Source organism: Simochromis diagramma, unplaced genomic scaffold (genome assembly GCF_900408965.1).
Source record: "Simochromis diagramma unplaced genomic scaffold, fSimDia1.1 OVJJ01000602.1, whole genome shotgun sequence".
Lineage (NCBI taxonomy): Eukaryota > Metazoa > Chordata > Actinopteri > Cichliformes > Cichlidae > Simochromis > Simochromis diagramma.
The window spans coordinates 13,322,164-13,466,342 of NW_024387040.1; the positions used below are offsets into that span (position 1 = coordinate 13,322,164).

Sequence of the window (144,179 nt, forward strand, 5' to 3'; positions counted from 1 at the left end):
CTGTCCACAGCCTCAAACAGTCAGACTCCAAACTCCGCCATGGCCAAGACCAAAGAGCTTTCGAAGGACACCAGGAAAAGTATTGTAGACCTGCACCAGACTGGGAAGAGTGAATCTACAATAGGCAAGCAGCTTGGTGTGAAAAAATCAACTGTGGGAGCAATCATCAGAAAATGGAAGACATACAAGACCACTGATAATCTCCCTCGATCTGGGGCTCCACGCAAGATCTCATCCCGTGGGGTCAAAATGATCATGAGAACGGTGAGCAAAGATCCCAGAACCACACGGGGGGACCTGGTGAATGACCTGCAGAGAGCTGGGACCAAAGTAACAAAGGTCACCATCAGTAACACACTACAACGGCAGGGAATCAAATCCCGCAGTGCCAGACGTGTTCCGCTGCTGAAGCCAGTGCATGTCCAGGCCCGTCTGAAGTTTGCCAGAGAGCACATGGATGATACAGCAGAGGATTGGGAGAATGTCATGTGGTCAGATGAAACCAAAGTAGAACTTTTTGGTATAAACTCAACTCGTCGTGTTTGGAGGAAGAAGAATACTGAGTTGCATCCCAAGAACACCATACCTACTGTGAAGCATGGGGGTGGAAACATCATGCTATGGGGCTGTTTTTCTGCCAAGGGGACAGGACGACTGATCCGTGTTAAGGACAGAATGAATGGGGCCATGTATCGTGAGATTTTGAGCCAAAACCTCCTTCCATCAGTGAGAACTTTGAAGATGAAACGAGGCTGGGTCTTCCAACATGACAATGATCCAAAACACACCGCCCGGGCAACAAAGGAGTGGCTCCGTAAGAAGCATTTGAAAGTCCTGGAGTGGCCTAGCCAGTCTCCAGACCTCAACCCCATAGAAAATCTGTGGCGGGAGTTGAAAGTCCGTGTTGCTCGGCGACAGCCCCAAAACATCACTGCTCTCGAGAAGATCTGCATGGAGGAATGGGCCAAAATACCAGCTACTGTGTGTGCAAACCTGGTAAAGACCTATAGTAAACGTTTGACCTCTGTTATTGCCAACAAAGGTTATGTTACAAAGTATTGAGTTGTATTTTTGTTATTGACCAAATACTTATTTTCCACCCTAATTTACGAATAAATTCTTTACAAATCCTACCATGTGAATTCATGGATTTTTTTTTTCACATTCTGTCTCTCACAGTTGAAGTGTACCTCTGGTGCAAATTACTGACCTCTGTCATCATTTTAGGTGGGGGAACTTGCACAATCGGTGGCTGACTAAATACTTTTTTGCCCCACTGTATATACAGCACAAAGGCAATGGCTTCCAATATCAGCAGCAATTTAAATCCAATATTCCGGTACATCCAGGAATACTTAAATTGGTTATTATGGACATGATGGCATTATTTATATATTCAGTGTTTTGAGGTACATCAAGTGTTTGTTCCTGTCTTGGCAGTTCTCTGGAGATCATTGTCATGTGTGAGCACTTTATATTAAAAGGACTGTTTGTGCTACTGTTATAAATGTGTGTTTAATCAACTCATGAAATAGATTCTGCACAAAATTCAAAATAAGCAGGCCAATGAACATAAGGAAAACACTGGGAATGATAACAGGCAAATAAGAAGACAGGATGACAAACAGCTATGATCATGGCAGAACTACACCAGCAGGTTCTCATGACTAAACCATCATACCATTCATTCGTTCCTAGGGTTTCAATGTCACCTATACAAGAGTTTTTGAAATGTTTATCTCTGAGTGTATCCACTGTTAGTGATGGAGAAAGTCTGTATTAGCAGGTAGGAGGCCTTGATTGTTGGCTAGGTAAGTGGAGTGCAATTCTTTTCTACTATTAAGGTTCACTTTGTCTCAGTTTTTATTCATGTTTCCAAATATGGCTCGACCAGGATAACAAAACGGCTTGGTTAGAAAGCCGTTTTGTTATCAATATGGGAAAAGATCAATAATTGTTTTAAATGATACCACATTGACATAGACAGACAATCTTTTGAGTTCATTTTTTATGAGGATCATATCATGGATACACAAACAATACACAATTCCATGGAGGGTCACACAGACACAAAGGAGGGAAACGGTAAAAAGCAGAGGGTGAAAGAAAAACTAAACCATAAACCTAGCACCTTGGCCCTGTTTTGATATTCATCTGCTTTTGCCCAAAGTTAGATGTTTGTCTAAAGTAACTCTGGTCTAAATCCAGTGAAATGAATAATTTCTAGGCCATACCAATAATACATGCTGAAATAGTCAGTCGAATCCACGGAAAGCACTAAGCATGTCTTGTAGGAGTTTGTAAACTTAAAACTGGCCCACAAACTCAACTGTCAAAAGTCATTATGCCACAACCGACTGCTATATATATATATACATATATATATGTATATATATATATATATATCACTAAAGCACTTCTGGATGGATGCAAACTGCATTTCGTTGCCCTGTGCATGTGCAATGACAATAAAGTTGAATTCTATTCTATAGTTGTTTATCAATTTCTATTGATGAATTATCCAAAAAAAGAGTCTTCTGATGCTTTGGATGTTCTAGTGATAGAAGGCAGGCAGAGTTCTGTATTTGTCAAATCTGATTGAATTTCATACTCAACCGATGCATTAAGACCATGGAGAATCGAGTTATTTGATATCACTGTGAAATAACTGTCTAATTTTGGAAACCCAGTTTTATCACCATTTTTTTTTCAGTTTAAAAGGCTGAATAAACATCAAAATGACCAGTTATTTCTAGAGGCACTGACCAAGGAAAGAGTGCTCAAAGCTCGATCTTTTTGGCACGTTTACTCAGAGTGATTCATCCACATGTTTCATCAGTCTGAGAGAATACTTGCACCATTATCTTAATCGCTATTCAACACAGGTGGTCTAGTAGCTCACACTGTGCATCCATAAATACAAAGCCAAACATGTTCTTAAAATTCAAGGGTGTGAACAAATCATGTGATTTTCTTCTCATGCTTCATCCCCTGTGTTATTCCATGTTATACCATTAGTTTTGTTTTTACAGTCCACATCCAACCATAAGTATTGTGTTTTTATGGTACGGTATAGCTCATATAATATTTAGCATCTATAAATTCTGAAAAACAGGCCGAACAGTGTCACATTTTACAGTTGCCAAAAGTGCATCTCAAGGGTGCAGGCGTGTGAAACAACCTAAAGCTTTATTTTTATCTTTTGTTTTTGATAGTGAGACGGGTTCTTTTATTACAGCACAGCCAGCATTCAAGGACAGAGGATCTGTCTCCATACAGTGTTTTTTTTTTTGTTTTGTTTTCTGAGAGTGGTTTATACGTTTTTACTAAGTATGGCACTGTGATGATATGCTGTCACTCTTGTTTCCTTTGTCCCGATCAAATCAAGTTTCACTCAGCCTTCTTTTTTCTTTTCTTTTGGTTTGTTTGTTGGTTTTTTGCTGTTGTTTCTTCACAGAGTGCTTTAGATTTTCTGTATATGCACTTACTATGTTTAAGAAATTTGAGGTGTCTATGTGTTTGAAGAATGACAAATTGAAAAGAGACTGGGGAACTAATCATAACCGAGCACCAATAGCTGCTTAAAATCTTTGCAATAACAGCTTTTGATAAAAGTCCTTCAGACATTTAGACAAATGCTACAATTCAGTCCTAAGCAAAATTTGTAAAACATTTTTTCCCAACACCAGTGTTTGATATGTTTACCTCTATTCTTCTCCATAATTTACTGGCTAGTTCTCTATCATTGAACTGGAGATTTAACCTTGTTTGTTACCACTTTAATCTGCAGATTCCACTTCACCATTAAGAGAACTGCTTTATTTATGCTGCCTGTGGGATGCATGAGATTCGAGCCATAACTAAACTCCCCTTTTCCTCTTTGAAGTTGATATTCAGGGTCGACCAACTGTGCACAACAAATTTATGCCTGGTTTGCTTTGAAAGGCACCCTGTTGTTCTTTCTCATTTTAGAAAGGTGTTCAATGCATATTTCCTCCCTTTTTATTCCTTTCATTTACTGAAGAGGGAAAATTAGTTCGCTGATATTAACACATTTAAATGTAAACACAAGTATAACATTCAGGCTCTATGAAAAATAGTTGTGATTTAATGTTTTGAATGAAACTTAAATAAAATCTTCTGTCCTCATCACAATCTTCTTTTCACCTAATTAATTGTTGAAAGTCTATAAATGCTCATCCTACCGTCTCAGGAGAACATTTACATGACCGTATCCTTGAAATGTTCAGTTTAGTTCCATCAGATCTGAAACTTGATGGAAATGTGCAGTTAGACTATTAATAAAAATAAAAATGAAAAAAACAAACAAACATGTATGTTCCCTTTATTTCTTAGTTTTCTGTACATCTGTCAGCTATGTCACACTTAAATGTCAAAATCATCAAACAAATGTTCATTTTAGTCAATGATAACCCAAGTAAATACAAAATGTAACAACTGAGCTTCTGTGTTATTAGTATTTATACAGTAAACATACTTCAGAATGACTCACAAGGTAAAACTAATGTTATATATAAAATGCTGCATAAATCTTTTTTTTTTTTTTTCAAAATTAGACAGAGGTGTTATTTATATGCAAGACCTCTTTAGACACATGGTTGCAACCACAACATCTGAGTAAATCACCTGCTTATTACACCCCCATTTGACACAAAAAGAGATAAACTGGCATTTTACAGAGCAGCATTTCACTCTGTCTGAACCCTGACACAAACCACATCTCTTTCAAACAGCAAATATCACTGAGACAGGGACCGCTTAACAAAATGCTGCCAACCACAATAATTTCAGGTTTGTTTGTTTTTTCATTTTTCTTCGTTTTTTTTGGGGGGGGGGCACGCCTTAAAATAGTTTACCTTGTACTTGACTTAAAAGACTTAAATGAACTCTGTAATTACAGTGCAAACCTTGCATAAACATTGGCTTTTTCATTCATTATAGAGTGAGGCAGTTTGCATAGGATACACGGTTTGTTGAGTTTGATTACATTCTTTGTAAAGCAATAAAAATTAGTTTCATCCTTTTTTTTTCTTCTTGAACTGGTAATGAGAGTCTCATCATGCAGAACAGAGTTACACTGCAAACATCTGCACTTATACCTGAACGAGGTGGCCGGTTTCGAGGTTACTCTAGTCTTCCATTCCCTCTTTCTCCCCCTGGCAGTTAGTTGGTAGTAGTAGTGTGCATCTCATCAGTGAACAAAACTGACATGGGTAATGAGTTTCCTCATTCCCCCTTGGCGAGTATCTATTTCAGCAACGAAGGTGCTTTTGGCAAAGTCGAAGTCATGTCTCTTTGTGCTCTCTGTATCATTGTCTCCAAACAATTGAGCCAAACTAATTTTCAATTATCCCAACCTAAATAGAAATATAGAATACCCGTAGTAATGACTCATAAAACCTGATAAATGCTTTGTTTCTATACTTAACAAGAGGCTTGGGGTGTTTTATGTGGTCTTATTTTCATTTTATTCCTAATAGGACCAATCAGTATTGGTATGCTGCACACACAGGACAGCTTCCTCCTAAAAGGTAGTACCTGCAATTGCTGACAAAATCATATAAATGATTATGACTATGATTATGTATGATGCATACTGCTGCTAGAGAGATTAAATTAATTAATGAACAGAAGTAGCCTGTATACAAAGACTTTCTGGGAGTATGTTTGATGCCAGGTCAAGAACCTAAAGCTCAAATCTAACCACACCACGCTGTCCATCTCCAACGATCAAGGTCAAATAGATATTACACCTTGAGCGTTTTAACGTGGAATCATATAGATCAAAATCTGCAACATGTTCACCTCAAAACTATCTTAACTTTTAGAAGCAGACACACTTGAATGAGAATAAATGTTTAAGTTATCTTCCATATCTATGTACAGATTTTTAAGTTACCTCACATGAATACAAGATAACTTCTTAGAAACATTTCAGATGATTCCTGGTACTAAAAACTGTCACAATTCAAAAAGGAAAAGAAAGAAAAACACAAACAATAGTTAATTAAATAAATAAAATACAAAATAGATGACACACTAGACATCACAATAGTCATCATGTCATCTGAGACACTTTATTATATACTCCTTCTGTTATCAGTCCTTATTTCCTTCATAAATGCCTTAGTTCTTGGTGCTGGAAACATGCGTAGAGATTTTGCTCCATATTGATACGATGGCATCACAAAGTGAACATGACAGCGAGTGAGCTCATTGTCATGTTCAAGAAACCAGGTTAAGCCTTATGACAGGGTGTGTTATCCTCCTGGAAACAGCCATCAGAAGATGGGTACATTGTGGTCAGCAAGAATACTCAAGTAAGCTGTGATGTTTAAACATTGATTATCTCATATAAAGCCTCCCAGTGGGTGTCGAGAAAATACCCCCCCCCCCCACACACACACACACACACACACACACCGTTTTTACCACCACGGTCAGCTTGAACCTTTGATATGGAGCAGGATGGAACTTGCTTTAATGTTGTTCATGTCAAATTCAGAGTCTACCATCTGAATGTTGCAGCAGAAATCAAGACTCATAAGACCAGGCAGCACGTTCCTATCATCTGCTGTCAAACTCTGACAAGCCTGTGTGAAATACAGTCTCAGTTCCTGTTCTTAGCTGAGAGAAGCAGCACCCAGTGTGGTCCTACGCTGCTGTAGGCCATCTTCTTCAAGGTCAGTGGTATCATGTTCTTCAGTATACATTAATCTAAAAAGTGGATAGACAAGAGGATGTTGCCTTCCTATTAGCTTGAGGTAGTCTAGGCATTTTCCTCTGATTTTGTTTTTTTTAGAACTGCTGCTCACTGGATAACCTGAAAGCTATGACATCTTCAAAGTCACTCAAATCACCTTTCTTCCCCATTCCAATGTTTGATTTGAATTATGTCTTGATTATGTCTACATCCCTAAATTTTGCATGCGATTGGCTGATTAGATATTTGTGTAAACGAGCAGTTGAACAGCTTGAACGAGTTTGCCTAACAAAGTGCTCAGTGAGGGTATATAAATTCTTGCATTTTGTTGTCCATAAATGAACTAAACTAAATGATCTTTTTTACTAAAATATGAAATATTAAATTGTCAAAGTGTGACAAAAAGATACATGCATTCAACGATGAAAACATAATTACTATTATCAAGCTGTCTGAAAAACATTGACAGTGAATGTCACTTTTCCCAGCAGCAACTGCAGAAAACACGCCATGTCTTTGTGCGGTAGCTGGGAAAGGCAGCTATTAGCAAAATAATGAAACAAGGTAAATTAACATCACTTAGTTTCTTTACATAGCTTTTATTATCAGATATTTCAATAATTATCGTCAAATTTCTCTCACAAGCAATGTTCAAAAGATTCCTAGTTTCTTGCAGCACATTCAGAGAGATAGTAAAATAAACACAAGGAGAGAAATGTGGTGAAAATAATCAAATAAAATGAATGCAAACACATTGTTTCACAATTCACATAAACACAACATCTAAAAATGCTATGGAAGTGATTAAATACATTTCTTTGATGAGACACAATGGGGAAAACTGAATTTTAGGTGAATAACAAGCTCAATAGATTCTAAAAACATGCACAGTGGCAGAGGAAGATAATTAGTAAATTTGATGCACCTATTGTTAAGGTTTTCCCCATAACATTTATTTAATCCTCGATGTAGGAACCAGGACTTTGGTTAGAAGAGCAAAGGCCTTTGAAGCTAATATATCCAAACAGGCATTTGTGATGTAAGAATTTTAAATTAAATTATTTGGCCTGAAGCGATAAGAGGAACTGACAGACTCTCTTTTGAGCTTTTCAAAACTTGTTTTGCAGAATTCTGAAACATTCAAAGACAAGATAAAAAGACTGAGTCATGCCAAAGTATAACAAGTTGTCCAGAAGGATATGAAACCAAGGATTAGTTTCTCTGTTGCACTTTGTTGCATAGAGTTTTACTGCAAATACCCTGAATGCTACTCTTCAGCGATGTTACATAATGTGGAAATAATAAGCTTACAAATAAATTACTTTATTCACAGTTCTTCATCAGAAATGTTATTTTGCTCCTGAACTGGTAATGATCTCTAAGTGGTCCAAGGCTTTTGATATTGTTGGATTTAGGATTATTTTTTTTTATTATTTTTTTTGTGATTTCTACTTAGGTCTTAGATCTGTTTAGTTTAGGTTTGTTTAGGTTTGTGTTGAGCATTTAAGTCTCGGAGTATTTTTAGTTCTATTTGCTCTTTGTATTTGTTGAGTTTAATTAGTCCCCTTAGTTTTTCCTTCAGTGTCATCCTCTTATAGATTCGCTTTCTTAAGGTCGTTCATGTTTCTGGGTTTTGGTTTGGTTGTCACGCAGTCATGCTTTACTTGGTACTCTTGGCCTCTGTCTCCTTGTTTAGATTTCATTTAGTAATCCCTCCTGCTTCCACTTCTCTGATTACTACATGTGTATAAATAGTCCAGTCCTCCTCAGTTTTTCCTTGCCAATGTGTTTCCTACTATTTGCTCCTGCAAGACTTGTGTTGCTTTGATTATGGACTTTACTGACTTTGTGATTTTTGTTTTGGACTTTAAATGTCCTTTTTGTAATCTGACCATATTTTATGTATTTTTTAAATTCAAATTCAGATTTTATTCGCCACATACACAATCATACACAGTATGACATGCAGTGAAATGCTTGTTGCTGTGGAATGCCCGACCATACGGTAAACATTTACAGAAAAAAGAAATAAGAGTTACATAACAAGATTTAAAGAATAAATCAGGAATTTAACCCAAGAAGTAAAGTCTGAACTAAGAATTAAAGTTACATTTTTAAAAAATGTTCAAATAAGCAACTTTAAGATTTTTTTAAAATATACGGTGTGCAAAGTAATAATTTACAGTAAAATAACAAGTTACTGAGGTATAGTAATAATCTACATTATTGTTATTAGAGTGCATGTGCAGTGGTGTGGATGTATGTCCTACACCTGGTTCAGAGACCAAGTAGCCTGAGGGAAGAAGCTCCTCCTCATTTTCTCTGTTTTGGCCATACGGGAGCGGAAGCGCTTCCCAGACTTTAACAGTGAGAATAATCCGTTGTTGGGATGGGAGAGATCCTTCATAATCTTCCTGGCTTTGGTCTTGCACCGCTTAGTTTAGACAGACTGATGCAAATGATGCGTTCGCCCGAGCGCACCACTCTTTCAAGAGCTCATCTGTCTTGCTTGGTGCTGTTCCCACACCAGGTGCAGATGTTTCCCATCAGGATGCTCTCAGTGGTGCAGGAGTAAATGCGACAGACAGAAGTCTTGAAGTCTTCTGAGGAAGAAGAGATGCTGACAGGCTTTCTTGACCAGGGTGTTATTGTGACAGGCGCATGACAGGTCCTGGGTAATGTGGACATCCAGGTACCGGAAGCTGTCCACTCTCTCCACTGGCATGCCACTGATGTTTAGGGGCTCATAATTCCTCGCCTGCTTTGTACTGAAGTTCACAATCAGCTCCTTAGTCTTGCTGACGTTTAGGAGGAGGTTGTTCTCCTGGCACCAGTTCTCCAGGTTCCTAATCTCCTCCAGGTAGGCCTTCTCGATGTTGTCAAACTTGACAGTGGAGGTGGTATGTGATGTGGCTACGCAGTCATAAGTGTACAGTGAGTACAGCAGGGGGCTTAAAACACAGCCCTGAGGTGCTCCAGTACTGAGTGAGATCAGGAGGGAGACATGTCTTCCCACCCTCACTGATTGGGGTCTGCCTGTGAGGAAGTTGAGGATCCACTGACACAGTGATGAGCTGAGTCCTAGGTCCTTCAACTTGGTGAAAAGCTTTGAGGGAATTATTGTGTTGAATGCTGAACTGTAGTCTAGGAACAGGACTTTGATTTATGTGGGACATAAATCAAATAATATAACACAACACTGAAGCTGGAAATACTTTATCTAGAAACTTTACTTATACACTTTAGATATAAATTAATAATAAATGTAATAATAAGGATAAATAAATGTTTTGCTTTGTCGTAGTATCCTCAAAGAGCTGAACAAAACCCACTGCCATCTAAACTTGTTTACATTCCCAAACTACATTAGCTTGAAGCTTTACTGACCAGTAGCATCTCATGTGTTAAACAGATGTAGCCGGGGGAATTTCATTGAGCACAGGGGTAATCACAGAGATTGTGTAATCCAGTGTGTATTATGTGGCTGATATAATCATTTGGTTGTTTTTCATTAGACCGCCGTGTTTTCGAATTTTGTGCACTGACCTCAGTGGGTGTTGTGTGAAATCAGCAGACCACTCAAAATATATAAAGCAAGGGTCATCACTATAATAATTCAAGCTCAGTCTTCCTTCATTCTTCTACATCATATGCACCATATCTTTAACAGTGATTCAATCTGTCTCCATTTCATTTTCTCTATCAGCTGTGAGCCTGCTATACCTACAGTAGATGTAAATAAAGTGTTATTTCACACTTCTTTTTTTTTTTGTTTTCAATCTGTCAGAGTTTGTTAATTTAAATCAACATCAGATAGGAACTGTCAGACAAGATCTATGCTTATCAACATGAAGAAAACTGTCAAACGTGGGAAATAAAATGTCTATCTTATAAGAATCTGGATAATATCACAACACATACTGATGATGCAATGTCAGTGCTGTAGTTTTGAAATACAAACAGAATAAAGTGTTACTAGACAATTAGAGCACTAAAATGAACAATTCTCTCCTAAGCAACAACCAAATCTGACACAATCCACAGAAGACTGAGGAGAGACCATTGAAAATAAGTGTCTCAACACTCTATTCCACTTTATTCCAGTGCCACAAGGCTTTAGGTGCACAGTAACACATAAGTGCATAGCCAATGGTATTTTTTTTTGGCAGAGCTGTAACCAGAGAGTATGAGAAAACAGTCTCACAAGAGGTACAGTAAGTCTTCAAGCAATTTGTGAGGAGAGACTCTTCTGACTCTACAGAGGCTGATGACTTGTTCCACCACCAGGAAATCAAAAAAGTCTTGCAGAGATGGCATTAGTAGTCCTTCTTCATCTACAGACTTTATTAAACTAGAGGTAATGGATTCATAAATGCTAAATAACATTTTTAAACCAATAGGAATGTGTATAATTTTAATGAGGGCATGATAGTTGCTTCTGGGAATTACAGGTATGATATCATTATTGTTTGTTTCTGTGTGTTTTTAATTAAATTGCATTTGAAATGAGAGGTTCATCTACACACACACACAAACTACACACACACACACACACACACACACACACACACACACACACACATATACACACACATACATATATATATATATATATATATATATATATATATATATATGATCCCAATAGAATGTTTTATTTAAAAAAAAAACTTAGAGGTTTGCACAGCCTTGACACAGTTATGTGCTCTTGGAGTGCTCTCTGGTATTAATCAGTAATCTGTTTAATTTCACAGATCTCTGGTCAAATCTCTTCAAGGAGTCTGAGTCTTCCACACATTTACTATATCAGCGGTGCATAGAAGGAAGGCTTCAGGCAGGATGCTCTGCAAAATTCAATACTTTTGGAGCTCTCACTGTCAGCAGACCCACATCCAAACTGAGTGTCATGGTAAAAAGGTTAAATGCAGATTATTTGTACTTAAATACCACAAGCACCTCTGTGGTTGAAGAAGAAGTGAGAAGTGCATTTTTAAAGCATCTTGGCCCAGTTCTTTGGAAGCTCCACGACTTGGAACAGTATAGAGGAGACATGTCTACAAAGTTGGAATAAACTCCTTCGAGCATGCAAAATGCGCACATCCCTACCATAATCCTGTACTTTATCAAGCAATGTCAGGTTTTTGCACAGGGAACCAACTTCAGTCCCTCCCTCTTGCAAAAGACACAAATGAAAATGTATTTATTTTTATCAACATTATGCAAACATTCTAAGAAAAGGATGACAGCAGACACAAATCTGTGGGCAATGTTGTTTTATTTGATACACATTACATGGGGACAGCTTCGTAGTAGCTGGCTTGGTAATAACATGCACATTTGGCTCTCACCAGCCTAACCTGTTTTGTATTGGCTTTAAAAATAGCAAGCACTCCACTCCCTTGGGGCAGATACCATGTAGAAAATGGTCTGTGTCTGTTGGTGTTAGTAACGCACACAAGGAGCCGACTAAATGAATATGAGTTCAAGCAATGTGTACTCTACGTTCTAAGACTGAACAGAGCACAGAGTATATGGCCCTTAAGTCATTCAGTGGTGAAATGAGAAGGTGCTTCTCCTTAGTTAATGAAGTAGCAAAGACAATGGGGACTGAAATATTGCTATTTAGGGATTCCTGGTTGTAACAATTACATTCTGTGGCTCAATTATATGAGAACGTATTAAAACACTGACACAATAACTTTCCCTTTTAAATCCAAGCCTATTTAACTTTGTATTTCTGATTGTTTTTGGATTGTCTTTTTTTATGCTTTTTATTGTGTTTCTGTCATTTGTGAGGTAATGTCAAACATTAGTCTTTTCTGCTTGTCAAAAGATGGACAAGAAAGACAACCATTTGCAAGAAGAGGTAAAAGGTATGTGTTACTGGCCTAAAAGTTGACCTTTTTAGGTTGCGTTGTACCATATTGACCTGCATTAGAGATACACGGCCTTTTTTTCTATTTATATATAGTGTCACTGCCTTGAAAGAATGAGTCAGGGCTGGAGTAAAGTACTAGCTGTGTGCTGAGTCATCGTGGCATTTAATGTTTAATGCATTTGTTTCCATTCTTGTTTATCGCCGAGAGCAGTAATATCCAGGACCTTCAGAAATCAAGAGTAGTCATTGAAGATTGAGCTGAAGATCAAAAATAGAACAAACTTTGATATGCTGGTTGTCAGATTACAGAAAATCACTGAAAACAGCTTTCGATGTAATATATTTGTTTTTATACGGGAGATGTGAGAGTGCTTTCTCATTTTATTCAATTTGATTCTCCTTTAATTGTTTTTATTTCCCTTGCCATTGTTCTAATGTACTTTGTAGCCTCTGCATAGCACTTCAATTTGGCTCTGTGCTTATTTTATCGTATTGGATGTCTGTTTATCTTAGACTCAGTCTATTCATTTTCATTTCACACTAAGTAAGCAGCAGTGGGATTACAGGGACGAGACAAAGGTTAGTAGAAGGGGCTGTATACTACTCCATAAATACATGCAATCGTGCCATATTTAGCTCCCCAGGTTAGGAATTGAATTATCAGAAATTTTTTCGATCAAAGCCGCCACAGAATTAATCCTGATTTTTTTTAATTTAGTTTTTTAATTTTCTTGGCTTTGGTGCAGTTACGCTGCCATTTTCACAGAGTAGAACATGTAACACAGAGAGAGAGACGATTTAGTTTGACTTCTTATGAATCACACCACAGGTGGAGAACAGTGACAAGCTGGAAAATAAAGATACTCCATACAACAAAAGAATTCAGATTATTTTACACATGGTTTTGAAATTTGTGGATGGGTTCAAAAAGTTACTTTGTGGCTTAGTTTTATAAAACCATCAAAGGAAAAAATTACTGTGGTCTTTGTTTCTATTCACTGGCTGACTTTTTCACCCAGTTCTTTTCAACCCTGGTGTCTGGTGTAATACTAAAGATAGGAAGCCTCAAACACATCCCTATGTTAATTCCAAGTAGATGATCTGTACATATGCCTAGAATTTATAGTGTCATTTATGGTGCAGTCTGTCATGATTCGGGATAAAAATAAGAGCCGTTTTTCACCCTTTTTGAAGTAAATGGGATTTGATCCCCATGCAGTACAATACAATTAAGCACTAACTGTGCCTCTTGGATAAGGTCTGAACCTTTAGACAGCAATTCTCCAACATCATGTCAATAATCATTTTCTATTTGGCTGCGATCAGCTTGACTTTCTTAGTTGTACCATATATCTGGTACATCTGGGTGTAAATTGCCTATTTAAAAAGTTATTTCTGTTTCATCATTATGTCTTAATTATTCCATAACAAAAGCTAAAAATGTTCTTAGAGTGCAATAATGACTGCTGTGTTTACCTACATCCCTCTGTCTCAAGGTTAGCAGCAGCTGTCACTGCATAATTAATAGGGTTAACAAAAGTAAGTGGCCAAAGACGCGCAGCTTTGCACACTAAGATCAGCAAATTCCTGTAAAGCAAACCTGTCAGCTTAGTGAGAACTCAGTGGCAGTAGTGACAGGCTTTTTTTGCCATGTACATATGAAATCCACTTTCTAAAAGCATCCTACATGTAGAATAATACAAAGTGACTGGTATTAATTAACACACGCGCATCTTTGAGCCTTATAATCCCTGAGGGGTTCTTTAGTAACCGAGGCATATTTCCATAGCCAACTCCAAAGTAATAACAGTACTCTTGGTGATGTGTATTCATTTATTTCGTCTAAGCAAATAGTTTAGTGCCTACAACAATAGGGGAGTTGATTTAAAAGGTGTCTTGACAACTCATGATTGTTGAATCATGACAGCTATGCTCTCACAGGCTAATATGACTCAGAAAGTGAATGCTGCACAAACATCTTAGTTCAGAGCCAAACAATGGTCCCAGAGCATGAATGTCCCGTATATTGTGATATTTCTCTATGTTCCAGAGTTACAGTTTTGTTATTGAAGTATTGACAAGTAACTTGCAACCAAGGGGACATTTTCATTTTATGGAGTTACTTAACTCATTGTGGAGTACTGGCAGTAAAAAGAAAAGAGGAGCAAGAACAATGGGACTGGACAGTGTTCTTCACCGGGGCACAGAAGGCTGAACCCAGTCCAACATAAACAGTATCAATGCCATCACTTTTTTTTGTTGGCGTTAGTAATGGTCGCTTTCCCCTGAGCTATAGCATAGATTGTGCCAGTTCTCTCATGTTTATGCAGGGGATGGCATCCCCCTCATTCCCACACCGACCACAACCCCCTGTTAGTCCTGATGTCTCTGTTTGGTTTGGTACACAGACTGTGCCACAAGACAGAGTGAGTCACAAGCAGTGTTGGAAATGCCGTCCTTTGAGAAAAGCCACACAGGGGAATGGGGTGTTTATTGATCACAGTTGGTTACTGTATCCGCTCAAATACTGTGTCACCAAACTGGGGTTGTAGCAAAGATTTGTTTTCATTACTGTTTTTTTTTTCAGTTATCCATTCATTTTCCATTCATTTCCTTCTACTTTTCTGATTCAGGTTTGCGGTGGAGGTGGAGCTTCTCCCAGCTGTCACTGGATGAGAGGCAGGATACATCCCAGACTGGTCATCCGTCTGTCACAAGGCTAACACATAGAGACAGACAAGAATTCACACCTATTACAAATTTAAAATCGCCAGCTAAACTACAACAAGAAGAATGCGCTTTAACTGTGGGTGAGAGCCAGAGTACCTTGAGATTGTAAATGTAGTGAACATGCAAACTCCACACAGAAATACCCCAGCTGGCTCTTCCTGTGAGACAACAGTTCTAAGTAATCCACCACCATACTATAGTATTTGAACTGCTGCCACCAAATTGACCCCTGGCATAAGAATGCAGCTAAGATTTCTTTTTATTTTCTTTTTCAAAAATGAGCCACAATTGCAATAATTTGTGCATTACACCATCAGTTGATACAGTACAACAAAAGTGCACAGCCTTGAGCCTCTGAGGCTGTATTTAATCATTATGCATATATGCTCATAACTGTTCACCATGTAGAATTCATATATTTTAGCCTTTTAGGTAGAAAACATTTCCAGTTAGCACAAAGCACAGTGCTTCTGAAGCTGATGGGAGGGCATTACTTTAGGACATAAACTTCAAATAATTAAAAGACATAAAATGGCAATATTTTACCTAAAAATCAAACTCAAAATGGACCTTGAAAGGGAAAATTCAGATGGTTTAGGAATAATCTAATGTAATGTAATGAATACCAAATAGTTTGTACCAAATTAGATGCCAATCCATTTGGTAGATCCATGGCTAAAAACCGCCGAAACCTGTTATGGTAGTAGCAATAATGTGAGCTAGATGAGAATTATTAATCGTAATGCCAGAGTCTGCAGTTTCTGTCTACTAAGCCTATAATTTGCAGAATATTTTTGCATTGCACTTGCAATTTTGCAAATGAGAAAATTCACAGGTTTTATTGGTTCAAGAACTTGTTATATGACAAGAGCACAAAATTAACATATTGCATCATAGGCATAGTTGGAGTAAACTTCAGTGGTGCAGCTAAGCTGGGAGGAAAGCTCAGTTCTATAATTGACAAATTGCAAAATGACAAGCACAAAGCAGCATTATTGTCATCACTGTCAGTTGCGGACCACTATCCGTAAAAAGGACAGAGAGGGTGTAGGAGTTAACTTATATCACTGTCGTTGCAATTGCTGCTGCCTGCAAGGATCATAGATTACCTAATGTCCATTTAAACACATCGCTACACATTTACTGAAGCTCTACCTTGGTATACCTGTTGGATGTGACAAAGAGAGACAGAAAGTGGAATCACTTACATCCATCGGTAAAAGATCTACCTTGTATGTCACTGCTTTGGCTTTCATCCAGACCTTTCATTATGTTGTCACCAGAGCATGCCAAGAAAGGACCAAGCCACCTCATTCAGTTACTGGAGGAATAAACCATTCTAATACCCTACTGAACTCTCTGTGTTACTTGAAATGCTTGCACCTTGATTACTTTTGTTCAGCATGGCCAAATCCAGAAACACTCTCTTAAAAACCTTTATTTCAATCAAATGATCAGAAAGTAATTTCTCAGGTGCAGGAAGGTTGTGTTACTTTGGTGGTGAGACCTGATAAAGAGACATGAAGTTGTGGCAAAAAGAAAGTCTTTCAGCTCTAAGGTTTTAAATATTGGGACATATTAAAATGGTCTGGTCCTTAAAAGGTCTTAAAATTAGTGATATACAACCTCAGATTAACATCAACCCATGACTTACCACACAGTGTCATTATTTATTTAACAGAAACTAAGCTGACATACTGAAGCAGCGTGAAACAAAAATAGTGCACCGCTTGATTCAGTAACTTATAGAATCACCTTTAGTAGAAATAACTCCAATTGTTTGCCGTTTCACCAACAAGTTTCACATTGTTGTGCAAGCCCACTTGTATTTATAACATTGCTTTGGTTCATTAATCTTTATTGGCATTTGTTTATCCATACATCTCTTTCTAAATCAGGTTGAGGTCTGGACTTTTACTGGGCCATTGCAGCACATTCGTTCTTTTCTTTCCCAGCCATTCTATTGCAGATTTGCTGCTGTGCTCGGGATCATTGTGCTGTTGCATGACCCAATTTCAGCCAAGCTTAGCTGTCACACAGACGGTCTCACATTTGTCTCTATAATACTTTGGTCACTTGGTTATAATCTTTTTCACTGTGAAAGGATGGACTTGAAATGGTTTGGAAACAGCTTTACAACCCTTCCAAGACTGATGGCCATCAACAATTGCTTGCACAACCGAATGCTCCAAACCAGCAAATTGCCAAAACCTCTGCTTTTATAGAGGTGCCCACAGTTGATGATGATTAATCAAACAAGTACATTTGATTAGCAGCACGTGGCTTTTCTTAGTTTTACCACACACTGATTCTGCATTTTGTCTTATTTTTTGTTAAAAAAAAAACAATGAAACAATATTGTATTTAACTCATTTTAGCCCTGGTAAGGAGTAGATGATTTTATGTCCTGAAACATAAACTCTTTGAATTGAAATAGGGTGCACTTTCTTTTTCACCATGGCTGTATGTATGCTATTTAAACATAATGACATTTGATGGCTAAGTTAGTTAGCAACTCACATTATGAATTTGCCGGTGCGTAGTACTGTAACATCACCCACTGATAGCTAGAACTTACTATTTACACATGTATAATATATACAGCTTCACAATTACACCTAATGTACCTACCAAGAGTGCTCAGGTCCATTCATACAACTTCTAAGTTCACCATAAATCAGACAGCATTATTTTAATCAGTGGTAAGTGAACTTTCATAAGTAATAAATAGATGGAGAGGGATTCTATCCAAGTGTGGTTTATTTAACAAAACAGTGCTTACATGACTCAACTGCAGTATTTAGCCCTAATTTCTCTCTCTCTTTTTTTTTTTTACAACTCTAGTACAAGTCTATTCACAGGACCCACCTAATAGAAACATACATTTTCAAGTGGGCCTCGATTAATTACAAAATCCTCAAGTGTCTCCAAAAATAAAAATACAGATTGATGACTGAGAGATAAATAGATAAATACACAAAAATCGAATCAAACTCAATCAGCCAATAAATAAATAGAACAATAAATAACATTCAAAACATCTTTGGCCAAACTTGGGCCACCTCATTGTCCCCACAGAGTTACATTGGTGTTGGTAGATGCTTCTGCCAGTCAGAGCGCAGTGCTGACTGAATTTATCTATGGGGCTCAAAAGAACATCACTGGACATGTGGCATGAAATAGCAAGTGAAAGAACAATTATATTGAGGCACTTTAAAGGATGTTGTTGGAAACGGCAACATTTCCGTGTCTATGCGTGATCCCCGAGAGGAAATAAAATGTAAGACAAGAAACAATATTCAGCCGAAAGGAAATTGAATGACTGCTTAGCTCATCTACTTATGTTATCATATGTTCTTTCTTTCTATTTTTTTGTATTTTTTGAGACAATTTGGGGACTGAGCATGGTGAAGCACCAATGAAATAGAAAACAGTGAGCTGAAAAAAATCCCCAAAACATTAAAAATGGATAACATGGGAAGAAAGTAATGGTGAAACATTTGAGCCAACAAAAAGAATATTGTTACATATTTGCTTTTTGAGTCTGTGAACAACATCAATGTGCGTTCTCTGTGGTTGCTGAGTTCGACTGAGTTTCTGACTGTTCCCCAAAAATCCCTGCCAGTGTCTTAAAGCGGGGCCCCCAGTCAGTGAGGTAATCATAGTCCTCCTCGAGGTCTATTGCGAGGGACTCAATGGAGCTTAGCGACTCAGCTACAGAGCCATCTCCTTCGTAAGCGTATGTCGCTAAGGAGTCGTACGGCGGGGCTGAGTTGTCCGTGTCATGCTCTTTCAGACGCTGGTTGATGAAGTCTCGGATGTCTGCGCTGTCCTGAGAGACAGGCGGCCTGGTACCTCTTTTCATCTCAGGCTTGACATCCCTGCGGTACAGGTTGTCTTTGACAACCTTGGGATTGCGAAGTGTCCCCATGTCAAACGCGTGCGTGTCTTCTTCTCCCCCTCCTTCATCATCGTAGTGAATCACATTATCCCGGATGTCCTCTTTGGATGACATAAGGGTTTCCTTCTTCTTCTGCCGTCTCAATCCCACGTAGAGGACTACAATAACTAGGAGAACAAATCGAAATGTTTCCATGTTAGATTTCCAAAAAAACAAAATCAGGTTATTGAATCTTTATTTGTGAAAAAAGTAGGAGCCTCTTAGAGGTATAGTTTTAACCATTTACAGCTCAAAATATGTGTTGATCAGAGGTATGAATTTGGATTACACAACAGTAAATGTCATTTTAAACAGGACCCCTATAGTCAAAAAAAGATGATTTTGGCATGTCTTAATTTTTACTTGGCTCTACATGAGAACAGATACTGCAGCTGAGATTGGCTGTATGGCAGAGTAGCATGCAGAGAAACTGTGGCAACTTAAATATTAAACCCTATACAAAATTTACTCGACTGGATGGACAGAAGGGTATCACCTGAGTCTCCCTCCTTCACTGAGACAAGCTGGTTTTATGCTTAATCCTACTGAAAATATTTAATAGGATCAAGATTTATACACAGTGTGGCCCAGAGTGTTCTTTTTTTGAGTATTGTGTTTTTAAAAAATAATATAAAATGCTATTAATATGCGTACACATGAAACAAAGATGATGAGTATGCTAGCAAAGAGGATTAGTGTAGAAATGTGCTCGGCAAAGTGCAGGTAGTATGACTCTAGATGTTTAATCTCATTCCAACATAAGCCATACGTTTTGCCATGCTGTGTCATACCCACGATCAAAAGCAACAACAGTTATAAGGGGTAAAAAAGAAACCCACGATCCCTGTTATCCTTGTCATTTGTTGTCTAGACATCTGACCTGCAAATCAATGAATTATTTTGCCTTGGCATCTCAAAGAATAAGATGTACTCACTGCAAAACATGCTTAGAAAAAAATAGCACAGAGCTGTAAACATTGTTGGAAGTGAAATTGTACCGCTGACAATATACCCAAAGCAACATTTTATTGTTTTTTCACACAAACCATCAGAGATTGCTCGAGGTGCTGCATATTTTAGACACCATAGTACCGCTGTGTTATTTTCAGCACGGTAAATTTCCTACTCTCTCTTCACTCCTGTCAGTGCAATCTGTCTCTCTGTGTCTGTGTCCCCTTCTCAGCCTAGTCATTGAAAACTGCAGTAAAATGTGTTTTTTTTTCTCCTCTGGGCTTTTAATATACAGCTGCATCTAGGAGTAAGAGCAATGGGCAGGAAAAAGTGAAATCATTCAAATGAAATATTCCAATAAATACATTCAGACTGAAAAAAGCCCTGACTAGGTCGCCTCTTTTCAACCTCTCTGTAGCTCACTTTCTCTCTCCTTTCTTTTACTCTCAAGTTATTTTCATCTTCCTTTAAGTGGTGTGCCAGCTCCCCCCAGTGGCTCATTTGTAGACTTTCACAACAGACGGTTATTACAGGCTTTGTCATTAGATGCAGCCGATCCACATCGGTTTGGGAGACATAGCAATGCAGATGAACGCCTGGCTTGTTTAATTTCGACTCCTCGTTTTTTTTCCTCACAGGACAACTGGGTCATCCTTACAAATGCTGCACAGAAACTAAGTGGCTCTATGGAAATGTTCTCAGTGGGAGTGCTGATTTTCTCTGCCTCTTCCCTTCTCAGGGACAGCATGACAGTTTGGCATCAGCCTTAGCCTTGGGGGTGGGTCGACTTGGAGCTTTGAAGACATTCTTCTCAAATGAAGTGAACACACCGACACAACTCTACAGCACAGTGCCACAATGTGCTTTTATGTTCAATCACATATAAAACAGTGGAAGTTGGGCTGATATTTCACATGAATACATTCATGAGGGTAATGAAAAAGGATTAATGATTAGGCATAGGTGGAATTTAACAGTGGATTCTTCGTGCACCGTAAATTAGAAGGAGATAGAGAAAAGTAAATACAGCTAAATTCAAAGGGCATGGACTTCCAGTTTAAAACGAGGTCTTCTTTAACAACCGACCATCCCACGCTTATAATTCAGAAAATGATGCCATAAACCTACATTTACTTCCTCCCAGCTATGCAGATGAGCTCAGGCATTAATAGCAGAGAATTAGGAAGGAGTTTTACAACCATGACCTTGTGGGAAATGTAAAAGCTGTAGCTTCTGAAACAGCCACAGGGCAGCAAGATTGGATTTAGTTTATAGAGCCAAGCGACCCTCCCTCTAGTCTTTAACATCTCATTGAATGACAATATTCACATGGGTTTGATAATTAACTGCAGACACTCCTGGAGAAATGCCAGCCCAACTCTGACGGTCAGCTCAGCATGTTTGGAACCAGGTATTGCCAGACACAAGGGGAAGTATATCTGGAGCACATGCATCAATATTCTTTGATGCACATGCGTCTAGTCTCACAGGGTTTTCTAAAACATTACAGTTTTTTTTGGTTAAATTCAGATCAGAATTTGGCTACTAAAATCGCAGGAATTAAAAAATAAATTCTCAACTTTTCAGAGCCTGCACTAAAGGAATAGTTGTAGAGTGGAAATGTCAATAGTTATATATTTCATAAAATGTCAGCCCCTGCTTTTTTTTTTTTTTCTCCCCTCAGAAGTTAGAGAAGATCAATATTTCCCCAAGTCCTGGCGTCATTATGAGATCGCCAGGCAAACAATGAAGACTCCAGACTGTCGCTGAACCCAGCCAAGAAAGAGTCCAACCCAGGAAAATTGGACGCAATGGTCTTTCATACAACTTAAACATATGCACACTGTGTGCCCTTGAGCCTCTACAATGATAGGAAGCCATCAGCCTTTGGACGGAGCAGTTTTGTTGGACTGCCTCCAGCTGTTATGAAAAATGATGTTATATTTCCCAAAATGCCAAACCAGTTCACATTTTAATAGAGTTTATAGTACAAAGGATAAATATAGAGCAGACTAGGACTTATCCTCCTGAAATCCCTTGAAATATTTTCGACAAAGAAAATGACTACTAACTATAACTGCAATAAATATAGTCATATTTCACACAGTTTGGAGTTTTCAAAGTTTGAGAATAAAATCCGAATCTCACCGAGCAGGATGATGATACATAGAAGTATAGCAATCAGCGCTCCTGTGCTTAGACCCACAGGAAGAAAGATGGCCTCTGCACTGCAAGTTAACAGTGAACCGTCCGATTCACAGCCGCATACACGGATGGTCAATGTGCCCGTGCTGCTTTTGGGTGGGTAGCCATTATCTTCAATAACCACAGGGAGGAAGTAGATCTCCTGTAAACGTCTCCGAAAGCCGCTCCGCTTTGTCACAATTCCAGCTGTGTTATCTAAAAAAGACAAGAGCTTTTTTAAAATGTCATCAAATACACAAAAGAGCTTCAAACACAGTCATTGATTCTTTGACAACATATGTAGTCTTGGATTTAAGAGATCTTATTTTTTTTAATGGAAAGGCCTGAAGTAGTGCAACAACTGCTTATTCCTTGATCTGTGCAGGCTTGAAAGTTCTGAAATATTCCTCCAAGTATAACCTCACATCAGTCAGACAATCCTCTGAGCTGAATAACAACTCTCAATGTCCAAGTTTGAGAGACGAAATTTTGCCATGTCTGATAATTCTTTATGTGTGATATCAAATCCTCTCAATTTGTTTCTCCGAGTGAGACGAGAAACTTCAATAATTTGCTTCGAGCCACACCCGAGACAGTATTCCTTGAAACACCACAAAGGGTTTTCTATCTAACTGCAGAGAGTTTGTAATTATGTATGTATGTTTTATTTATGATGTTATCTTGTTTTACAGGTAGTAGATAATTTTCTATTATAAATAATTTGGGTCCAGGCTGACTGGAAGCATTTGCAGATCTCTGTCAACACAAGTAGGATTTGGGAGAAACCAGGAATGTTAAATATTAACTTTTACGTGTTCGCTGAAGTTGACTTGCTGGCTGCACCAGTGGGGGGAGACACATGGTTTTCAGTATACTCTCTCACATCTTGATGTAATGACATCACATGTGTACAGCTGAGGCAATAACTCAGATGTACATGTTTTTGTCGAACTAAACTTAAAGCAAAATAGATTAAATTATGATTTAAAATATTGTTCTGCTAGTTTTGCATGTATTATCAAATACTCTAAGTCTATAATATACAGGCTGACTATACAGTAGCAGTTCAGACAAGTCTCACCATTGACATGTCCGATTACTACTGAAATGTGATCGCTTTCTTTAAATCATCTGTAACAGTGTTGGCAGCATTTAAATGGAGACGTCTAATGATTTAAAAATTGTTACTATTATTTATGAATAAGTACACTTGGAGAAAAGTTAAGTACGCATTAGTGAGTGTGCATTAAGAAATGTATTTTCTCAGACAACTGGGAAATTCCTTTTATTTTTTTATCTATTTAAATCAATAAATATTGATTAACTTTGTAATGTCAAATCTGATGTATCAGTTGACTTTGTAACCATTTTTTGGAAATTACTTTGGGGCTGAAAACTATTAGAACAAAGACTCCGAGAATGAAACTATGAAAAGAAACCACTGCAAGCCAAGCTGTTTTTGAGCTATGTGCAAAATTGTAAACTTCATTTTGATAGTGGCACCTCTGTGTGCGGCACCTAAAGTTTTGTGGTATGAATATTCTTGGCAACAGGGAGCCTGTCGTGAAATGTTTGTTTTTATGGTTCTGACTTCATGAACCTTTTGCAGCATGGATAAATAAAGAAATAAAAAGAAGATTGGAGAAAATAATCTGAATAATTCCAGTGGGGTTACTGCTGCTTTGTTGATTACACTCCTAAAAACACACAAAGGGAACAACTTGGGATGACAGCCAAAGGTGTAAGAAATTCAACTTGAATAGAGGTCGACAGTGTATACGAGGGAGAGGGAACATGTCAGGTTAAACCTGCCTGCTTCTGTCTGCTACAGCTAGACTGTCTGACCCCTGTCAAGCCAGGTTTGTTCCAGTGACGAAGCCTAGCACTTTCTCTTGACAGGAGGTCAGGCGTTTTAGCACACCTTGCATGTTGTGCACAAGCACGATTTTGTTTGTGCACTCTCTCCCCCTGTCTTACCCAACCTGTCCGCAGAGCCTGTGGTGTTTGCATTTCCTGTCCCTACCTATCAGATCTCACTTTGTATCTGGAGAGTGTGCTTCTGAGGCTTCTGGCAGTCAGGAAGCTGCAAGACACTGTGTCCAAAAGGTAAAACTGGATCAGAGGTTCGGACCAGTGCTTGTCAAGGATGGTGAATGCATTCGTTTCCCTGGCCTCATCCTGCCATGTCCCACTTTTCACTTTTCATTACCCGTCTTTCTGGTTAGACTTCAAAGGCCTCAACCGGTGCAGACTGCAGAGCTTCACATGTGATATGTGGCCTTATCACAATACAGTGTCTGACTGCATGTGTTTGGGTTATTTTTAGCACTGAGACATGCCACTCAAACCTTTCAATGAAAAGATGATCTGAAGTCTCTGTGCTTTTGGGTTTTGTTTGGAGACAGGTTTTTTGCAGGCAGCGACTGAAGAGTAATATCTCACTTGAATGTACAACCCAAGGTGATTTTTATGTCACTACCCCAGTATATTTCAGTATCATCATTACTTTCACTGTCACTTTAAAGTGTTTCAAGTGCAATTTCAATTTATCTCTGAAAAAGGTCATCTGCTTTCTAAGATTATTACCTGTTTGTCAGTATTTCATAAACTGTTAAAGCAGGAGACGTGTTTCAAACTGTATTCATTGGTCAGGTATGTCAAAACAGAGAATACGTACTTCCAAAGTCTCGGATGGTAAAATTCCTGTTTTTCAGATCTTCTTTTGGTGATCTGAAGGAGAACTGTTGTCCAGCGCTTGGTAAGTCCTGGTCTTTTGCTCTGAAAGATTGTATCACCTGCAAAAAAATAAAAAAATAAATGAATGCCACAGGTTGACAATAAAACTATTCAAATCAACTTTTTTCCTTTGCCATTTATGTGTATTAAACGTTGGGGGATTTTAAGAGGCTTGCTCTTCTCCTGCCTGTTGGTTAGTGGAAGACTGGCAAACCACACACGCAGAAAATTGACTGAATTTGCACAGTTTGGAGGTGAAAATTATCCATCATCGAACAACATCTAGTCGTTTTAAACTGCCTGTGTGTCAGACCTGCCACTGAATTGTTTTGCCGGACGTTTTTAGCACTTGATTGAAAACTTGTTGAAATTGCTAGATCACCTCATCACATGAAGTGATGGATTAACTTCATTCAAAACTGCTGGAGCTTGTGCAATGGTCATGGAAAGAGGCCAGCTATTTTAAATTGCATTTCTTTTATAGTGCATCTGCTTTAGGCATAGACAAATGCAGGAAAAAGACACGGTTTGATCAGTCCGACACCGACTGTTACGTACGTACTACTGCACCTCAGCAAACTGGATCACTTACATGTGAAATAGAGTTTACTAATAGAACACCATGACAGCCACTATCCCCTCTGCACTTTCCTGTTAGACATAGATTGCTGATTCAGCCACCTCTGTGCCAGGCGGCTGACTGCTTTCTACTTTCTTTTGTTCCCCAAACATTTCAGAGATATGTCTGGAAATGGCCTTGCTGCCAATCCAGCTGTGCAATCAAGCTGCTCTTCACTTACTGGATTTAACCTGCGGGAGACCCAGTGCCCTGGTGCTGGCTCCCCCACCTGCAGGAGCCACGACTCGGCCCCACTGCCCTGCTACCCTGGCTGTGTTGTGTCTGAGGTTTTCCCTTCTCAGTATTTAAATGAAATTCCCTCCAGGGGAGTAAACTTGACACTAGGTGTGATGAGCACTCTGTTGAGGTCCTCGCTGCAGATGTACAGTTTGCACTATTGAACCCCTGCAACCAAATTAGCTTTTTTATGAATAAATGAAGCTACAAACAGACCCATCTTTTTTCAATAAATATAGGCAATTTTGTCTAATGGCCATCAAAAGACTGGAATACACTGCAAAACACGATGTATTCCCAAAGGAAAATGACTTTAAACTATGTCACATAAAACCTTCAACTTTGAATTATGTAGGTGCACTGTGATTGGTCCAGAAATATGGGCAGGTTGTCTAATGAATTGCAAGAAGAGAACCCAAATGCAAACTCCAAAACAGACTACATAACAAAAGACGGGCCTTTTATTGTGGCTGATTCAAAGTCCACCAGAAAAATGTAAAACTGAATCCAAAGTAGGCAGAGAACACAGTGTAAGTTTAAACAGACACTGCAAGAAAGAGTGAAGGAAAGCCATGAAAGTCATGGTCATGGAAGTGAAGACAGCTGGGGCAATCGACACAGGTGTAGACAATCAAGAAAATGAGATGGGGGAGGAAGTAAAACTAAGCACAGCCACAGCCAAAGTAAAACAAGAACTAAATCCACAGATAACTGCTACACTGAACAAAAGCAACATTAAGGAAAATGAGCACAAATAGAAGACAACAGAAACATTAACTAGAGCATGAACACAATATGAACGAAAACCTAAAAATGCTGATGTGCAAAAAGTTCAATTATGCAAGAGCGAAAAACAAAAGCAAACTGAGAACGCAAACTCAACAAAACCATATACATATACACGCACACTTCTGGCTCCCTACTCTCTGCAGAGAGGTCAGGTGGAAAAACAGGGAAAATCTAAACCTATATGCGACAGAGGAAATATAAAAAATCTTCACAAGTAGCTCCACTTGAACTGCTGCTGGGCATCCAACACAAAGCACAGTAATGTGGTACATGTAGAGAGAAAATTAAGAAGTTGAAACAGGATTACAAGAAAATATCAAAAGTAAAAGGTGACTTTGCATTACCAACCATTGGCCAGGTATTACATCATTCCAGATTTCACTATTAGAGATGCAAGAGCAAATAGGGGGGAGGCTAGGAAGGTATGTCGTTCCCAGGAGACCTCCCTTGTGGATACTTATCCCCAAGTAAAGGATGAAAGAGGTTACGGTCTTTTAGCATCAATTGAATTTTAAAATGAATAAAACCTTAGTAAAATAGCTTGTATTAAATGTTGGCAAGTATGCCTCCATCAGCTTTGGCTACACAAAATCTCGCTCTTACTTAAAATGTGTTTTAGTGCACCACTATCCCTCTTCTCTACCTATCAAGGACCACAGTATCTACTACTACAGTAAATCCATGTCACGCAGTATTAACTGACAATTAGCTTCACTGCTGAAACATCAGAACCACGTATCACCTATTTAAAACAGCATTTATTATATTTTTCACAAACAGAAAATTAATTATAATCTGTCAAGTGTAAATCCACCTTACCTTGCTCTCAAAAATGCTTCCCCTCTCCTCTTGATCACAAGTAGAGCTGTTGCTGCAGTAACCGCTTATTATTAATCCTTTATTTATCCAGGTAAAAAATCTCATTGAGATTAAAAATCTCATTTCCAAGAGAGACCTGGCATCATGGCAACAAAAGTCACATACCACATAGGTATATAACATTTAAAACAAATACAATATCCCATGTAAACATGTATCCTGCTTCTGCACTTTTGCATACAGCGAGATGAGGGTGTCAACTAAATGCTGTAAATGCAAACGTAATTGTTCCACCGAATCAGTGTGATTCATTGGGTCACTGTTTTAATATAGCATTATCAAAAACACAGCAAATATAACAGAAGGAACACACTGTAGCGCCAGCTGCACTAATATGTAGGAAGTCATTTGTTTTATATTCCCTTTATGGTTGCTTTTCTCATTTCACACTTGACCAGTTGACTCTGAGTACAGTAAATTATGGGATGTGGAAACGACCTGCTGTCTAACTTTGCCACAACCCTGATCTTCTTTATATGCAAAACTCAGTTGAAGGTTTCAGGCCACTCTCCTCCCTGCTTTCTCCACACACTTACATAAAAACAATCAGTTACTTTTCCTGCTTGCTTGGTTTCATCCAAGTTACCAATCATTTTGAATTGGATGTTGTGCAGCAGCACGAGACACTCTGAAACAAGCTGTTTTTACATGTTTTTAGCCGTGTGAGTGCAGACAAGGGGAACATATGACGGATTTTACAAGAGAGGCTCTGCGGTTCTTTTTTGTTAAATCTTCCAGCTGTGCTGTGCAAAACACCTGGAAGGATCGTGCTGTGGAAGAAAAAGCATGTTCCGGATTTGAGGAAAAAGAAGCTCCAGAGAAATAGAAGTGCCAATTCAGGGTCACTGGAGCCTTTCCCAGCTGTCATAGGGCGAGAGGCGAGGTACGCCCCGGACAGGTCGCCAATCTATCACAGGGCTAACAGAGAGACGAGGATAACCATTCGGAACTATGTTCGAATTAAAATCACAAATTAACCTAACATGCATGTGTTTGGACTGTGTCGGGAAGTTAGAGTACGCAGAGGGAACCCATTCAAACATAGCGAGAACATGCAAAGTCCACACAGAAAGGCTCTGAGGTGGATTCAAACTCAGTGAAGCAGTAATACTATACACCACGATACCATGCCACCCACGGAGATGCGATGTTGTGTTTTATATACAGGACACTTCTTGCATGATGTGACCAGTTCACCTGAATATATGAATGCCTTGATATTACTTTAACTTGTTTACTTTCTTTACCTCCCTAATACATTTGCACATGTATAACAGGTCTATATAGAAAAATAATAAATAAATAAAAATCGTAATCTTAATCTAAATAAAGGAATTTCAAAACAAAGAAAACCCCAAAACAACAGACCGAGCAAAATAAAAAGCTGATTCTATCGGTTCACCTGAAGCAGAATCAAAGCAGTCATATAATTGAACATAATGACCTCCTAATCCTTAAAGCTAGGGGCACAACCTCAGGAAAGAGAAACTATGCTCAGGGCACCAGATAGCCACTCATATCTGCACATTTATACACCCTCCTTAAACCTCCCATAAGCCACCCGCAAGTCCACAGCTGCTAGCCTGAAAACCTTTAGAGGACGCATTGTACACCTCATTTCTTTAGAATGTGGATCGAAATATTCCGATGTGTGTCTCTTAAAGAATCATTTGATCACTCACAACTGGCCCAATGGATTATTAGACTTCACTGATCTTTAGTTACTGATCTGATCTTTGCCTAGGATTCATTCAATGTATGTATGAATGAACTATGAATATATATATATATATATATATATATATAATTTTTTTTTTTTTTTTTTTTTTTTTTTTTTTTTTGAAAAAAAACTTTTAGACAAACTTTTTCCATGAGGAGATAAATGATAAAACATCCTTCCACTATCAAATACTGTTCATCATCCTGCACAGTGAAGCCATGAGCAAAACACGCTTTTGAGTGGAGGTTAACTTCAAATGAGAAACCATTCACGTTAAATTTAGGAGAAAAATGACAATTTTGTGTTTTAAATCAGTCTGGCAAGCAAGAAACATGACATATTCACATGCCAAGGAAGACACTGATGTCTTCAAATGAAGGGCATGGGCGTTTTGATTGCAACAGACCTGACGACCAGCAAAACATCCTTAATGTGATGAGGTGTCTACGGTGATTTGATAGACTGCCAAAGACGCTGTTCCCTCACAACGCTAACTGCATATAGATGCTAGTTAATGGGCTAATTTACAGGCACAGGTGGTTTACAATCCACACAGGCAAATTCTCCACTGCATCTCAAGTATATTATCCGAAATGTGCTCCAGGTTGCTGATATGCAAAGCGCCGCTTTGCTTTATGAACTGAATCCAACTCTATGACTCAGTCAGTTCGAGATTTTGATTCATACTCTGTACTACTCTGTAAGTGTTCTCGGAAAAATCCCCTGAAATAAAAGGTTTTATTCAAGTGACCTTGAGTAAGATGCAGTAGCTGGTTAGATATCAATGTGAGAGCGAAATGTGTAGCATTCCAAAAAGCAAAAACTTCCTCTAAAAAGTCTGAAATTATTTCTGCCAAAGTTGAAACAGGGACACTTTGTCACTATTCATAAAGAAGTATCCTTCATATTCAATTTGACATCTTTAGATAATTGTCAGTAAATGCTGCAAAACCATACCCCCCTCTATGGGGGAACACATATTCCAACAAGCAGATGTTATCTCGCTATAAATTAACACAATTTAATAAGTTCTGCCTAATTCCTTCAGCACCTGTCAGACAAAAGCAGCAGCTGTAAACATACCTGTCCTGCTTTAGCATTTTCACACACAAAGGTCTCATAAGGACTGGCGAGCTCAGGGGGGAACTCGTTGATGTCCAGCACTTGGACAGTGATGGCTACTCGACTGGTCAGAACTGGACTGTCTGCAGAGAGAAGCAACAAATAATTACATGAATACAGAAACAGAGACATTTTGGGTGTTTTGTTCACAGCACTGACATCATGTGGATAAATTAAGTACTACCATCTTATTACAAGCCAGAGCTTGAAGGTTTATCACTGTTGCAGTAGCATGGTCAAGTGGTTAAAGAGGCTTTCATGCTTGAGTCTCCTTGAACAGATGTTATAGCTGCTTAGCCACTGCAAGTGTTCAAATTCTGGAAAACGTCTTATGTGTGTGGAACACAGTGATGCATAAATGCTGTTTTATGATGCTTTTGACTGACGCTGAGAAGGAAAATAAAATAAATACATGCACTAAATTCATCCCATGTGTTGCTTCTAAAGCACACCTCATATTATTGTATACGGCCCTTTCGAGAGGACATTTTTTATTACAAGCCTTTTTTAAAGGTTCTGTTATAGGTTTGAACCATAAGATGTGCATCCCATTCTAATTAGTGTGTGAAAGCCCCTTCGAGTGGGAATAGCTTGAATCCACAGTTGTTTGTTAGTGTTTCCTCACAGAGGGGATACAATGGGGAAATGTTTTCTTTGTGTGAGAGCCCAGTTAAGGTAAACTTTATGGATTTGATGTGGGAATAGGCTTTGGTGCACATTGGGAGGCTTAGCGTGTTCTCGTTTGTGTGAGTGCCAGTGCATAGGTTGGTAGGTTTGTGCGTTGCTGGGTGGTTGAGAAAAAAAAATGCAAGGGCGGGGGGATTGGAGAAGCAGCCACGGCTCAGTTAGCAACCTGTCTCTGACCTTGATGGAAAAAGCAATCTTCCCACCAAGGTAAAAATGACACTGATCATGGGATTTGCTGCTTTGCACTGACTGAACTACTAACACTGATGCTCAGTTGGCAAAAAGGCACTATCGCTCGCTTGTGATCGAGAACTCTATTTATAAAAGTGGGAACAACTTAAAATATTTCCATATCAATAAATTCTATATTTCTATGTAGTCTCAGTGGTTTGAGCTAGTTAAGTTTACAATTTTCCCTCTCATCTAATTTTAAAAACTCATCTCCATAACTGTTGTTATTATGAGTGATATATCATTCAGCCCACTAGATGGAGCAATGGTACAGTGGTTATATTTGAATCTGACTTCCAGCAGCAATTTAGCCCAAACATATGCTCTATTTATTTACTGAATCCTGTATAGTTGTACAATGCTTGAGTGATTTGCCCTGAAGTTACCAGCTTATACTGTTTTTCTAATGCACATTTTGCATTTTTATTTCTCATTTTAATTAAAAAAAATACTTTATTATTGCAAGCAATCAACCACGGATCTATAAAATGCACTGCAGAACACTAATAAAAAGAAATCATTCTGAGTATCTGTCTGCTAAAAGTGTAACTGCAGATAACATAAGTAACAAAAAAACAAATTGTGTTGACTGTCATTTTTTTTGAAAAAAAAAAGAAAAAAAAAAGAAGAAAGATAGTAAGTGTGCTTCCTAATTGCCCCATGTCATGGTTATTACAGCATTGAATATATCTCTCCCTTGCCTTAAAATTACCAATGAGTTTAAATGCCAAAACACAACCAGTTAATCTAGCCCTGGCTCTTATTTAGCACGCCTTCTGTTCAGCCCAGTGTCTCAGGGGAACAGCACGCACTGCTCTCATTTTGCTGCATGACTGCAGTGTCTACAGACGACCAGACGGATCGCCAAGGTCTCCGAACTAAAGAGTCTCCAGCTCAGGTGTTGTGACCAGGTGTTTATCGCCGACGAACGAAAGCATAAATGCCATCCAGCAACTCTGTCGATACTGCTGGATGCTTTCCACCAAGTGTAACGGGAATAAAAGGTGTGGGCGGATAAATGTTAAAAAGCATTAGCGGCAAGAACACTCGGTAGATACCGAGGCAGGTCAAATACAGAGGTCTGCAATAATTTACTGTTTATTGAAAACTGCTGTGCAATGCTAAATAGGGTTGCTACAGACTGTAGATAAGTTAGAACAATTATTTTTTTTCTCTGTGTGTGCGTGACCTCTCCTCAACAACTGGATTTTTTTGTATGGGCACTGAAGACATCTTTGCTTTAGTATTTATTGTTGTTATCCATGGTTTAAGACCTGAATAACAGACAGCAAACAGGCCAACGATGACAATAGTATCCAGAAGAGTGGAGCCATAACAGCCATCCAATACCCAGAACACAAAGTACTGCCAAATCTAACTCAAGGTCAAACACAGATTTGAACTCAAGCTGGGACACAAACTCTGGGGTGCTGGTTTTATCTCTGTTCTTGCTGCACCAGTCCAACTATTATTTTTAAACACTGGCTCTGGAAGTTCTGTTTATTTCTTTTTTTGTTATTGTCAGTGAGTAACATTGTCTGTAGATGAACATTGGTCCTCCGAGAGGGGTGGGCAGAGGTCTGGATCAGAGCCCGACTTGTAGCGAGGTGATAAGAAAGGAGTGAAGCGCAGGTGGGTGAGGATAAAATGAACAGAACTACTCCCTGATTCCTGCATCTAGTATGACACACTGAACATGTAACTGCCTATTAAAACTTCCATCTCGCTTCTCTTCCTCTTCATCTGTGCTGTTTCCTCTCAGTCTACCTCATCCTGCAATTTCTTGGCACTTATGCACAAAAGCCACACAAAGAAAGGCGCACACACATTGAAAACAAAATTAGCATGTCACTTCCATGACCTTGAGGGGAAGTGACTAATATCAGTTTCCAAGGCGACAATGACTCAAGTTTTAACAGCCCATATTTCACAGTCTGTCCTAATGAATATACAGCATGTGTAATTTTGATTGAGCACCAGCCTGCCTCTGGGATAATGACTTTGACGGTTCTTAGCAGATTTGATGACTTGATGACGATGGATTTGCTTATTTATCCAGAAATTTGCTCCACTTCCTTCATAAAAACATAATTAGCTTGATGACATGTCTTAAAGCCACAGCTCCACATTAGTTCCATCCTTTTCCGAGCTTGGCTCACAACATGCTGCGATGCCGCTGCGTCGGCGGACTGTTAAACTGTGGAAGGTTCACGTTTTATTGCGGCGTAAGTAAAAGTTGACTCTGGCAAGACAAGCTCTCTTCCAATGCCAGTGTCATCAAACGTGCTAAAAGAGGCAGTTAAAAATGAAAACAGAGTTAAGGCAAGTATGCTAGAGGAGACAATGTCCTGAAGACACATCCCTCTGGGAGAGCTATCATAGTTTATAGATACCTATAAACCTTTCCAGCAAAATGGGATTGAGTATTGACTTGAGTAAAAGTGCATTAAATCCTTCACGCAGATTAAGGTGGGGGAAGGACAATGACACCTGCGTGAATCATAACTGATCTCATTGTCATACTTACTGAGTTTTGTCGCTACGATGGAGATATTGTGTTGGGCGATGTTTTCTCTGTCAAGAAGTTCGTTTGTGGAAATCGTTCCCTCCACTGGATCAATGTCAAAGTAGCTGTCCAAGTCGGTCTTCCAGTCAATGGAATATCTGAAAGAAAACGTTAGTTTAAAGACATCCATTTTCAGCACAAACCAGCAAATTAAACCACAGCGATTTTCCTTCTAGCTTCATGTATATGAGTTAGGTGTAATGTAATGTTGGGGTAGCCTTCATTACTCATTCTGAATGGTCATTTCCAGGAAATGTGCTGAGGATTGCATATACATTCCAATCTAGTAATGGGGCACACGTACTTTGGCCATGCTGAGCTAACGGTTTTCTTGGGAACATAAATGAATTTTGGGCACAGTTGAAACCGTATCAATCTCTCATGCTCAATGAACAACAAAGGCATAAAGTGTTGGTTCGATGTCTGAGAACAGAAGGCATGATGTCCTCTATGTGAAATGCATCTTTGGTCTTACTGAGTTGCTCTGAATGCAAACTCTGAAACACAAAAGAGATCTGAGAGCAGACCGCATGGCAGTGACAGCGCCATTCATCACTCCATGCTATTTGATCTTAAAAGGCTATTTTTCATTAATAATTTTGTGATCGTCAATGGCGTTCCAGCAGGAATAAATAGATTGTCTTTTTTCATTCTCATTCACAATTAGGTCAGTTGAGATGTAATGGGAATCTGGTGCCTTACTCATGGTCATTTCCACAGGGCTGATGGTTAATTTTTCATGGGAGTGAGTCCGCATTCACTACATACAGAAAAGGCTGTCTTTGCCACTATTCTGGTAAAAAAAAACATTTTGTTCCATGCCAAACTATTTGATCTTAAAAAGCTATTTCTCATGAATATTTATAATGCTTGTTTTCCACACTACAGAGCCTCAAACTGGACTTGACTCAGTCATTAAGAGAAACAGGCCTGGCTTACATTTAGACCCTCAAGTCTTTTACTGTAATCAGGTTGATGACAACACCACTTGAGTAATATTTTCTATGAGCTTGGGTTCCATTAAATTTTCAGTTTAGTTTTGGGTCAGTCGACATTTTCTCTTTAACTCTGCATTGCATGCGGCCTTGAAGCGAACATGATCGTGTCAAAATAGTTTAGTGTGAGTCTCTTTGATAAATATTACAGCCAAACTCCCATCAAAAGTTCAAAAAATCAATAGGTGTAATTTTTCCTCAGGGTAAAACATTTTATTTTTATGTTTTTTGTGGGGAGAAGGTATCATTGTTGTCAACCTGCTAGTCAAGCACATGTGTTGCTTTCACCGTGGCCCATGCAGTTGGTATTACAAGATATCGCATGTTCATTAACAAACAGCGCTGGTATTCAGTTCAACGACACAATACGTATCAACACATCAGTCACAGTTTCTAAAAGTGCATTACAAAGATGAAAAAAATCATTCATTCTGTATTCATGTGGGACAAAAAGCATTTAAAACAGTTTTACTTGTAATTGTCCTAATCTCTGAGTTATCTTTAAATAGAATAGAGCTCATCAACAGCTAGGAATAAGAAATCACAGATATAAAGAGTCTATTTAAGATCAACTCAGTGCAGACAGCTGTAGATATGAAAATTAATTATGGCGTTATCTCCTTCTTTGAATTGCGATGATGTTAATTCACTTCAGTGCACATTGCACACAGTGCACAAGGTGATTTAAGGGAAAAAAGGAAGGCATGTTTCAGTTTATTTTCTACAGTCGTTGGGTTTTAGAGTTTATGGTTTTACTGTGGTAGCATTTTAAAATCCATGACCAATGTGCCTCTTCAAAGTCTTGTGATCTGTGTTACTGCCTTTTTTAGGCAGAGGCCTTTCCATCTTTAAGTTTTGAAAACTAACACAAGCTGTAGGAAGCTCTATAGAATCAGCCAACAATGCACTATTCATGATGCCCTTTTTGTCCCTGCAGCTAGAGATAGCTTGACACTATACTGCTAAATAGTGTTACTGGTCGAGTCTAAATGTCTAAAAGCATTATTCCCTATGCATGATGGGTCACTGGGTCCGTTGTTTTGAAGTGAAGAATGCATGGCTCTCTAAAGGCACACAAATGAACAATGTCAGCTGTGGTATTGATGAATATTTAAAGTGTTGGAGACAAAGTGGAGATCCACAGAATAGAGGGCATTAGTTTTTTGTTGTACAAATCTTTGCTTCTTCTCTTCTTTTGTTTTCCCTGGGATGAAATATTCATAATAAAACAACTACTGTCCATGCAACATGGTTTTTTTTTCCCATTTTTTTGCGTAACACTCTGGTAATTCATCTCTGAAATCCATTACTATAAAGCAATCCACCTGAATAAGAGCAGCTAATATGTTTTAAAAAGCGAAAGGGTTCTCATACATTTTTAAGAATGCACTCTTTTGTCTTTGCAAAGGACAGTCTATTGTTATCCACCACTGAGGTTTAATGGTAGAAAATGGGGCAGCATGAGTAAGTGTGCGTTCTATGTATGTGTGTGCGTGCAGTGGCGGGTGCATATTGAGGCAGAGAGATTGAGAGAGAAAAGGAGCGTCTTGCCTTGATTATAAATCAGAAGATGAGTGAGGCATGTCAGATCTATAAAACTGAGCTGTAATGTTAAAATGTCTCACCTGATAATTACCCAGGAGAGAGCAGCAGCGCCTTAAAAAGGACCCTTCAGCTTTCATAAACTAGGTGGTTGATTTCAGAGTTCAACAAAAAGCTATTAAAGAGGGAATTAAAACCTGAGTAATTAATTCTAATAATATAAATTAGCAAAGGGAAAGAATTTCCATTTATTTTTAGTACCCTTGTAAGGTTACATGGATATATTATGCTATGGTTTACACTTTTCTTTCATCTAACACATTCTTAGATCTGTTACTTCTGAGCAGTATTTGATGCAAACATGTCATCTGCATTGTCCAAACAGGAGGTCTTTTTTTTATATCTACGCCAATTTGAACCACTTAGAGTTACTGTATAACCAAGATAGTACGTGGGACAAAATATAGGTAAAAAAAAAAAGTTTCTTTTACAGGTTGATTCATCAAATTATGTTATGACAGCTAGACAAAGGACCTCTTTTAAATATTTAATTTATCTACAATCTCTGTCCTCAGTTCCAGTGTGTTACAAAACCAAATTAATACCATTACATAGTTACATATTTATATATACTATTACATAGTTACATTTTATATTTTATTTTCTATCAATTGAACGACAGTCACCTCAAGGTGTTGTATACTGTGAGGTAAAGACCCTACGTCAGTACATATCCAAAGCAGACTTACTACAAGCTACAACACTGTGAAGTGATGACACTGTATGCATTTATGTAGAATCCACAAACATGTATGTGAACCTTGTTTTATTGAAAACATGTTTTGTTCAAAATGTACTGAAAATACTTTATCAGCAATACTAAACTGATACAACAAAAGGGATTAGATCTGAGAAAGTAAAACGTAATTCACTGTAGAATCTGGGTTTTGATTGCATAATACAGTAAGTATTTCCTTCACTGTTAAAAAAATGATGCATGCAATCTTAAATGTTTATATAGAAGTCTATGGGAAAACAACCTGCACCCGACAAAATTAAAGCAAAAGAAAAAAAACAAACAAAACAAAACAAGGTATGAAATCTGTTTTGTAAAATCAATTTTGTAAATTATGCAGATTTTTAAGGCACACTCTTTGTCACCTACAGTTTTAAAAGTGATTGGTGAAAATGTTCATCCTGTTCCTTCTTAACTGGACTTAAACAGTATGAAAGGTGTCCAGTAACAAGTCCAGTGTCTTAGTTGTTGCTAGAACTGCAATCTTCTGGACAGAGACCTCTGATGTTGTGCTTAGAATCTGGTGGAGTCTCTCTCCCAGTTTGGGGGGTTACAGCTTCTGATGTAGCTATTACCACCGGGATCACTTTGGACTTTACCTTTCACATGTGTTCCTATCTGCTCTATCAACCACAAGCTGATGCTTTGGCAGTCTGGTGGGTTTTCCAATGCTCTTCTGAGCATTGGAAAACGGTCATGGTCACGTGTTGACTTATATACCTAATCGGCTTGGTTGCTATAATGCCTGATAGGAGTTTGTGTTCTGTGGAGAGGCAGGTAATTGGCTGTTACCTGCCTTTAGGGGATCCTTCATGATCAGGATTGTTCTGCCTTGTCTGGATGAATACCTGCTATTAGCAGCCCCTTATTTGTGCTGCCAGGCAATCATGGATAGCCAAATCCTCTTGAGAACAAAGGGCAAAAATATCTTCCAATTTAACTTTTTTTCGTGATTTGTAAGTCGACAGGGGCCATAAATGAACAGGCTGGATCTCAGGAGGAGATAGCTTTTTCATAGGCTGGGCTTGTGCCGGGTCCCGGTACTGTCCAGTTCTTCATTCCAGAAATTGGATGTCTGTCATTGTGAAGTTGACTGGTTCTTGTTCTGGGAGGTGGCTGAGCTGTGCTCTTAGGTCCAATAGCCACTTGGAGTTTGTGTTGTGTCACAACTCTTTTTCCCACATATTCTTCAAAATTGTTCCGTTTCAGCTCCGTATCATTTTCAGTTGGTTTGATACCTTGTGTTTGGCCATAATCTTTAACCTCAGCTCACTAGATGCATTGGTCACTGCATTGCTTTCTTCTGTCAGGGCTGGCTTATTATGTCCATACTGCTCACTATTGTTCCCAGTGTGCTATCGCCTCTCAATGTCCAGCTTTGTAGTGTTCTTTCAATGATGTTATTACATTACTGATTTATTCCCAAATTGTCTGCCTTTGTTGGCATAATTACATAGGTTCCTGAGGCTTTATCCCTATTCGTTATCTGCAAAACAAATTAAACATAACAACAGGTATCTCTAATGTTCAGCTTGAGAGGCAGGGATCAATACATTCAGTTTAGTTTAATGAGTCATTATAAACTATTAAAAACTAAAGTCACTAATTTTTGTTTTGAAAGTACACAGAATATTTAAATATACTTAATGACACCTCTTACACAGTTCAAATAGTCTGCTTATGTTGTATAACATTACCGGCAAGTGTAGACCTGCTAACAGATCATCCTAGCAGGATTTTACATGGCAGTGTCAAATGTTCTACATAGACTGATTGGGCTTTAGACTGATGAGTAAACCTGACAAAACTCTCAAGATTAAAGCTATGATGACACTGATGAATGAAGACTGGAAACACCGATGAATAGAGATCTAAAACCTTCAATCACCGGCTGCAGAATGACAGTACTTCCCTATTTAACACTTTTATTCCCAAGAGAATACCAAGGGCAATTTGGCTCAATAGCCTGAGCTCTTGAAGATGGATGCACATTTAGATCCTACCATACTTTACTCAAGTATTTAGTACAAATTATAGTCTGAATAATGTCAACCAATGTGTTTCTTTTAATGGCAGGAATTTCTGAATCACGGGAAACACTGTAATGTAGCTGTGTTGTCAAGGTTCTACATAAAACCATCATGACGATGCAAATTTAGTATAATTAAGTTGGCACAAAATGCATAGCATCTTGACAAGTCTGTTAATCTTAGTAATTAAGAAAAGAAGTAAGTGTTGTTCATTCAGCATCATATTCGGTCAGTGGCATAACTGATTGCATGAAAAACTGATTTTCAAGTGCAGTTTGTCTCTGAACATTCCTACAAAACAAAAGAGAAATATTTCGAATTATATACAGTGCTGTGCAACATTCTTCAGGCACATTTTTTATTTCTTTTGTTCTTATATTTTAAAAGTGTCTGGACTTCTTTAAAATTTCTTGAAGATATTTCACCTCTCAACCTCTCATCTGAGAAGCTTCTTCAGTTCTAAGAGCAACTGGTGGAGAGTCCCAGATTTTTAAGTCCTGTTGGGAGTGTCCCTAAGAGGATCCTGGACCCCCTATTGTTCCTCTTCCTAATCACACAAGTAAAGGTGTGAAAACAGGTGTGGGTCACAATCAGCCAAAGTTTTGGGTGAACCTGTTGTGAGACCTTGCCCCACCCTATCATGTGACTTACTGAGAACAAATGACCTAAGATGTGAGTGGGCGTTAAAGTGTCTGGGAAGGGATCTCAAAACTGGATTATAGATGGCAGACAGTTGGTGTCGTAAGCCACCGCCTCTGTTTGAAGATGGTCGTTCACAGTGGACATAGATGGCTTTTTCACTCCTCTTTCAAACCCTCTGTCTTCTCTGTCCAAGAAGTGGACATTGGCATTCTCAAAAAAAGTGACCTTTGTCCTTTAGATGCAGGTGTACAACTCCAGATGCTCTTCTTTCCAAGCTCCTTACACTACGATGACCTGGATGACTGAGAAGCCTCACAGATATGCTTCTTATAGTTTATTAAACTGTGAATAAGTATAAAAACACACCTAATTCATGTCTTCACACAACTTAACATAGAAACTATTTTAAATTGTATCTTTTGGTACCTTGTTACAACAGTTGTCACAAAAACACAGTTTGTTCTCCTTTCTTTAGTTGACTCTACAGAAAATTCCAAAATTCCAGGCTGTATTTTACCCAGTGGTGGTGGGCATGTGGTTAAAATTGATAGAATTATGAATGCAGAAAAGTCCAGCCAGATTTTAGTGGATCATGCAATACCATCTGGAAAGCATGTAACTGGCAACAGCGTCATTTTTCCAGCACAAAAGTGATGCCTTACATGTTATTAATGCAACAAAAGTGTATCCTGCTCGAAAAATGTGCCTCTTCAACGTCCAGACCTCATCATGGCAGACAACATCCAGAGAATTGTATTGTATGCCCTTTAACAAGACTGGAGAACTATGCCTGAAAACTGCTTACAGAAATAACAAGAAACCTTGCTTAAGAGAGTTCAGGCTGTACTGGAGTTACTTATACTATCTGGTTACACCAAATATTAACCTTTGAATTATACTCATGTTTTAATAACTCAGTGCACATATTTCCCATTTTTCTGCAGAATATAAAGAAATGAGAGGTTACTCAAGACTTTTGTGTAGTACTGTGGAGATATATGTTTTTGATTTAAATACAACCACTTCCTGGGGCATTAAAAACAAAGGTTTTCCAGACAGTTTCCACTGTGTGCAAAATATTTGTGGCAGTTTAACTTGAAAGAAACCTGAGACTGGCTTACCCTTTGATAAATCAGATCACTTTTCCCACCACTGAGATATAACAAAACTGATAAAACTGAACTGTGATTAAACACCATGTGCAGAAATATATGTCTACAGGATCTACTTTTTAATCCTGAAGAGTTTAACTTTACCTGACTGGGCTGCTGCTGGCATCCAAATCCTGTGCAGTCACTGCTCCGATGATGGTCCCCGCAGGTGTGTCCTCATACACATCCATCACATAGGAGGGCTTATTGAACACCGGAGGCTCATCCACATCCAAAACGTTAATCTTCACTGTTGCTGTGTCTTTGAAGGCCCCAGAGCTCTGAAATCTTGGATCCAGGTGAGCGTTGGAAGCATCTACCTTAAAGGTATATGCCTTCTTTGTTTCATAGTCCAGAGGCTGAGTGAGGGAAAAAAAAAGAAGTAATTTTTACCTCCAACTTGTTTGCAAATCATAATTGTGTCATGTGTTTGCACTTCTGATCTAATGCACTTTTGGTGTAGTGTTCATCATGTACGTGCTAAGAGCTCTTGAGGAAAATGCTGCAACTCGATATCAGCATCGCTGTTGACAGCAGTTTCCTCTCACTTCATTTTTGTTATATTATCATTTTCAAGCATGAGTAACTGCTATCAAATGTCAACATCAAGTCTTCACATTCAATAAAAAACAGCATTACGTGTTATTTCCTGTATTTATTCAGTTGGGCAAAACACATTCAAGCGGCATTGTTCACACCTGCCTGCAAAGAAAAGCTGAAAAAAAAAGAGTAAATGCATGTGAAAAAAGCAACAACTGATATGATAGGAAGGATAATGATTGTGTGTATGCTTGTTGTTTACATGACAGGTCAATTGGCAGTTAATAGTACAGTAGCACCAAGTTCATGAGACACATATTGCAGGCCCTGACCAGGTCAATGTTTCCCCCCCTCAGGGTGATAAAGTCAAGCAGCACTTATTTGGTTCAGCAGGACTTCACCCCACATACAAGAGTTCTCAAACAATAGCTTCAGAGTTCATATGTTCTTCCTACTTGAGCGTCTGACATATCAGCTCAGGGTCAATTAGTGAAAAGCGAGGGGTGGAATGAGCGGCCTCGGCATGTCTGCGAATGAGGTGTACACATCCGACAGCAATGACACCCGTGTTCGTGCTTCTGCCTGTCTCCTGCCCTCTCATGTGTGACCAACCGTACTTGGCGAGCTTGCAGTCGGTCACGCTCTACTGGCCGGGAGTCACATGAGAGACATTCCTTTCTGTGTATTTCAAATTGACTAACATGTAACCACTATGGCAGCAATGCTATCTCCCTGCCTCAGGTCTTTGGCTTCTCTGGCCTGCTGTTTCAGAAGACACCAAGTGAAAACAGCTGGTAATAGGGCTGCAAAAATGTTCTTATGTGAAGAGACAGAGGCTGTGGGAGAGTGGGTAAGCTGGAGGATGCCTAAAATTGAGGATTTTTTTTTTTTTTGCCATGCAAAATGAATATGACTAAATCATCTGTCCAAATTAAATGCACATGAATTAGCAATGTAATTAGAGTCCAACCACTAGAAATAATCAGAGGCTGTGCAGTCATGATTTCACAGTGATAACAGATGCTTCTCAAGCCCTCTGTCTCTCTTCCATCTCCACGGCTTCGCAGTCTTGCACTTACAGCAGGTGTCCATAAAAAGAAAAAAAAAAGAAAAAAGAGAGCGAGAGCACTATGTGAAGGCAAGCCAATCTGAAAGCAATCATTGACCATCAACCACCATGATTGGTTTGATTACAGTGCACCAGATGCAACTGGCTAGGCACAGCTATAAGATTCTTTAACAGGAAATACACTCTGTCCCTTTCAATCACTCTCAAGAGGTGACAACATCAAGGGAAGACAGAGCTCCCTGAAGCAACAGTCTGGTGTAAAAACTGAATTAATTGTGGGTGTCAGTCAAATTCTGATCGCCGCAATCAAGCGAGAAGTTTCCCCAAAGTTACACCGACACCTGCAAAGTAGTCTAAAATGTACAACAGTCAGTGTTTACTGAGCTTCCTGCTGTGAATTCCTGGAAACCAGCATCAAAAGGAAATCTCTGTGCTTTTGTTTCTTAAAAAGTATGTTTGAGAGAACTGAAATAACTGCACCAATAAGATATTTAAAACAGTTCTCATTACCTGGATTTATACGATTCAAACCCCGCATAAACAAAGCAAAATGAATAACATATTAATAATAGGCCCTCTGGCATAGTACATCATACTGTGCCTGGACCGGCATCTGTAGACAGCCATGCATAGTTCAACAGTAATACTTGCACAGGTGGAGAAGGAGGAGGGAAGGCGGTGGTGGGCCTGTGGACAGCAGGAGGTGTACGCCCGGCCTCATTAGCCAGAATCTCACTGGGGATAGGGAGAAGCTCTGCTTTCCATCTCAACATGCTGCATCACCACAATTAGGATACAGGCCCAAAATCTCACCCTTTATAACTGTCTAATTTTCTTGTAATCCGCAGCTAGCTGAGGACAGTCTTGTGGGATGCGATGAGGAAATGCTCCTTTCACACACCGACTTTGCCACAGTTTTGACACAAATCTCCTAGCAAGCGCAGCTGGTGTCTTGGAGCTCCAGCTGACAAATGACTTTGCATAAATAATGCCTGAAAACAGTTGAGCATGAGCAATGCTATTTAATTGCATGTGGATTCAGGCATTTTAAATATGACTGTTTTAATAAGGCACTCTTAAACTGCAGCAACGCTTAGCCAATTTTGTCAGACTCAAAAAGTTACCTTGCTATATCTTAAAACTGCTGGTTGGTTTATTCGTTATTACTACATATTTGTCACATATGAGTTATGATTCACATATTCTTGTTTCTTTTTTTCTCAACGTCTTTGCTTCTGCAGTTATACTCTCTGCATTTGCATATTTGCAAATGTTTTAACATGTCTCACAAGCCACTAACTACAAGGTGCTCTGAAATCTGTGCATTCACATTCACCCTCCCATTCACAACAGCTTTGTTTGACAAAAATTCCTACTTATTAAGATGTCCCAGGTTTTATGCCAAGAAATTAATAGTATGGCGCATTTCTTTGAAAGATGTGTGTCTTTTCGTAATTATGAAACACTCACCTTTGTTAGCTGAAACAGCCAATGTGGCAACTAGAAAGTGTTTTAAATGTCATAAAAATATTCCTGCCCTGAATCATTTTATGCAACATTTATCACATTTATAACATTTTGCTCATTATGAAACTTAATTAAGTTCATTTGACATGTTTATTCAGTGTGTAACAATTCAACAGAGTGGAGGACTAAAATATAATACACAGGAGACCAGGAAAATAATTTAAAAAATCCAAACCTTTTAATACCCTCCCCATCATATTGTTTTAAGCTTACCAAACACTGCCAGTAATATTTGATTGCACAAAGACCCCCCCAGGATATTTTCTTCTACAGTATCAAAATAAAGAGCAGAGCTCTCAAATTCTACACTAGCATTTGAAAACTAAAAACACACAACAAACACCCCGGCATAATAAAGCACGTATTAGTGCTTTATTATTTTTTCTTTTTATGGAGTACTATGGCAGACGATTGAAAGGTTTTGATATCGAGTCTCCTATTAAATGAAAAGAGATGACAACACAGGGGCAAAGTGCAGTTCATTTACTTCACAAATGGAAGCGGGAGATTAGACAATGCATGGACAAACCATCGAGCAAATTCCACAGTGCAAACAGTAATGTTCAGAGCTTCACGGCCTTTTAAATATGTCTGAGACACATGATGGTCCAAGTATGTCTGGGATAGCTGTGGTTAAATTGGAATAAAATGGGACCAGGAGGGGGTAATGAGAAACTCTGAGTTAATGAGAAGACGTACTAATGTGTCAACGCTTGACTTGGGGAGAATCAAATCAGACCTGCAGGCCATAGGGGAAATTTCCCAAGAAGGAAAAAAAAAACAGCCATTCATTCTGTGCCTGCATGTATCATTTTAGGTTTTTTTTCTCCCTCTCCTTCGAAGATGACCTACTTATGAAGCCAGCTCTGTATTGCTAAGTATTACCCATATCCACACATGTATATTGTCCATAAACAAGTTGCATACCATTCAATTACATGTTTAAAGTGTCTCATTATTGCTTCAGTTGTTATGCACCTTTTTATGGGTGACTGCAGATGCAACAAGGAAGCGTATCAACGGCGGAATTTGTAAGGAGGACAAACCAAGTTCCTCTCATGTCAGTGCTACTGCTCTTCAACATCACAACAGAACATACTTGAAATTCTAGACATGGCGCAGCGCCCTTTGATATGTAAATGTGCACCTTCATTGCACTGGCAGTGATACTGAATGAAGGAACTTTATTTATTTTTTCCTTGCCAATTGAACCTGTTATGTTCCAAGGGAATTTGTTAATTCAGAGCTGGGGACTAATCACAGCATCATAGTCTCACAGGTACAGTATTATCCTTCACACACGTTAAAAAGTCCTTACATCGACAGATTCCCATGTGTGAATACAGAACAATGGATGAGCTCGTTGACGATTTATACTGAGATATTATAAGGGCAAGTCCAAAAAAAAAAGTAATTTACTTCTCACTTGGCACTCATTTCTGTTTCTACTCGCGCCTTCGCAGCTTTCTCTCTTAACAGCATAAAGTGTTAGTTGCAGCTGTTGTTGTTTTTTTGTTTTGTCTTGTTTTTTTTACCTTGGTGGTTATTTTAGGGATGTGAGAGGCAGGATGATATGCATATTTAATAAGTTCACCGTTTGTTTGTGCATTCACTTCAGTATACTGTAACAATAGCAGAGTTCAATACTCTTCTTCAACTTCAGCTATGCTCACCTGCTAATGGGGGGGGGATAGTTTTCTGCCAATAGCCGGGACTGTATCTAGTCTTTCCCACTGACGAATCATTATCACAGCACAGCAAGCCATTAGAGGGCTGATTTTATTTGTTTGTGCTGAATGCCTGTGTTACCTGAAGAGGGCCGAAGATTAAATGGGTGAAAAATCCAACAGTGTTGGTTAATCTGTGATGTGCAGAGCGGCTTTAAATCCGTTTAACCACAGTATTATATATTTACAATACTGCTTATGAATCACCAACCCCTCCAACCCCCTCGAGAGCAAATCAAAGTTAAGCCAAACATGCCCAGAATATTACACATTTCTAATAGCAGCCGCGTGAGCCAACATATTTCTCTGAATAGCAAAAGTGCGTGTTGTCTGGATGCTTATTTCTTGTGAGATCAATACCTTCCGAGCCTACATGACAGCCAGTCCAATAAGCTAAACGCATTATTTGTTGGATACAAAGTTGCTTCAGATTCCACTGAGATTGTGAGATGAGCAGTTATGAGGCATGGTTTGTCGCCGGTTTAGTAGGGCTGTCTAAAATGAATGACACCTTCATGAAGTCACCGCGGTCATTGACTGACAGTTCGGCGAAATTCGGCCACGCAGAAGAATACTTAAGCCCTGGGGCCACAATTGTGCTATCAACAGTCAACTGACCACAGAGCACAAAGAGCTTATCATCAGTAGAGAAAAGCTTACATGCCCCAGAGAGCCATTTCATGTCCCTGTGAATACCAGGGGGTCCTAACACTGCGGAGAAGAGCTGCTCACTTTATTGTGCTGCCATCAGTCACATCGGTTTGTGTCCTTGGCTGCCTCGAAGCATCTCCATCCCCCCAGTGTTCACAACAGTGGAGTGCCATGTGAGAGCCTTGCCAGCAGCTCTGTCCACACTGCAGTTGAGTAGAGTGACTGTGAAAGACTCGCGCTGCCACTCTTAATAGGACAGGGTTAGCCATGAGATGAGCCCCGAGACACTAGTTTAATCTATAACACCCACGCCTCCCCAGGCCACCGGAGAGAGAAGGCACTTCATCGACTCCTAGCACCACCTCAGCCACCTCTTTGTCACTCTCTCTCTCCTCTTTTTCTCTTCTTGTACGTATTTGCTCACAGACGGCACATGCAAACACAGACGTGCACACACATTGCTCCCTGCTTGGCGTCTCGGCAAGGTGTTATTCATGTGTTGGACACCTGAATCTCCCGCTGTGCTGACATATTGTTTCCTGCTTCCCCCCATCTCTGGACTCCTTTTACACCAGGCCTAAAATAACTCATTTCACCTCCTACTGGAACATTCGGCACGTTAATCAATAGATGAGTTTCAACTCTTGTCTTTGAGCAGGACTAGGTAGTATCATGCCACTCTGTGGTCTCTGTTTTTTGGGGGATTCTTTTTGGCGTGTATGTTTGTTTGTTTTTGTTTTTTATTTGTTTGTTTGTTTGTTTGTTGGGGGGGGGGGGTACTGTTATTATCCTATACAAATATATAGGTTATGAGCATTTTATGTTTCAGATGGTTTTACAATACAAGAGCTGGTTATTTCAAGACATTTGAATGAATGTGCCTTTTTCTAATCAGTCTTCTTTGTTCTTTTGCATTCAACCAATATTCTTCACAGTTTTTTGGTCCTTCAAGCAGCTTGTTCATTGTGTTTGTCGTTTGACCTTTTTTTTAAGCTAGTATCTCAGGGAGATTGAAAGGCGCTAACAGCATTCATGCTCTGAAATGATTACTGTTCAAACAGCACAGTAATGACATGTCTGATGAAGAAATTAGACTGCAGTCACTTTATGGCTTCAGTAAAATTAAGTCCTTAATTGATGGCAGGAAGGCTGAAAAAAAAGGCTTCTTCTCTCAGTACAGTCAATTGACTATGGGGAAGTCTAAATATGGACATTTTGAGCAAAGGCAAACCAAGCAATCAGTCGAATTTGTTTTGCTCCCTATTGGTGGCACACTCTTTTCTTAAATGCCATGCAACACTATAACATTAATCACTTGAACATGCTGTTCTTTGGGAGCAGAAAAAACATGTCACCTTATGCAAGCTGGATGACTCATTGGCTGACTTTGACTGCTGCTTTATTAACTCAAAATCTTGAAAGACCTTCTTTCTATTTACATTTAAATACATTAAATAATCCAGCTTGTACGCTAACATAGCATCTATAAGCAAGAGTGATGGAGTCTTGAATCTTATAGACTTCTTGTATGAAGCATTATCTCAGTTAAAACTTTTCAGATATGGTCTGAAATTTGCTTGTGACAGCATCATTTGCAAAGCAAAAATTTGTCAGCCCAGGAAAAGTGCTCTTTGATTTGGTAAGTTTGGAGGCCAGTGAACTTACTTTCATGTTCAAGAAACCAGTCTGAGATCATTTGAGCTTACTTACAATGTGGCCATAAAGGGACAGACACAGTTAACAACAACAACCAGGTGTAGAGTTTAAATCATGCTGAATTGGTACTAAATGGTTCAAAGTGTGCAAACATTGCATCAACACCACCAGCAGCCTGTTGATGGCAATATGGATCCCTATTTTCATGTTTTTTGCACCAAATTTTGACCCTAAATTTGACTGTCAGAGAAGACATTTTTTCAGTCCTCCATACCATCCAGTTTTGGTGAGTTGTGGCAAATTGAAGGCTCAGTTTCCTGTAATTAGCTGACAGGAGTTGTACCTGGTGTAGGCTTCAGCTGTTCCATTCAATCTGCTTTGTGTTTTAAAGATGCTGTTCTGCAAATCTTGGTTGTAACAAGTGGTTATTTGATTATTAGCTCCAGGCAGTTTGTCCAGTCTCCACTGACCTCTGGAATTAGAAAATGATTATTACCCTGAGAACTCCCACCCACTCAATGTTTTTTCAGAGTCTTTCAGATTCTCTGTAAACTGAAAGATTTTTGAATGGGAAATGCCTGTCTGATACCAAAAACCACACCACATTCCCCTTTATTCCCTATCCCTATATCCCTGTTTCTCAGTTTGAACCTCAGCAGGTCATATTGACTATGTCTACATGGCTAAATGTACTGAATTGTGGCGATGTGGTTGGTAACACAGTGGCTGGTGAGTATATGCTAAGTTTGAAACCTTCAAGCCATTTTTTTCTTTGTCAGATGTTTCAGCACCAAGGACAGAGTGACAAATGACACCTATGTCCATGGACTCTGTAAAACTATGTTATTTCTTTTATAGTAAGCACTAAACTTATTTCTATGTAAAGTGTACTTTTGCTATTGCTGCATGTATGTTTCTATAAATGTGGCACAATGCAGCACAGAATTTAAGCACAAATGCCTACAGTGTGGACGCTACATTTTCTGTGTATCTGGTTTGTTTGAAAGTTGGTATTCTTAAGATGAAGCTTGTCTAAAGAGTGTCTAGTTTACGCTTCATGCTGTTTATAAGGTGTTAGGCTTGCCACAGAGAATAATTGGAGTTCAACATCTTGTAGCATCAAACCACTGATTAATAAACTTACTCCACTCTTGCTAAGAAATAGCCAAACCATGAACATAAACTATAGAAAACCTTGACAACCAATCAAAAACGATGCCAGACATGACACCATTGTAACAAAATATCCAACAGCAGCTCAAAACACTGTAATATCCAAAGAACCATATCATATTTGTCTTATCTAATGATGTGTTAAATTTATTTATTTTATTTTATTTTGTCTGAACTGCCAGGCACTGGAGATGAAACATAGCCATTTGGCTAACTCTGGCATATTTACATTGATATGTTCAATAATATACTGTCCCTTTTTAAATAAAAATATTTCAATTCAAATTTATTTAAAAAAGGAGATTTGCCAGTAGGATGCCCAGATACATGTAGGTAAGGCAAGATGGACTGGCATGGAAATGCTGTTATCATCTGAGGTTACAGGAATGCTGGCTGAGCTGTCCAGATTTTCCCTAGCATATTGCATACATATGTTCCAGATATATTATTTTACCAACCCCAGTTGTTTATAAATACTCATGGTTAAGCTATAGATACAGCAGCTTGCAACTGAAGTCGTCTGTACTTCTCTACAGTGGTTTATGGACCACTGTCGCTCTCTGTGGTAATGGATTTGGAAGTGGTGCCAGAGGTTCGCAGCAAATGCTCTTTATTCAATGCACTGTGGCCGCTGGGGGCATTCAGTTTTTACAGGGAGGAGATAGTCCTGTATTAAAATAGATTCCCTGAATGTGAGCCAGCAAATATTAAGCCACACAAGCTGTCATTAAACAATGCTGTTCCTTTAGGCCTCGCACATTTCAATTACACATATCTGCCATCTTTTTTTCCTCCCAGGAGAAGGCAAATAAACAGGCAAATGGACAAACAGCATTCAATCTGACTGAAAACTATTCTAGCGTCGTAACCCAAGGTTATCATGCAAGATCTCTCAATGTGTGGGTGTGCGAGTCTTCTCCATATACCTATAGTGGTATTTGAACAAACTGTGTGCCACTGCATGCTTTTCCATGTACAGTATGTCCCTCTGTATGCACACATTTGTCAGTACGTCTCCTTGGGAATTCATTGGTGGATTTACCTATTGTCTCCCATAATCTTACGCTTTGCAGATGGGATGTACAAATTCCCCCTATGCCTCTCTGCCTCTTTTTACCTCTCCCCCGTATTGGTAGACTGGGAAACAGATGATCATCCTTTGAACCCAACACTCAGCCTGATCCTCTTATCATAGCCAACCTTCCTGAGTCTTTAATTTGAGGTCTGCCAAACTCTGCTCTGTGCACAATGTGGCTCTTGTCTCTACCCCACTGTTTTTAATGTGTGTGAGAGGAAGGGAAGTAAAAAAAAAAAAAAAAGACAAGAAAGACAGAGAGGGAGGGGAAAAGGTAGAGTGAGGGGTGATCTGTGCACATTTGCACACCTGTCTCTAGGGATAGTCTATCAACCTGAAAAAAGACAAGTCCGTAGGCAGGTCAGTATTCTGGGGAACACAGTGAACAACTCTTAAAGGATTCATCTCTGGCTACCTGCTTCCCACGCCTTTCCAAGGCAATGCTCATTCTTCCTCTTTTCTCTTTCTCACTCCTGCTAATATCGTAATCCCAGATGGGACAGAGCACGTGTTGTTTGGCAAATTACCCTGTGGGGGGTCTGGTCAGTTAGAGGGGCTCAGAATGCCTCCCTTCAATGCTGGCTTTGTACAGAACCATGCTACTGTAGGGGATACATCACAATGCTGCATTGTTGTTATGGCAGCATATCAAACATGGGAAGTAAAACAATAGCAGGAAAGATGCATCCCTGCCATCCATCGAGGCTATGCCTGATGTAAACAAATAACTGTCTTCATTTACATTATAATTGCCTCCTGTTTCATTCTGTTTTTCCATTACTGTCAATGAGAAGGTCACGATATAATGATCTACAGCTATGACTATATCCACTATTCGCTTTCAGTGTACAGACGCGTGCCTATGATCTACACACACTGGTTTGCACATGTTCATGCACACATGTATAGAGCATACTGAGGGAGCTCTTACACTAAGCAGTGAATCAATTACTCACTCAGCTGCATATTTTTGGAGGATCAAAGGATCACACACCTTTGTGTAGTCGTGTGCTGGGGCATGTACTAAAAATGTACCAGTTAACGAATACCTCAGTCTGATAGATCAGAAAAACAAATGCAGATTAGCATTCCCCCAAAGAAAATTTTAGACACTTGCATCAGAAAAAGCCTGAAAGGCACAAAATACAGATAGAATTGGCTGCACCTTTTTTTCAAACACTTCTGCAATCAGATGAAATAAATGCTCCGTCCCTGAATAAAATGAGAGACAAAAACGGATCTGTTGTAACTCCTTAGCAGTGATTTTTTTTTAGTGAAGAAAGCAAGTTTTAATGTGAAACCCACTTCTTTAACTTCTAGAAGTGATTTTTCATGTGAAGGAAGACTCTTTTTATACACAATTACACAAAACCAAAAATAATTAGGAGACAAGAAAAATTAAATGACATCAAATAAAATTAAAATTAAATGTTGCTGTTAAATAAGTATTTAAAAAGAAACAAAAAAACAGAAAAAGTTGTGGCTTATCGATTACATATGTTCCAACACATTTAAATGTTTTCTATAAAAGCATGCTAAGCATAATCTTTAGTCACTGACATTTATATTGTCTTCTTTTCCACAATGCTGACATTTTCTGGCTTTTTCATCATGCAAATGTAGCTTTCCTTTGCACTTTTTTCCCCCTTTTCTCTTGAATCTCAGTACCACTGATAGAAAATGCCATTTAAACTCACCACAGGGGTCTGCTGCATCCTGCTAAAGTGAAATGTGCAAAAGAATATGAAGGTATCAGTGTAACAAAAGACTTGTGTGAGCAAGTCAGCTGCTAAGTGATTGAGAGCTGATATTTCTGCATGTTTCTTTGTCCATGCGTTAGAGAGAAAGCGAGAATGGATGAAAAACTTTATATGAGTGCATCTGTGTAGTTTATTGTGTGGGTAATTTTAACTTTTACACCTTCACATTATTTGTTCTCTATTGTTACATGACACTTTCTGAGATAGTGAGCCAAACATTTGCCAGCTGTTCCAGTGATACTGGCATGATGGCAGAATTGTGGAAGCGTGAGCATTTCTGTTATTGTGTTATGGCTCCAAATGGCAATGAAAGGTATGAGTTTGTGCACTGCTGAAAACAACATATTGCACAGTATTAGTTAGGCCTGTAATGCTTGATGCTTTCATAAAACAAAACAGTGGAGAGGCAAACAAATCAACATCAGGAAGCTCGTGTTTCTGTGTACATAGGCACTTTGATTTTGATTAATATGGCCCGATGAAGGCAAAAAAATCAATCCAGTGGTAATTAAAGTTATATAAAATTCTATTAATGCACTTTTTTGTGATGCATGCCATCATTGTAAAAGCTGTACCTTTTAAGAGATGGCCGGTGAAACCTTAATGAGACTGCAATGTGACTCTTCTCTGCCCATGCAGCACTCACCCACCCACGGCAATTGACTTGAATGCTTTCAATGTCCAAAGAGAAATATCATCCTTTTGCTGTGGGTGTAAGAGCGACATTATGTCTATTTATGTGTGTTTAAACACAAAGATTTTTCAAGTTCTTAACCAGATTTACCACAAAGAAAGGGTCACAACAGAACAGAGCATGGCATGAATGATTTTAATGAGGATATTCTGACTTGAAGAAATTTAGAGGTTTGCTTTTTGTGTCACAGCTCTTTGTCTAAATCTAAAATTGGATTTTTCTCTCTACAGATAACACAGAATGGCTGAAAAGCAAAGAATCAAGGTGCTGGAATGACCAAGACAAAGTCCAGAACTCAGCCTGATTGAAACACTTTGCTGGGACCTTGCTTTTGGTTCCTTGCTGGAACCAAAATTCCTCCACAAAGATGTGACGAAACTGATAAAGTCATAGAAAAAAAATGATTACTTCAAGTTATTGCCGCTAAAGGTGGTTCTACAAGCTGTTGAATCATGAGGTGTACTCAGGCGTTAAAGTGGACCAGCACAATCCGGTACAGCGTTCCTGCACCTTGAATTAATGAACATTTAAATCTGATAGACAGGTTAATGCATATTATTGCTGAATGAGTTCATTTTTGTGTCCTGCAGCCTGTGTCCTGTAGCTGGCTGTTGCTTTCAGTAATGGCACGAAGACACTTATTCAGCAATGAGAAAATAATGAAAAGACCTGGTCACACTCTTTTTTTTTTTTTTCTTCTCATCTTTGTGATGTATTTAAGGTGCAGATGTAAATACACTCGATCACTATACAGCATCTAGCTAACACCACAGAAGTGGAATGAAAGTGAATGAGAGTAAATGAGGTAAATTGTTTTAAGTAATTTCAAATGTAACTTTTCAACCTGTTTAAAAATGACAAAAAAAACCCACAAAAATGTTTCTGCACAGTTCTGCTTATTTTTTCAAAGAGCTTTAAAATCAGACACTGGACAATTGAATATATTGCATATATGGACCATTACGGCAAGGCTGGGATGGTCAATTTGGTAAAGCAAATCCGTTGGGCATCTTTCTTTGCCTTTAGACAATAATTCTGATGGCAAAAGAGCCAAACGGGACAGGCAAAAAAAAAAAATAAATTACTATTGCTATTTTTTGGATTTATTCAAATCCAAAAAATAGCAATGGATATTGGAGTAGCAGCACAGGTCACATTTTTTTTTTTTTGGTGGTCTTGAGCAATACAATCAATCAATGGTCTTTCAAAGTTTCCCTTTGGACATTGGCTGCTTCTTCATTTGCTTTCAGTACTTCTACCTGACTCTTTACAGAGGAATGTTTATTTTGGTTTCTTAAGCCACTTACCACTTATATTCAAGTATAAAAGAGGCACCTCATTGGATAAACCAGTGTTGTCTCTATACATAACAAGCAACTTTGTAAAGACTTAAATTAAATCATGCCAAATTTGTAACTTGCTCCCTGTTACAAAAACACATCCTTTGTTCTCATGTTTTGTTGGATTTATGATACATTCTGTCATAGTTTTGCATTTCAGCCTGTGGTGTTATGGATCTAGGAAAAATGAATGGAACTACAAACGTAGGTTTTAATTTACCATGTAATGCAATGTGGAAAGCATCTGGTTGGCAACACCTTGATTTTTCAGCATGGCAATGATTCTAAACACACTGCCAATTCAGTCGAACTATACCTGCACAGAAAACCCCACAATGGTAAGCTTTTGGTCATGGATTGGCCAACACAGAGCCCGTATCTCAACATTAATGTAGCAATGTGAGATCATCATGACTAACATCCAAAGAAAAGCTTTGAATGTCCTTCAAAAACTAGTTACTAGTCCATGACAAGAAAACTTCAGGTTCAGACTATCTTAAAAAGCAAAAAGCAAAATCACATAATTTCCTTCATTAGGGATTAAGAAAGTATTCTGATTCTGATTCAAAGCTTGTCAAGGGAAATACTGACTTTCATACCACAGAGTATCACGGCCACATTCGGAAAAAAAAATATATATATATATTATTAATCATTTTGAGAATAAAGTCAAAATTCTATTTCAGGAAAAAAGTTGAAATGTGAAGATTCCTGTTGTGGTTTTAAGAAAAAAACCTGCAGCTGTTATGCTCTATACAAAGTGCCCTCTGTAGTGAAATCAATTACACTTACAGTTACAAGGAAATTATCCCTCTTTTAGCACGTAAATACTATGTGGTGATAATTATAAGGACGCTGAAAAAAACGGTGCAGAAATCTGCATCTGCTCAGAACAAAAAAAGCCCACAAACTCTGAGTTGGCCAGATTTGTACAAAGCAAAATGGCTGGCAATGGACAAATGCAAGGAAACAATGGTTACACTCTTCTGCAATAAAGAGAATGTATGTTGTATCACACAACACGACAGTGCCAAGACATTTTGCATTTTTTTCTTAATGTGGCCCTAACACTCCTTTGTACTTTCAAGCAAATCAGACTTGTACAAACTCTGTTTTCCCTAACATAGTGTGTCTCCATGTATGCACATTTCAATAAATCACTGAACTTATTCCCCATTTCCATTCCCCGTAGGTGGCTGAAGACTTTTGCACAGCACTGTCTATACATATTTAAATGTAATAATGGATTGCATAATCAGTCTTAATATAGCTTCATTTTTAGCAGATTAGAAGTGATTGCGCTGGCTGGACCATTCTATTTCTCTCTCTAATTTTAGTCTGTGGCTGTAATGGCCTTTTTTCACCTCTTGCAGTTACAGGCCCCCCTCGAAAATGTGATGACAGATCTCAGTGGGTTTATCCTAGGAGAAATACATTTCACTAATATCACTATCTGCCACTTACCATTTTGTGAAGTGTTATCATGGCCACTCTAATGCTGTGTGTGGTGAAAGAAGTTGGTATTAAATGAGATACTTTTGCTCTGTGGTTCAAAACAGCCAGCAACCAAGACCTCTCGCTGTGGGTCACAATGCTCTCGATGTATTAATCCATTTAGCAGAAAGAACATATGGCATACTAAATGAGCCTTGACGTGCTGAGTGAATGCTTTATATAGCACAGGCGCTCAGAGAGAGTTATGCCATGTCTCCGTGCTGTGCTTTAAGGCATGGACAGCAAGGACTCAAGCAGAGAGCAACATCTCACAACTGAGAGATCACAGGTGTGGCCCTTGCATCTGCCTAGTCCAGCATTATACAACATAACAAAAAGAGGGACTACCTGAACACTTTCACTTATTTGAATATTGTTGCTATGGCCTAAAAATGCTACAAAAACCCTTTTGCAGTGCTCAAAACTCATAATCACACTACTAAACATATTATCCATGTGGACATCCTGGGTGTAAAGATAACAAAAAACAATGCGTGATGGCAGTAACTAACAGAGATGGGCAGTAACGCGTTATTTGTAACGCGTTATTGTAATCTGATTACTTTTTTCAAGTAACGAGTAAAGTAAGGGATTACTATTGCAAAAACGGTAATTAGATTACCGTTACTTTCCCGTAGGAACGCTGCGTTACTGCGTTACTAAAACCCTGATTTTTTTTGCGAGAATGTCTCATGACAGTGACGTAAGTGAGTGCGCCGTTAGTGACAACAGCTGTGTGCAGATCAACAATGGATCATATATCGATTGTGGGAGAGAGTATGAGCATGCAGCGTTTAACGCGTGGAAGTACTGACCTTACTTTGAGTTTGATTCCATAAAAAGTGACAAAAACATTAGTGTCCGTTGTGCGTGGGAAGAAAACTTCTTTTTACAGCGAAAAAAAAGCCCTAAACAAGCACCGAGTGCGCAAGGACATAATGGGAAATTCACTCGCGGATTCTTCCACTGACCGCTGCGGCACACCTGCACCAGGGGAAACCTCCGCCTCCTCACTCCTGCTTTACAGGTGAAAATAGAGCAAAAGGACCGCTAGTCTTTGACTTTATTTATTTTCTGCTGTGTTTTACTTGCTTCTATTTGAAAGACTGAGTGTAAACACAAAAAATATTTTATTTTATGTGCTGGAATATGCAGAAAATAGGTTTAGATGTTAAACTAATTTATTCAAGTCAGAGAATGGTGCATATAATTAAATTTTTGCTTGATGCATAAAGTTAAAAGATTGAAACTGATAAAACAAGTTAAAAAAAGATACTTTTCCATTTGATTACATTTTGTATGATGGATTATGTAGAAAAAATAGAATTGGGCTGACAGATCTATCGCTTTATCACCTCTTCAGGTTGTAAATCGTGTTTTTAAAAAGTAACTAAGTAACTAAGTAATTAATTACTTTTGAAAATAAGTAATCAGTAAAGTATCTTGATTACTTTTTTGGTGAGGTAATCAGTAATTAGTTACTGATTACTTTTTTCAAGTGACTTGACCAACACTGGTAACTAAATATGCTCAGGTTACTGCAACAGCCTGACCCGTAGAGATTGACATAGTCCGGTCTTCCCATTTCTGGTAACTCAACGCTTCCAGCGAATGCGTGTGTTAATGTCATTAATAAAACACGCAACCATTATTTGAAACAATTAGCAATTCTGAGAAGCTACCTTTCTGAGAATGATGATCCCCTCCTGGTTGTGGTCATTGGTAGTGATATCAAACATGGCGCCTCCATCGCCCGGCACAATTGTGTACTCCACTTCTGCATTTTTTCCAATGTCCAGGTCATGGGCTTTGATTCTCCCAACAGCAGAGCCCACTGTAGACGATTCAGGAACTCTCAAGTGAAAGAAACCTGCCAACAACAACAACACAAAAATATGTTTATATAAATCAGACAGGACTCATTTGTTATCATCTGTTGTCATCAAATGGAAATGTAGAGCTCCTTACATCCTCTGTGCTTTAAGTATTCTCTCACCGAGCCAAGGATGTCTTATCCACCCACAGGCAAAGCAACTGATATTCTCTGTGTCTGAAGTCAGGCCTGTAGCTATAGGCATGATATTATTCAATTTTGACGTGTTTGGACATCAAGGCTAATCGGCTCCTTGAAATTGGTTGGCTCAACCTGTAAGACCAACATACACAAGAGTCCAGGGGCTTTGATACTACCAACAGCAGACATTTCTGCCGAGGATTTGGGAAGAAATCCGTAAGCAAACAAGCAGCAGGTTGATTGATTATCACTTACACCAGGTGGTGGATAGAAATTCATCTTTTTTTTTTTCATTCTAAATTTCCCTACTCTGGCTGAGAAGGATATCAGTTTGAACTATCAGTTTTTGCTGCTTCCAGAGAAAAGAAAACTTTACTGTTGCATTAAAAATCGAGTGCCTACACCTAGTGACTTCAAGGAGGTGGTGTGGGCGATTCAGTAGCACGCTGAAAGTGGACCTGGAACGTCTAAGGGTAATTACACCACTGATTTTGTCCTTGCAATCTATATAAGTTTAAGAAATCTCAGAATGATGCAATGTCAGAAGGCACTGCGATATTATTCATGATGACTGGATTAGCAAGCGCTTCTAATCAGAGTCCAGCAGCTGAACCTGACCGCTGCAACAGCTTCACTGCTTTGCCATTTTAATAAGCAAATTCCAATCATACTGAATCAATACTTTAAAAAAAAAAAAAAGCAGCAAAGACCAGTTACACATTTTTTATTTGCTCAGCCTTTATTTGACAAATAAAATCTTGCTTGAACTTGAGGATTAGAAAGGATCAATAAAGAGAACAAAATGTGCAGAAGAAATTGTGTGATTGTGCTTCTGATAACAGTGGATTCCTACTTTGTTTCTCAAAAATAAATATGCTAAAACAAAACCACCAACTGTCCAATACCACAAGAAAATAATAGCGTACTATCTTAGGACTCATTTGTTATTCCTCAATTTTACTGTGGATCATAGCTTTTTCCTTCATGTTGATCCAAGGATTGAGAGAGGAAAGCTGCAGCATATGTGTGAATCCAGGAGCTGTGATTAAATATAATCAATAAATAATCAAATACTCTCAAGAACATCCTGTCATTTCAAAGTCTTTTCAGGTTCGTGTCCTTTCAAGGATAGAACAAGAACTTTTTGTAAACCCCAGAGTGAAAAAAAATCAAGTTATAAATTATTAGATGGTAACAAACAGCTGTTATGTGGCACTGTCATTGGGTTAACAAGCTTCTAGGATTTAATTCAGCTAAGCCAGATGCAGGTACTATACACCGCTATTAGTAATGGCATCTGCTGGCTTTCCATCACAGAGGTTTAGGGGATTGACAGTTCCCAAACACATAATCTATAATAACAAGCAACGGAAAGACAGATGTGTGGTGGGTTCATACGGCAATATATTACTGAATCAGACAGAAAGAGTTCTTCTACGCATGACCACCGCACATTATTTAAACCTGCAAGCCCCATATAAATGGAAAAAAGAAGAAGACAAAGGCAGGATTTAGGACAGGGCAGAGGAGCCACCATACTTGGCCCAAACCTCTGTGCTGTGACAGCATTATGGAAATATCAGCTTTTCCTTGCAGCCAAAGGAGCTTGACCGTCTGACTGCATCTATTTACATTCAGAGGAGGCCATTCAGTGTCACCTGAAATACCGAAAAAGTCTGCATCAATACAGAGCAGTATTTGTGCTTTCCTGTCATACAGTTGCTGGCTTGGAATAGAAAACATTGTGCAGAGAGTTTAATATTTATGCTCAGTATATGCAGAGAAGCTTTCACAGATCAATGATTTTACAGAATTGTGGATTTTTTCCCCCCTGCATGGCTTCTTACATGACCTGGTGAACGCTACAATTGAATTAATCTGTTTAGCAGCTTATATAAAATACTGAGTAAAATACTGAGTTTAAATACACTGGCTCAATCCCTGATGCATCAGCGACATGCTCAAATCTGATCCAAATATAGAAGGATGCCCCATGAGCGAAATAAAACCAACCCCGGTTTATTTGCCAGGAGTAGTAGCAGTAGATGCAATCATGCAAAATAAACAGGCCATTGCTTACGACAGTGCATAATGACAAATAATGAAAAGCAATTACAAAGAGTAGATATGATGAATACCCCCTGCCCCGTTGTAATTGCACAGTGTTTATTTCATTGTCAAAAAAATGTGTGAACCTGTATAAGGTCATCTCCATCATCATTGCGCTACATAACAGCCAAGATGCTGTTTTCTGCAAAGTGCACTCACTTTTAGAGAACCTGGGTGGGTTGTCGTTGACATCGCTGAGGGTGATGTTGATGGTGGTGGTCCCAGCCAGTCCCCCCAGCTGGCCCCCCATGTCCTTGGCCTGGATTAATACCTGGTACTGTTCCTTCACCTCTCTGTCCATATTGGGCAAGGCTGTCTTTATAACCCCTGGTGTACAGCAAGATTGATGAGAAATACAGATAATAAAGAAGAGATATAGCAGAGAAGGAAGAGCAGATAGTGAGAGACAGAGATGGAGAGATAGAGAGACAAAGGGAAAAAGAGTGGTGAACATAAAATTCTCAGAAAAAAACAGTTGATGCCAGATCCACAATTTACTTCAAAAAGCACAATATATTTCCACCTAAGCAGCTGACTCCCGTGTAAGAAGCTGCATATGTGCTCAGACCAAGGCTGAAATAGAGGTCATCTTACAAACTGGAAACACTTGACATTCAATAGGGAGCTCTGGTGAAGCCATATAATGATTCACTTGAGGATCAGAGACCCTGAGATCAGAGAGCGTTTGTACTGCAGATTAATAGCTAGGTCAGTGGGAGGTTGGCAGGCTAAAAAGAGGCAACCAGCATAGGTGGGTCCACACTTTCTCCTTTTCTCATTCTACTCAATCTGGTGAGGATGTCCCATTTGATCCGCAAACATCTAACATGTAAGAATCCAAATCAAAGACTATAGTTATTTTTTTTTAACTTCTGTCATCTTTTTTCTTTTGGGAAGAAGGAGAGTGTCTCTCCCTGTGACATGCATGGTGATTTATGTATATTGTTGTCCTCCTGCCTTTGCTCACCTTTTACCTCCCAGTGTTTGTTCCCCTTGTTTATGTGCGTTTGTAGATAGCTGCAGACCCAGCAGGGCAAACATTTGCTTTAACAGTTTGATTTTTTTCCAGCTTCAGTTTGAAATACAGTCACAGTAGGTGCTCTGTAAAGCTCTGGGATGAGCAGCATAATCAGCAACAGATTCCACCATATCTGGCTGTGTGATATGTATGAACCTATTTTCATATGCTTTGAACAGTTCCAGATAGCAAGCCAACAGCGGCCTACTACCAGCAAGTACTGGCAGTATGAAAGTACAGTATTCTTTATTTTTTTTATTTAGATTTTTTTTTAGATTCAGAGCCATCATCTGCCATGCTCCCCCTGCTGCCACTCCACAACCTTTTAGTGCCATTTCCTTCACATGAGACCAAAGCACACATATAAATAAGATGGAAATAACCAACACTGTTAATGTCTCACCACCAGAGATAGATAGATACTGGTTAAAATTACCTACCTCTATATGCACACAACACTGGCTAGCCAGCATCTATATGCCTGAGATTCAGTAACAAAGTAATGACATTCACCATATTCAAGGTGAATGTGTGATGTTAGAGCAGTTTGGTTTTAGTGTAGCACATCCTATAATCCAATTTTAAACCTTCAAATAAATAATTCAGATTCTCAGGTCTTATTGCCCCAAGGTTAATTCTGAGGCCTGTTTTTCCCGAGTGTTAAATTCTCACACATTTGATAAAAACCAAATTCTCTTGGGACAATGCAAATCACATAAAGCCATATTTTATTCACAGTGGAAGACAGAAAACATAAATGTTTAAACTGGACATTTTACTGTTTCATTAACATATTTGTTCATTTTGAATTTGATTGCAGCAACATATCTGAAAAAAATGGGGTCAGGTAGCATCCTGCATTTAAAACAAACTTTGGCCCAGAGAAGAAGGTAGTGTTTCCCGATTATCTTCACTTAAGGCTTCTTCTTTGCGTGCTAGAGCTTTAACCTGCATTTTTGGATATCACGGTGAACTGTGTGAACACAGACAGTTATTTCTGGAAGTGTTCATGAGCCTATTAAGTGATTTTCATAACACAATCATGACTATTTTTAATGCTATATCTATGCTACAAATGTTCAACAATTTGTAGATGCAGTTTTTTTACAGATTGGTGAACATCTGCTGATCTTAAATTCTTAGACACTCTGCTTCTCTAAGAAGCTCTTTTATACCCTGTTATGTTACTGACCTGTTGCTAATTAATAGAAACTTAATGCAAAAGGTTCCTCTGGCTGTTTCTTTTTAGTACCACTTAGTTTTTCAGCCAGTTTTTTAGTCGTGTCACTGCCACTAAATTGAAAATGAGACAATATTTTTTAATGAAATGATAAAATGTTTCAGTTTAACATTTGATATGCTTTATATGTTCTGTTGTGAATAAAATATAGGTTTCTGAGATTTGCAAAACATTGCATTATTGTTTTGTTTAAATTCTAAATCTGTTCACAGCACAAAAAAAAAAAAACACAAGTACTTTACCTGTTTTGGGATCAACAGAGAAATAGGGTTGCCCGTGGAGGATGCTATACACCACTCTGGCACTGTTTCCATAGGTAGGGTCATCTGCATCTGTGGCTGTTACTTGCGTCACATATGTCCCTGCAGACAGGAGTCAGAAGACATATTGACTCGATCTAATCGCTTTCTTCATTAGACCGAGATCCAAACTCTTTGAACCTCATCAGTTTGCTAAACAATCTCACCTGACACTAATGAATGGTGAATCTCTGCCGAGAAAGCCTCAGCTAATGCGCAACATTCAGAGCCCCTGATGGAGTGCAATGAGCAATGAGGAGGAGTGCAGAGGAGAAATAATGTGCTGGGAAGTTGTTCAATTTTCTTGTTGTGTGTGTTGATTTGTGCATCGCTAAAAAGTAGCCGTTCTTTAACAATAGAGCAGCAGTTTTATGTTTTTGGTTATTTTTTTTTCCCCTTAAAACTCTTATGTGACTATTCATTATACAGTGTAACCATTAAGAAAACAAAGGGGCATGGCAAGAATAGTATTAAGATGGCAGTCTTCCAAACTCCTTCAGTAACAGGGACAGAATAATTACTTGTTGGATGTTTTGCTCATCCCTTTTAACTAGCTGGCAGTGAAAACACTATTTCACTAACACAATCCTGATTAAATGCATTGGAATTAAACAGATTTAATAAAAAGTTTCTAGTGTGAGGAAACAATAAGTGATGCCTTGACAGCATGACTGTTTGACAACTCCACAACTCATTTCTGGGGGTTCTCGTGCAGATGGACCAATTGTTTAGGAGGACTTGCAGACAGGTTGACATTGATGCTTCACTCGCAGTGCACATACGTCCACGTCTCAACCGCATGCCCACATCTGGATAGCTGTGCACAATATAGCTGAAGCATTTATGGGATATTTAGTATGATCAAGAGAGGCTGACCACAGGGACTGTATTTACATAGTTGCTTGGAATTCTGCTAAGATTTTAGCTCTCTATAAAGAACTTGATGTATACTAAATAGGCTTTTCAGTCTGAGGAGATGGTAACAATGGAATTAAACATGGTGTGAGGGATTAGTGTTTCAGTCCTCCACATGTGCCTGATTAGACATACCTGAGAAGGACTGCATCATGTTACAACACGGTATACAATAGATGAGATAATACACTTAACACCTTTTCTGTTCAGCCAAGGAGAGGAAATCCGCTTCAGTAAGAGCTCAGATGCAGAGAGAGTTTGAGAGACTTTAAGCACATCATACACCTACGCAGCAGGCACCAACCTAGGTGTAGGGCTATAAACAAGTCAAATAAATTCTACTCATATTATTATTATTATGGAAATTCAAATGCATAAGTAGGAACACGATGAAAGAAGTGACTTCAAAGGTCACTGCTGGTAACATTTTGCAAAAAGGAAATATATTATATTTATCTAACCTTAAATATTCAATTCGTTTCAGTCAGTATTCAAAAAAATGACGATGATGTGTTTCAGTAGAGTGTAGAGGAAGTCAAATGGCACTGAAATGAAATATGAAGTAAAAAAAGAAGAGAATGAATACAGTGAGTATCAGTCAAGAACTCTGGTGCATGGAAAAACAGTATATATGGCAAGAACGGATTTTAACGAGCTTGAAAGTCAATGGTTGGTATCGCCACCTTTAATCTTCAACACAGCCTGAACTCTCTCAGGCAAACTTTCTTGTCCTTTCTTTAAGTAGTCTTCAGGAATAGTTCTCCAGGCTTCTTGAAGGACATTCAAGCCTGACAAGTGTCTTCAAAGAAACACACACAGCTCTTCTTTTTACGTTGACTGCCTTTTGTTATGTCCTCAGTTAAGTTAAAGTTCAATAATGTTGAGGTCTGAGCTCTGGTAAGCACTGTGTCTTCTATACAGATATGCTTTCACTGCATTTACAATGCTTTTGTAAGCATGGCCATGCTGAAAAAATAAAGCTATTTCCAGTCAGAGACTTTCCAGATGATATTGAATGGTGGATCAAAATCTGATAGTAGTTTTATATGTTTGTAACTTAATCAATTTTGACCAGGTCCCCAATACTGCTAGCTGAAGTGCAGCCCCAAACCATGTCAGGGCCTGCAAATGGCTGCAGACACACACTCTTGTACCTGACTCTGTACATATGGATGACAACTGGAACCAAAAATTTCAAATTTAGATTCATCACTCCATTAGACCTATTGACACTACGGTCCATTTTTGTCCACTTCATCAGTGATTTGGCATACCTCAGCCTCCTCATTTACCTCAACAGCATCCATTCCACTGAGACTTTTTCTGAAGAGGCTTTGCAGATGCATCAGCTTAAGGGTCAGATGTGTCTCTCAGGTCTTTCTTAAGGGCATGACTTTCAGATACTGTTCATCTCACGCAGATTGATTTTTTTTTAGGTATAACAATTTTGTTCTCCTCTTGTCTAGTTTCTTCAGATTTTTTAAGGACACACTGCACACAATGTCCAGATATGCCTAGTTTTTAGCTCTTTAGAAATCATCTTGTTGGTGCAATTGGGGTTTTTCAGAAATTGAACTAATGAAGCTGGTACAAATTATGAGTTTTTGAGACAGGCTGCAAGTAACATATTGTTCTTTGCTACATTTTCATATATATGTAGATACAAAGGTGATTCATCCCTTGGGCTAGGTGCATTGGTCTGGCTCCTTGGGAGTAAAATATAAAGAAATTAAAGGGGACTTTTGCACAGTAAGGTACAGTCGCTTTCAGCACATTAACTTTTTCTAAAAACTTCATGGATAAGCTAATAGCTAACAAAGGATTATTACCACGAGGGCAAATAGATTACTTGACTCTATCTGCCATTACAGTGTTTATGCTCAGCATCTTTTAACTTTTATTTTGCCCTGCTAACAAAGACAACAAGAGAGATGTAGCAGTTAATGAGCCCATTGATCACCCAAGTCTTGCTGCTATAAATATTGATAATGACTTCATTTGGTTTAATGCTAATCCAATGGTTGCAGCTCAGTATAGGCATCCTTGTGGGTTGTTGTTTACACTGGCCGTTGCGGCTGAATTCACACAGTTGAATTCTCAACAAAGACATTTCTGGTAGTAATGTCCCTCTGTATAAATTGGTACCAATTTGGTTTCACCATTACTTTTTAATGGGACCTGGAATAACAGTTCCATCACCCAAACGAACAACTAAACCTTTATACGGACTAGATATTATTAAAAAAAATATACATATACATATTCTTCAATGTAGAAATAGGATACTCTTACTATTTTTACACAGAATATTATACATTTAGATATTGCCTTCTCCTAAAACAGTAATCAGTCACATATTGGTTAAGCTTATTCACATTGCCAATATCAGTTAAATGGGCAGTCCAATAAATGGGCACGAAGGTCATTTTAGTCATAACACCATAGGGAGTATTACTCAAGCTGTAAAAACAGTTGGAGTATGTGTTCTATGGATCTTGAGGGAGCTCTGCAAAGGCTGAAAAAATGACTATGATGATACCATCAGGGGTGCTTCACCAATCATTTTGCATATGATATCATCAGGGGTGTTTCCGCTTAAGACTTTCCACTTATAGCAGGAAGCTAGTGTTACAAACAGGGTAGGGGATGGGGTTGTTGCAGATGTAATCACTGATTTAATTCACAAATGAACTGTACTATCCAGTCGCTTGATGGAAAGTGAAGTTTTCGCTAATGCTTTAGAATGAAAGTCACAGTACAAATCATCAGTGCTTGTTTGACTTTCTTTTCTTTGGACCTCAGAAGCCCAACAACTAGCTATTTGTAAGCAACGCCATTAATCCAGTGTGTGGGTGCTGTTTAAATTTCATATCCGTACACTGTTTCCATGGTCACAACAGATGTTTTTCTTTTGATAAACTTAAAAGTCTCTTTCTTATTCTACAATAAACAGTTACCATGCAGCCTGTGATTTGGGAGTGTTCACTGGGGTTATGCTGCGTTGCTCCTGTTTTTCCTACCAATTCTCCAAAGAGTGCTGATTTTGGAGTTTTGAGGGTTTTATTGCAGTTCACATCAAGAGGAGCCTTTTTCCCTGTGAATTACCTTGATCTGTTCTCCCTGGGGATAACGTTGAAAGACAAAGCAGTGCAATTCACTCGGGGCACACCAAGAATAAATGGTCCTCTGAAATGTCAAAATCTGTTGGGGGGAGCAGTCTTACCCTGTGGTTGTAAAGATGCGCCTGAAAGAGAACTTTATGTGTTTCCAAAGTGGAAAAAAGAAAGTTTTCAATGCTGAGAATTGCGGTGTGCCGATGATGATACTGATCCAAGTATTTAAAAGTAACTCTGAATGATTACTTACCTACTGGTGACATCTCGGGAACACTGGCTGTATATGGTCCTTCCAGGAACTTGGGCTCATTGTCGTTGATATCTTGGACCTTGATTACAAATTCTGATTCAGGTTCCAGGGGCCTATTGGTGTTGATGTCAACAGCCTGGGCGCGCAGGGTGTAGTAAGGCTTCTCCTCCCTATCAAGACTTCTTAAGGCATGGATGTCCCCCGTTGTTTGGTCAATTGTGAAAATGGAGCCAGCCCCTTCTCCTGAGAGAGTGTACTTCACTGCACTGTCCCCCTTATCGAGGTCAGTGTGTAGCTGCAAGACAAAGCAGAAAAAAAAGACAGGTTGAGTGCAAACATTGGCACAGATAATGATTCATTGAATGCGCCGGGGAAGGGCTGTCAAGGAAGACTATTTCACAAAGACAGCCAAGGAAACTGACTGCGCATCAAAGAGCAAATTCATTTCTCTGCACAGATCTGCAAAACACTAAGTCATGAGAAAAATAAAATGATCGTGCTTTCAGAACATTTCACAGATTAATGAGGCTAAGTCGCTCATAAATAATGTATTCTCTCAGTGCAATTACGCTGCAGTGATAACTCTTCAACATCGTGGATCAATTCCTAATCATGAATGACGAAAAAATTTTCTCTTATATAAAACAGGAGATGTGAGGGTTTCTTTTTCTTTTTCTGTTTTTTCTTCCAAGTAGCAAAGTTCAAACTATAAATCCTTGAAGTAAATACTCGTTTTCAACCTTCACCTTAAAAGTCTTGTAACCAGAGGAGTCAGCACAGTTTCACAGTATCACAGCTCCAGCAAGAGAACCTCTTTGTATATAAACCCAGGACAGTGGCAGCTCTCTTTGTACAAGACAAACAAGTTCTGGGCTGGTGTTCGAAAGCCTATTGACACAGTTATGTTTTCCTCACTGCAGCGCTCATTCATACAACTCAAAGCCTTTTAAATATTTAAAGGCTGTAATGCAATGTGATCATCATCATATATGATTATGGATTTTTGCTTGCTAAGGTATGGAATTTCCATAGCCAGCTAACAACTTGTGGCTTGGGGCAAAACATATTTTTCATTTTTATTCTATCAAAAAAGGGATCTGAGTAGAGGTTGCTACATTTCTGGTTGTTTTTAAACCTTTGAACTGATTCCTGTAATCACCCCCTTACAATGGCGCTACCTAACACGTGGATAGATCCACACTCTAACACTCACGTTTCCCTCGATTAAATTAGCCTTTCTTCAGCCTGTAAATATTAACCTTTTTGCACATAGATAATTCCAGTGAATTTCCATGGCAATGCCCGGCATAGAGCCAAGAGTAAATGTGGGATGAGGCCATGAATTCTTTGTAGATTATGGTTCAAAACAACCCAAGACACACAGACATGTGCACAAACACACTAGAAGTAATTTGAGATTCAGAGCAAATTCCCAAGCTCACGCAAGCATAGCCTGGCATTATAATGTTATCACCCGTGGTGCATTATTTATTTCTACAGAAATGAATGAAAATTAGAGTTAGTACATGACCCCTATTGGATGGCAGCAAAACCACATAATATTTTCTGCAATGACCAAAAAAAAAGCAAAAAGTATTATTATTGTCTAATATACATAAAGTAATAATGATAAAAGTATGATCCTCAGGCACAAACTAGATATTGTAACAACAAAATGTGTTTGCATTTATCCTTAGTTAGTAATATAAGGTGATTCTAACTTATGATTGGCATGTACTGTAACATCGTAACAGTATATATCATGATGTAGCAGAATGTGGGCCACAACTAACGTTTTCAAAGTACCTTTTTACTTGGTTTCCTATATGCAGATGTGCTGTGCTTATATTATACCCTTATGTACTACTGTTAATTTAAAACTACCATCTTATGTCAATTTAACCACTAACTGACATGTGAGTTAAAGCAAAAGATGGTAACGTTTATTGGCTGAAGGCCCTCTTGCCGAGGGACATGTTGGTCTTATAATGAAGAGAAACCAGTGGATCAAGTGTCTCCACATGAAGAGAATTCAGTCATTGAAAGAAAGGGATGTCGTAACGTGCCTGTCATAAAGTATTAAAACTAAATAGAATAAAATGAAAACTTGTTGCAAGTGCTTACAATGAAACAATAGTGTCAGTATTTGCAACTGAAAACTTCTTTCCAATCATGCTTGAATGGTTGAGCAGTTTCATTTATCCCAGAGGGTCTCTTAATTTTAATGATAATTAATTGTGATTTTTCATGTGTCTCAAATTAACATTGTAAAAGGCTTTGGGGTATTTCTTTTATTGCTATCCGCCTACAGGGCAGCACTGTAAGTGTACAGAAAAACTCATTTTTAAAACTTTAACAATGCATCTTAATTTCATTTGAGGATGAGTGCCTGCACTCAACGCAATGGGCAATGACACGGGGTTGAGGGTGGAAGCTTCTAGTTTGGAAGATATGTTGATAAGGAAGGAGCCTCGCTTTGGGAACTACAGGGTAACCCTAATCACTTTGCAGGGAAGACAGACAAAGCAACCACACAGAATTAAAAAATAAATTTTGAACTGGCCAGGCAACAGACTGGTGACCTGTCCTGGGTGTTCCCTACCTGGGAAAGCTTCCAGTTCCCAGCGATCTTGAACTGGTTAACAGGATGGTTGGATGGATGAAATGATAGACGGTAACTGGAAGATGTTGTGGATGAAGTCAATAGAACTTAATGTGCAAAATGCCAAGTAATTAGCAGCTTAAAAAGAAAAGCACACTCACACACTTACACACACACCTATGCCATCAGAAACCAGGAATAGTTTTGCTTAATGTTACAATGCTTTGCTGCTAAATGGAGTAACATGAGCTCAGGAGGACTGCAAAGACCCGAGGAGTTCTGGGTTTGATGAAAATATCGTATTAAACACCACATTAAAGAAAACACTGTGATTACAAAATATAGCATATGATTCAGTGACTCCATTTGTCATTTTCTCCATTTCTGGGTGCCATTGTGCCTCTGTGCCATTTGTCAATCTCAGGCTGGCTGGGTGATGCATAATATATAACGACGTATTGACTGCCAGTGTATGTCAATTATTTCACCAGGTTTCTCAAGTCCAAAATTAATTAATTAATTAAAATCATTACTGTTTTTTTGTCTGATTTCTTGCTTCCTTTCTTTTTGCGTCTGACCTAAAACATTTAAGAGGAATATTCTTATTTATTATTTATAATCATCTATTTTACTTTTTCCTGTGCTGTTGGGCTATAGGCTGCTGTGCCATTATGCCTGGCTGATGTCCTGCTTATAGCTTCTGTGACATTTGTTTCATGTACACTTGAATTTTGTTTGTTTCCTGCTAGCATGTGTGCAAGCTTGTGCAGCATGTGCGTCATGGTTTTGGCCCATCTGTTCAGCTTTTTCAGATATCCAATTGACATTTATTTATTGCAGCAGAGAAGTTGATGAAATAGTTTGAGTTGTTATGATTCTTTTTTTTTCCCCATCACTTTGAGTCATGCCATGTCTCAAAAATGTAAAATGTGAATCAGTAATTATAAAAATCAAGAAAAGACAGAAGGGTTTTGGTTTCAGTGGCTATGAAAAAAGATGGCTTTAATGTGGTTTACTTTTGTAAAACGTAGAATCCATGTGGGAAATTCTGTGATGGCTTTGCTTAAGGATGCAAAGGCAATAGGTGCAGATGCACCTATGCACCTAGATGCAATAGGCTTCCTGATATGTTTTCTGTCTTTATAAAGTATAATTGGGCTGTTTTACTTTCCTTTGTTTATATTCTACTTTGGTTTAAGCCATTGTGCTCTTACTTTGGCCATTGTGCTTGGATGTGCATTTCATCATTTAGTAAACCTGCCATGATGTTGCTGGCTGCAGTTCCCTGCTTCTTGTCTCCGCTGTTGTAGGATGCATCAGGCTCTTGTAAAATCAGCTGGGCAGAGAGCTCCCTCTCTAATTAAACTGTCTTCATCACAAAATCTGGGCAGCACTTTTTGGAGCAGTAATGATTACAGTTATTTATCATTTTCTGATGCTATATGTAACACAGTACCATGTCTGCGGGTTAAACTACATTCAGATACCCTAGGGCCTAGGGTATAAACACAGTCCTTTGTGGATATACGCACTCTTATGTGGAGAATTGTATTTTGTTGAGCCAAATGAAAGGCAGCCATTTCTTGTGGATCTTTTGACTGACAGCAGTATGGTTTAAGTGTTGTTGCCCTCCGGTGCTCCCCAGGAATTTGTGCTTCAGAGTTTGCTGGTCTTTAATAAAACACTGTGTATTCTAGTACCCGGTGTTTTAGTTGGACAGTAACAGAGCATCAAGAAGAGTACAAGATGAATAAGGGTTTTGTGTAACTATGGTTCATGCATCTTTCACCTTGTGTCCTGTTTTGCAATCTTGTAAACATTCAAAATCTATTCAAACGGTTTATGAAATCACTTGTACTACAGCGGATTTCCAACTGTGGGAAGATGAAATTAAGTTAATAGTGAACAGCGAGGGCTTGAAATACATATTTCAAAATTGGGGAGGGAATTCTTCACTTAAATGTTTTCCGCAAGAGGGTTTTCGTATACACTGTGAGCTTAACTAAAGATTTTATTGCCCTATCCTTGGTAGAGATTGTGTTTTGATTGTGCTTTTCCTTAAACTACATGATTGCTGTAACATCTGCTCTGTTTATATTTGCTTTGGAAGTTTTATATTATTCCATGGCCATGTCTCCATGGCATTCTGCATTCTTTCAGTTTTCCTATAACTATCACCACATCAGCCCTGTGTATATTAGAAATCGCACAACTCATTTCACCATTATATGTTCAAACCAAGGGTATAATCTCAGGCAGCTAGTCTGAAACTTGTTTTAGGACTGCTTAGGAACAGGAAGAGGCCATCACCAAACTGCTGGGAGCATGAAATTATCCAAACTGTCTTGTTAAGCTGCAGCATTAACAGTTCCTTTCACTCGAACTAAGGGGTCGAGCCCAACTCCTGCAAAAACAACCCCACACAATAATCTCCCCTTTACCAAAAGTATACTTGGCAGTGGCACATTGGAGTCAGACACGCACTATTTTCCTGGCATCGCCAAACCGAGACCACTGACATCAGATTGCCAGTGATATGGTATATCAGAGAACGCTGCTCTAGAGTCAAGTGGCATCATGCTTTACACCACTGTATCTGACACTTTTTTGTTAGTGTTGGTGATGCATGTGACGTACATTCACGACTGTTCCCAATCGCTTCAACTTTATAATAACACCAATAACAGTTGACTGTGAAATATTTAGCAGTGATGAAATTTTAGGACTGGACTTGCTACACATGTGGCTTCCTATTACAATACCACAGTGGAATTCACTGAGCTCCTGAGAGTGATCCATTCTGTCTAAAATGTTTTTAGAAGTACTCTGCATGCCTAAGTCCTTTATATTACCTGTGCCCATAAAGGTGACTGAAACACCTGAATGCAATGATCTGACGTACGAGTGAATGGGGCTGGGTATCGTCACTGATTTCTATAACTGATTCGATTCAGATTCACAAGATCCCAATTCGATTCAATTTTGACTCAGACAGTCAGAAATATCATAATTCTGATCATTCATTAGTGTATGAATGATCAGACATATTCAGATTTTTATATCCATGTATAAAAACAAAGTTGACACTTGTGAGACTTCATCAGAGGTGTTAGCATCACAGCAGATGCCTTTGTGTTAAAGCAACTGAGGATCAAATACGGAAAACCATGAAGAAAATTTTGCTGGCCTGGCTTTTTATGGCAGATAACCAACTTAAACATGTTCCACAGGAAATCAAAAACAGAAGAAAACCATGAATCAACATATGAACATTACCTGATGCTGCTGAAGTGAAGCAGGGCAAAGTTACAGATATTTTGTTGGAGACACAGCTAAGCGTTTTGCAATTTGACATAATTTGTTAAAGTTTACATTTCTTTGGTATTCAACAGCAGAAATGAGGCTTTCTTGTTGGAGGTCATTTTTGGGGAAAAAAAAAAAAACAGCTCCCGAAGGCATGGTACACAGACTGGCGCATAATCAGCACGAAAGCACAATAAGCAAGAGAATAATGCAGAAAATAGAGATTTTTGATGGTAAACTGGTCTCTAAGTACACTGACAGAGAGCTATGCAGGAAGTAAAAGCAAAAATAAGAGGGAATTCATAGCAAAGTTTTTCAAATGTGAAGTGTAGTGTTGATCTTCTTTTGCTGCTGGTTCAGTGAGTTTTGTTTGGAGACTGACGAAACCTGCAGCTTCAGAATCTCTGAGATTTCGGTTTTCAGGATTGTGGTGTTACTGAAAATACATTTATATTTAAAAATCAATTCAGGTTTTAATGAATCGATATGGCATTATTCAAACTAAAATCGATTTGATTTTTTAAACCCACCCCTAGTGAATACCTAGTCTGTACTTCCTACTAGCGGTGGGCTTATCAATCCAAATATCAATAGCAACTCTAGTATTGGTATCGGATTGGTACTAGCACGATTGGATTGATACTTTGCAATCCTGGCCCTGTATTTACTTGGCATTGGATTGATACCAAAATTTGAAGTGTTGCACAGCACTGCTGTGAACAAGGGAAAGTGTGAATGTTGAATGTTTTTGTTGAAATGTCCAGACAAGTATATACATGTTAAATGACCAGATATACCTGTTCAAATAGCGTCAATTAACTCACAACTTTAGTTCTTTTTAAATTTCTTTATGATAATTCTTCATAATTAAACAATAAGAACAAGTAGTCTGATGTCCTGTAATCATTATAAAGCTATAATCTGAAATACAATAACACGTTAAGTTTTTGTACAAAGTATCGGATCAGTATCGTTGATAGCGCCGTGAATTTGACTTGGTATCGGTTCGGAAAGGAAATCCGTGGTATCTCACAAGACTACTTCCTACTCTTTACATTTTCAAAACAAGTTCGTAACTTAATTGTTACGAAGTGTCAATAATTAATTAAAATGGGAAATACATAAATAATTAATTAAATGTGTCAATAATTAATTAAAATGTGAAATACATAAATAATTAATAAATGTGTCAATAATTAATTAATTACATGTGTCATAACTATTTATTTAATTAATTAATTCCAATTTTAATTAATTATTGCCACATTTAATTAATTATTTAATTGTGTATTTAATTAATTCATTATGGCAGTCCTGGCACTCCATATGTGGTATCTGATAAACTGGAAAATTAAAGCTTACATGTAAGTCGTCATGTTTTTAAATCGGATATTGGGTCTGTACATGTGACAGTATGTTTTGATTTTTTTTCATATTGTGGGACAATCAAACTAGACTAATTGCAATTTAAAGGTTGCATGAAAAGCCTGTGCATAGTGAAGGTTAAACAGGTTAGTTTGCTGTACTGTGATGGATTTAAAGTAAAGAACAGCGTGTGGTGCACAGCGGCTGTGGTTTCATGGTCAGAGTTACAACAAGTGTAGCAGAGATTCATATGAATTTTAGCCGATGATGCTTAGATTCACTGACTGAATTCCACCGTCATACCAACTTATACTGTCTAGACAAAATACAGCATAAACAGTGTACTGTCAGTGAGGATGGAAATCGGCCAAGACAACTCATGAAACATCCGCTGACATCTTGCTGAATTCAGTTGTGTGCATCCACAGAGAGAAGCAGGTCAGCTGATCACAGCCTGTACATTAAGAAAATCTACTGGAGCTCTCAGTAGAAATTACTGTGAGATCCTTTTCCCCACGCTGAGCCACTACAGCTAATTTTTTTGGACTTAAGTTTTTCCATTCCCATCTCCTGATATTATTTTGTCATTATGTTAATACAGCACAAGGTTCAGTTAGCTTTGCACAAAAATAGATATGTCCCCCAAAGAGCAACTTTTTACTTTCTTGCTTTGATTGCATTTGAGAGCTTGTACATTTTTACTTTTGAGTAAAGAAATTGAATCAGTACTTGGACGTTTACTGGAGTGGTTTTTAGCACTAGTATCTGCACTTCTTCTTGTACCTCTAAGTATAGAATGTCTGTACTTTTGCCACCTCTGCTGACAGGAAACATACAGGGTCGCACTCAGCACAAACACCTGTGTTCAGTCATCACCGTCTAATACAGGTTCTGCAACAAGCAATGTAAATATGATAGTGAATTTTAAAATAATTGTTTTGATCACACATGAATCGCACAATGTGATTGCAGTTACATAACTTTATCTGCCACAGTTCCAGTGAACAAAACAGGGAGCACTTGAAGTCTGTAGTCAGTAGTGCTGAGCCAACATCTTCACACCACTGTTTCAGATTGCTTAAGGTTGTTTAGTTGTTTGCGATAGCTTCCATGTACTCTACTTTGTGATGTGATGGTGTTTAATCAATATACTAATGACTCAATAGGCTGCCCTATCATCAGTCAACACAGTACTACTGTGGGCGCATTCATATTTTTGTGTACTATTGAGCAAATAATCACATTGTATTTATGAGAGTTTATATTTAATTGTCATTTAACTAAGAAGAGAGTGGGGAAAAACAAGCCTCTTCTGGGTATTGGCATAAAAAGAATATTTTTCACATTTGTAGTTTATTCAATACAAGTACCCAAGAGAGGAACCTGCACATTGATTCAGAGCTGCAGAATTGGAGATGAAAAAGAAATGCAAATGCAAAATGAACAGGCTCATTGCCCCATTAATTATAAGTGAAACTTGACTGATATTAATTAAAAATTCCATTGCACTAACAATGGTAATCAATTATGTAAAGAAAGTCCATTAATAAGAAGGGAGACAAATGCTTTGTTTAAGCTATAAAACACCCACAAGACAAGAGACATGATCGTATCCATAACCTTTTTAACAATACGGCTTTTTAAAAATAGAGACGGGGAAATTCCTTCCATTGTTGTAGCACTGCTTCCAATTTCTAACACATGAACAAAACAGTTACAGTTTTCAGTAATGCCATTATTTCATTTGCACGCATTAAGTAAATTAACTTGTGGAGAATGAGTGAATACGAGCTGGCTTGTGATGATATCCTTCCTCTCCATTTTTCATGTTAAGCACAATTAGTAAAACTCTCTGCTCAGGGTATCAGGTGAGATGGCTGCTATAAAAAGAAACTGCTCGTGTGTGGAGCTGAAATGAGATTCCTGTTGCCATCCAAGCTCACACTGTCACTGCACTTACATTTCATTTGTTTACATTTCTTTTTTTTTTCTTTAATGTCCTTTAGTGTTTACAGATTGTCAGACAAATGTTTCAGTGATCACGAAGCAGTTCAGATTTTGTTGGCATAGCTTTTAAAGGGGGAAAAAAAAGATTAGATTTAGGGTTAAACCTTTAATTTCCACAGTATTGAGGAAATGATGAGCAGCCAATGCGCCAGCAATGCTTTGAAAACAAATATGGCTAAGGCAACTACTGATCTATTAATCATCAGGGCAAAATACTAATATTGACTCAGACTACTCAACTACTAGCAGAAATGATGGGAAATGGTAGCTCATCTTACCGGCTCTAAAATAGTCACATATTTGGAATTTGCCTTGCAGTAAATTCTTGACTGTGCAAGAGGTCGGTGATCCCTGTTCCTTTTAGGATTTGCAGTGCATGGTTCCTCATTGGCAATGCAGTAAACCCTGCATATTGATTAATTTGAGTGATTTCAGAGAACGTAACCAACCTCTGTAGAAAATGCTGTAATTGGATTTCTGCAACCAGGATTATGTGGAGCTCCTCTAAGGAATGCATATCACAGCCACAACCCTTTGCTGATAGCGAGCCAACATTGTTCCCTGAATGGTCCAGCAATCCCGCACCACTGAGTGCATTTACAAAACTGTAAACAAGTCGAAAAAGAGTTAGAACGTACTTGCTCTTCTTGTCTTTAAATGCAGTTAAATGTCTCTGTGGATTATTCACATTTCGTGGTATACAAGCGAAACATGCTTCCTGACTGGTATCACAAAGCTCTTCTTTGCATATTTATTATACTTTATATTTATTAAATAAATTGATTCTAATCCATATTTAATTGTGGATTATGCTTTGAGCAAGACCAGGGCATATTCTATATGTCACCTGTCAGAATTTATACTGTGCACTGTTAATGAGAGTAAAACATTCCACTGCTCTTATGCGCCCCTGTTCTATTGCTGTCTTGTATTCATTAGATAAGGTCTGAAACCACCATTCAGTTCAGCCATTCAACCACTGTCCTAGCAACTCGGGAGTATGATGACAGTATGGCAGTCTGTTGGCATTGGGGTACGTTGCAGGTGGCTTGAAGTTCGTGTATTGTCAGGGCACATGATGACTCCTGCTTGCATTGTAAGTTTTTGCAGGTAATTTTGGTGAGCAGCGGCTGATGGAAGGAAAACACTATGCCAAATCCTGCAAGCTTATTATAGCTGATCGATACTGGCCTCCGAGCTATTTCTTTGCTGCTGACAACTCGGAGCTCCCTGTCTGGTTTGTGTCATACCTCAGTCAGGTAATGGGGACGAAAAGCTAACAAAAAAAAAAAGATATTCATACAGGAGGCAATACTGGTAGATACGCAATCTCAGAAAACACGTGTGAGGAAGGGAGAGAGCGAGAGCAAGAGGCAGTAACAGAGTGACAGATATTGTCGTGGGTGTGCGACAGCAGCAGTCAGAACTGAGACAACTGCGTTTACCGTTTGTAAATGGGTCAATTGTAAATTGTTTTTGATGTAAATGTTTCCTAGGCCAAGAATCTGAGGAACTCGTGCTAAGATTACTGGTTGTATACAAGGCTACCTTTTGCAAATAACATTATGCAGTACTGATTTTTTTCTTCTTCTTCTTTTTAAATAAAACATTGATATATATGATTCTGTTGATCCCAGAAAACAGGGTTAAGGCTGCATTCCATTTCCTCATATCACACATGATTAAACGATATATTGATGTGTGATATGACATGCACAATGCGATTTTCTGCCTACAGTGCCAACAATACTGCCCATCAGTGTCATTGTAAACATAGAAAAAGTGGACTATGGTATAAAGTGATACTGATTGGGGCATTAGTGCACCATTTGGATATATGGCCCAAGCAATTCAGGGGAAAAAGCCCATTACCCATGAGGACAAAATATGTGAAATATATATTACTTTGGCAGGACAGATGAATGGCATCATTAGCTTTTATTTCAGCTGTTCTTTTCAGAAATCCCGCAGCATTCATCACTAACGTACATTACAATTGTAAATGCTCTCAACCTCTTAATATGTTGTAACGAGCAGCTGACTCACCGACACACTCCATGCATACTCTTCAGGAGAGCAATCCTTTCAAATTATGCAGAATGTGACAGTGAATTTAAAAAGGTGGCAAACTTGAATTCAGAGGTGAATTCAGAGACGGGTAGGGAGCATATGTGCAAGTTGGACATACTGCATAGAAGTCATGCACAATTCAACAGGATTCTTGAAAGACTCTTCAAATTGTAGCTTTCCTTAGCTGTTGATCACTGGCTACCAGTCTTCATAGCTTCATGCAAAACAGTGTTATGAAGGCTGAGAGTTTTGGAGTTGAAGTTAATTATCCGCTCGCTTGCCTTGTAGTCAATCAAAGTATTTTATCCCAAGTATTTTACAGCAGTGGCTGTCATCATCAAATGATGTAAACAGGTTTGCTGCTTTTATATGGCCGTCTTCAGGTTTTAGCTTTACAGCTTAATTCCATAGCATTTAAAACAAACTGTATTTAACAGTGTGGAACATACTATCGCAGAGTAAGGCTTGTAAATTTCATATGGTCAGCTGATGGAATCGCTCTCTTTGTTGAGCCTGGTGCATAAGTCTTGCTGAAAAGGTTTTTATGTCCTTCTTATAGGTCCTCATTGAAAGATTAAATTGCAGGCTTCACATCAGTAATAAATCTCAGCCAGGTGTGGGGTGGTACTGGGAGGAAGAGCCATCAATAAAAAGAAGGATGGTCATTCCTTGTCAGGCAGGAAACAAACAAGTTGTGGGAGAAACAGCTCTGCCCTTTCTAGAAAAAGAGGCTTATTGACTTATATGTAAATAAGTGACCTTTTGTCTGCAAGTGTGAAAAGCAGGGCATTGGGGCATGTCCTGCATGTCTTTGCATACACTGCATATATTTTTTCTTTCCTTGTATAGGTTGTAAATGTGACTCTTTAAATTGATTGGCTTTCTCTTTAACCTTCAGTGCCGTTACGGGTTAAATAATTGCTTTGTGCCACCGTGTTGCTGCGTTTTTTAAATTTTATTTTATTTTTTAATGAAAGCAATTCCCTGTCTGCTTTTTCTTGCCAAGTGTATAATTTGTTGAGTATCTTTTGAGACTGTCATTGGCAACACATTCCATTGTTGTCATTTTCTCATGACTTGCATAAAGAGAAAATAGTGGATTCCCTATCATGTCTATTTTTTTTCATCTTCAGTACAACTGATTAATTATCTCTTAGAATGAATACATGGTAAAAAACAAATAAATATATATCATGCATGTGAATCAAGTTTGCAAAAGCATCCACTGTCACAAGCTTTATACTGTCAATTTACAGTGCACTGATTGATTTAAAAAAACAACAACAGCAAAAAAAAAAAAAACCCAATTCAGGCGTACAGTTCAGATGGATTTGATAACATGAAAACATTTCTTATCTGGGGCCAGTACTCAGTTACAATTCTTAGATAATGTTGCACTGAAAAAACTGAAAACAAAGTTTTTAATTTAGTATCAGTGTAATAATCTCTCTTTACCTTCCTCTAACTGTATATAAACATATTGTCTTGAGCATCCATATGCAATGCAATATAAAGTACTCACAATATGCATGACTTTATATAAAATTGGAGCATCAAGTTACAAAAATCCCAGCAGTCTGGTTGGCAAAAATAAGAGATATATTGGGTTTTGATTACATCTCTACTGTTAAGTATTAAGATAGTGTTGTCATTCAAAAGACAAGTGCTGTTTAAGTGTGTTCTGAGTGTCCATATTATTAAAAATCTTAGGGAATTGCTTCCAACATCCATAGCCATCAAGTTTAAACAGAGAGTGACATGATGTCAGAGGAAAAATCTCGAAAATAGCTCCCGAACTCATTGGAGAATTTAATCGAGAGTGAGAGGAAGCAGTTTGACTTGATATGCAGCCACGCTGTTAATAGTTTTTTTTTTTTTTTTACACGTCAGATAATCACTGCTTGGCACACGAAAGGCCTCAGCATTATCTTATTGAGGGTACAGAGGGTTGTTATATTAACCCCCACGAGCCCTCCGGGCTTCGTTGCTAAACTGCAATAATGATGTTGTCAACATGAGTCTTAAAAATTTCTTCACGTATATTCTTGAGTTAAGTGCATGGTTAGGTGTCGTTAGGATTTTATTGATGGTTGCATTGAAAGGGGTGCAGCTTATTGACATTAGCAGTAAATTTATCACTATGCAAATGCACATTTAGCGTTGCGTTTATTAGTGATCATGCCTTTGTATTGGTTATAGTTTAGCGATAGAGATTAATCAATTAATTTACTATTTGCTACATTGGGTCAGCACATGAAGTTCCCCTCCAGCTCATGTTTTAATTGCACCGGACTGATACTGAATGTACACGAGTTTCGAAACATCGAAACAGCCAACGCATCAGATTTAAGAAAACATTTGCAATGTGTGCCAAACATTCCACAGCAGCTATATCAAGTTGTCAGCAAGAAGATGACGTGGCCACCACAGCTGGTGTTGTAACTGTCCCTCTGTTAGTGACAAGCTCTACCTGCTGGTGCAACTTTCAGTAACTGTCTCTGCAAACGTATTGTCGGTGCAGCGTTTTACTTTAAATTTGAGGGAATGAAACCACATTGATGATGCAGTCTCATTAGTAGACAATTACACTGTGGAAAACTTCATTTAAATTTAGGTGCCTAACCATTCAGTGAATGAAAAGTGCTGTGAAAATACTAATAGAACAGCAAAGAAACAATGCTGTACAAACAAACGCTGACACAATACTTTATGTGCTATCGTTATAAACAGCAGAGAAAGATGGTGAAAATATATTTGTTTTACTTTTATGTTTATTGTTTATGGCATTAAAGCTTGTTTCTTCACATTGCTGAGAACAACCTCACCATAAAAGTGAACAACGAGCATGACATGTTAATGTGGTTTAAAACCTTTATAATATCCTTGGCAGACTATGTTTCCTTTATTTACACTACAAATCAAATCTGGTATTAACATGCCCTTTTTTTACTTTTTCAAATGTAAATGTGATTCACTCTAAGTGCATCTTTAATAGAAAAAAGTCCATAAAGCATTGTGATTGTATGCAGAACAGTAAAAAAAAAAAAAAAATGCAAGAACTCAGAGCATTTGTTAATACAAGCAGTTGGGACTAGTAGTAGTAGTGCTAAAGACCTTGCTGAATCCTGTGACCTTACTTACACCTCTGGGAGAAATTGGGGTAATTAAGTAAGTAGTGGAGGTGAACCTGCAGTTGTGACTGTAGCGTTTCTAACATTCCTCTCACGTTTAGTGTCTCCTACCTTAAGTTCCCGAGCATGTAGCTGTTAGGATTTTATACACTCCAACACTATCTAAATATTAAGATATATGATGTGTATAAAAACAGTGTGAATATTGTAGCTCTGTGGTTCTTTTTTGTCACACACAGTTATACAGTTTGTATTTTTAATTTAGATGGCATATATTAAACGGTATATAAGCCGGAGTGTAGATTCATTTTCTTTATTTTGTACTCATCTGATAATAACAGAACAAGTGAAAATGCAGACATGGCATATCTTTCTGCTTGTGGTGCAGAAGAAAAGAAATGTTGCTTTGCTTGCACTCATTAATCCAAAATAGATCAGGCAGCATTTGATGTTTTTTTTTTTTTTTTTTTTTTTTTTTTTTCATGTGTTTTTCTTCTGCCCTTTACAGACAACCTAGTCTCACAAATCTACATAAGTCTGTCACCCAGAACCTTGTTATTTATTTTTAGTATTATATCATGTTTAAAAGACCTTCAGTTACTCTAGCTAAACCTTATGTAAGCCACTAAGACAGGCCTAAGGTAAATTAAATCAAGCAAACTAAAGCTGGACCAGTGAATCATCGTTTTATATCAGTTATATCAGGTAACTGTATCCATCCATCTTCTTCTGCTTATCCGAGTCATGGGTGGAGCCCATCCCAGCTACCACAGATCGCCAGTCTGTCACAGCTAACACATGGAGGAAGACACTTACAGTCACATACACACCCATGGCATATTTAGAACCACCTAAACCCAATAACTGGACTACGGGCAGAAGCCAGAGTACCCAGAGAGAACCTTGCAAACATCTGAACTCCACACAGAAAGGGCCAGGCCAGATGTCAGGACCTTCTTCCTGTAAAGTAACGATACTAATCACCATGCACATGCTGCCCCAGGTAGAAGTACAGAAATGCCCAATTAGGTTTGTTGCATCATTATTAAATGGATTTGCAACTAGGAAAAATAAATACATTTACCAATATAATAGAAGAAGCAGGATATTCTGAGATACACAAAATGATTTGGTTATTTATGTCTGTCAGATGCTTTGAAACATGAGTTATTTTAGTGGGAATAGTCAAGCAGTAAAACCAGGTAGAATTGCATGTTATCCAGTTATGTTTGTGCTGATTGCATTGGCGCTGATATTGTTTTGGTGAAGTCTAAAACTGAGGTGAGCGTGTTCTGACAATTTGACGTACAGCAAGGCAGATGTAAGCACAACTAAATGTTATCCCGCTGTGCTTTAACATCTTCCTTCTCCACAAACAGCTGGTGTGTTCAGGCAAAGGCACTAGTTAATAGGCAAACTTACTGATCCATAACACCAGTACTGGCAATGTCCCCATTCCTCGTCCGATACGTGTCTGCATTCTGTGCTGTCAGAACAACTGGCAGAAATACACCTTGTTTGTAATGTGACTCGTGTTTTGTTTTGTTTTTTCTATTTATTGGCCAGCACTAATTAGTAGTGATTTGGCTGTCAAAATTACAGTTGGCAGTGATGCATTTAATGCTCTGGAAATAGATTTTGATTATTGCTAACAGGGTCAGGATTTATTAGTGTTTGTCATTCGTCTCACACATGCATGGATGCAAGTCGTTCTCCTCCTGCTGTCAGAAGTACCTTTTTCTGGGCTTCCTCTGTGAGCGCTGTTCCTACAGTCAGATCGTGCCATTTAAACTTAAAAAGGAAAGATTAATTGTCTGCATTAATCATCTCCTTGATAAATTGGGGTGCGGCATGTAAAATTCTGAAATCTGCCTTGCTATGTACAGAGAAGAGCTTCAGGCTTCATACATACACTTGTGCATACAAGTGGACCTCATAATCTCAGAAATGAATACTTCAGTGACCACAAAACTGGGATCCCCCCCATTAGTCCATTGTTGATAAATCTCTTATGACAGCATTTTTAACAATCACCTCCTAAAGTATAGTGATTGCTGTATTCAGAATTCAGTTCAGTTCCTGGTTCCTTTTCATGTTCCATTCTCCTCTTTGCTTTCCCCACATTTCCCATATATCTCTGCTGCAGCTATCGAATAAAGGCAAAACAACAAAAATAATAATAAAAACACAAAAAGTAATGAATAATAACAGCACTGTGTATGTTATACACCTAAATAAATGCCGGGTAACATACTCACAAACCATGTCTCATTAAAATACCCTTTTTGAGCTATAGGTGTGCATTTGGATAAACTAGTCACATGGTACACTACTTGTGCTTTCTATATTACTTAGCATGTGTTAAAAAAAAATACCCCAAACTGCTTCAGCTGCTTCACTAAACTTTTTCCTCTTGGGTTCTGTTGCCTCTCTTTAGAGGCTGTTGTCAGATAATTACTACTTCAATTGGTCCAGAAGGACACTTCTGCCACAGAGGATAAAACAAAAGTGTCTTGAGCTCCAATTCACTGCAGGTCACTGGCTGGAAATCATGAGTACACTCTAAAGTGAAAACATTACCACATTAGATATTGATGTAATATAGAACACGCATTCATTGCAGACTTACGGTCAATTATAGTCCATTAATGTGCCCTGTAAACAAAGCTGCTTCCTAAGGTCCTTGAACCCTTTCACCTACATCTTTATCTCTTAGTATGCTCTCTGTTTGAACATTTCTCACATTACCGTTCAATATGATATCACAGGAGTGTGTGTAAATGGTAACCCACTCCAGCGTTCCCCGTGCCATTTAACAGTGTACAATAAAAAGGTTAAGATTCAAAGGGAAATCCTCTCCCTTAAGATTTTCCCGACAAAGGTCCGAGGATCTCCAAATGCTTTTCATATGTTGAAGAATCAGTCAATTATTTTGAAGAAGAGCAGCCGCCCAGGATTAAGTGATTTAGGAGTGCAGTAGACAGCTGCTTCCCTGGCCCTGCTTTAGCCTCAGAGACTTCCACAAACAGCGTAGCTTGTCAGGGCTGATTGCAGTGGCACTGAGGCAGATAAGTCAGTCTTACTATTATCCTATGTAAGCTTGGAGTGCCAAATTACAACTTTAGCCTTAAACCCCCACAGAGTTTGCTTACGAATGTCTTAAGCCAGAACAGTGAATAAGAAATCCTGTGCTAAAAAGCGGGGACGGCCAAGGTTTGAGGTGACACAAAAAGATGTGAGTTTGATGGGATGTATGTGTATATATCTCCGTCTGGTTTCGGATCAGGCTGTTGGGTCTCTGCTGTCTTTTTATTGCTGTCAGCATCTTCCGTGGCTCATAACTATGATGTTCTGACAGCTTTACAAGGACTGTAATTTAAATTTATTTCTACCACACCATCAAACCTTTCACCACTTCAGTGTCATGTGTGGCTGGTCTAACGTGGAAATCTTGTGGCACAGCTCCATTATTAGGTCTGGATTTTTTCTTGCGTGATGCTGGTCACATCATAAAACACTAAGAAATAGGAGCAGATTTACAAGCCTTAGGAGCATTATTAGATTAAAGAGGTAAAGTTCTTGGGGATGAATGAAAATAGGCAACTTCTAGTATTTGCTGTTACTTGTATAAGTACATGGTATTAAAATAGTCAATAATTAATTATAACCTCAAGGAATAAAATATTTCCCATCTAAAATACTGGTAGTTTTAGGGTAGTTTTATAGTTACTCTAAACTAGAAGGTTTTTTTTCTGTTCCCTTCCTCCCATTTTATCTTCCTCATGTTCTATCGCTCCCTCCATTTACTCCCAATTCAATTTCTCCTAGGCTCCTTACTATGTGATTTATGACTTCTGCTGCACCATAAATAACAGTGGAAAAAAAAAAAAAAGTTTTTTACCTTGCCCACGTACTGCGGATCTGACCCCATGTACTCCTCCAGTACAAAGAACTGGTTCCACACCCAGCCCCTTTTGACCCGCTGAAATCCAGCTGCCCCATTCCTCATTGGGCCCACCAAGCTCCTGGTGTGCTCCCTTCCCGTCCTGCTCCGTCCCAATGGTGGTAAAGGCGGACGTAAATAAGAGACCGAACCCTCGTCGACAAGAATCCACAGGAACAGCAGCAGGCAGTTCCTTGTTAGCATTGGCGATCTGTGCGGTTCAGGTCCCCAAGTTAAAGTCCAGTGACGAGAACTGAGCCACAGTGAAACAATCTGCGATGGCGTGTATGGAAAATGGGTGAGTTGTGAGACTCTGCAGCTCTCCCGGGTCTGTAAGGATCCCTCTTAGAGAGTTGTGGAGCTCATCACCTGAAGGAAAGAAAACAAATGTTTAGTCGAAAAGACGTCCTTATCCTCCACACCTGCACCAAACTGTAATGATACAGCTAATTCTGATTAGAGACAGTCCAGGAATGTCTTACAGCACTTGTGATTATCACAGGTTGATATGAAGTGCTGTTATCCTGCTATTCATAAATGTCAGTGAATCGATAGTACAGCATAGCCTTTATTCTTCCCCCAACCTCCATGCTTTACTTTTTAACTGCACAGTGATAAATGAGACTACTTTGATTCTCAAGCATAAAAATAATTGTTGTAATTATTTGCCTGGTGATAGATTACCTCTACACCAGACGGTTCTTATTGATGCATGCACTAATTATCTAGACTACTCATCTCTTTAGTGAAAACTGAGACTTTATTCTTGCTGTCAAACCACTGTGTGCCACTGTGCTGTGGACCTGTCACTGCCATGATTTCCCACAGAAGTTCAAAGTTATGTATTATTTAGTGACGCTTTAATGAGAGGTTGCTGATTAGCTTTATGTTTTGCCTCACAAACCTTGTCTTAGTAGGAAACCCACTGAAACTTGAAAGTTGAACTCTTTACTGAAAAAAAAAACCTGACAAACGTTGCACGCAGCCATCTGAAAATAAAATGTGATACATTGGCAGTTCATATATCAAATTGACATGTGTATTGTGTAAAATGTCAACATGCTCTCAGTGATTTCTTTAGGATACGTTGCTTTCTTTCAGACATCGCTCTTATGTGGAGTGCATTTTGACAACTAGTGGCCACAGGAGATTGAACCTATTGCTGTAGCGTGTCATTTGACAGACATGTATTGTACAAAAGTGGCACCTCATGCAGAAGATATTCATTATATATATTACCACTCAAAGACATATGTTAGATTTCATTAGAACTTACAGTATATCCAAGAGGTTTTGTTTGCATAAAACTCATTAGAAGTTCATTTGATCGGATTTTGCATCAATGAGTGAAGGAAGAATGTAAAAACGGTTAAAACAATAATGGTTGTGTTGTGGTCTTACTTGTGCTATAGCGCCAGATGTAAAGTATGAACAAACCTAAACTGCTTGGTAAACATAAGGATTTAAGTTGCTTAAATATTTATGTTCATAAATTATGTTAATGAAAATGCACCTAATTTTGCCTGCCTTTCTTAGAGAAGTCTTAGACTTTTTTTCAGTACAGTAAACATCTTGAAGTATTACAAATTGTTTTGACCTGTACATTGGTGCATTGGAGAATTATTTTGAAATGAAATCATTAATATAAAGTACCTCGCTGATCACACACCCTCTCTCTCTCCCAAAAGTAAGTTACCACGTGTTGGTGACTTTAACGGGGCAAACTGGTGCGTAACGAGACTTAATGCTGATACATGGACACTTGTATTGATTAAACAGAGGAAACTAGAAATAAAAGCCTGCCTCTAATTCAAGCCAGCTTCAAATGAAACCTTTCTTGTTGCAGTTCAGGTAAATAACGGCCCTGCAGTATTTGCAGAAATATGGCATGCAGATTTTAGATAATATTGAAACGACTCCACAGCGCATTTTTAATAGTTTTTCTGACCGCTCAGCCCCTGTGGTATACTTTAGTGTTGATCTAACACACATATCCACCAGTCTTAAATAAACAAATGAGAATGGAACACAAAAACATGACCGTTTGTGTGTGTCTAGAGATTATAGAGAGAAACAGGATTGCTAAAGTACATAATTTAGAAACCCCATTTTTGTCTGCGTATAGACAGACATAAAAAATATACAGTTTCAAACGAATTTACTTGCAATTATGGATGTCAGGTGAGTCTTTTTTTAAAATTATTATTAATAAAAGGACTGAAATGGTATTGTAATTGAACAATCACTCATTAGTCCATTGCACAGAAGAGAATGAAATATTACCCAAGGAGCCTAATTTGTTAAGCTCATTCATTATTGAGCAAATGACTGTTGTACCGAGTGTTGCTGTTCACACCTTGTTTACAATCTTGACTACCATATCAACACTCACGCATTCAACTCTGGCCTTGTTACAAGACACTTAATTGTGCTGAAAACAAGAGAAGGCAACCACAAATGGTTGGAATGAAGAATGGAGCTAATGGTTTCCACACCTGGTTTATTATTCCTCTTTCCCTCCTAATGCACTTATAAGCTGTACAGTAATGGAAGACAGCGTGCCTCTAATTTCATAACTGGAGCCCTCATTGACATCATTGTCTTTGATTAATTATACTGACTTGGAACATCGGCTTCAGAAGAAGATTACTTCAACAAGGTTATGCGGTGCAACTGGATCCATTTATTCTCTCTGTCACGACAGTATCTTAAAAGTCAAAACTGATCTGCAAAGTTCTCTGCAAAATTGGCAGGAACTGTCTTGACATGGGTCAGACATGCCTCTCCCGCAGGTCACTCCTCATTTAACATCGACATAATGGAAAATGACTGTTCCCATAATTCCTGGAAAATCACGATCCTCTGCCACTGTACGGTCCTGGGAGGGCTCGATGCATATTTTATGAGATAAGTTAATTAGCATATGTCTGGCTTCGGTTGTGAGCCTTGACCCAGGTGTCTACTTCAGATAACACAACGCAGTAGGCTGACAGTGTTCTCGCACATCACCTTCAATAATCAAACAACATATGGCTGGCCGATCTGCTGGTGCAGATTACCACCCACAAGAAACTCCCACAGAAAGTTATTAGTCGTCAAGGCTGCTATAAACATGACAAACGAATAAGTAGGCATTGACTTTTGGAAAAGGGGGGAGAAATGAGTCATCTGGATCAAGTTGTTGTTTTGCAAACACATTAATGTCTTGGTAGACAAGTGGGCAGAGATATTTGTTTTCGTCCTTCTTTAAAAACTGCAGCGTCTTGCAGTGGCGACCAGCAGAAAATTTGTACTTGGAATAATAAGGTTAGGGATTTAGCTACGTTTGATATACAAAGGAATTGATCTTGATTTCATATTTTAAATAGAGTGCTACCTGTGTACGATACACACAGGTAGCACACAAGGCCACCTTATGAAAGAGGAAGGCTTAACCAGTAACACAACTGCTATAAAGCATCTGCACAAAGCACATCTTTTCTTACACTCTACATTGTTATTTTCTCCAATATCTTTTTTTGTCGGGCACAGTAATCTCCATGTGACTCTGCAAATAACAAGTAATACTACAATATTATAATTTTACATTTTTATAGTTTAGTACTGCATGTTGTTATTTTCCTCAGACGTACCTGTGTGAGAGGTTTTGCCATCCTGTCCAACCCTAACAGCAGCATTTAGATTTCCCGAATGTACAACTACCAAATGAGATTTCACTAACCTTGTGTAAATGTTGATGATCATCTACACGAGGTTATCGACTTATACAGAGATGAATAAATATTCCACTGATTATAGAGCAACAGCATGCACATTTCACTGTAGACAGAAGCATCAAGTAGTGCAGCCTAAGCAGAACAATGCAAGAATGTAATACATAATTTATTGTCGCATGGCTTCTTTTTTCGTAAATCTTCATAATGACTTTTGCATTTAAAAGAGTGATTTTGAGTTTATGGATAGGAGGTCACAGACTGTGATGGACACATGTTCTGCCAGTCCAGGAATGACCTGGGTCCTTATCCCTAGTGCTACAATTTATACTTTACAAATTGAATTCTGTGCATAGGAGTAATGAATCATTCTTGGCAACGGGGGTGCAAGGGCTTCTCAGAAAGCTTATCGAACTCTGGTCTCAACATATTCTAGACTGGCTTCCTGTAGCTCTGCAAAGCTCCCAGGCTTTCACCAAAGATTTCTCTTGTGGGGACTCAAGCAAACTAAAACAAGTAAACATTTTTTCCCCTCTTTAACTGTTGTGTTAAGGGTAACTTTCTAAACAGAACTGAAAATCCTTTTGTAAATACTGGACATTGGACAATATTTAGATTTTATGTTAAATGCCATGTCTGGTCTTCCTTTTAGACCGGACATGGCTGTTCTAATAATCTCAAGAGTTATATTCAAGTAATTTGCTGTCAGTTTGTTTTACTTATTCATATATTGTTTGAGAATGTTATACTGACATTTTTTTATGAACCTGATTCACATTCCTTAGGTCTTTTAATTCCTCAGTGTGTACCAAGAATAACCTTTTTTAAATGCTGTTTCATGAGGGATAATTTGTCCTTTGAATATAGGTGTTTCCACATAGTGCTGACTCACTCACTTCTGCATTATTGTTAGGCTTTTCACTCAATTCCCTGAGAGCACCTGCATGTACATCTAGATAAGAATTAGTCTCCCTCTGTCTGTGTTTATATTTGACAAACTATCAGCTGGCGATATTAAAAGATATAATGGTATTAGGATCTATATGTGTATCTGTATTAAAGCAGTGGTCTCCAACCTTTTTTGTGCCACGGACCGGTTTATGCCCGACAATATTTTCACGGACCAGCCTTTAAGGTGTCGCGGAAAAATACAACAAAATAAAACTAGTACCGGTACCGAAAAATAGACGAGTTATTCATAACGCACGTGAAAAGACCCAGGAAAACTGAGTTAACGATAAAAACGATAACAAAATAACGCTGAAAACCGATTTAAAAACCCTGAAAACCACACATTTCACACCTGAGCCTCAACTCTCGCGGCCCGGTACCAAACGACTCACGGACCGGTACCGGTCCGACGCCCGGGGGTTGGGGCCCGCTGCATTAAAGAATCTGTAACATACAAGGAGTTTTGTTTCCAAGTTTTAATAGGAAAGGACTTGTCACAGTTCTATCACTACAGTGTTCAAGGCAGAAACCTCATGTCAAGTACAGCTCTGACTGAGGAGGAAATATTTGCACTAAAGCTGAGGACATGTGAGGGGGAAAAAAGTGTCAGGGAAATAACTGGAAGAATCCTTTTTTGTAGAGCTAAGGCAGAAGAAGACAGTAATATCATTGAAACCCTTGAGGGAAAGAGTGGGAGGAGAGAGGTGTAGGTGGAAGCAATGTAATGAAAATGGGAGTAACAACACAGCTGGCCAGTCAAGGTAAATTATCGAGGAACACCTCATGCGTAGGTTATAGCACAACCTAAGTAATGAATAGTGAACAAAAGGGCTCAGTTAGTTACTCAGATAAATGTACTTATTTACCATGCAGTTGGCTTGTCCTAAAATACAGTCCTTTATTCATGTGTAAAATAACACAGCTAATGTTGGAAATGGAAACATTCTTCACTTTCATTCATTGGAGGGCGTCAGCATGTAAGGTCTATAACACAAATGTACAAGCAGCACGAAATGTTGTTCCCTGAACAATGAAAACATTATTATTATTATTATTATTATTATTATTATTATTATGTGATAAGTCATCTTCTTTACTTTAAAGCGTGTTACTCCTGGAAAAATGTTAAATTTTGTTGTCGATATGAAATACTGTGGGCATAACAGGAATATGATGAATTTTATTTTCCCATAGGTAGCCCGTGGCATTCTGTCTGCAATAAATTCATGTCCACATCCATCAAAGTTTGAGTTCTTCAAAAAGGTTGCGTACATATTTTTCTTCCAATCATAAAACGTATTGAAAAGTTTTCACAAAAGTTTGGCACTTACACTTTAGTCTTGTAGGGAAGTGTTTCTCCAGTTTGCATGCACCCTCAATATGTGTCTTCTTTGGGTGTCAACAACTGTAAAAGCATTCAAAAAACTACCTTGCCAACAAATAGATTCAGCAGCAAATAACCCCATTGATTTAAAAGAGGTGATACTACTGTTAAATGCCAGTATGCATTTTTAAACTAAACTGTTAAATTGGACTGTTGAAGAAGAACTCAATCCTTTGAGTTTATTACAACTATACTAGACAGTAGCCGAAAACACATTCTTTTAATAGTGACAAATGGCAACTATGCTTGTTGCCAAGACTATTTCTGTGATGAATGTGCTTTGATGTTTGTTAAAGTGCTACATCGACAAAACCAGAAAGTCATCACTACAAAGAGACTTTGCAGGGGTTTTGATAGTCCAGAGAAGCTGCTTAGGAAGTATACTTTTACTGCTTTCCTTGCTTCACATATCTAAACATCTCATTGTTTATGTATCACAACAAGGACAGGGAGTTCAACAGCCTGAAATGACACATTTTGTACTGTACCACATTGTCCACCTTGACTCTTTGTCATTTGCACGCCGGTAGCTAAGTATTGCTTTGTGTGCACCGATTTCTGTCAGTCTTCCCTTTGAAAGGGAAAAATAAGGTTGTAGATGCTTCAGGTAATTATTTTAAAATCTTCTTATGTAATTAACTTTGATGTCTTGTCAAATTATTGTAACTTTGCAAGCTGGTGTCTGAGATGCTCTACTCTAAGACTATTGTACAACCAAGAGAGTGAGACGTCTTCTCTCCTCCAGCATTTCAATTTATATCAACTTCAAGAGATGAATTCACCCACTAAAATGTTTAGTCATATCAATAATTTAAGCTCATCACCTTAATAGTTTGGAACAAGGGCCTTCACTATTTGGATGAATTAGTTTGGGAAGTAAAAGGTGTTCCAACGAAATAAAAGGCTGGTATTTCAGTGTGTCTGATACACAATTAGTAGTAGTATCTGATCAGACGAGGAGTCAGCAGATTGCTACTTTGAAAGGACTTGGAATATTGATCTAGGTGTGCATGGATTTGGCAACATGCGGTGTTTTTATAATGGAAAAACTGACAATTGATTGCCAAAAAGCAGAGTTTTATAATAAAGTCAAACAAGACAGGCATGAAATGCAAGAACAGCTTATTTTGCGCCTTTGATTTGATGTCTGTCACCCCGTCACTTCACTTTGACACAAAGTGTCAGTTCTCACATTGCCTTTGTTAAACAGTTGAATTAGAGTCGAAAGACTTCACTTCAGTCACACCTCGATTGTCTGTCTGATTTAAAATTTAACGTGTTGGTGTACAAAAAATAAAAAATAAAAAATGCCAAATACTCAAACTATTTTTGATTACACTTAATATATTTTGACTTAATACATAAATATATATGTATATTTTTACTCAGACTTTTAATACCCAGGTACATCAAAGAATCACAGTAACAAATATATTTCCCCTATATCCTGATAAACCAGTCCTCAGCTATCTTTTATCACTTTTTTGACATCTGAGGTTTTGACAGATACAAATATTCAGAGTCAGGAGACATGCCTGATCTTATTCTGGAGCAGTGAAAGACAAGCAGCTACTAAGATGAAATGAAACATCCCTGTTGCCCCAAGGCAGCCATGGTGCACCAGTGGTACACAGGCAACTGTCGTCATTCAGGCAGACAGTTCTCAGGGATGCCAGACAACAACAAGTTTTTGACCTTGTGAATTTGAGCTGCTTGAAAACAGCACTTAATGAGGGATTCCCAACTCTGTCTTGTGGCATTTGGTATCATTTAGCTTTTTACATTTTTTTTTCTTTTTTTTTTTATAACATAACTGGGGTATCTTAGAGGATTTATTTAGAGTAAACGGGTAGAAAGTCACTATCTTGATGTAGAGTAGAAGTCTGTGTTTCAGAAGCATGACTGCAGCAGTGGTCCTCAGAGTTTCTCATTTTAAACTGCATGCATTCTGTGACAGTACCTCTGTATGGGCCTCTGTCTCTAAGAAATAATCACAATTCAATGGATGATTGTGTTTATGCCAAAAGAAAATGACTTCCAGAAATATATTTAGGAGCAGATTTTCTTATATTTCTTTTAAGTAGTGAAGCTATTGATCCGATGACCATTAAAGTGCAAGACTGGACCAACACACACACACACTAGCTGAGGAGTAGCTTAAAACAAAATTTGAATCTTTAGGATGATTTATGTCTGCCTTGTGGAGTTTGAGACTTGATGGAGCTCTGTAGTGAATACACTTTGTGCAGGACACTGTTGCACTAGTCTAGGTCCAATTTTGTATCTGGGAATAAAAATTCTCCATGAACTTTTGACTCCAGCTGTCTGTGTAACACCTGATGAGCCATCTATGGTAAGCAGTGGTTAAGTTATACATGCAATTGTTTGTGGCTATCTGGTCCTCTTTGTTTCATACTGATCCCAGTTAGCTGCTTGCAATGTAGAAACTACAATTTGTGTTGATTACCATCCATTGTGGATATTGATGAACCATGAAATTTCAGCAGCAGTGCTCATAATTCAGTAATGGATGTGCACTGGTGAATGCATATTTGGGATATTGTGGTGTCGATTACAAATTAACCATACCAAGTGCACGACAACCAAAAGCTAAAGATTTATGCTAAAATGTGTCCAAAGCTGTGGATACCTGATACTTTGGAGATTATTCCAGTCATAAATCTGTCACCTCCTTATCAGTTCAGAGACAGATAAGGGGAAAAACTGACGATGTGCTTGCTGGGGTGTTTTTGGAATCCTTGATTACGTCGGTTTCCATATCTTTCCGTTGTATTGTCATTTAAGAAAGGTAGACTAGATTACAAACTAAGACATCTTTTCACAAGTTTAGTTTTGTTCATTTAGGAACTCTTCATGCCACTGAGTACTCTGTGAGACAGTATAACACCTTGAATATAATCCAGTTATTATGAAAAATAAATTAGCTATGTGTCCTACTGAACGAAGGTTGCCTCTCTGTTAGAAACTGAACTTTTCCCCCCTGAAGATATGGAAGGCTTAGCTGTAGAGACAAAACTGGCCTGAGGCAATAAAAAAAAAAAAAAAAGCTCCACACTGACTCAGCTCTCCCCAGCGTGAACATGTCTGGATCCCCTGCCAACAAAATCTATGATGCAACAGATATCGCTCAAATGAAAGGTTATGATTAAAAAGGAAAAATGTATAAAACTTCAGACAGGCACCCAGGATCGGAATTCTGTATTTTCTTTCTAAAGTTTAGATGCTATGGATAATCTGTGACATGCTGCACACATACAGAAAAGGGAAAAACTGGCCCTAAAGGTGGAACAGCTCAAAAGTGATTCCTGGTTCATGCTGTTTTAGTCAAAGCTACTGCTGTTCTCTGATCTGAACTCAATGAATGTACATTAAAATAAAAGGTGTGACTGTGAAGACCTGTCAGTGCTCAGCTTGAGCACAGACCCAGAAGCCAAATTGGCAGTAGGAGGAATCTTGCTTTACCTCCCTACTGTAGTGTACGCTGTAGAAGCTCAGATAGTGCTTCAGCCCCTGCTGCTTCATTTTGAGCTATGGAAAGAAATGGTCGAAGGCCGAATTTTGAACTCTTTTGCTGCCTTAAAGTGTGTGCCATTAAATTCTTCTGAAGGCAGCACCAACTATTGACAGACAAGGTTAGAGAAGGCAAGTCAGATGATAACAAGACTGATAGCAGCAGGGAAGTGGCCAAGTACCGGTTCTCTTTAAGATGAGAGAAGAAAATTAAGTTTCGAGTTGCAGAAAACCATATGTAATCAAAACTCATGAAAAGAAGAAAAACCCCATAATCATCATGAAGAACACTGGTAATTTAATGTAAATGCGTTTGCAGAAAGGCAGATTTTAATTTCTGTGCTAGAAAAGTTTAAAGTTAATTGAGGATTAAAAAAAAAAAAATGTCTAAAACATCATTTTATGAACTTCAAAAAAATGATTTATGCCAGATATAGAATGCTAACTGAAATGCCAAGAAGCAGAGTACATGCGGGTGTCAAATAATGCCATTATTTTCTGTTTCTGCTTCCAGAAACTGCATTGCAGGTGTGCATTGATCTCCTATAGTCTCACTACACACAAGAGTTTCTGTTGAAAGATTAACAGTACAGTCAGCTGGCATTAAAGTATAAAATAAATTCATCCAGCTGTTTGAGTCAACTGTATGGATTTTACCTTTTGAGGCCCAAAGCCCAAAGGACTGTTAGATGCAAGAAATCCACCATCCGAACACATTCTTATCAGCATTAACAGGGGATTGTGTAGTTTTACTAAATTACTAGATTACTCTATTACCTCTATACTAATTGTAATTCCATGCATGATATACATTTTTTACATGAGACAACAATTAACAGTACCAAAGTAATGCTGTTCAACATTGCAAGCATTTTGGAAAATAATTGAATTGATAGAGCTTAAGAGAAGATTATTTATCGATTTCTGGTTTCTTTACTTGTATTTATATATTTATTGTGACATTCAATTTTTATACTGTGAAACCATCCGAATTTCAAGAACTACAGCGATAAGAACATTTTTGGTCAAGCTGTCCGGTCCTAGTATACACTTAAACATTAAACTTCCAGTGAGGCAGTAGGAAGCCCTTCCTAGATTTACCTTACAAATTGGAAATCTTTTAGTGAGGCAGCAAATACAGCACATTAAAGTCAGTCATGGGATAAACTCATTAATGACACTCAGGAACAACCATTTAGCATTGCAAAGGTGTTACTTTTGGTCTGTTAAGCATTATTTAGTTCTTTGTTGACTTGAATTACCCACCTTGGGACATTTCACTCCTCGTGTAAGCTGAGAGGAGTTTTAAGGGATTATAAGGGATTCTATGTATAGACTTTTTTTTTTTTTTTTTTTTTTACCCCTGTAGACGGCACCCATCTTATAATTAAATACTGGTTTGGCAACATGTAAAAAGAATGTCTAACCAGTAGAAGTTCTTTTTGCTATGTTCACTTGGCCATAATATAATTTTTGTTCATAAAATTGAATTCTGACAGCTGAATTATTTCCAGATGGTTGTTTTTACTTTGGTTTCACACGTTTGATTGGTGGGACAGGCAGAGAATCGTCAAAATATGTATTCTTTCTAATGTATTTAAGTATCCAAATGCAATAATATTTGAAGCCCTAAGGGGCACTACGGCTTTAGCGCTTAATTCCTCACTGCTTATCTTTGCTGTTGCTCAACTTTGGCTACTTCAGGATACGCCAACTTAAAGCCCTGATTTAGCCAACTTAGTGATGATTACTGAGTATTGTCTAGCTAAGCCAGAAAAGTTAATTACTGTTGCATTCATCAGATTAGAACATTTGTTTTAATTAAAGCATTTGTTGTCTTTGTCAGTAGGTATGTACGGTGAATGAAGTATGTTGCCTTTTTAGTGACCTTCATCAGCAATTTGCACATCAGAAACTTAAAAACGAAGCAAGCGATGTACTGCAAGTTGGCCTCTTTAATCACAGCTGAACAGCTTTTGCCTATTATAGCTGTTGTCTTCTTCTAATTACCCTGATCTAATAAGTGCATTTGCTTGCTGTGACAGACACGTATCCCAAACTGTTATGACTGTCATTATCCGGCCGCAGCATTTTTCAGCCAACGCACTTCCCATTTTTGCTTAATTAGACATTGCTAAATGTTAACAGATAAAGCTTGGGCGAGCAAGTCAGCCTGCGTTCAGATTTACACCCGAGCAGAGCAGATGGCAATAAATTAGAAATGAGCGAGAGAGAGAGAGGGAGAGAAAGAAAGGGAAAAAAAGAAAGAGAGAGAGAGAAATCAGTCTAAACAGTTTCTGAAATCCCGTTTGATGGTAGTAGAGAACGAACCAGCCTTTGCTCGCTTTTGTGGTATTTTTGAAGGTGTTTCTGTAGATTCTAATCAACAGTTTTGGAGCTGATATTATGAGCAGTTCCGCCTCTTCCCACCCTCCCTCCCCCTGTTTATTTTGTTTTTCATGATATTGTGGTGATGTACTTAAAAGCATAGCTATTATGGAGGCCTGCTTTAATGTTGCATCTTATATTCAACAGTCAGATCAAAAGCATTTTACCTAATAAGTGTCTTCACATCAACCGCAGCGTCTCTCTTATGCTCATCATGTTGATGCAGGGGATGGATCATATTTCTCACACAGTGAGAAAAGCGTGTGAGGTTGAAGTGGGGGGGAAAAAGTCCATACTAAGTCAAACTTTTAAGTACTTACAAATGTATGAATTGCAAGCTTGTGCATATTGTCACATGCTGAATCTTTAATCTGACTGACATCTCCACCTCTGCAGTCAACTGAATGCTAATGGCGTCTGACACTTCACTGAAACATCTGCTGTGCAACAAGTAAGTCTTGGACAGAAATTAAAAAGTCCCAACTTCTGTTCGTCACACGCAGTTAATAATTCAGGCGGCCTGGAGTAACAGTTGGCCTGTTGCCATCCTGGGCTGCAAAATAAACTTCTCTCAACTTGAGAAGTAAGTACAAAATAAGTTCCCTGAATAAATTTCCTCCAACTTGTGTTCAATTGTGTTTCCTGCCTTTTGTTTACATTTTCCCTTCCACAGTAATGACTACAGTCATCGGGGGAATTCTCACCCAAAGAATGCCTTATTATTTGATTATTTGAGACAGCTCTAAAAAGTGCGTGTGTGTGTGCTCGGCGATGCTTAATTAAGTGGCTCTGATGCTGCAGAGCCGTCACTTTTGCAATTGGAGGACTGGGGGAGAACTGAAAACAAATTAAGCCCTTTTGGTATGCACTATTGACAAACAATGTGGTGCTCATGAATATGAAAATCAGTACTTGTGTGGTGTGTGGCAAATTCATCTCATGACTGAATTTCTCGTGTCTTTAAGTTTTATTTTACAATTATATAGTTATTTATGCAATGTTTGGAGATTATGCACGTTGAAGAAATAATGACTCGTCTTCAGCTTTTACTGCTTTACATTACCATTAGTCCATTTTATAAAGTACACATGGCAAAAGTAAGCATCAAGTTCACATAGTCTTTAGCGCACTTGATAAACAATGGTAGTGACACAAGATTTGGCTCATCTCCATTAAACCACTGCCATCTTTTCCTTATGGTAGTAAGTTTGGCTTGGCTTTTATTGTTTAACCCCGATGAATTAATTATGAGGATTACATTGTACATCTTTTCATACAGCTTACCACAAGTATTTAACTTTACAATTTTATTCAAAATACAACCACATTAGTCTCTCTTTCAGAACAAGATTCATCACTGTGGTTTTTTTCTATTACCATAGTAATCTAAATGCAAATTTTAACTGCCCCTTTTTCCACCAGAATGATGCTTCTGGCACAGCATGTGCACTAGAATTGAGATGTGGTTTTTCCCTTCCCATTCTACCTTTGTTACACATAAATTTTACTTTCAGCGAATAGAGACTGCTTATCAGGTTGACATATTGTAAAAGATGTCACTAATTGAACCAAAATAAAGCTTTTTGGTTAGATGCTGACACATTTTTGCCTGTACTTTCAGGAAAAGTGATAAAAGTAGCAAGGAAATGTGCAAGGATGCCTAAATAGCGGAATATGATACTGAACTAAACGATGACATGGAGCAGTCAGTAGGTGAGGACGGTTGTCTTTGGTGATGCAGATAATTTTGAATCTAATCAAATTATAATTTGGGGACTTTACTTTTACATAAAACATGCATTTCTTAGCGGATATGCTGAATTTATCATTTGGACTTAGATGGAAGCTTTTCAGAGGTTTGCCTACTTTGATTGCACATGGAATGAGGAAACAGACACACACACACAAACACGCAGTGTGGTGGCACAGACATCCCGGATACACTGATATGGATTGGTGGCAGTGTAAATCTTCATCATTCCTGCCTTCCTTCTTGTGCCATCATCAATTTTCCCTGCATGGATATGGTCCTGAGTGACATCTGGGAAGTTGCTTTCCCCCTATCTCCCCTCTTCTGCAGCACTGTAAATACTTCCACAGCATAGGAGCTGAACGTGCCTGTCCTTCTGTAACTTTAAACCCACATGTTTGAGGTCTGATACCAATAATCTACCTCTGCACGATGCTGCTTTGGCATTGCCACTCAATTGTACTCTACTGACGTGGTCAGGGATACTCATGGCCTTTTCCTATCATTTTTGTTTCATTAGCTGTGGAATATCAGAGTCCATATCACTCATTTCTTCACTCAATTTCTGTTTGAGTTTATCTAAAATGAAACACATCTGCCTCTCACAATTCGAAATTACAAAATTAATCTGCAAGAAGAAAATGCTGTCCAGTCCCTTCTATTTATTTTTCTTTCTCATATCATTCTAGCAGGATTTTTCCTGCATACCAAAAGAAAAGTTTGTTTGTTCAGAAAAGAAATAGAACATTTTGGCCTGATGTTTGGGGAAAAAAAGAGCTGTACTTATTTAGGACGAACCTGGAAGAAAAACATAAAAACTAAATAAAAGGTTTACACTCTGTGGGTAATGAAATCCCAGAGTCTTCTACTCAGCTGTTGCAGATTTAAAGGCTTAGGATGTTTAAATGAGACAGGGAATTTTATTCTCTTGACAATCTTTCCTGTTAACAAGCAGAGTTTCAGAAAACTGAGTTCAGTGGAAGCCTTTTTGGTTTTGTTGTGAAATTCTAAACAATTTTAATCTCCTCAAAGCTGTCAAAACTGGGGAATTTCGAATACAACAGGAAAATTTCCTGAAACAAACCCCACAAAAATAAAAATGAGAATCAAAGAACCGAGTACTGCTGACACTGTGGGTGCCATCGGTGCTTGTTGAAGTGCCTGTTAAGAGGCTGGTGAGTGCAAGAAGGCTCTCCAGATAAGGTTAATTATACACTTTTATAGTGTTTACTGACAAATTGTATTGTCTGTGTATTAATGTTCTAATGTAAAGGGGATTTAATGTTTCAGTTAAAATGTTGTTATTTTCCACTAATTCACAACAGCTTAGAAAGAGGCAAAACGATCAAGGGTCAGACAAATGCACAGGAACAAAAACCTGTGCAACAAATACTGATGGTAATTAATGTACGCCCACTCCTACACCGATGGAAGTGGAATCATTTTTTTTAATTAAAAATGCTAAATTGTAGAAAATTGTGTTTTTTTTGTGCATTTTTACATCTGACACTGCGTGAATTCATTTCTTATTTATTCTTCCAGTAATTTTGTGACACAGACTGGTTTACTTTATTCTTGAACGGGCACAATGATATGATTATAGAAATTCCAAATCTTAATCGTCTGGTATTAATGCTCTGCTGTAATGTGTGTGTTCGAACAAAGGGATGAAGTACTGACGGTATCTTAGAGCGCTTATCTGCCTCTACTATTCAAGAGAACAAGCTTGTATCAGAGGCTGGCGTTTTGTTTTAAATTTGGGGTGGGTGTGGGGGGCACTGTTTCCTCAAAAGGGATTACTCAAATATATTTCAGTAATGCTTTCATCAACTGCACTCATAGTGTCACAGCTTTGCTGGTCTGAGTTGAGGTTAAATAAAACACAGCATGAGAAACCAAACGGTAAATGAGGGGAGGGGGTGGGGCAAAACATGAAATTACTTAAAACAACTGAACGCATTAGTCCTTAAGCTTGTCTACTGTTAAAACGCCAAGTTTTCTGACATGCAATCTGAATGCAGTATAAGTAATTTTAACACATTGTGTAACTTTGACTTTTATCTAAACACAGATGTTGCGTTATACTTTTATTGAGACTTTGGCAGGTTTAAATTATGCAGAAATAGCTCGTCTGTTCTGTTTTTGTATTTTTTTTTTTCAACCCACATGTCAACTCAGCTTTTAAACTGACTGCTAGTTTTTATTTGAGGAGATACAGTAGTCTTGTTTTTCCTATCCTTCAGCATTCTGTCCTGCTGATTTCCCTTTTTTTCCCCCATCCCAGTATCATGATGGATAGAAGCAGAGCCACACAGCTTGTGGTGTTCTGGGTAAATCTGAAACCAGATGAACAGTCCACAAGATTGCTAAATACAGCATACAGTGCAGCATTAGCACTGAATGCATAGTTAATAATTGATTTTGAACATTTTATAATGAACATCAAATACCTGCACTCACTTCTTTCTTGCAGTCAACTCTATATGAAACTTGGGTTATGTGACCTCCCAAAACAACATGTAGAAACACTGAATGAAACAATAGCTCTTAAAAGTTAGCAATTAGAGTATAATGAGAAAATGCTATCGCAGAGAGGTTGTTTTTTAAATTATTTATGCGCTCAAATGGATTCAGTTGTGTACAGCAAATAGATAAACACCGGCTTGAGGTCACATATATGACTGTTATTACTACCACAGAAATACCACAGAAATTCTGCAGAACTCTATAGAAAACCCAGTTGAATATGTAAGTAGAAAACTTTTTTTATTTGCATGCCCCATCTAATGAATTTGAAATACCAACATGTATTATCAAATAAGCAATAATTATTTAAGATATGACCTTTGTGACAACAAGGAGTAATGAAAATGATGTCCTAACTAAAAGAGCACAGGAAAGAGCACGCACAAAGTGAACAGTCTCTTCACATTTGGACAGATTTAAATATGTGGCCAAACCGCAGGTATTTCTATTGTTGGCCTACATGTGTTGAAACAAGTGATAACGAAGGTGCAGTGTGACTGCAGGGAGTCCGCTGCTGTTCTGGCACACTGAGCAGCACATTAACATTTAGATTTATTATGCAGAACCGTTGTATACATAGGTTCAATGTGTCTCTTAATCAGCCTGTGTGACAGAAGGACTAAACTATTGATTGGTGTTTCATGGATCGAACACTTGACATTTTATTTTGGGACTATCAGGACAACCTCCAAGATAAGGAAAAGAGAAGTGATCCTGACCGCATATCCCCATTTAAATGTTCTGAGGTGGTTGCTGTCATTTGAGATCAATGTGGATGCACACCTATTCTTCTTGAGTCGTTTAGTTGGACCTGTGATCACAAGACAGAGGTGGAGGATATTGCATGTAGTTTTAAAGTTAAATGGTTCGTACTAAACCTGGTATTTCCTGCCCGGTCTGACCCTAATTACTTGGAAGCATTGCCTAAAACATAAAAAGAAAAAGGTTCTTTAAAGCAGGGGCATGTACACCACATCTGTTCCTTGGTCGGGAAAGGTCTGGCATTATGAGCATTAATGAACTGTTAAATTAAAATCATCATCAAAGGCCAATTTCACATGGCGAGCAGGCCGTTTTTAATGTAGCTCACCCCTAGTGACCGGTGAACATTGAATTTCTGAACCCAACCTTGACAGTAAATGCAGCCTGGAGCTTGTTATTTATATTATTTATGTTAGCTTAGTAAATTATAGTTCTACTCTTGGAGCAATAGTTTCTGTTGTGTGAGCGACTGGACTTGTGCACAGTCAGACTGCTGCATCATTAAAAAAAACATATCAGGAGTCTGATTTGTTGTCTTTTCTTCATGAGCAGTGCCTGTTGTGTATCTGCTGATGCAATTGACACTTTCTTTGTTGTCTTCCTCTTCCTGACACATAGAAGAGTAGCCTGCATCACTGCAACAGACTCCCCCATACCACACAGTTGGTGATGTTAACTTATGTCGGCTTGTTTGGGGCTCCTGGGCAACTTTTATTGAAAAATCCTGGTTTAAGTGTTGTGAAACAATAATAACATTTTCAGAACTGTAAGGCAAGTGGAAGAAGAGAGAAGCTGGTTTAATTTGCATGCAAAAGATAAAGTGTAGTTACTCGCGTTTTCCCAGTTGTAGACAGCAAAACTGATTTAAATGAGCTTCATCCTTTTCTGAATCATTAATCGATGAAAAGCATGATTAAAACATGCTGTTCTTAAATGTAAGGTGACACATCTAACTTAGATTAATTAGATAGCTTATATAATCAATGCATCTATGTAGCTCATATAGATGTAAGCCCTTTAAGAGAAACATTTAAAATAGAAAAGTAGAATATCAGAAGAATGGAATGGAAGAATATCATATCAGTAACACAGCCAGGTTTATTTCTCCTTTATTGGAGTTATGTCCTTGAAATGAAACCTTGACAAAAACAAAACAAAACTCTGCACCTAATTTCATTAACCGTTAGGTTTTGCCAAGTCAGTGAACCTAAAATGATGCAGTTGAACTTTCTGGTCTCCACTATCTGTCACGGGTGGGCAGGTGTGGGAGTGAATCAACCTTAGACCAGGTTACTATTCTGTGGCCTCCAGTCAACCTCCACTCCTCCACAGCTGGCTCTATTTTATCCTCGGTTTTAATGGCTCTTTTATTTTCTCTTGCGTGGTGCACATTTTCTGCTCAACCATGCTGCAAAATAAAACTAGAAAGGGAGAGACAAAAGCAAATATTTTTGTCATGGTGTTCTGGGTTATTAGATACAGAATCACATTAAGCTGAGTCTCATTATCAGGGTAAAGATAAACACAAAGAACATTTGGGTTGGAAGTCGCTGATGTATAGTTATGATCATGTCATTGGTTTATGCTAATGGGCTTCTGTGTTTTTCATGTGTGTCCATGTAGCCAAATGGTCATGATGGTACATATGTATATTAAAGTGTGCGAGTCTGGAACTGAGTGCAGAGTATCTCACTGTTAATGCAAGAAGACAGAAGAACTGAGCAGTAAACATTTCTTTAGGCTTTTCATTGACTTGCAAGTGTTAGAAACCCAGTAGACCAATCACATCATCCCAAACTAATGGTCCATTATGCGCATTTCACACGCTTGAAATTTGGTGTAATAATTATCTAATTAATTAATGAAGATCAAAGAAATGCAAGTAAAAGAGAATGAGTTCAGGGTTTTGCCTTAGGCGGCCCCTCGGTGACCACACTATGTGATATAAATGATACGCCTCACGGAATCTCATCTTCCTCCCCTTTAGCAATTTGCACTGCAAGCTATTGATGTTTGCAGCATTGCAGGGTGATATTACTGTGCCGGCAAAAAGGTCCACTTTAACCTGTAATACCTTTTTGTGCAAATAGAAGAGGGAACAGTTTTGTGAGTCAGTGACTTTGAGGTGGCTGTTTGGTGGGATTATCTTTTTGAAACTGTTGTGATCTCATTTATTTGGCATTTCCCCTGCCTGCTGTCGTCTGCCACTGATTACTGAGAAACAATACGAGACACAAAGCTGTCAAAGAGCATTAGGACAGGCAAGGATGATATGCTTTCAGTTAAAACAGAGGTTGTTTTTTGGGGTTTTTTTGTATACACAGCACACTTCCAGCTCAGCGTAACTTCACGGCATATAAGCCTGCGCTTGTCTGAAATTGAAAACAGATTTTATAAGTAAATAAAAATAAAAAAAGCTGCTACATGCATCTTTATTTGACTGATAATCTCTTCCTTTGAGAGTTTTTCTCAGTTTTTTTGCTCACAGTTTGACTTCCATGTCGCTCCCCTGTCCTGAAATTCCTTTTCAACCTGTCAAGTTCTCATCTCAAAGCACAGATAATGTAATGGACCCTCAGCTGAGCCTCACTATTATAATAGAGTGGCCTGACCTCACAGGCATTCAGAAAGCTACTTAAGCCCCAGTGTTTTTCAGCACTTAATTAAAGTGACACGAGCCTCATTCCAACAGTGTGCAATCAAAGCATTCTTGAAGGTATGACAGTCTTTATTTCATTGAAGTGGACTGCTCATGCTCTTCAGTTTCATTGCAGATGAATGAAGTTTCACAGGCAGCAGTAGCGTGTCTTGTATGAAATGGTAGAATTACACAGGGACTAAACAAAAATGTAAACTTCAGAGTCAATCTGAGTGCACGCTATTAAAAATGAATTGGCACTGGGATTCCGTTTGTAGTGTTTATTGATTAATATTTAAGAATTCTGAATGCTGTCAAAGAGGCCCCATCAGCATTTGTAATCAAGCATCGCAGTTCAACATTATTAGCCTCAAGCAGTGCTGGCATAATCACTCAGCCAGGTAATATTAAAAGGTGGGCTCTTTCAGGGCCTCAAGTGACATAACTGCCTTAATCAAACAGTTATCACGCAAGAGGCCAGAGGGAGAGGGAATAATGAGAAAGCAATATCCTAGATTAAGAATTAGTCTTTTCTGTAATGGCCCTGTCTCACTGGGTCAATGGTGCATAATGGTATGGCATACAAAACTGGAGAAGACGATCTGAGGTTGCTGCACTTGAGTTTCATGACTCACACTGATGGGAAGAAAACGGGAACATTTCCCCCCCGCAACAAACCAAGTCGAAATAAATAAATAAATAAAGAGTACAGGCTTTTCCTGCTCATAAACAACACAGTTAGGTTTGCCTGATAGTCTGTCTGTGTCACTTTGTTTCCTCTGTTTTGAAGGCTCTTCATGTCCTTTATGGCATTTGTGTGCATCTATGTTTGCTGTTAAATTTGGACGTTAAGGCTAATTGTCAGCAGTTACTCCTCTATTTAAAAGCACCAATATTGACTGTTTAATTGCTGCAAAAAGTGTATTTATTGACTTCAGAAAAAGAAATATCTCTGTGCTGGTTTATTTTATAAAGGACTCTTTCAGTATTTAAAATGGTATAATATCTTTTGTCTGTTAAGCAACAGCGCTGGACATAAAATTCCCTTTGGGAGGAACTCTCTCACTTGCTTTCCTTCTATTGTACTTTCTTCTTTGCAAGCTGTATTGAAATATTGAAAAGATGAAGTCTAATGCTGACAATAGCTATAAAAGGTTTATGAATAACTTCACATACCACATTTCATCTCCTCTACATTATTCTGTTCCAGTTAGCAAGTAAACTTTGGGAAGAAAAGGTGTTGGCATGTGCTGAAACTGGAGCAGGTTAATATGAATTCCTTTAAAAACAGAAAAAACCCTTTGCCAGAAAATACAAATTATTCATCCATTGAATTGAAGTGAATATAAAACTATTCTATACATAGGTGTTTCAAAGCCATCTCTTACTTTCAGCTGTATACCAGGTATGATGTTATGCAACAGGAAGAAGATATTTTTGCTCTTTGCTGGCTGTCGGCTGCAATACACTCAACCTCTACTTCTTCGTCTGAAAAGCTAAATACAAATATATAGATAAGCTGCAATGTTTACATGTTTATAATCTATTATTTTAATCGCACGTAGCCGATTTCACTGCTTCAGCATGAACAAGAAGTATTTTCTTATTTGGTTATAAATGACTAGAAATTGCATCCATAAAATTCTAAAAACAACAGTATAAGCGGGAGGAAAATTAATCTTCATGTGGATTTTTTTTCTTTTGTAGAGGAGAAAATTAAGTGTTGATGAGCAGCTACTGTGAGGCATCATCTGTATAATCTGACAGCGCTATGCGGCTCCTTTTTTTTTTTTTTTTTTTTTTTTCCCCAGCTGCTTCAACCATCAAATCATTATTTTCCCAGAGTAACTGTTAATTATGTAATCCCTGTTCGTGTGATAAGATAAGAGATCAGCCATGTGTTTCTTGAATGAGTCGCATGTACCAGTTATTTGCCTTTTTTTATTTCTTTCTTTCACAGTTATCGTGCGTAACGTGTAGAGACATAATCATCACCCGTCACCCAAAAACATCTGCAGAATGTTTTAATTATGTTTCTTTGAGGTGGAAAGTAAATGGCTCTCTGTAGAGTGAAATAAATGGATTACATTTTTTTTCTTTGACTAAATCCAAGTTTACAGCACATTTTGTTATCTTAACCACGGTCGCAAACCTTGTCGTATTAGGTTTAAGTCAAAACTCGGTGCACCATGCAGTCCTGAGTACTTGTACTGTGTGTACTTTGACTCTTATTCAATTTTGGGGAATAATTCTCACCCTAACTCTTAAAATCACACAGTCTAAAACAGATCATCTCTGCCAGTAAGAAATAGTTCTCTTGAGTCATGACACTAACATAAGCTGTTGTATTTTTTTTTTTTTTTTCTTGGATGCAAGCACACACGAGTGTTGCCAGTCACTTGAATATTGGCAGTAGTCGTTAATGACACTGACAGAGAACCAAAAATTTAGTTAAACCTTCAATGTCAAATTTCTTGTTGAATTATAACATATTTCAGTTGATTTAATTCTTTAATTAAAGATGTTACTCAAGTATTCAGAAGTTCGTTTAGATACAGTCAATATCCTTAACTGCTTTTCCAACTTTGTGAGCCTGGAGTGTATACACTGTCCCTGCTGACTAATGGCGAAAGGTGTGCTGCACCTCAGAGTCCATCACAGGGCTAACACAGAGAGACAGACAATGACCAGTTAACCTGACAAACATGTCTTTGGGCTGAGTAAGGAAAGTGGATCACCCAGAGGAGACCCGTGCAGGCAGAAGGAGAACAGGGACAAGGCCCCAGGTTAAAACCTAGGTCCTTTTTTACTGTGAGGCTGCAGTGCTAATGGATAGCGCTATATAAAGAAAATATAGCCTTGCCGGGTGCTTTGTTGTCCTAGTTGGCCCAGTTACTTGTGCAATGCATGTGGTTTTGATAAAGAATACAAATTGTATTTAAAAATGTATGAAGGGACATTTTTTTTTTTTTTTTTTTATTTAAAAAGAAAAGCCGCGCCGTGTGTGTAGCTTAGATTTCCCTTTCATAAATTATATTTTGTAAACACTGTGGACCTTTTGTTACTGCAGGTTATTTGATCAAACATGTAACCAATTTTAAGTTACTAAAACATAGCCAGAGTGATTTATAGCTCTATATAACAAAGATGATAGATCTGTCAGTCTAGTGAATTGTGCAGACTACCAGAAATGGGGTTCACAGAGGCCTTGCTTGGAGAAGTGTGACTGAGCACATTCTTGTTTATCTTCTACACAATGACGTCTTGCTCATCAGGAAAACTCAGCAGGCTAGGCCACAGCTGTCAAAGACACAGGCACCAAGCCTTTGGGGTTTTGTTTTGAATTTTGCTTTGTGTGACTCATTGTTCTGCTCTGCAGAAGTGAAGTACAGCAGAACCTGTGGAAGTTTGGGGCACTTCCACTTTGAGGGTAGTTAGAATTGAAAAAGCCACCCATGCTATTTAAACCACGACCACTGATAACCTGCTTTAAATAGCACTTTCATATAGATTCAGGTAATTACTTATGTCCGTAAGTTTTATTTACATCAGACAGAGCAGTAAACCACAAAATAATGTCCTTACAGTTAGGGCTGCCACAAACGATTATTTATTTTTGCGATTAGTCGACTAATCAGATCATGCATCCATTGGACGTACAGCGTACAGCTTATTGCACCAGCAGCATCTGCTCTTATATAACTATCATTAGCTTACAGCTTTAAGTGTTTAAGGTATGTGCTAAAAATAAAGACAAGATGATAGTTTATTAAATTTTAATGAAATTTGCAGATTGTTTCGGTGAAGTTTAATAAACTCCTTGCTATCTAAAATATAACTGGAGTATATTCTCGAGCATCTCACACTTCTGATAATCAGTTGTCTGCTTGACGTTTGTTCAGCTGTATAAAAACTAACTTTAATCTCAGCCAAACCGATTTACTCAGAAATAAATAAAATACTAAAAAAAGCCGAACAATAACATTTTGAAGTTATCTATGTGACTTATATATCATGTTTAACCTGAGTAGCGAAAGACGGCGTTTGAAAACGATTTGCCAGGAGTCCGGTGTTCTCACGGGCTCTAGTGAGCCTTGCCCCCGGCTAGCTATCGAGGTAGTGGGTAACAGACGTCTCCGAAAACGTCGGAGCGCTTTTGAAAATATGTGGTGTCTTGATAAACTGAGCAGATATTTGAGGTTTACACAGCTACACTCTCACCTGAAAATATGTTAAACGTTTATTTTGTGACCCAGAAAGAATAATAAGAGTAACATTAAAACTAACTAGCTGCCGCCATTGTTGGAAACTGAGCTGGGCAGCACTATGAATTCTGGGACACAGTTTCTTCTTCTTCTGGGTTTAACGGCAGCTGGCATCCTTGTACATGCAGTGCTGCCATCTTCTGTTTCAGTCCGTTATTACACTCTTAAATCCTACTACTTATTCCTGCGTCTTTTGTGATCTTACAAAGCTTCAAACGACGCGTCGACTATTAAATCAGTCATCGACGATTTTGATAGTCGACATAATCGTGACTAGTCAACTAATCGTGGCAGCCCTACTTACAGCTTAAGTAGATTTTGTAAGTAAACTGCAAGACAGCGTGTTCGTTCAGCATTAAGCACCCTGTGATATTGTAGCCAAGATGTTTTGCATGGACCTGACACTAGTTTTGACCAGCCAGATCAAGGCAACCTGTCTTGAACTGTCTGTTGCACTGACAATTGTATTTGACTGTTAAAATCCACACTGAGTATTCAGATCCTCTCATTTTCAGATACAATTCTCTTTTCTTTGAAGTACACAATAAGCATATTTCCATCCCCGGTTGAAAGGCCGCCTTTGTGTAATAGGTAATATTTCAGTAGTGCTTTTTTATTTATTTTCTTTTTTTTTTCTAGTGTACTCAACACACTTTCAGAAAAAATACATCCCGTAAACACAAAGAAACTGTCATGTTCCTCTGCCCATTTCACCGTGTTCAATGGGTTATTTCCAGATGAGACATTGTGACATAAACCTGTCAAATTCTTTTGGCATAATATATTGATTGTAGAGAGGGACTTTCCATGCTAATCTCAAGTATTCCAATCAGCACTTTTGATGTAGGTCACCTCAGTGTCACACTGCTTTTAACTTCCAAGTTTAGCATGAAATTACTTTGAAAGCTTTTCAACTTTAACAATGACTCACGCTTCTTGTTAACATTTTTAAGTACTGAATACAACTATTACAATCGTTTTTTTGATTTGAATTGTTGTGCTCCTTTTTGGACCTTAACCGTAACATTATTAGAAATCTTTCAAGGGAATAAAAAGAAAGCATAGTTAGTTACACAGAGATAATCTTTGAATTGGTGACTAACTTGACAAACTGTTGGTTTTAATAGCTGGTGATTTGTGCCTGTCCGTGTAGTGACATTAACAGTTTATAAAGACTGGGACATATCAGGGCACTCTCTTTCAAAAAAAAATTCTTTGTCACGTCTTTGAAACCCGTGGCCTCTATTTACAGGTAAACACAATACATTAACCCTGGTGAATCTTCATCCCTCACATCCTCTCCCCGCATACACTGTGTCCTATTCATCACAGGTGCTTGCACACACCAAAGAAAAGTACCATCATGCTGACCTTGAGGAAGTCTCGCTCATAAGAAGACTAACCCAGGCCAAGATCTAGGGTCTGTCAGGATGATTTCTTATTCTATTTAATGGAAGAAGTGCAACGCTTTATCACTCCCCAAGTTCATGGTTTATATAAGACATAAGAGGCAAACCTGTTTGAAATGGCAAGCTGTTAAGTCAAAAACCCTGTATACAAAAAAGACATGTCCTTAAGAGTCACAGTGATTTAAGTGTGTTGGGAATGAATGGGTAATTTCAGATTGGATTGGCGCTCTTCTCAATAGTAAACTAAAAAGCAGACAACAATGTTTGCCTATCTCAGGGACCTTTTTCACAGAGGCATTTACTGGAAGATAAGCACGAACGAATACGATAGAAACAGCTTCTTTGTCCTCAAGACGTGATCAAAGACGACACTTCGGAGTCTTAATTCTTTTCCTCAAAAGGTTTTTGATTTGGCTGAAATCTCGTAGTAGGCTAATTTGAACAACACCTCCTAAATTACAGTGTCGTCAGTTGTTTAATATGAAAGTTTACTAACTTTCTTTTTTCTGCAGCTAATTAATCAAAGATTGCCTAAAATGCATGTTTTTGGTCCCATTCAAAAAGCCAACTTTTGCTAACATCAGCATCTTTATGTGCTGCACAAAACTCTAGAAAGTGTGTCTTTAATTCCAAAACCCACCAGTTTTAATTAATCCTAAAAAACCAACAACAAAAACTCTACAAAGTTTCATGTCATGTTTCTGCAGACACTGAGTGCAACCTCCATCAGCAATGGTTGACAGGCCTAACAGCCTGACTCTAGGATGTACCAATACTGTGATAACATGAATGAGTGATAATTCAAGTGATTTTTGTGGTTAGCGCCCATATCAAACAGCAGCCTGCAACTGTGCTAGCTCAGCCCCTGTTCTACTTCAGTAAGTTATGATGTAATTTTCCTTTCTACCACAATAATGATAAGAGGAGGAGATACCAGCGGGAGCAACTTCCATGGGTAATTTTATCAAATCACCTTGAACACCTACACCAGCGTTTTATGCACACAGGACTGAAATTACACCTCAGACATTATAAATCATACAACTGTGTTTATATGCCCTTTTTGTTCTTTTAGTTTGTGGCTCACCTGTAGTTTGGAAGATCTTAGAAATATCTATACAATATTCTCCAGTGTCAAAGACTTATGAAATTGATACTGTGATAGTATTGCTGGACATGGGAAACGGAGTATAAAACACTTCGGCTTCACCAGCTGCATTACTGAAGTCTACTTTCCGGATGATTAGCTTCTTCAAGTGTTTTAAGCAAAATGTATTTGCTGAGGGTACTTCATGGAAAAGTAGTGTTTGCTGCACTCGGATATTGTCATTGAAGGAGCTAATTTCATTTTAATTAAATACGAAAGAGTTATCATTAATAAAGTAACAATTTTACGTGGCATGTAGTAGAAGAATTAATTAATTGCAAAGTTTTCTTGAAAACTGAAAAAGGAGGCATTGCCGATAATATATACCAGACAACAACACATTCATCTCCTTAAATCAAAATTAAGCTTGTATTTAGCATTAATAAGATTGACCATGTAGCCTCATTATATACTATACTAAGTAATGAGCATTAAAGCGAGACAAATATGTTTTCGAGCTAAATGTGTATGACTGATAAAATGGTGATGCTAATTGAATGAAAAGTGGCAATTAAAAATAACCCAACATACCATCAGGTTTTTGTATTGTTTTAAATCCTTTTTACAAGTTGTGACCAAAACTGCAACCAAATGAATAAAATAAATAAAGCAATACATAAATGAATAAATGTTAATGCCCCTAGTTGCCAACTTTGGTGGTAGCCTGTGAAAACCCTGCCATTTTCAAATCTATGCTATTCAAAACTCATCACTCTTGTTATTTTTTTGCTAATGCCCAGCTTAGTAGTGTTTAAATGTGATGCAGTCATTCAGTTTTCCACTGCTTCAGGTGCACCAGCAGACTGTATTCTTTCTCTCCATATCCTCTTACAGCCGGGTTCGTAATGGTTGCAGATGGCTAGGAGGTCCCTCGACTTCCTCGGCTCATCTCTTATGCTTTCATTACCTCAGCTTTGAGCACTCCATCTTTGGCGTTATTGAAGCTAAAGCCAATGGCTTGACTTGGCTTGGGATCACGGGCCTTTAAAATACTAATGCCTGCTTCAGGATGTTCTGTAGGGGGAAAAGTCCCACACTTTGTAAGAGCCCTCTATGGCGTGTGTGCCTTGCAACTCTGTGTCACGTTTTATTTTTTGTCTGGCCTGGGGATGTCACTGTATTTGTATCTCAGTGCTCATCTTATCATCACCGACGGATTAAGTGACGGATTGCCAACATAGAAACGATTCGCAGTGTTTTCTGAAGAGCCGAACTCAAATGAAAATAAACTTGAGATAATTTTATTGACCCGTTAAAGCCAAGGGGTTGCAGTCATCTGCGAGATTTAATCAGTTCACCAGAATAGAGTATTCCATATCTGCCTTCCTCTTTCCTGCAGGACTTCCACAGCCCTGTTCAGCCCCTATAATGAAAGGCCCCCCAGCACCCTCTCTAAAAATCATTACAATCTCCCTCTACCTCTAGGGTCGGTAAACTAATAGTCATTCACCTGTGTGACAGGAAATCTTTCCCACGTCCCCCCCTGGGGCGAGCGAGGTTGTGTTTAAGGTTATAAAGTCGAGTCCAGCCAGAGATGACTGTTTATTGTTTGGACGACTCCCGGTGATTAAATGTTTGTCAGATCGAAAGTATTTCATCACAAATGCAGAGGATGGAGATTACATATATAACCTGCTAATTGCCTGTCTGACCAAGACTGAAAACAATGCAACCCGTTATTCAGTGCTCTTCAAATATGGAGACACAACAAAGAACAACTTTTATAAATGGTGGCGTAAAAGCGTTGGCACAAAAACACCCTCAATCATCCGCTTGTACTTGTGCCTGTGCTTTGCCTCTGGTGATTTTTATAACCCCAACTGTTTCTGCCCACTGTTGGCTGAGAATCTGTGGTGGATTTCTCAAAGGGATGGCACAAATACATTCAAAGACGCAAAGGCCCAGGGGCCTCTTTGGGATATTTAAAGACTTTGCACTGCAATGTTAAAATCATTTATGAAAGAAAGTTCATAAAGCAATCGAACAAAAGGAGAGACAATGATGTGACCCCACTTTCCTTGAAATATCTTCAAAGGGAATACTTAAAAATCAGAGGCATTTAGGTGAAACTCTTAAAGGATGTGGAAAAGCAGCTTAATAATGTCAATGAAGAAGGAATAAAAAAAACTGTTGTCATTTTCCTTCATGCTTCCAACTGTGGCCATTTTAAGATAAGCCACAGCAGTGCTCAGATATGAGTAATAATCAATGTTGAAACTCGGCACAGTTGAGTCTCGGAGGACCTGCCTCACCTTTTATCTCACACAGAACACCACACTGAGCTCACTGTTTTGTATTTTCGTAGGGCAAAACAGTTGTGTCCTCTATAAATTGTATCGTCAGGTAACTGCATCCTTCCTACTTCTGTTTTCACCATTGCTTCAGACAACAAGCGTATACCACAGGGAAGGTTATATTCGTTTTCCTTCCAGAAGGAGAAAAGAATATATATTAAAGAAGAAACACCAGCATCAGACGGCTGCAGAAACTGTGAGGTTTTACCTCTGCTGGGTATTAATACCACAGAGAGGAAGAAACGACACGTCTCAAAAACTGACAAACGAGCAGAGACAAATCTATATAAATAATTACTAAGTAGAGTGAAGAGGAGTTGCCCATCATTCAGAGCAGAAGCGTGCGCAATATCTCCTAGAGATTGAGAGTCATCCATCACTGCAAGACTTTAATTTGAGATGTTTAGGACTCTTGCTGATGAGAGCCTGGTCTTAGAGGTCTGCAGGGTTCTTAGTTGAGAGCGGCTTGCGGGAGGGGGTGTGGGTGGATGAGGGCAAGAAATCACTGCCTTAGACAAAGTGCATTTATGCAAGTACAATAGGGACTGCAGACAGAACAACTGAATCCACTGTCTGATTAGCATTCAGATGCTTTAATCGATGGAGGCAAGTTTCTGACAGATGGCTTATTACATCTTGGGGTGCTACAGAAATGAACACAGACACTTTAGTTGTCACACACATACACACACACTCGGACACACCTCATTTAGAGTGGAATGATGTCAAAATGAGTCCGTTGAGTGAGGGCGGAGATTGAAGAGCCCAAGGTAAAGAGAGTCTGGGGACTTCAAATAATCTCAAGTATTGATTCTGTTTAAGCCCAAGGCTCTTGATGGACACTTACTTCAAAATGCAGTGATAGGTAGCATATCTGTATGACTGATCACCGTAGTTCTGCTTACGGTAAAGGCTGCAGACTCTCCATAAATAACAGCTCAGCCCTAATCAAACAGAGCAGTGGATCCTAACGTATGATGACAGCTTTGTAGACCTAATGCTGTAATTTACCACAAAGCACTCAGGGTTGCCATTAAATTTACATGGACACAGTGCAGAGAAAGGCATCAGGAGCTGCTTGGCTTTACATTTTCCTGGGCTCATGGTCTCATACGGACAGCTGACAAATTAAAGGAAAAACCTGAATGACTGACCCTTAGAGTGAGTAGTTAGAGGTATTTTGCTGGTGTGGTTTGGATCCACTTTATCTCTTTAGAGTTAGCAAATCAATACAAAGTTGTTCTGAGTGGTCACCTTTGTTCTGTACTGAAACATGTCTACCCTGATGTGAGCAGTCAAGACTCAGAGCACCAGGATGAAGATGCTCTTGTTCACAGAGAATGAAAAGTCAGTGAAAGGTTTGGGTTGTGGCTCTTACGCTACCCTCCTCATAGACACCAGATCTCAGCAGCACTAAACACCTGTGCAATATTTAGACCACTCAGTGCACTTAATGCAGACGATAACAAATGTTGTCATCAAAACTCTAAATTAAAGAATACATGTTCAAAAGTTGCTGTCCCATGCCTCCTTTCGAGTTACAAAGACTTGGTGAATAAAAACAAATCAGAGTGAGGCTTACTAAGTCACTTGATGTCCTTTCATTTGTCACCTGTCTATCAGGGCATTTAGGAAACTAATCATATGCATTACTCTGGACATTCCACATTTACATTTACAACAAATAGAACAAAGTGCTAATATCTTTTTTTCATAGTGCCTTGAGCTAAATTAATTCTAAATCCCAAGAAGTAATCAAACATAATTGTCAGTTGTTGTGATTAGAAGAGGTAGTTAAAAAACAAGACATGCTCATCATAATTTTGTTGGTCATTGAGACCTGATTACATCCATGTAAATAGAAGGCAGTGTGGGGATCTGAAATCTGCAAGGATGCCGCTTATTCCCGTTGCAGACAAATTTCACTTATGTACGGCAATGCTGAAAATCTAAAACAAAATATGCAAACCTGACATTGTTTTATTCTTAAAAAAAAGTTGTTCATTTATTTCCTATAGATTGCCTGTTGTTTGGAAAGTGTTTCCTTCCACCTCACGCTGTCTCCAAAGTGGCTAAAATAATTGTCCTAATATGCACCCGAGTCAGCAGATATCACTGACATCACTTAATATACCATAAGTATACTGCATGCCTCTTCATTTATCCCCTCTAATGCAGTTATAATACCTGAGTGGTTGGTGGCTGCATGCCCTGAATGCTCATTTTCTGCACAGTAGCCTCTGTGTACTCAGAGGGTCCAGCTCCTCTTTTTCCTCTGGAAGTGGACTCCTTGGAGCGTAATTTGATTATTCCAAAGCAGGTGTTTTCAGCTGAATGCTGATAAGAAGACTCAGCTCCTCTGACACTAAAGTGAGTTACATTAGACGTGCTTAAAGTAGAGGAAGGCAAGAGACTTTTTTTTTCTAATCTAATCTGTAAGTAAAGATGGGATTGACTTTGAAAAGCTGTGCTTGAATTCAAAAGGTATCGCTTTAGACTGAAATGATGTTACACAGAGAGATTGGGAAGTTTGTGATCTTAATTACTCCTGCTGCAATAAAAATGACGCACATTGCTTCAGAAGTCGGGTAAGTCCATTGTGTCTGTGTCTGTCCACTGCATGATCTCGTCTGAGAAATGCAAATTTGATGCAATTACAAATCACAGTGGATTTGCCGATGTAATGGTCAGATGTATATATTTAATGCAAATGTCTCAGCATTGCTGAAGGGTACATTTCCATATTTTGTGGCCTAAGATTTCCCTTCTAGCTCATCCAAATAAGCATCTGTTATGCAAAATGGGGGCAAGGTTGCATCTGCGATCCCATGTTTCTCAGCAAGTCAGATTCTGTCAAGCCTATCTGATATCCTCTTAGATTGTTCTCCTTAATCCCCTTCCACACCACGAGAATGGCCTTACCAACTAATAATGTTGCAGATATACACTATTCAAACAAAAAGAATAATCTCAAGCCTGTGATTGAGCCATCAGACCTTGCGTGCTCTTACTCTCAGCTAAAAACGTTGATATCAGTGCTTATTTGAAGCTATTCATTTAAATATTTTACCATAGTTTTATTTTTTAAGAAGGAAAACATGGTCATGTTCATGTTTTTTTTTTTTTTTGGGGGGGGATTGGTATTTTGAAGTCACAAGGAAAACTTGCCAAAGCCACTTGACACACCATGGTGTGTTAATCAGTGTTGAGCACCCTCCAGTACACAGAGTTGAAAAGCTTCACAGTCTTTTGTATGTAGACGAGCTGAAATAACGGAGACCTACAAACGGGGTTAGCACATTCAGAGTGAAGCGTTCCCTGACATGTGACTAATTGACACTCACTGAATTCTCATTTAATTCTGGGAGACGTGACAGAGAGTGCAAGAGGCAGACAACTAAATGTCTGCCGTCGTCAGACTTAAACGGCATTACAACACTGTCAAGGGCACTGCCGATCCAAATTTCATCCCACTTAACTAGCTTTTGCAAAGAAGAGTCTCAACTGTGTGTCTCAAAGAAACGATGACAGTGACTTAATCGAATAAAGCTCCGTCTATTCTGTGAAGCTCTGTCAACAAGCTGTAAAACGAGTCTCAACTAAACCAAGTAGCTGCAGAGTTGCTGGAAATCAGTTTAAATTAGATGGAGGCGAAAACTAGGATGTGAAATGCATAGAGGCAGAGTGAAAATATCTCAAGGAGAAGATGCACTTACCTTTAGTGGTAACTTTAGAGCGGAGTCGTAGCCAGCTTAATCCAAATTCTCACTGAATCAAACTGTCCTCCCACCTTTATGCAAGAGCAAGCTCTATCCTTCTCTTCCTTTTAATTCCCTCTCTCACCCTGCCTTCCTCCTTGGTGCCTTTCTTTCATTATCCCGCTCTCTGTGTACACTTTGAGCCCACGCTAGATCAGAACAGATGCTTATGAGTGAACGCGCTACGCGAGGCACTGAGACAGCAGCTTTGGAATAGCTGGAGAATTACACAGGAGCTGTAGCAAAGCCGAGTGTGTCCGTACCGTTACAAGGTGACGACTGAGGGAGGGCGAACGAGTCAGTGAGCAGTGAAGTGAGAGAAGAAGCTAGTGTGCGAGTCTGTGTGTGCGTGTGTCGGAGAGTGAGAGAGGAAGTGTGTGGAGGAGTGAGAGAGCGAGGGAAAGAGACAGGGAGAGCGTTTGTGAGCGCTGCTGGCTTCAGTGGCGAGCAACGGTCGTGATTGCATTGGTGCAAGACAGTAGAGCAACACCTCTCTTCAAAACCCTTTACCCTCCCCATCAGGTCCCCTGAGTACCGGGGATCTTCATCATCAAGCAGATTAAACCGACTAGTAAGCACCCCACCCCCAAAACTCCCAATGACACACGCACACACACACAGAGGCAATGATGCGTGCTGTGGTCCCTGGGGATATTCTAATCAGAAAGACGGTTGGAGATGCTTCCTTTGTCCAGAGCTCATGTGGATGTTGAGCATTTAAAGTTCAACTGAAATTAGATGACTTATTTGTATTTGCAAACAGAAGCGAGTTAATCATTTCTTTAAAAAGAAGATTCACGTAGATCTGTGTGTTTGGTTTTCTGAAGTTGTTGGGACTGTTGGGCAGTGCTTTGAAGAGTATAGTGTTGGGTGGGGCCATTATCCTGGACTGAGTGGCAGCTGAACCAGCCAGATGGAGGTGTAGTGTAAATAAACTCACAAGCTAAAACTGAAATTTGCCAAATGACCAAAACTGCATTTGATGATTCATTTTAAGAGGTGAAAAGAAAGTCTTCATTATTATTGTTTTTGCACATGAAATCTAGCGTTGTTCATACATAGCAATGATGTAGCCTTCTGCAAATCCATCAAGCTGGTTTTTGCAGTGTATGGAAAAATTTAATTTAATTTTAATTTTATTTTATTTATTTAGGACAGTGCATGTTAATGAACATAAATGTAAAAAAGATTACATGAATGTAAACATACCAGATTATAGCCAAGGGCTAATTTCCATCTGTTGTCCTCAAACATGGGCCCCGGGAACAATTTCTATTTTTTATTTTTTTTTATTTATTCCATATTTGGAAAAAAATCTTTTCTTACAGCAGTAAAAAAATTTAATTATGTAATTACACATAAATACCTTAAAAAAGTGGGATGGTATATAAATAAATTAAATACAGTATGTTGTTTGTGTAAGTCGGGGGGGGGGTTCTATTCCACTGCGGGGCAACCTGCATGTGGCCAATAAAGCCTTTCATTCATTCATTCATTCATTCATTCATTCAAAAATCAAATGGTAAATCTCTGTATAAAACAAGCATGTCAAAATCAGGAAATTGAGTAAAAACTGCAACTATTAGATGGCATTAAGTGGCTCAGTATATCACTGTAAAGTATAGTAGACCTTGTAGTTCAGTAAAGTGTTGCAATGAAATAAAAACTACAAAATTAAAGCAGTGAGTTGACAGAACTATTGGGCTCTATTAACTAAATTTGTTTTTCTTTTCTGTGCACCACCAGACCCTGATCATATATGACTAGTAAATGTAATGCCATGGCAACATGTTAAGCTTTGTAGAAAAAAGCACCATTGTGGAGGTCTCCATTTTCATGTCTGAGCTAGTAGGCTACCCCCAGAGCTTGTACTGGGTAAGCTAATCAGTATAGGTTTATACTATGCATCAGTGTAAATATGTGCATCTTCAGGGGTAGATTGTGGACGAAGTTGTGAAATATGTCTTTATGTGGATGCCAGCTTTCAAAAAAATGCAATAACATACAGCGGTACAGGGAATGCCCGCAGTGAAAATAAGGTGAGGGAATCCAGTCAGAAAAGGAGGCATCAGCTGGTTACTGCTAATAGCCATAACCACTCAAAGAGAAAAAGCTAATAAAGAACCCCAACATCTCCCGCTTCTATTCCCAACAGATATCGCCAAAGAAAAAGAATTACATCATCTAAACATCAAAACTTCACAGATGCCTCTGAAGTATAGCAGTTGTCACTGACGGTGACCTAAATTCTCTTATTTTCATGTGTGCATGTTTTTAATGCACTTATGCTTGGCTTTCTTGGCCACGCAGAGCGCAGATGTCATCTTGCCTCTCTCAGGCATATTGAAGAGCAACGGCTCACTTTAACCTTTAAAGTTAGACCGAGATATGGTGGGAGAATCAAAGGTGACACACATCACTCTATGGAAAAAGGTTATTGAGGCATTAGCATTTAGTCCTCTCAGTATTTCATTTTAAATGTCTTAAAGAGAGACAGGACTCATGGTAAAACTATATTTCCTTTTCTGTCCATTTCATTGCATTTTTTTTTATTACAAACTCTAAAAGTCTGTGCTTTTAATTTCAGAAAAACAAAGATTTTTCAGCATATACAAATACCTTCTGAAAATACAGGATTAAGATCGCCCCCTTTAAGATACCCACGGGTAGAATAAATTCTAAGTCACATTAAAACAAAACATATCTCAACTTAGACACATTGATGGGTTTTCATATAATGTGTCACCTGTCTGTAGTTTAGCCTTATTTTAGAGAAAGTAATTGCCTTCAAAGTGCAAAACAGTGCTTTACATCAAGACTCCCCTGTTAACTGTAATTAGTCAGTCATCCTGTTTCACTTTCATTTCATTGTTTTTATACAATAGGTGGCAATATCAAACTAGGCAGAAGAAAGTAAAATAAATAAATAAAAAGAGTAATAATAAATGACAACAAAGTCGTTGTCTTCCTTTTTACCATATTTTGTATTACTTCCTGAATGCACAGAACAGTCACAGAAAAAATGTGTTTCTTAATGTCTTTCTAAAAGGCTAAAGGCTGTGTTTGAATATAGTTATGTAGTATTTTTGCACTCAGCACTCCTGGCTGACAACCCTGCTCCCAGATCAACTCTGTCCAGATGGCATGGCATGGCCCTAGAGAACTCCATTTTTAATCCTCTTGGCACAAGCTTTGCAAAGCAAGAGGCTGAACGGATGCTTGGAGTCAGGCGTCAATCAGGGCATTTCAGACTGCTGTGTGGGACACAAAAGTGTCCCACAGAAGCATGCATAAGACAGAGGAAGAGATAAATCCATTGGTGTCATTAAAAAAAAAAAAAGTAACTGAATGTGATGATACATTCTTACTGAATAGACGTTCAATATATTATGATGAATAAGGTTTCAACATTCCATTATGCTGTAGATATACAAGAAAGACCATACAAACACTGATTTAATGTTGTTAAATAGGAATTTTATTTCTCTAGATTTTCTTATTGTGTTTCACATGAGTAGATACATGTTTATGTATATGAGTTAAATATACCTAAAGGGGAAGAAGAGGATAAATAAAGTTCAGAAAAAATATACAAGCGATGTAAAAATTGAAACATTAAAAAGAATTCAATGACCAATTTAAAGAAAACATCTCTGATAGAAGTTAGAACTCCTTTTGACCAGGTTTGGGCTATTTAGACCACAACAATTTAATAGAAAAGCAGTTTGCAGTACTGCTATGGCAATTAAACATTTTTAAAGATTCAAAGAAGATGTGGCAGAAAGCCCCGCCTTGCATTCAACACAAATAAAGACGTAGTTATATTTAAAAAAGGAGATTTTAATAGTGAAATTTGGTTCCTTTGTGAACCTAATGGAAACCAAAACCAGACATGAACTTGTGCCATTCAAATAAAGTTAAATTTGTAAAGCTCCTATAAATGGCAAAATGTGCTTAAACATTTAGTTTTGTGCTCAGGGATTGATAACTTATTATATTGATTTGTTCTTTCCAAATATTAAATGATGGTGTAGCTATAGTGGGCATGAGATTTATTCATGAACTTTTCTTTGGCCACCAGGTCTGATGTTTCATATTATAATGTTTTTATTTAAAAGCTCATAGATTAACAATGTGGTGTATAAACAAAGGCAGGGTGATATTTCAGATATTTTCAGTAATCTTTTTCTTTTTTTTTGTAGAAATTTGTCCATATTACTTACAAAATATTTAGATTCATTTGTACTTTATTTTCCTGGAGCATGACTAGGATGAAGAGGGTCACATAGAGAGGGATTTGTTGCAGGACAACAAGGACCCAGGTGTAGTTGTTATTAGAGGCTAAGCTAATGGAAACACCAGTCTGCTTCTTGCCGGATCATGAAGCCGAAGAAGAGGCGAGCCTGTCCTGAGGGAGGTCTAGCCCAGAAGTGGGCATCTGGAGCCTTTGTCTGCCTCCCCCACTCTGACTCACTGTATTTACTAGTAGGAGAGAGGCAGGCTTTATCCTCAACACAGCACGTGTGTAGATACGGATTTCTGTAGTGCATCAATAAAACTGAACCTAAATAACCTGTTTGTTTTTTTTTATTTACCTGTGATAGTGTTCTGTGTAGAAAGAATACTTAATCCAGGCTCCATCTTTGCTCATAGGCTGTGACATTCTCCCTTACAAAGAAACAATGATTAGTTAGTTTAATATATATTCCAGTGAGAAGCTATTTATGACAATAATGCAGTATACCTTATAATATAGGTTTTATTAAGAAAACATTTCATACCTAGACAAGGCAGTCTACATTCTAGTGAACCAATTTGAAAGCATTTTTTTTTCATCTCTTTGCCTTTTGGAGTTGCATTTGGTTCTGAGATTCACATCCACAGTGTTAAATCACAGCGGAATAATCTTTCATTAAAGCTCTTCATATAAAGCAGGCTCTTCACAATCAAGACCAGAAGGAAAGTGAGGGGAGTTTTTAAGGAAAACTCAAATACTGAATACTGATCACAGTAGCAATGCTGCATTGATCTGAATGGAGACCTAATTAAAACAGCCATGTGTTTCAGAAAGTTGCTTGAACAGAGTGAGCCAGAGTCTGACAATGCCCCTGCAATACAGGTTGCCATTAACAACAATCAGTGCAGCCACTAGGAATGAGGCATCTAATCAGTTTCTCAAAGCTCTAATGCCAACTTAATGAAAGAGATTAAAAACGCTTATTTGAGTGAGGCCGGCACGTGTTTCCCTGATGTTTTTCCTCCTCTAGAAGAAGATAAAAGGTAATAATACAAGACAAATTATTATGGACCGGGATTTAATACACTGGAACTGGAACTCGTTTCCTAGAAGAATAGTACGAGTTGTGTGAGAGAAAAACCCATAAATTTTGATTTGGAGTCGCATCAGTCTTTGTCTGCAAAACACAGATATTACAGAAATTGCCCTGCAAATAAAACCGGGTCACATTTTACTAGGTGGGAGTGAAAACTGTCTGAAAGTTTGGGTGATTTGACAATTTGATCAGCAATCTTGGCAAGTAATCAGCTCTGGCAGACACAAGCCCACTCCTGTCAGTGCCACAGGCTGCTGCAGAATGAGCCCATATTACTTGTCTGCTGCAAAAGCTGCGGGATATGTTGTCAGGCAAGCGTTTGGCAAAGGTTTGAACTAAGAGTGGGAAGGAAGGAACACATTAAATACTGTGGAGAGATGAGGCGGGCAGTATATAGGCTCCAGCCTGCAGAGGTGGAGGTATATTGAGCGAGTGAACGAGGATGATTTGAACAGCCGGCAGGGCTGTGGTGCAGAAACTGCCTCAACTCACTGCAGGCTCTGAATTGTGCTCTGCAGCGACAGTATATTACGTTTCCATGCTGTCCACCTGAATGCAGCCCGCAGCCTCATGCTTAAGCCTATTGAGAGCATTTAAGTATTTCTCCCAGACTACATAATTGTACTTCAAGCTTAGTGCTGTGAAAAGAATTCTATGTTGTTTTCGCATTTGAAAAGAAGTGACATACTTAAACATCTCTCAGTAAGCTTGCACTGTGATGTCATGTTTTGCATTTGTAAGTCAGTGCTGTGTAGATGACACAGTTCCTCTGATGCGGTCTGTGTGCCTGGCCTGTTGCAATGGGGAAAAGTACTGAGGTCTGTCCTATTAATGGTCACAAGCCAACTTGGATGTTATGATGAAAACGAGAGACATGTAATCTCTGAGGGAAGAACGGTGCCAGGGAAACGGCTTTCCTGGATTTTAGATCCCTTCATCCCAGCTCTCTCCCACTGCCGTCACAGAGTTATTATTCCCTGAATTCCCACTGTGTGGCCAATCAACAGATGTGTTTAAACTGAATTTGTCATCTCTCCCAACAAACCCCTTTTCCCCTTAACTGGTGATATTGTATTTTCTAACAAATCACAGCTAATTCACTGTGATTGCCAAAGTATTGTGAATTGCAAATAGGGTACTCATGTATCTGACAGAAATTATTTGACCTGCATCGAAAACATCAGGTGGATGATTTTGCTGTAGGCGATTTAAAACTGGTGTTGTTAGGAGAGAAATTAAAGGTAATTAAGTATGACCATTGTTTTCAGTTGTAAGTTTAATATTATAATTATATTCATATAATTAAAATGCTGTATGATCTGTATTCCACTGTGCATGGCCCCTCCTGGCTAGGGTTGATTGTAATGATGAAATGTTAGTCATATTTAACACAATGTCGACATTTCTTTTGCTCTTGGTGGTCTATTAAAGAAATGTTTAAAAGTCCGTAAAGCAAATTTGACGTTTAGCCTGTCAGATTGTGAAACCATCTGTAAATACAAACTGAATTAGCATGTTTGTCTAACATGGAGCTAGTTTCAAGAGATAAAGGAAAGGTACAAATATTAGTAACTCTTTTGTTTATGGTTGTTATGGTTTTCCACCAAAATGACTATTTACCTGAATAGTTTAAAAAAAAAAAAAAAAAAAAAAAGAGGCTCTACTGCTTTATTTTTACCCGAGTTTTGAACTTCAGCAGCTGATTCACAGTGCAGATCAATTGCTATAATACTGTTCCCTGTTGTTTTGTTTAAATACGCTTATTTTCTAGTAAGCACAAGAGGAACTTTAAAAAGTATAGTCGAGTAAATCAAATGAATTGAAAATATTATATGTAGTTCAATTTTCTTTGCTGTCACTTAAGTATTTTTTCTTTCTTGAAATTATTGGATCACTTAAAGAAAACATTAATATAGGAAGAGGAGGAGGGAGATACGCTGCAAAGTTTCCCAAATGACCAAAGATGCTACAACTACATGTGCCTTTCCGTCTAATAGGCCATCAGCGTGCCACTTATTTATTCATTACAAAAAAAGAGTAAATAAAAAATAAAACATAGAAAATAATGAGCCCCTGCACATGATTCTCGAGCAGCTCTGATATTATGAACATACAAGGTAGCTGTGTGGCAGTTACCATACAGAGCCTAATTTGACACTGAAGATGATGATTCCAGCAATTCTGTTTCAAAATTGGGTCAATAAATTGCTGTCAGTCTAATTCACTTGGCACTGTGTCATTAAAGCCAGAATGATTCTGTTACAGCTCTGCTGCATCCACCACACTTGGCAAGCGGGGCTTAAATTAATATTTAGTTGGACTGGTTTGGCTGAACACACAGACACACACACATAGGGCAGATAAAGAGAGCAGGAGCTAGATTATTTAAAAATGATGGTGCAAATACAAGCAAATGACTTCCTTCTCCTTCAGGAACTCTTTTCACCATGAATAATAAGGGACCCTAAAATTCTGGGAATAAATACATAAACTTCATAAACTTGTATCACCTGCTGTATTTCATTAGTGCAACTCGTAAACACACCAGATTGTCTGCAGCTAGTTGTTTTAGTGACTGAATCTGCCAGCTGCTGCTGTGATTTATATTGAGCCGCTTCTTGTGACCGTAAAATTGTGTTAAATTGTCCTAAAATGATTTTTTTCTTTTACAAATTTATCAAATAACACAGAATAGTAAGTTCTGCTTTAAAATAGTCAATTGGCCAATTGGATACTAGAGTTATAGTTTATAGAGGTCAGCATTTTATTTATTTATTTACTTTTTTGGTAGATTCAAAGAAAGGATATTTCTTGGTTATATAATTTACATAAGAAAAAATAGTTACAAATGAATTGGGTGCTTGCTATAAATGCCACCACATTTCTTTCTGTAATCTCTACCAGAGGCTCTACTGGGACTTACTGTTGCCTCTGAATGCGTAAGCTAATAGCAGACTGTCATTTGATATGGACTTTGGATAATTCATGGTTCATAGTGCTTTTCTTCTCTGACGCACATTTGTGCATCATAGCAAAGAGGAAAGAAGCTTTGGATAGTGGAATCAGGCTGTTTCAGGCAATACAGTGTGTGATCTCCTTATATGCAAGGGCATTTTTAATTTTCTCTTTGTACCAAAGGAAATCAAGTTTTTAGATGTTGTGCAGTTTATGTGTCGTTGGAAGCAGAAATCACAAAACAGTCTTCAATGTCAACAGGCGTGTATAGGACAAATGCCGCCATTCTTGCATGAATGCTATTAGAGAAAAACACACATGCACACTACATCTGAAGTAGACAAAATAAATTGGTTCTGCTGTGAATACTTGCAGTCTCTGCTGGGAGCTTATTATGTGGCACTGCACAACAACTTGAGTGGTTAAAGATCGGTTGTCATCTTTACAGTATTTCGACACATACTTCTTTCTGACCTGTCATGAACAGGTCCAGACTGCCTGGTAAGGGGTCCAGTCATTATTGGACTTAACTTATGGTGAGCACAGCTACATGATCAAATAGCTTCTTTCAACAGGAGCAGGCAAAGAGTAGTTTTGGCAGCCTTAGGCCTCAAGCTGTTCAACCTTACGTTCACTAATTGCTTTCTGTCAGGAAGGCCAGAATCTGTCAGCTCAACAGTGTTCAAAGCTCAGGGAGGAACTCTGCTAATGAACAAATATAGGAAAAGAGAAAGAAGTGAATAACATATGGGGAGGAGAAAAGAAGTGGTGTCAAAAATGAATAGATTTTTTATTAATAAACCTTGGATTGGGGAGCTGCAAAACATTATTTGTAATATTTTCACTCATCAGTTACAGACTAGAAGAAAGTTTTCCGTGCAACTGATCTTTTTTTTTTTTCATGATCCATCAATAGATTTGTTTTCCCATGGTTACAGAAAGAACTACTTTCTTTGAAACGCCAGACAAAAGTGAAAAAGGTTTTATATGGTAGCGCACTTACAAAACAATCTGTTATTCACGGCATTTTTATAAAAACAAATTAGTGCCTGTGAACGACACATTAACTGTATACATTATATTACAATGTAAGTTATTCTTATTTACATGTACAATTTACATTAAACAGTATTTTATAAATGTACATATATTAAACACTACATATAATACAACTTCAGTGGTGCTTATATTGCAAGATGTGTGCAGTAGGAAAAAGAGCAGGTAGTAGCGAGTAGTGATGGGATTTCCGGCTCGTTTTAGAGAACCGGCTCTTTCGGCTCTGAACCGGCTCTTCAGGTTGTTTTGTTGCTTTAATTAATTTATTATTAACAATAATATAAAATTATACACAAAAGGAATTACTAATGTTAAAAAAAAAGTGGTTTTATTTATATATGTTTATATAAAGTGGCCCCTAGAGACAAAGCATGTACAAACTCCAAAACACATTTCTAGCGTTAACTGAACTTCCAAAACAGAGCTCCCTAGATCACTTAAATTACACAATTGAAAGCATATGTGTATTGTTTGTGTATTTATACACAAGCACTCATATATATTCAAATAATTAAAAAAAAAATGTTCATTTACCTGTTACTACCACACACCAAATCCGGTCGTTGGTACTTGCTGACTTGTGTAGCCACTAGGTAACAAAAGCTCAACACTGCGCCTAACATCCTGCAGCACTTCTGTTGTGTTTTGTATGTGTTTTGGAGTTTCTACGTGTTTTGGAGTTTTTACGTGTTTCGGGGTTTGTACGTTTTTACGTGCTTCGGGGTTCGTACGTGTTTTGGAGTCTTTTTTTTCTGTAGGGGCCACCGTAAATATGCTTTTATTTATTCACTCCACATAAAATGTAATAAATAAATCATATAATACAAAAACCAACTAGTCACATTTCAACTTTTAACTATTTAAATTTTCAGCTTTTTCCTTTTAAACAAATTTAAAATGAAACGACTCAAAACACTACAAACCACAACACAATTAAATATAAATATAAAATAAAAATATGAAAACTAAAATAAGATGCATATTCTCTGTCATATGGGCCTGCATGAATAAACTTTCTGAATCCTTTATCATCCGCAACTGAAAATAGTTGATTACTATACTAGCGGTGGGCGGATCGATCCAAATATCGATAGTATCGATCCCAAGTCGGGATCGGTATCGGATCGATACTAGCCTGGTTAGATCGATTCTTTACTTTGAGTTCTGCTTGTTTGCTATGCTGTGCTTTCGGCAAAAACGAAACAGCCAGGTCGCTGGACTCGCCGCTCCTGTGTCAGCGGAGAGCAGGCACACTTTGCTTCCCCCCTCTTATGTTTCGGTGTTGCACTGACACGTCACGTGACTTAGACACTTTGGGGGTTATTAAGTTGTTTACATATTAATTATATTTTTACCAATTGTTTTTGTTGTTGAGAATTTTAATTGTAATTTTTGTATTATAGTTTATCAACAGTATTTGTTTTCATTTGTTTACTGGTTTGCGTGCACTTAAGATTTAAAGAAAAAAAAAAAAGAAAGATCGCCACCACGGCAGACCCGATGGCATTTTCATGCTTCGCCGCATCATTTATTCTTACAATAATCACACGGTTGCTGTAACAGTAAATTCAACAGCTGCAACTCTCCTGCTGGCTGCGATACACATCACCACCACCAAACCTGCAGCGGCATCGCAGAACACGCCCTGCCACATACCCCCATCGCCCGCTTCACCCCACCCCGCGAACAGGCGAGGGAATCGGCCCGGACCATCGGCGCCCAATGCCCTGGCCCAGCGACGGGGAAGTGTCCACTCTGGCGGTCGCCCGCGCCTCCAGCGGAAGCCCGGGAGCTGGCCTGATGGCCACCCATATGGCAAGCAGCGGCAGTGCAGCAGGAGTGGAAGTGAGCCGGGGCTCAGAGGCAGCTGGGCAGACGGCCGGCACGCAGGACCATGCAGCCTCCGTGCTGAAGCGGACAGCATGCCGCCCTCAGGCAGGACCCCCGCGCACCTCGACCTCCATCTCCAGCTTGGCAGGTCCCGCTGGCGCGCCAGCCTCCGGCTCACCCCGAGCCCACCCTTACAGCGATCACCCGGTTGCTGTAACAGTAGCCTACATTCAACGGCTGCCAGCTGCCAGCTGTACAGATCAACACCAAAAACAACAACAGCACAAGCAGCGCACAGGTTTTAAGCCGGTGAGGCATGATTGTAGATGCAGTGAAGGTGAGTCCATCTCACCTGCAGCAGCATCGCAGACCACGGCCCGCCATAATAATAAAGCATTTTTTATTTAATTATAAATCAATTATTTCTCCTAATTATGTCCTGGGTTTTAAATAATTAATAATACAAAAAGAAAAATCACAAAAAACGATTTAGCAATTCAATGAGGCATCCACCTTATTTATTGAAAAGTATCGGTACTGGTATCGTCCAAAATATGCAGTATCGCACACCACTAAACTATACCTTTCTCTGTTTTTCCCTCCTGCTCTGTTCCTGTGCTACTGCGAGTGTAACTACCGCCCCTCCCCCCTCTTCCCAGCGCTTGGGGGGAGGCTTATTTGTTTAAAAACATATTAACAAATTTAAAGAGAAGTTAATGTAGCAATACAAAACTTATTATAATGACTTATTCAGCTGTCTGTTCATTACAAAGTACAATTGGGGTATTGATCCTTCTCTCTTTCCCTTTGTAAAACATGAACATGATGCTAGATGTTTCCCTTCTGATGTACTAGAGGGGAAAAAAGCATCCTCTGCCCCTTTGAACTTCAGAGCATTTCACTTAGTGTTTTTATTTATTTTTCAAGTCATATCTACTGTTGTTCAGGATTCACTCATAACTTTTGAGTATATATTTCATAGCTAATTGTGTTATTTCTACCATCACATCTACAGTATGTAATGTTGAATTTCTAAGGTTTTTTGTTTTTTTTTAACAAGCAGCAAATTGAGTTATGTATACCTTATTTAAGCAAGCAGACAGCAAGAGCAATCAATAATAAATTAAATTATTTACAGAAAAGAGAAATTCAAGGTGCGTTCTAACATTCCTTTTTTTTCCCCCTTTAACTGAAAGGTAGTTCTTTAGAATCTGTAGCCATTTGTACCTGAACACATTCTATTTTTTTAACATAAGCTTGTCTGGAGGAGTGTATGACTGAACTGGATTGGTGCTGAGATTTGTAATAAGAAAACGGGAAATGCTGTGGTTATACAGGCCTGTCCACTTACTCAGATATCTGCCGAGGAAGAAGAATTGCTTTGTGAGTCATTCACCCTTACTGGCCTTCGATCACCTACGCCTTCCATAGTAGCAGGGAACAAATGCACTGTGCCTCTCGCAGCGTATAGCAGAGGAGGGCCTTTGAAAAGAATAAAGAGGGTCAGTTTGTGCTGCTTTGACGGTTTCCCCCATATTGCACTCTGTCTTACCATCTTGGTCTTCAGCTGGTTTCCACACAGAGATGATAAAAAGGAAATGGTCCTCGAAGAAGAAACATCCCATTCAATTTTAAATAATAAAATCACAAAATCTATTATTTATGCCCCAAATGTCCAGCTTGGGATATCAAATGCACTTTTGAAGTCTGTAAGGGTGTATCTTTTCACCTTGTTTGAAGTTGGTCCCACCAATATGAAAGGAGGTGGGTGTATACAGAGAATATCAAGCCGAGTACGTGTTTACTTATTTATCTGCTTCATGCATTTGCTCTTTTAGGACTCGGTTCACAGGAAGTGCAGGATGGACATCTGAGCCTTTTGGGTAAGGATATTTCATAAACTGCAATAAATGTTGTGCGCCAGCGGTAACTTCTTCCTCTTTGAAGACAATTCAGAACTCCTTTGGGAGTTAAAATATTACTTTTTTCACCCTATTGAAATTGGATTGGCAGCTGGTTTCAAATTTATATTACTAAAGAAATGGTGACCAACGCTCTAAAATATTGTCCACACTCCAATGAGACCAGATTGAGAATTCCTCCAAAGTTGTTCCTCGGTTCCAAACATCCAAAGGCTTTACTGTAGGGATCCTAGTTTTATTGGCTTTCTCCACTGACCTGCGTTTTGATTGACAAGTTGACTCCTAATATTTAAAAGATCAACAAAATTAGTGATGACTCCCCTTTATTTTTTTTTTTGCATAATATTGTCTTTAGTTCCAATAGTTTTTAAATATGTGCAAAATGTCCACATTTTCAAATATTTAATTATACCATCACTTTAGGCAGGGTGTATAAATCCTGCAAGTGAAACTTTAATGCATGTAATCGCAGAAAGTTCTCTGATACTAACCCCATATAAATCTGACATGTCTATGTTGTAGCTGTACTTTGATTTTTTTTAATTTTTTTTTCCCCAGTAAAAAACAAGTCTAAAGACAAAGAAAGCAAGCAAGGTTTCGAATGTACTGCCAGGACAAATGTAGTGTTTTGTTCTGCTAAATCATTCAGCAATGATACAATTCATGTATTCAAGGCGCTGCTGGTTTTAGTGAATTTTTTATTATATGCTAGTGTAATTTACTAACCACAGAGGTTGTTCGTAGTTCATTAATTACCTGAGGTCCCCACATAATGAAGGCCTCAAGAGAACAGGGCTCAAGGCGTACTCCCATTGATGTATTTTGGTGATATATACACACTTGCATACACTCATAAAGAGATGAATGCAAATATACACGTTAAGAATAAAAAATATGCTGGTTGTGGCCCTTTTCTGTTCACATGTGCTATTTTTAAAAAAGCAAGGATGAGTGGGACAAAAAAGTTCCCTGTATGCTCTTTCTGCAACTCAGGTGCTGAAGAGGGGAAACAGATGATGTCCTGCTTTTTTCTGACTTAAACTTTGGTTTTGTTTTCTGCAGATATCTGATAAGCAGACCTATGAATTCTGTTTTGCGTGGTGTCAGAAGAGGGACAGAAGAGTTTCTGTTCATCTATTGTAGAACAACATGTCAGTGTGTAGTAACTGGTTCACAGTAAATATTTGAAGTTCCTTACATGGTCTAAAAACATGAATCTTACATTTCTGTTAGCTGTCACAGTTGTGGAAATCATCTAGTGTTGTGTGAATCACCGTGTGTTGGTTGACCTCGCTTAAACAAACTGATAAAAGCGAATAAATTTCTATTAAAAATCACCCCACACAAGGTAAACAAATTCTTAAGATGTTCAGGTTCAACAGAAACTTCCAATTACCCTTTGCAACCCACTACTTGTGTAATAGGGCATTGGTTTTCGCTAAGAAAATGTTCTTTTTTTTAAACTCCAGATGTCCTGAAACAGTTTGTTAAGAGTTTCTGAAATGAGTATTTTCCTACTCTTTACATTCTTTCAGGTGGTAAATCCCAATTCCAGTGCCAATTACTCATGCTGGAATAGGTATGTGTTCTTCACCGCGGAGGGATTGAATCGACTGCTTTCAGGGTGAATCAGTAATGCGGAAATGAAAGAAAAGCAAAAAGCTGCAAATTAAACTCCTTGCTTCCTCTGGCAGGTTCTTTTCAAGAGGAGCTGACAGGGCTTGACTCGAGAGCTGATCTTACTCAAGGAGGTGATAATTAAATAATGGAGGCCCACGTCTAACAAATTCCACAGTATGGATTTGGGATTTCTCAGCAGTTTCACCTTCCCTACTGTGCCACACAATCAATATTTGATCAAGGTCCTAGTCATGAGAGTCTAAGCATCCCCATTTTCACTTTTAATTCCCTACCCAGTTGCGTAATTCCCTTAAACTGGGATGGCTGCTTTTGCCAATATTAGATTTTTCTAAGTGTGCAGCCACAGTCAGCGTCCTTTGAACTGTATTAATTTCAGACAACAGTAGTTTCTTCCGAGTTTGAATTAGCCAATAGCAATTAAAGTCTGTAAATGCATTTGAGGAACGTGCTGACACACGTCATGTGAAGGAGAATGTTGAATATGCAAGTTTACTATTATTCTATAATAATAGAAAGCTACCTTTTTCACAAGACTTCTCCAAACTCTGCACAATTAAGTTGACAGAGTTTTACAGCTTCTGCAACCCCGAAGGGATTTGTGTGTCCTCCCTGGATCAGACCATGGATCTTGGCTCCTCTGGATCTGTAAACGACTACACCATCAAGTTGATGTTCAACTGAAATTATATATACAGTCTTAAACCATGCTGAAGCGCACATTACAAACTTTTTACAAGTATAAGTGAATTCACATTCATGGAATAATAAGTACATTCGGATAACCAAGCAAAATAGATGATCATCTTGTGAACATTTAAGTGACTTACAGTTATTTTCAGGAGACACAATTGTAATATCTGGGGGGAAAAGTTTCTGCTGTTTCATAAACTGGAACTACTTCACTTGTGCTTTTTTCCCTCCCAAGTTTCTCTGCTTTATGGCACGAAACGTGGGTAGGGGAAATCACAGAGGACTGGTTATATTCCCTTTTCGACAAGCACTTTGATGACACTTTGAATGGGCAATAATTAAAATCTTATTTGCATAATGTTCCCCAAAAACTTTATGGACAGCAAATTTAATTAAACTACCATACTTAAGAACCATGACCTTGAGGCAACCAAGAAAAGGAGATGTTACTTTCCCCTTTCAAAGGTATGCTAATTATACCATTTGAAAACATTTTACACTCTTTCGTCAATTTTTCAGCACACAGCCTATAGTTCTCTAGTGGGCACATAAAATATCAGTATGGTCCTTTAAGTCTGAACTAGTAAGCAGGACAATTAGAAACCTCTCTGCAGTAAATATTAAGCGGATAGTGTGCATTTGACTAGAAATGAGGGATTAACTACTTAAAATGTTCTGCTTGATCCCTTGACTGGACTTCAAAGTGAAGTTATATTGGAAGAAGAGCATTTGAGAACATGGGCCGTTATCTACGGCCCTGTCGTGCTGCTGACACTCAGAAGTCAGAGTGTTTCCAAGAAAGTTTGAACCCCGTGGGAACGCGCTCTGATGACGCACAATGAACTAATGGAGCTCATGACTCATCAGAGTATATAATAATGTAGTAGTTCTTTAATTTTACTGAATTTACTTCATCCTGTGATGTGTCAAAGTCAAGTAGAGAGTGATGGTTTACTGGGCTCTTCCTCCCTGAGGTTGGCCAAAAAAGTACATTTTTAACTTCTATGTTGGTCAACAAAACATATTCATTTTACAATAACGGGTCTAAAATGTGTGATATGCCTACGTTTTTTTATTATTTCATATTTTTAACACTTTGGTTAAGTTTGAGCACCATAACTACCTTTTTAGCTTTAGGAAAACATCATCATGGTTTAACGAATGAATATCTTTCAGTAACTTTTGTTTTAGTCTTATAATTGTGTGATGAGAGTGATGCCTGTATGTATTCATGGAGGTATGTCAGGCTATTTTCCTGTCTTTGAATAGCAGTGGCTGTTCAGCTATTCCTCTTTTCCTCTATGGTCGGCTTACAACTGGGTATATGGAAGAATGCTATTGATGTAGCATAATTGCTGTTGGCGCAGTTTCAGAGGGCGCTGGCTGCCTTACACAGTGCTTATGATTGCTTCTTTCTTGGCCAAATACTCATCACATAGTGATACTTTGGTTCATGTTTCCTCTTTTTTTCCCTGATTCTTTTACTGAATCACAAATTATTGCATTGTGACTGTGCCAGTTCTTAATGATAGATGTTTTAAAGTTGTATGGTTTGATTTCTAATAAAACTGGAAAGTATGAACTTGTGCCAAATACTTTTGGAAGTTAATACAAAAGACCCGACTACTGAGAAAAGCAGCATCCTTTCAATTAATACTGAGAGCACACAAACTATAATTGCTTTTATAAGCTGAACAGCAACAATTGTCTGATTGAATTCCATTATTCAAATTTAATTTTACTTTTCAAGTATTTTACTTGATATGAAATGGTTAAATTCATGTCAGTGATTTATCTGACTGGGTCCTATTTTATATCCAAGCCCCGGCTTCTTTGCCGGTAGCACAGGATTAAATTAGTCTACAAAAGTTACAAATATTTTCATGCTTCAGAAACACACTTTCTTAACTATGCTGATAAATAATATGCATCGTTTCCTAAATAGAATCAGCAACACTAGTGAAGCGAACTCTTGTTTAATTCTTTGTGCTGGTCTCCTAAGTTTTGTCCTCTAGGTCTCGGCACTCATTTCAAACAAATCAGCCAATTATTCTCTGGCTGTTGATGTCACCATTGATGTCTATGTGAAGGTTTCAAATCCAATATTTCTTTCCCATAAGTGTATGACCTTAATGATTTCTCATTCAACTAAGAATTCCCCTGCCAGACGTGTTGCTTCTTAGAATGTACTGAACTTGGTTGATCCATGCAGTGTACTATCCTTGGGCAAGGTTTAATGTATGATGACCTGACCCTCTTGAGGAGGTGGGCCAAGGCTCTGCAGTTCAGTAGAACTTATGTATGTAAGTGCATTATATATAGCATGTAGTATATGGTGTTATCACTCGAGGGACTCCGATGTTATCTCAATGATGTCTGGCTCAGTGAAAAGCAGCGTGTTAAAGAATTAGTGAATCTGTAATTCATGTGAGAGGATACATTCAACAACTGCTTCAATTAAACCACAAAATGTATGAAATTGTTAAGCTCATAGTGCTGCACAACAGCACTCATCAAAAGCATTTGTGTAGGTGAAAGAGAGAGAGCGGCTGAGAGAGATGACATGCTGATATAAACTGAAGCATACTCAGGCACAAATTGTTAAGTGCAGTGTGAGTGCAGGTAGATTTGGGGAGAGGGGGGCAACTCCAGTCAGGCACACTAGAGGGTAACTGTACTTACATGAGTGCACCCTAAAATACTCTGCCTGGGTTAGACGAGGTGTGATCAGAAAGTTCAGGAGTGGGTCTATGGAAATCTAAGCCCTTACTCTATTTTAAATTCGACTGATTTCCTATTCAACATTAAGCATCTTCTGCAATTCTAGATTGTTTTCAGCGCTGGTGAATTTTTTACACTCTGTACAAGTTCCATTTTTCCCCTTTGCACTTGTGCCAGTCCAGTGGATCCTGGATCTCCTCCTGTGTGAAACATTGATGTTCCAACCTCATCTTGATCGTCGTGATCAGACCACATAGTGGGGAGGCAAATCACCAGGTAGTGAGAAAAGATTGTGTTCCTGTGGCTATAACTATGTTTTCAAGGAGTTCTGAGCTAGCAGGAAATGGCGCTCTTGCATGCACCATACAGTAGTTCAGACAGTTTTTGCTGAATGGTGTCCTTCAAACATGTTTAGGAAGTTTGTGTTGATGGTCTGAACTACAGGGGTGAGTTAATGTCTATAAGAGAAGCTGAGTCAAGTTTGAAATAGTTGTGAAACTGCAGATCATAGTGCACATTATTACAATGCGTTCAATAGTTGATGTTGTGGACGTTTGAAGATGTTTGAAATCATAAGCCACAGAAATAGAGCCACACTCACTTCAGTTTGGTAAGGTTGTCTTTGAGTGCCTGTTGATGCTAAAGACTTCTTTGAACACCAAAAACAAGCAACATATTTCATCTCAATCTGAAGGCAACCCCAAGCAATTCAACAAACAATGTGGTGTCATAGGTCATGGGTGTTTGACCAGACTGTTGAAGTGAGCTGAAAGAAAGCACAGCACCGAGGTAAAACTTAGCTCCATTTGAGGCAAGAGACGTGTTATACCTCTTCAACAAAGACAGCTTAATTCCATTCATACCTGCAGTGTTTGCTCAGGAGCAAGTAGTATTGGCTTGGTCCCAGAAGAATGAAAAAGGGTCTCCAAATATTGATACCATCAATTTTCAGAATTGTTGCACTGTGGAAAATATTACTGTTATCCCTGCTGCTAAGTCAGCTGTGGTAAGCATACATCAATGACACATTTTTATTGCAAATATGCTCACCCTGCATGGTAATAAATAGATAAATAAATACATTTTAGATTTTGTTCTTTCCTATTTTGGAAAGGGAAATAAGAAAACAATAAATTGTCTCCAGAATGCTGCTGTTTCAAACCACTTGACTGACTTATGATATATGGTGTTACAGATATATCTCTAGCTTTTTATTATTTTTTTTTTTACTAAGTAAAACTACTAGGACAATGAAATAAAGGCTTTTCTTAATAACAGTTGTTCGTCCCCCTGATGAGCATGTTGCTTTATTGGGAGAGATTAGATAAACAACATTTATAATAATAGAGTCCAGTAGATATGAAATGCTCATAAACCCCTGATAAATTTCTAGTTTCTGTGATGTATTTGTGATGAATTTTTCAGAACTTTATTGTTGTTTAATTTTAAATATCTTTGTACAATTCAGTTTACAAACTAATTTTTAAAATCTTTTAGGGGATACAATTACAATTGAAAAACTTAAACTAAAATTTTGCTGATGCACGTTTTGATTTTATTTAAGTATTTAGTTTTTGTGTAGCATTAAGTGCAAGCTGGCACTACTTGACAGTATTCTGTGCACCTCACAGATTGCTAAATGTTATGTTTTTATCATTTCCTGTGCCTGGGTCAAAGCAGTAATCCAAGCCTCAAAGCATAACGCTGCTACCACCAGGCTTAATCATGGGTATGGTGTGCTTTTGGAAACATGCAGTGTTGTCTTTACACCAAACATACGTTTTATAATCATTGCCAAAAACATTGAATTTTACTCTCATGTGACTGCGTCTGCTTTTTGTGAGACTAATGGAGGATTTTCATCTTAAGAAGGCGTGCTTCAATGCCTCCCTATTGTCCACATATGATGAATATGGAAGGTTGTGTTCACATATTTACACACAGTACTTGCCAGGAATCAGTCAAGCTCCTTTAGTGTTTCTTGGTGGCCTTGCTGATCAGTTTTCTTTCCATAATTTTTTTTGAGGGAAATCCAGTTCTTGGTAATGTCAGTTTTGTGCCTTTTTTCCCTTAATCTTTCAGTTTGTTTTTACATTTGACTTGCATATAGGTTATACTCCGCTTTAAAGGAGAGAAACCATTCAGCAAATATGTTATATTAGTCTCATTTCTTTACATCACAAAAACCTTGCATGATAACTGGAGTGTGTAGAATTTTTATAACCGCTATATGGACACCAATTGTCCTATTGTACTGGTTAATGCAAAAGTAAATGCTGTCACTTAACAGCTATTTTCTCACAGCTGACATTTGTGACAGTATTGTTATCCAGTTTCTTGGAAAAGTGGGGACAAAATGCACCTTTCTAGTTGTCTGAGTTTGTTTACAACCACCTGTCTCAGATCCACTTTCTTACTTCCCCGAAGTGACTGGACGAAAGAGTAAACACTCCGGAATTGAATTAACTTCTCAGAAGTTCACAGAACATGCCGTTTAAATGATATAATATATCTATGCCCTGTGTGTTTTACTGGCTCAATTCAAGCATGACTGCAAATGAATCAAGTGTGGCTGTGAAAAATGAACTCTCTATCAGAGCTCCAGGAAATCTATGGCGCATTGAAAGCAGCATTTAATCAACTATCAAATGATAAAATTGCTTTTCAGCTGGTTTTGGAGGGCGATTGATCTCTTTAAAGATTGATCAGCGTTTTAGGATAGACTCCGAAAGTATTTGACAATAGAGTCAACAAAATTAAAATGATATGTATAATTTGATAGTAAAATCATGTGTTCTATTCTCAGTGTGCAGCTTTGTTATCCATATGCTAAGTGTAGTGAAGGAGTCTTTGTAATTGGGGACTGTCTTCAAAGAAAACATAAATCTGCCTGCTGTCTTTGCCAAATGTGTTTGACAAATTATAGTGCTGGCTGATGGCAAAGCTAGTAGCTGTTTTCTCAATTGCCTGTGGTAAATTTCATCTGAAATTATAATCACTTCAAGGTACCTCTTGAGTCAGCTTGAGCAACATTCGCTGGATAAAGAACATTACTAAAGTTCCTTCTAGACTTTAAGAAGTTATACAAGTGTATATTTTCAGTGAATGCTGTTATGAAACTCTCATACTTTCTGTTGGACTGAAATTGCATTTTCCTGAAACATCAGCATTATAAAAATATCATTTAGTGTTGATAACCATCCTTAGTATTAATAGATGGCATTGAATTTTGAACATTAAAAATTTTTTACATTCTTGAATAAAAGCCAGCAAGGGGGGTGAGTATCTTACTAAAATACCTAACCTCCAAGGACATAACTATTCTGAAGGAGGCATTTTTTAAGGTTTTAATTATACTTGCACTAGATGACAATAATTATGTTACACTTTATTGAGCTCTTGGCAAGGTTTAACTACCTCAGGTCAAGGACTAGTTCAAATGTACACACCCAAGTGCAAGTCCTTCCTGTTAATATTCATATCTAGGGACCAAATTAGAAAGTGGAACCAAGAAAGAACATAGTATTAATATTACGGTACTATTAAAAAAGAAAAAAATACATTTCTGCTATGATCATCATTTCACTTGTAGTGGTGCAACTAAGAATGGGCCTTTCTCGCGTCTGTTAAAATGGTCCTGTTTCAAAGAAACAGAGACTTGTAACTCAGAACAAAAGCTTTGACTACAAATGCAGAGATAAAGGCGTTGTCTAATGCAGTTCTTTACAGTAGACCTCACTGTTGGAGATCTATTTTCAGTAATTAGAGCCATAAAGGAAGTGAAATCTCATCTCGGTTAGGCGATCAGATTGGGCACATCTAAGGCTGCTTTAGATCTTCTATGCAGCTACTTTAGACAAAGGACTTTGGTAATTAACTCAGGGAGCTCCAATGGCTTTGGCTGATTCACTGGTGCTAGGCTTACACAAGGACAATAGCTGGAATGATAACTCGGCCCCAATTCTTTAGCTATGTTTTACGGCACCTAAAAAAACAGAATTGTGACAGGCTTTTATTACACCCAGAATTTCATCATGTGCATTTTTAAGACTGTTCAGTCAATAACACGAGTAACTGTAAGAAGTGTGTTATTTGTATTTATTTTAATTGCAGCCCAATTTATGAGATGAGAAAAGTTTTTATTTCAAAGAATAAAATTTTATTTCCCAAAGAATCCATTGTGTATTTTAATAGTGGTTTGACTTGCTCTGGCTTTCCGAGCACAGCTCTTTCTCCTCTTATCCCCTGCAAATATATTACTGCAGCATGTTGAAGTTTTCAGACATTCATAATTGAGTAGTGTATGATGAATAGCACAAGGGTGTTCCATTTCAGGCTTGGAAAACAGTGGAAGGATCTGCAGTGAGCCAATACTTTGTCCCAGCTATCAAGCTCCATGTATCTCAATATAGAATACAATTTGCTACAGTTAGTGTGTAGAAATGAATATGAATTTTATAGCAACATGGCTTTCTTATCATTGTAAATGTAAGTTGCATTTTCCTGAAACCTCACTATTATCAAAACATTAATGAATGTTTTATTTTTTTGTGCATTAGAGATACTGAATAATTTATTATTTACAGTCACCGGCTACTTTAATAGGCACACCTGTTCAACTGTTTATGCACACATCTGATTAGCAACTCAACAGATTATAGTAAGTAGATATGGTCAAGATGACCTGCTGAAGTATTTTATCTGACTTTTCTGCTCATATTATAAAAAAAAAAAGTAGAACTTCTCACTTGGCTAGTCAGTTTAATAGTAGGTAGTTTTACGTGCACTTAAAATTATTTTACATGTGATGGCTTTGTTGTCCACTTCATCAACACAGCCATCTGTAGAACTGTCCTACTCATGATGAAAACTGGAAGTGTATTCTTGGTTGATGCTGAAATGCTTTCCAAAGTTACTTCTACCTTTAACCAGTTAGCCGTCTTTTAGACTTTATCATAGCAACCTTTTTAAAAACAGTTTCTACGTTTTTTTTTTAAGGATGACTTTCTGAGCATAGTATACTATTCTCTTCTCTTCAGTTGGGAGGTTTTTTTTTCCACTGCAACTCCTTCTGAAGAAAAATCATTTGGACCAGTTTGGCCAATATTCAGTTTACCATTTTTAAGTGAGACTTGTAAGAATTTGTTTTTAAACAGTGACATGACTTTAAGTTCTTTCAACATAAATGAGAAATATCATTCTGGCTTCTACTCTCGCCACAGTACAGAAACTGTGTTATTCAAGATCATAAATGACGTCAAATCCAATACAGATCAGAACAAGGACTCAGTTTTAGTGCTACTTAACTGCAGCCTTCATCCGACCACTCCATTCTTTTAAACAGACTTCACAATTTGATTGTCCTTTGTTTAATGATTTTAATATTGCTAATAAAGAGATATTTGTAAAATCTTTCCCTCAAGGTTCAATTTCAGGTCCAACACTTTTTCAATTTCATATTCTACCCCCACGAAATATCATCAGGAGAGCATTAATTCTTGTAGTTATGGTGATGACACCCAGCTTTACACGGCTATCGTGGACTTATGGTTTAAAATACGAATCACAGAGAGTTTATGAGCGGCAGAAAACAAAACTGGCTCAACCACAACGACATAGAGGTTTTAATTCTTAGTTACTGAAGCCCAGACAGAGAATCTGTCATGCACAATTATTGGCAATGAATTCTTCCAAAACAGTAAAAAAAAATAAAATCTGTCATCTTTGACCTGGAGCCTAGTTTTGAGCAGTGTATAAAAAGTGTAACTAAGACTGATTTTTATTACCTTAAGAATACTGTCAGGGTATGAGAGTTTCTCTCTCAAGCCAATGCAGAAATATCATTTCACACTGTAATATTCTACTTTCCAGCCTCGCTAGAAACAAGCAAAAAAGGTGTGAGGTCAGCACATACAAGACCAGTTCTGAAGTTTCTGCAGTTTCTGGGTTCCTGTCAGCTTCCAAATTGATTTTACGACTTTTTTTTTTTTTTTTTACTAAGTCTTTTAGTTGTCCCTGTATGTCACAACTGCTTTCATATTATAAACCTATTAGAACACTCAGGTCTCCAGGTCATGTTTTTTTAATCGTCCTTGAAGTCAGAAATAAATGGTAAATGGCCTGTATTTATATAGCGCTTTTACTAGTCCCTAAGGACCCCAAAGCGCTTTACATATCCAGTCATCCACCCATTCACACACACATTCACACACAAATAAAACACACAGAGTGACACAGCTGTCTGTTACTATATTTGTGCTTTGTTATCTTATGTATTTATGAATTTATTTATTGTATGTTTTGAAAAAGTGCTATTAGAAATACATTTTGATTGAGTGAGTCTGAATATTACAGAAAATAGTTGAGGTTTGCATATTTTGATAATGTAAATGTATTGGTTCCTTTCTCAAAATGTAAAGTTTGCAACTAAAGGAATTCACAGTACTACTGGTGTCCTGTTAATCTTTCTGAAAGCACTGAAATGTCCAGTTGTTTGGGTGGGTAAACTCTCTACTTGAAAACCACAATGAAGACAATTGCTTTTTACTGAAAAATACAAGATTTATTTGTGGTCATTTTTGTAGAATACTCCACAGAACAGAAGATATTAGCATGACTGGGCAGCAACAACTTGTAATTGTAACCTATATGGTCTAACCTATAATGAAGGAATTTAAACAGCCACTTAACACTGAATGACTTTAAATGGTCATTTAACAGTGAGTGACTTTAAAAAGTCATTTAAGAGTGAATGACATTAAATAGTCATTTAACTTGTCCTTTCTATACTTGAGCCTTCAAAACTCTAAAAAAAAAAAAAAACTCTCACACATCAGATGTGTTTCCACTTGATTTCCAACCGGAAGTCAAATTGTTACAGTAAGCAATAGCAACAATTTCATCATTAGATTGTATAACTGTCTGAGTCATGTGCCAAGCAAATGAAAATATATATTGCCTCCGGCTGATGTTGGGTTTAGCTTTTCTGGTCCGTTGTTAGACACGTATTCAATGCATCTGGCACCGACATTCAAATCAGATGTCGATAGGTGTCTGCAAAAAAACACTCGAGTGTCCCTACACTTGAGTAGTTTCAGGATTTCCTGAGGTAGAATAATAGGGGGATACTATTTTAGAATTTGCTGCACTGACAGGAGGCACTAGCCCAAAGTAATGTCAAGAATAGAACCACCATTAACTTGTAGTTCACATCATGGCCAATTTGCAATAAATGGACTGTAATGCATGTGAGAGGATACGTTCAACAACTGTTTCAGTTAAACCACAAAATGTATGAAATATTTCCAACTTTCATGGACAGTTAATAGATACCCTACACACACAGAAAATTGGGCAAAATTGCTGAATTTTGTTTACAGCAGGTAAACTTGCCTCTTTGAAATGTGTTACAAAAATGTGGATATTTTGTGTGTTTTCAGTTTGGAAGTTGTGTTATCCTTTAGCTATTTTAAAAAAAAAAAAAAATTATATGAACATCTATATTGTTGCAAAGTATCAGTTTGGAAGCTGAAGATTTGGAATGATACAACGATCCAGGACATCCACAGAAAGAATGAAGCCAGGATCATTTTTTTTATTTAGTAGTATTTGTCTTTTTTTTTTTTTTTTTTTTTTTAACCTCACAGAAAGGTCAAGCTAACACTCCGAGACCAAATTTGAAGAAACAAGCCTATACTTCGTTTGTTTGATCACATGATCGGAATTATATTGATAATTAAACTCTCTATATATAATTGTTATATTTCCAACTCATATTTTTTACCTTTTTACAGGAATTTTTTAAAATGACAACTTTCATCAGAGTAGTTTCTTTAACCAGACATTAAAAGTACTGCATGGCTAACATGTAGCAGAGGCAACATGAGCACATTGTCACTATACTGTACACTCATGCTTTTGAGAGGACCACAAAAGGTGTTGAGACCCTCAGATTAACAGTAAGTAAACACAGCATGGCTAACATACCAGCAGTGATGAAGTGTGCCCACCATGATGTACATTTAATGTTTTACCAGATTAATGTCGTGCTATCCTCCCACTGTAATGCAAATTGTGTGGCAAAGATGGTATAGGTGCATGTGCGTAGGTGTAGCTCTGCACATTCGGTTGATAAGATGACAGAGTAAACAGTCACCAGGGGTTTCTTTCCATCAGGCTGTACTACAGGGTGAAGACAGAATCATGTCTAACAACAGTTATATACATGGCGAATAATCTAGCTTACCGTTCTCAGTGGGGAAAAAAGTATTTTCCTGTT

The 144,179-nt window shown here is 38.3% G+C and overlaps 1 protein-coding gene across 1 annotated transcript; it reads right to left on the minus strand.

Annotated features, from left to right (window-relative positions):
* Positions 1–18,167: 18,167 nt before the first annotated feature.
* On the minus strand, positions 18,168–118,364 carry LOC120741296 (cadherin-12-like). Its single transcript, XM_040044090.1, has 12 exons — positions 117,712–118,364; positions 85,196–85,606; positions 66,817–67,111; positions 62,479–62,598; positions 60,138–60,305; positions 57,538–57,725; positions 41,255–41,508; positions 33,955–34,091; positions 30,471–30,592; positions 25,085–25,202; positions 22,372–22,623; positions 18,168–19,400 (listed from the first exon to the last, which is right to left on the minus strand). Exons 2-12 carry the CDS (start codon positions 85,439–85,441, stop codon positions 18,889–18,891), a joined length of 2,412 nt encoding a protein of 803 aa, XP_039900024.1. The 5' UTR covers positions 85,442–85,606; positions 117,712–118,364; the 3' UTR covers positions 18,168–18,888.
* Positions 118,365–144,179: the final 25,815 nt, after the last annotated feature.

Bases quoted from the DNA above. Each gene is read 5' to 3' on its own strand.
- LOC120741296 (XM_040044090.1), bottom strand. From the start codon at position 85,441: ATGCTAACAAGGAACTGCCTGCTGCTGTTCCTGTGGATTCTTGTCGAC. The intron at 62,599-66,816 runs GTAAGTAATCAT...TCCTGTCTGCAG, and splicing joins TCCCGAGATGTCACCAGTAG to GGACATATGTGACGCAAGTA. The intron at 34,092-41,254 runs GTAAAGTTAAAC...GTTTTCTTTCAG, and splicing joins GCCAGCAGCAGCCCAGTCAG to ATATTCCATTGACTGGAAGA.